The sequence below is a fragment of the Bufo gargarizans genome, chromosome 2, assembly GCF_014858855.1.
Source record: "Bufo gargarizans isolate SCDJY-AF-19 chromosome 2, ASM1485885v1, whole genome shotgun sequence".
NCBI classification, from domain to species: domain Eukaryota; kingdom Metazoa; phylum Chordata; class Amphibia; order Anura; family Bufonidae; genus Bufo; species Bufo gargarizans.
In genome coordinates, this window is record NC_058081.1 from 56,611,650 (window position 1) to 56,741,713 (window position 130,064).

Consider the following 130,064-nt stretch of genomic DNA (forward strand, 5'->3'; position numbering starts at 1 on the left):
AAGTTTTTTATATGAACACAGGCTGGTTGTGGTGCTGTACACTGAATATATGTATGTAGTGCAGTAAGTCTACTGTGTTATGTGCCACTTGTGCAGGGGTTGGGATTCACTTGTACCCCTGTGGGTCTGTCCGAGCATGTATATAGTTCTGTGCCAGCAGTACTATTCCTGATCCAGGGTTACAGCACATGGTCCAAAGAACTGCAGTACTCCCAAAGTGGATTTTCTTTCTTCACCCATACATGCAGTGAAGCAAAGTTTCAGCTTGTTCAGTAGAGCTGTGAGCAAGCTGAAACATCTCCTTATTGCATGTATGGGTGAATTTTGAGATTTACACTCAGTATACAGAACAAGAGTAGTGCCTCTGTGCAGCAGTATACAGGACATATGGAGATAAACAGGCACTGCCCAGCACCACGCCTCATGTCCTATATACCTGTACACTGGGTGCTAATACATAAATATTCACAGATGTTGGAAATTACACCCAGTATACGGGTACATAGTATATGAGGAGTAGTGCTGGGCAGTGCTCGTATACGCAGAATAAGAGCAGACACATACACAGGTGCATCTCAGTAATTTAGAATATCCTCAAAAAGTCCCCTCTCCTGACATGCCTGGTTTAGTAACTACTTACATCCCCCGTGTAATAACAATTCTGAAGCATCTATTCTTATGACTCTGTGATGTGCCAATCCTTTATTATTTCTGCTACTGTGTTTTCACGATCATAAGCTCTAGCGCTATTTTGCAGGGTTTTTGGAGTAGGCTTAAAATATAAGCCCTACTCCAAAAATAAGCCTTAGATACAGCCGTATTTTATTTTATTTAAATGGAAGGTGGGGGAAATGTGTGGGCTGCAGCAGTTCAGGAGCGCTCACTAATGGCTCCTGAGCTGCCATGAAACTGTGGGCGGGCTTCGGTGAATTAGCCGTCAGTGAAGCCGCCAGCCCGCGCATACATCGCGGCACTAAGCAGCACCTGACGGGTGGTCCAATGCTAAATTATGCCGGCAGCCCGAGCTTCCCTTCACTTTCACGTTGGGTGGGCTGGCGGCTTCTCTGTATGCCCTGTACTGACGCCAGCCCGTGTGTTCTTTCTTACATGAAGGAGGCAGCAGGAGGATCTCCTTCTCCTCTCTGCTGCCTGGAGGAGCTCCCTACATCTCTCCTGTGCCGTGTCTGATTTCCCTGGTACCGCAGACTGCTGCCTAGGTCACTTGGGTAAGGACAGCTCAGGGGCAATATATACGGTACCAGAATGAAAAATGTGTGGCAAATATAACTATAACCCCCCTCATCCATAGGAATGCACCCATGTACTGCAGTATATGGGTGCATTCCTATGGATGAGGGGGGTTTATAGTCATATTTAACATAAACACTGTCCAGGGACTGTTCTGTAATTGGCGTGTGTCTATATAAAATATGTTCATTGGGCCAAAATAAGCCCTACCCCAATAATAAGCCCTAACCCTTTTTCGGAGACAATAAATAAAAAAGACCCTCTCTTAATTTTGGAGAAACACGGTAGAAGTTATGAATGAATTGCTAGCAGTCTGCAGTAAGGGTACAGAGGGGTGCTAACAAGTTGGGGGGGTGTCCCTGTAGAATCTGACTCTATCCAATCAGTGCTGCCATTGTCAGACTGGGCAGGGACACCCTCACCACCACTGGTTAACACCCCTCTGAGTATAATGTAAAAAATGATTTTTAATACAGAAACGGTGGCCTACTGTAAAGTATGTACAGTATATTTCCTTAGTACTTGCTCGGGTCTCCTTTTACATGAATTACTGTATCAATGTGGAGTGTCATGGAGGCGATCAGTCTGTGGCACTGCGGAAGGGTTATGGAAGCCTAGGTTGCTTTTAAACTAGGCTTCAGCTCGTCTGCATTGTTGGGTCTGATGTCTATCATCTTCCTCCTGCTCTATAGATTCTCTATGGGGTTTAGGTCAGGCGAGTTATTAATCCCTTCCCGACCACTCCACGTAAATTCACGTCGGCGGTTGGGCATTTAAAAATGGAACGTCTCTGATGGAAGAACTTCGATTGCGTGGGAAAGCCTTTTTTCCTATCCGATGCTTTCTCTAATATATCATCGAGTGCCGTACCAAACACTCTATCCCCTTCGCAAGGTAGGGCACATAATTTATTCTTTGATGCCGTATCCCCCGACCAGGTTCTCAACCAAATGGCTCTACAGGAGGCATTGGACAAGGCTGCTGTTCTGGCTGACAGTTTTACCATGTCAGCAGAAGCATCCGCCATAAAGTTCGCGGCCTGTTTCAACACGGGGATAGAGGCTAGAATTTTTTTGGTCACTTCACCTCCCACATTAAATTGAATAAAAAGTGATCAAAAAGTACAGTACAAATCATCTCGCACAAAAATGAGCCCTCACACAGCTCCATGCACATAAAAAAAAAAAAGCTATGGACGTCAGAATATGGCAATGCAAGGGAAAAATTATTTTTTGCAAAGTTTTTAATTTCTTTTCAGTATTAAAATGCAAGAAGAGCTATACATATGTGGTATCGCTGTAATAGTACTGACCTAGAGAATAAAATTAACAGGTCAGTTTTACCGCATAGGAAACAAATAATGGAATGGTGTTTTGTTTTTTATAATTCCACCCCATTTGGAATTTTTTTCCCACTTCCCACATTATTGTATGCAATGGTAAATAATGCTATTAGAAACTGCATCTTGTCCCACAAAAAACAAGCTATGTATATGAATGAAAAAATAAAAAAGAGGGCTTTGAGAGGGCTGGGTGTAAAAAGCAGAAAATCACCCAGTCTTGAAAGGGTTAAATCAGGTATTGGTACTTTTGGCAGTGTGAGCAGGTGCCAAGTCCTGCTGGAAAATAAAATCAGCATCTCCATAAAGCTTGTCAGCAGAGCAGGAAGTGCCGTAAAATTTCCTGGTGAATGGCTGCACTGACTTTGGACTTGATGTACTGTAACACAGTGGACCCACACCAGCAGATGACATGGCTCCCAAACCATCACTGACTGTGGAAACTTCACGCTGGACCCCAAGCAGCTTGGATTGTGAGCATGCCCACTCTTCCTCCAGACTCTGGGACCTTAATTTCCAATTGAAATGCAAAATTTACTTTCATCTGAAAACAGGACTTTGGACCACTGAGCAACAGTCCAGTCCTTGTTCTCCTTAGTCCAGGTGACGCTACTTACGTTGTCTCTGGGTCATAAATGGCTTGACACAAGGAATGTGACATTTGTAGCCCATGTCCTGGATACGTCTGTGTATGATGGCTCTTGAAGCACTGACTCCAGCCACAGTCCACTCCTTGTGAATCTCTCCAAAATTCTTGAATGGCCTTTTCCTGACAATCCTTTCAACGCTTCAGTTATCCCTTTTGCTCGGGCACCTTTTTTACCACGCATTTTCCTTCCACTGAAATGTCCATTCATTTAAAGGGGTTATCCAATATCACAAACAGGCCCCCCCCCCCCATTTGGCGGGCCCCTCACAGGTAATATACTTTCCCTGCTCCCTGTGCCGCTTCTGGTCCCCGTACTGCTGCTTCTCCCTGTACACGGATAAAAACATCCTGTGTCAGGGGGAGCAGCCAATGGCAGGGACGGGGATGAGCCTTCCTAGCATCGCGGGTGATGCTAGGGAGGCTTCGCCCTCCCACCCCGGACACGGGATGTTTTTATCCGTGTACAGGGAGAAGCAGCAGCGGCGGTGCTGGGACCAGAAGCATGGGGGGCCTGTTTGTGAAATTGGATAACCCCTTTAATATGCCTGGTTACAGCCAGCTTCTTTAGCAATGACCTTTTGTGGCTCCCCCTCCTTGTGGAAGGTGTCAATGACTGTCTTCTGGACAACTGTCAAGTCAGCAGTCTTCCCCATGATTGTGTAGCCTACTGAACCAGACTGAGGGACCATTTAAAGGAAACCTTTGCAGGTGTTTTGTGTTCATTAGATGATTAGAGTGTGACACAATGAGTCTACAAGATTGAACTTTTTCACAATATTAAATAATTTTGAGACACTAACCTTTGGGTTTTCATTAGCTGTAAGCCAGAATCATCAACATTCAAATAATTAAAAGCTTGAAATAGATCCCTCTGTGTGTAATTAATCAATAGAATATGAGTTAAACTTTTTTCAATTTAATTACTGAAATAAATTAACTTTTCAATGATATTCTAATTTATGGAGATGCACCTGTATATACAACCCCAATAAAAAATTAATTTTAAATTTAAAAAATGTCCACTGTAGATCATAGAACACATATCAGATGTTGAAAGTAACACATTTTACCATTTCATGAAAAAAAATACCGTACTTCATTTAGAACTTGATGGCAGCAACTCAAACAAAAAGGCTGGAAACGTAGAAGGTACTAATAAAAAAAAACAACAACTGGAGAAGCAATTTTCAACCAAGTCACATGACTGGGTATAAAGAGAGCATGTTAGAAGGGCAGAGTCTCCCAGAAGCAAAGATAGGCAAAGGTTCAACAATCTGCAAAAAACTGCATCTGATAATTTTTGAGCCATTTCAGAAAAATGTTCCTCAACATAGAAACATAGAATGTGTCGGCAGATAAGAACCATTTGGCCCATCTAGTCTGCCCAATATATCTGAATCCTATGAATAGTCCCTGGCCCTATCTTATATGAAGGATAGCCTTATGCCTATCCCATGCATGCTTAAACTCCTTCACTGTATTTGCCGCTACCACTTCTGCAGGAAGGCTATTCCATGCATCCACTACTCTCTCAGTAAAGTAATACTTCCTTATATTACTTTTAAACCTTTGCCCCTCTAATTTAAAACTGTGTCCTCTTGTGGTAGTTTTTCTTCTTTTAAATATGCTCTCCTCCTTTACCGAGTTGATTCCCTTTATGTATTTAAAAGTTTCTATCATATCCCCTCGGTCTCTTCTTTCTTCCAAGCTATACATATTAAGGTCTTTTAACCTTTCCTGGTAAGTTTTATCCTGCAATCCATGGACCAGTTTAGTAGCTCTTCTCTGAACTCTCTCTAGAGTATCTATATCCTTCTGGAGATATGGCCTCCAGTACTGCGCACAATACTCCAAGTGAGGTCTCACCAGTGATCTGTACAGCGGCATAAGCACTTCACTCTTTCTACTGCTTATACCTCTCCCTATACATCCAAGCATTCTGCTGGCATTTCGTGCTGCTTTATTACATTGTCTTCCCACCTTTAAGTCTTCTGAAATAATTACTCCTAAATCCCTTTCCTCAGATACTGAGGTCAGGACTGTGTCAAATATTCTATATTCTGCCCTTGGGGTTTTATGCCCCAGGTGCATTATCTTGCACTTATCCACATTAAATTTCAGTTGCCAGAGTTCTGACCATTCTTCTAGTTTTCCTAAATCCTTTTCCATTTGGCGTTTCCCTCCAGGAACATCAACCCTGTTACATATCTTTGTGTCATCAGCAAAAAGACAAACCTTACCATCGAGGCCTTTTGCAATATCACTTATGAAGATATTAAACAAAATTGGTCCCAGTACAGATCCCTGTGGAATCCCACTGGTAACATGACCTTGTTTTGAATGTTCTCCATTGACTACAACCCTCTGTTGTCTGTCACTCAGCCACTGCCTAATCCACTCAACAATATGGGAGTCCATGCTCAAAGACTGCAGTTTATTGATAAGTCTTTTATGTGGGACAGTGTCAAAAGCCTTACTAAAATCTAGATATGCGATGTCTACTGCACCTCCACCGTCTATTATTTTAGTCACCCAGTCAAAAAAATCTATAAGATTTGTTTGACATGATCTCCCTGAAGTAAACCCATGCTGTTTTTTTTATCTTGCAATCCATGGGATTTTAGATGTTCCACAATCCTATCCTTTAATAGGGTTTCCATTAATTTGCCTACTATTGATGTCAGACTCACTGGTCTATAGTTGCTCGATTCCTCCTTACTACCTTTCTTGTGAATGGGCACGACATTTGCCAATTTCCAATCTTCCGGGACGACTCCTGTTACTAATGATTGGTTAAATAAATCTGTTAACGGTTTTGCCAGCTCACCACTAAGCTCTTTTAATAATTTTGGGTGTATCTCATCAGGCCCCTGTGACTTATTTGTCTTCACTTTAGACAGCAAACTTAGAACATCTTCCTCTGTAAAAACACATGCATCAAACGATTTAATAGTCATCCTTTCTAGTGGAGGTCCTTCTTCTTTTTCTTTTGTAAAAACTGAACAGAAGTATTCATTAAGGCAGTCGGCTAGCCCTTTATTCTCTTCTACATACCTTCCGTCCTTTATTTTTAATTTAGTTATTCCTTGTTTTAATTTCCTTTTTTCATTTATATATCTGAAGAATGTCTTATCCCCTTTTTTCATAGACTGAGCTAGTTTTTCTTCTGCCTGAGCTTTAGAAGTTCTTATAACTTGCTTGGCCTCTTTCTGCCTAATCTTGTAGATTTCCTTATCTTCATTGCTCTGGGTTTTTTTATAATTACAAAATGCTAGCTTTTTATTTTTAATGATTTGGGCCACTTCTGCTGAGTACCACAGTGGTCTCTTCCTTTTTTTGCTTTTACTGACAACATAAGATTATGAAGAATTAACCTGAATATCCACCTTCTGCAGTAAATAATATCATACAAAGATCCAGAGAATGTTGAGAAATCCATGTGTAACATCCCAGAGTTATGTTACGAAATGCTTCTACCCTGCTACATTGACATTGTCATCTTGTGTAATTTCACATTGTATTCTCATATACAGACGTGGACAAAATTGTTGGTACCCTTTGGTCAATGAAAGAAAAAGTCACAATGGTCACAGAAATAACTTTAATCTGACAAAAGTAATAATAAATTAAAATTCTATAAATGTTAACCAATGAAAGTCAGACATTGTTTTTCAACCATGCTTCAACAGAATTATGTAAAAAAATAAACTCATGAAACAGGCATGGACAAAAATGATGGTACCCCTAGAAAACACAGAACATAATGTTACCAAAGGGACATGTTAATTCAAGGTGTGTCCACTAATTAGCATCACAGGTGTCTACAACCTTGTAATCAGCCATTGGGCCTATATATATGGCTCCAGGTAATCACTGTGTTGTTTGGTGATATGGTGTGTACCACACTCGACATGGACCAGAGGAAGCAAAGGAAAGAGCTGTCTCAAGAGATCAGAAAGAAAATTATAGACAAGCATGTTAAAGGTAAAGGCTATAAGACCATCTCCAAGCAACTAGATGTTCCTGTGAGTACAGTTGCACATATTATTCATAAGTTTAAGATCCATGGGACTGTAGCCAACCTCCCTGGACGTGGCCGCAGGAGGAAAATTGATGACAAATCTAAGAGACGGATAATCCGAATGGTAACAAAAGAGCCTAGAAAGACTTCTAAAGAGATTCAAGGTGAACTTCATGCTCAAGGAACATCAGTGTCAGATCGCACCATCCGTCGTTGTTTGAGCCAAAGTGGACTACATGGGAGACGACCAAGGAGGACACCATTGTTGAAAACGAATCATAAAAAAGCAAGACTGGAATATGCCAAACTACATGTTGACAAGCCACAAAGCTTCTGGGAGAATGTCCTGTGGACAGATGAGACAAAAATCGAAGTTTTTGCCAAGGCACATCAGCTGTATGTTCACAGACGAAAAAATGAAGCATATCAAGAAAAGAACACTGTCCCTACTGTGAAACATGGAGGAGGCTCTGTTATGTTCTGGGGCTGCTTTGCTGCGTCTGGCACAGGGTGTCTTGAATCTGTGCAGGGTACAATGAAATCTCAAGACTATCAAGGAATTCTAGAGAGAAATGTACTAGCCAGTGTCAGAAAGCTTGGTCTCAGTCGCAGGTCATGGGTCTTGCAACAGGACAATGACCCAAAACACACCGCTAAAAACACCCAAGAATGGCTAAGAGGAAAAAATTGGACTATTCTAAAGTGGCCTTCTATGAGCCCTGACCTCAATCCTATTGAGCATCTTTGGAAGGAGCTGAAACATGCAGTCTGGAAAAGGCACCCTTCAAACCGGACACAACTGGAGCAGTTTGCTCATGAGGAGTGGGCCAAAATACCTGCTGAGAGGTGCAGATGTCTCATTGACAGTTACAGGAAGCGTTTGATTGCAGTGATTGCCTCAAAAGGTTGCGCAACAAAATATTAAGTTAGGGGTACCATCATTTTTGTCCATGCCTGTTTCATGAGTTTATTTTTTTACATAATTCTGTTGAAGCATGGTTGAAAAACAATGTCTGACTTTCATTGGTTAACATTTATAGAATTTTAATTTATTATTACTTTTGTCAGATTAAAGTTATTTCTGTGACCATTGTGACTTTTTCTTTCATTGACCAAAGGGTACCAACAATTTTGTCCACGTCTGTATGTGCATTGTCATTTTCCATGTTCACCAGCAGGTGGCAGCAATGTTAGCAGGGACTTAGCCAGTTTAGTGTTTCTGTGCTGGAATAGTACATTCCAGTTCAGCTCCCCTTTCTATGAGCAGAAGTGGGCTGGCCCATATACTGCCTCATGGGGAGGGAAGGAAGTTTGAGTTAGTGTGCCAGCCACCCCGGCTAGGGGAAGGCTGTGCGTGTAGGAGCTCCCAGATATAGGGATCCAAAGCCAGTATCTTGTCTCGGCTGAGACAATTGATACTCCCCAGCCTGAGCCTTGCAGCCTCAGCTGAGAAGAAAGCAAGCAGCCACCTCCAATTACAGGAAGAAGCATACCCTGAGACAATAACTGTGAGTAACGTCCAGAGTCCCCAGGAGAAGCCAAATTCCTCCTCAGCAAGTCAGTCCCCAAGACAGCAGAAGATAGTCAGTGCAGAAGATAAATTCCTGCCACATTACAGAGCTACTAAGCAGACGTCCTTTTCCTGCAAAAAGCTCCAGGCACATGATAGAGCAGAAGCCAGATTCCTGACACACATTGCCAATACCTGCTGGAACCAAAGACTAATGCTGCATCTAGTAAAGACAAGTTTGAACTTTATTCCAAGTCTGGATCTCAATTATTGCTGCAAACCCCTCAATTACTCCTACTAGCAACACACTCATTTTATTGCAAGTGAGCCAGGATCCAGGAGTCCAGCCGTACACAGGTAGGAGACACCGTTGACACCATTACTACTACCATACAGAGACATTACACCACTCTGGCATTCCTAACCTGGTGCGTGAGTTACAACATCTTAAAGGGCCCTGTAACTGTACCCTGCGCACGTTGCAATTGACGTCACAAACAAAACTATAAACTATCACCTACACCTGACCTAGCCATTGCATAATTGGGCGTCAGTGTGCATATCCCAATCCGGCTCTACTGCACATGTGTGAAAGGGACAAGACCGACGGTCAATATTGGATACTTGTGATCTATGGGCTCCAAGGCGACAGTGTTTTAAAAAACAGGCATGATTCTGTACTGGGAACGACTGCATGGTCATTGGGCCAGATTTATCATTAGCTCAGGTCAGAATAATGGAGTGGAAAAAGTCCCCAAAAAAGTCCCAAACGCTAAAACTGCGCACAAATTTGCGACTTTTTTCTGCTCTGCACTATGCTCGCCAGTTTTCTGAAAGTGGGCGTGTTTTCTTATGTAAATTAATCTCTAGACAGATTTACTATTGGGACTATTTAAAAAGTCGCAATTTCACTCCAGTGAGGACCATGCTTATCTTATGAGACTTTTTAATAGAACATGCGACTTTTTCATAAAAACGTGCGACTTTTTCTTAAAGATGTGCGACTTTTGTAAAGCTGCTTACTGATGGATAAACTGCTACCTTCAAACCACATTTATTACAGTCTTAAAGGGCCGATCATAAATCTGACTTGGCTAAAACTGACTTTAGCCATATGTGAAAGTGGAGCTGTCAGAGTCATGATAAATCTGGCCCATTGTCTGTGAACACAGTTTAGCATGCAAACCACAAATACAAGTTAAAGCTGTATCATGTAAAGAAGAAGACGTGTCAACACTTCTCTGGATCAAACATCATTTAAAAAAGACTCCTGTAAAATGAAAAACTGCTCAGATGAATCAAAATTTGAAATTCTTTTTGGAAACCATGGATGCTGTTGTCCTCCTGACTCAAGAGGAGAAGGACCATCCAGCTTGTTATCCGTGCACAGTTCAGAAGCCTGCATCTCTGATGGTATGGGGCTGCATTAGTACCTATGGAGTAGGCAGCTTACACATCCGGCACTATCTATGCTGAACAGTATATAGCGTTTTTAGAACCTATGTTCCCATCCAGAAAACAGTCCAGACCTTTCACCAGTAGAAAACATTTGGTGCATCATGAATCTAAAAATTCCAAAAAGAAGACCCAGGACTGTTGAGCAGCTAGAATCCTACATCGGACAACAATTGGACTGCATTCCTCTCTTGAGACTCCAGCAACTGGTCTCCTCATTTTCCAGAGGTTTACAGACTGTTGTTAATAATGCAAATGAGCAGTTAAGTATCCTGAGGGTGGGCTCAAACCACTCTGTGCACCCTTGTTCTTCCTGCTGGCCCCTCCATCTCCTTCTTGATTGACAGGACCGTTCGAGATGGCTATGCAGCAACCTGGCCCAAGAAAGGCTGGTAGGGAGAGCAAAAGTGCACAGAGTGGTTTAAGGGCCCTTTAGACGGGCCAAGAATTGAAAAGATCATTGTTATGAGTAGTGTTAAGCGAGCATCGCTATGCTCGGCACATGTCTGTACTCGGCCGAGTACCGCGTGTGCTCGAGCACAATACTCACGTCTCCTCCCAGCACATTTACAAAAACGTTTCAGAGACCCAAAAGTCCTTGTAAGGACTATTGTGTGTGACAGCAGCAATATATGTTTGTAGCGCAACTTGCGCTAAATTGCTCAGTGTTAGGGAGAGCTGTGGATAGGAAGGGACAGACAGTGTAGGGAGTGTAATAGGAAGATTTATATATAAAAACTTTTCAGAGACCCAAAAGTCCTTTTAAGTACTATTGTGTGTGACAGTAGCAATATATATTTTTAGCGCATCCTGCGGCTAAATGCCGCTGCGGACAGTTAAATTATCCGCGCCACATCTCCTGTTTAAAGTGTGCGCATTTCTAAAATATCAGTGACATCCAGTGCAGTTTTTCCGTAGACGGTGTCCGCTGCGGACAGTTAAATTATCCGCACCAGATCTCCTGTTTAAAGTGTTTAAATATACTAGTTTTCACTTATATTTTTTTTCTATATCTGGACCTGACACACACAAGGCACAGATGTCACAAGTCACTGCAGACACCCTCTATATAAAAAGTATGGAAAAAATAATAATTTGATGGCTTCATTACATTGCTGCCACCACACACAATAGTCCTTAAAAAGACTTTTGGGTCTTTGAAACGTTTTTCAACTAAATAGATTGCAATCGCACTCCCTACACTATCTGTCTCTTCCTAAGTGCAGCTCTCCCTGACTAATAATGGGCCGAACACTCGCCATCGGGTGCTATGTTCCGGCCAGCCAATCACTGTAATGCCGTAACCAACAAGGCTACGGAATTACAGTGATGGCAGTACTTACATGCACGTTTATTGGCTGCATAGAAGCCAAGAAACGTGCGAGGAGAAGACTCGAGCACATGCTGCACTCGGCCGAGTACCGCCATGTGCCGAGCATAGCGATGCTCGAACTGAACAGCAGTTCGGCCGAGCATGCTCACTCAACACTAGCAATAACGCTATTATCAGTGTAACCATCCCACTTCTGGGTCTACTCAAACGCTCGCTGCTCACAATTAAGGATGACGGTTTGCATGTGGAAATGGGGGAAGACATTACACTAGGTGATAGCCAGACCACCCTCAGTTCATCTTCTCAGCGCAAATTGGACGATGAAGAGGAGGAGCAGGAGACGGCTGCCTCCGCTACAGAGGGTAGTACCCATGGAAGTTTAATTCCATCTGTTCAGTGTGGGTGGGCAGAAGTGGAGGAAAAGAATGAGGAGATTGAGAGTCATCCTGCTGATTATGACAGTGAAGTCTTGCCTTGTTGGTACTCTGGCACACATGGCTGACTTCATGTTAGGCTGCCTTTCCCACGACCCGCGTGTTATATGCATTTTAGACAACATGGATTACTGGTTGTTCACCCTTCTCGACCCCCGCTACAAAGAAAACTTCTCATCTCTCATTCCTCTGGTGGAGAGGACGAGCAAAACAGTGCAATACCAGAAGATCCTTGTTGAAAAATTGCTCCAAAAATGTCCATCTGACAATGCTGGCTGCAGAGTCGGTAGTTCCTTGGCCAACCGATGAGGGGAGACAAGGGGAACACACAGCAGTTCCAGGGCAACACTCTCCAAAGCCTGGAACAACTTCATGACACCCCACCAGCATTCTCACGCTGATGCACGGCCTACTGTCACAAGGAGATAAACATTTTGGAAGATGGTGAAGGAGTACATAGCAGACTGTGTCAGTGTCCTCAAGGATCCCTCAGTGCCTTACAACTACTGTGTGTCCAAGCTGGACACGTGGCACAAACTGTCTCTCTACGCTTTGGAGGTGCTGGCCGGCCATGCCACCAGCGTTTTGTCTGAGTGGGTATTTAGTGCTGCTGGTGGCATTATAACAGATAAGCGTATGCGCCTGTCAACTGGAAATGCTGACAGGTTGACGCCAATAAAAATGAACCAGGCCTGGATTGACCATCGACTTCTCGACTCCACCAGAAGAGAAAAGCGGCTGAACATAAAGGCACTTTAAATGTGCGTTTTGTAATGTACTGAATACACTGTATTCCCATGCACCCCTTTCACCACAAACAAGGGTATATAGTTGAATCTTCCTTTTCTCCTCCTCTTCCATCATATCAACATGCTTATTCGTCACATATAATGCCCTTGCATATATATGCCCTTCAAATATAATGTTTTACAGGGTCAGCTCACCTGCTTGCACTCGCATATAATTTTTTAGAGGATCAGCTCACCAGCAGGCCTTCACCTACAATCTTTTACTGGGTCAGCTCACCAGCAGGCCCGCACTTAAATTCTTTTATTGGGGGGGGCAGCAGCCAAGATGGCCAGACGCATGTAGCGAGAGCTCCGCGGCTGGCAGCACAGACTATGATAAATACGGGCTAATCCGTAGCCATCTGTACCCAAACACCCTCCTGATTGTGCACTGCAGTGCACAGTCTCCGGTGTAGTGTGGACTGAACGGGTATCGCGTGGAGAGCTGCGCCGGGAGGCGATCCGAGGACCTGAACAGGAGCCACGTGCAAGGTCAGCACTAGACCCGGCGAGGCACACGGGGATAGGAGCGGGAGTCAGCAGGCAAGATACCTGGGAAGCAGGGAAGGGAGGCTATCCTCAGAGACTGCTCGTTGAAATTTCCCGCCAGGCAGCCATCTTGGCGACATCTCCGCCATGCTGGAGAGATAGAGCAGGAGCCTGCACACACTCAAACCCCATGCGGCAGTACACAAAGGACTCCTCCTGACTACCTCTCAGCCTAGATATAGCTCCCTGCATAGAAATCCAAGAGGGCAGGATCAGACTGCCTGATAATATACCCGGCTTATTAAGGCAAGTGCAAAAGTGTCAGACATCCTGGGACATTATAATCCTTAACTCTGCTATCAACCTTACTATAAATATATAGTACGCTACATCTTCAGTGCCTTAAAAGCTGCTCTGATTATTGCAGAACTGTTTACCTTTTTGATACAACAATGGGGCCACAAAAGGCTCAGAGCGCTGCTGATAAATTGCGTGAATTTGCTAGACAACCAGAAGATGGAGCGTGGTTGCCATTACCACAACGTAATATGCGCACTAGAGCAAGTACAGCGTTGGACGTACCGACTCAAGCAACTTCCCAGGAGGGTGATTATGAAAAACCCACACTTAAACAAGTAACTGCTCAGGTTCTGGAAGCCACAGCCGGTATAATGGAGTCACATCAATGCTTTATACAAACTTCCAACAAAGGATGAGGAATTCTACAGTAGTGCAGTGGATGACTAAAATTTATTCGCAATTTAAATTTGTTGTACCCGTGTGTATTCTGACATGCAATATGATTGTATGCTGTTGATGTTATTTCTCTTGTATCAATAAGAGAGTTTTAAAAAAAATCTTTTACGGGGTCAGCTCACCTGCAGGCCCACACCTAAAATCTTTTACAGACTCAGCTCACCTGCAGGCTCGCACCTAAAATCTTTTACTGGGTCAGCTCACCTGCAGGCCCGCACCTAAAATCTTTTACAGACTCAGCTCACCTGCAGGCTCGCACCTAAAATCTTTTACTGGGTCAGCTCACCTGCAGGCCCTCACTTAATTATACCTAATAGGTTATTTGCGTGCATGCTGCCTTGCTTGGATGTGATAGCCGTTTCTCAGGCTCCCTCTCTGAAATGAAACACTGATTCCCCCTTACCCATGGTCACCGTGGTTGGCGCTGACAATAACATAGTAAGTTGATAGGCCAGAGATCCGAATGGATCGTTGCTGTAACGGGGACGTGCGATCGGCCCCAGGTTAATTAGAGTCACTAAAGCAGCAGCAGGCCCTCACCTATAATGTTTTAGATGGTAAATCAGCAGGCCCTTGATCCAAATGTTTTTGAGGGTCACCAGCAGGCCATCAATCATAATTTTTAAAGGGTGTATGATGCCATCCTTTATGTGTAATAAAGGGTGTATTGGAGTACCGATTCCTTGTAATTTTTGGCAGCCCTTTCACTTAGTGCATAGGCTTTATGAGTGTAGGAGTCCCACTACCTGAACTATTGTACCACAATGTAAATGAGGCCCTCCTTTTTGTGATATACAGGTTGTATCGGAGTGCCTCTTCCTTGTAATTTTTGGCAGCACTTGCACTTTATATACAAGTAAATATACAGGAAAGAATGTTTTCTAACAATTTTTCCTCTAAAATCGATTTTTAATTCGGTTTAGTGCGTATTATTGTCAGTCTGTAAAAGTGGCGTACTACTCTAAAAATATCGTTCCCAGCAGCGACCTGGGAGTCCAAGATGCATCCAAACATCCTCCCCATGCTGTTCCAGAACCATTTCAGTGGTGTTTCCATAAATTTCTGACATTTTCCTATGAACCAGGTACCCTCCCCTTTCCGAGCAGGGGGTGCCTGGTTTAATGCTCGAATTCTCCCATTGACTTCCATTATACTCGGGTGCTCGGTTGACCACCCGAACATCCCGATGTGTTAGGCCCGAGCACTACAGTGCTCGATCAACACTACTAACGAGCGTTCATAGTAAGACTGGTTAGCAATGATGTAAATGTTTAGCTGATTACCCAATGAACAAACGAGATGGATCGTTGCAGATGGTGCTGTGTAAACACGTTCTACTGCCAGAACACAATGAGACAGTATGGGGAAGAGCGATGGCATTAGTGATCGCTCCTCCCCATACTCTGGAGGAGATCGTTGCATGTAAATGCACTGGTCTCCACCGCTAGCAATCAGCAGATTGTCAGGAAGGAGCGCTTCCTTCCTGACAATCTGCTTGTACATCGTCCCGTGTAAAGGGACCTTTAGTCCTCCCCCGGTGCACTTAATTGGTCATTTGCATATGGATTGAAAGTACTTTTTCTCCAGAATAAAGCAAAGGATCGCTACGTGAAAGGTATCATTGCATTCAGCTGAGCTAGCCCTACAAGGAAATATCTCATGGGCACCCCTTTTACTATTTGGGGTTTCAAACTGTAGACAACGGAATATAACTCCCAAGCGGGCCTCAAAAACAGCTGTACATGGAGCTGGCCCCTAGAGGCATCAGCGGGCCCCAGGAATTAATTTTGTGTGCTTTAGAGGAGAACAAAGGACTGGTAATCCATACAAAAAAAAAAAATAGCGCACTGCCCCCTAATGGTGCGAGCGGAGTACTTCATATAAGAAACAAAGGGAAACATCACGGCTCTACAATTACCACTACTAATAATGACATTGCGGCATATCTATCTAACCGCACACAGACAATTAAAAAAAGATATGTATTTTATTCTTTTTTTTTTTTTTTTTTACCATACTAACATTTTACAGATTCCTGGGATCTGGCAGCAATCTATAGATTGTTTAATAAATCACGTAATATGGATGGCGCACGTCCCCAGGCCAAACGCCCCCGGAGATGAAGCTGTGCTGTTATTAGGGATAAGAGAACACTGGTGCACGGTCAGAACATTTGGCAATGGATTCCAACAGGAACAGGAGGGAACTGCATAATTCCACCTCGGGCCTGTCTGCACATCATAATAAAAAGCCTTTGTGCAGAAAAAGAGGCTTTTTCTTGTGCTTTAACAATAGACACCTTTCAGCACCCAAACCCCCATCCCGCCCCAACATCCGGGACAGCGCGAGATTCCTATTTTATTTTCATAACTAAAATAATATTAGCAGGGGAGAGGTGAAGCTATTAGTCTACCTGCCAGGGGCGCGCTTTACTTTTCAAAGGCCTCACTGTTGCCTTTAATGAGTTTAATTAAAAAAAAATAATAAAAGGAAAATTAATGAACTTTTTCTGCATTAGTGGGCGGCTGAAAATGCCTGCATTGTCCATCGGAGTCCGACAGAGACGACACCGCAGGGCGTGCCGTGTACGCGGGAGAAATGGTCAAAGCCAAATCTAACATAAAAGTGGTATTCCGGGGACAACAAGTGGTTTCCCATCCACCCGCACCGTTAGATCGGTGGGAGTTCGACTGCCGGGATCTGTGTTTCCCAATGAATGAAGCAGCATTGAGCAGGCCAACTACATGGGCCTAGATAACTTGTCGTAATAGGAGTACCCCTTTAAGATTTATCTGTTTATAGGAAAGCTGAGTGACAGCCAATAGAAGTGCCATGAGAGTCCAGATCTGCTGCAGCAAAGACTGAACCAGTGACGGGTGAGTCTCTACTTGTATATATCCTCCTCTTCCATATGTCTTCAGAAATCGGCCTCGCGACCACACGACAGCCAGTACCGCAGTTTTAGCGGAGCCGTGCCATAAACCGAACTCCAGAAAGGGCAACGTTTATGCAAATATTCTGAAAAAGGAGTGCAATTTTGGAGATACTATTTTACACTCATGCATTCATTGCAGACTGCACAATCCAGGAGGGGGCATAATTCCTGTGCAGCAGGTGCCACTGGGCAGTTGTATGGCAGCTAGTATAGGGGAAGTCTACAAACCACAGATGTACTGATTTCAATAGGCCCATGTAGTGCTTGCTTCCAAATGGGATAAAAGGTGAATATAGGGTACAGAGGACCCTCCAGTGGAACCCCAAGTTAAATGTTAATGACCCCTCCAGTGGCATCCAGCATAACACATCTTTCAGTGAAAATTATAGGATTTAGCTCAATGGTAACCTGTGGTCCTCCAGTGCCTATTAATAACAAAACCTATGGATATGTAGGTACAGATGTAAAATTACTAAAAACCTACTTTAAAATTACTAAAAACAGAAAAAGTCACAAATATATATATAATAAAACAGGCTTGAAAATTCAATATGTAATGTGTATGTCTTTTAGAACAGGATAGCTGCCTACAGAATATACATCGCGGATGCAGATGAACAGTGGGAATAAAATCTGTAGTCACACGAGCCGTGTTGTAGCGCGCAGTGTGAAGGCGCCACAGTGAAGTACTACTATATGTGCATACAAGTCACAGTTTAATAGGGAGTCCCCATCCATAGTTTTAACACCTTCTCTTCCCGCCAGCTGTTTGAAGTCTCTAGCGCTGCACCCACATCTGTTCCTTCTGCAAATACAGTTGCTGGTCACCATCTGGACTGAGATTTTGGTTACCAGCTCCCGGGCTTTTCCCCTCCCCAAGAGGATGCCAGGCATATGGGCACCATTTAACACTCTGCATGCCAGAGAGAATTATCTTTTGCCTGCAGTATTCACAATATCGCTGCTGCATTTAGTCATGATATCCCGTAACATTTTATTACAACAGTATGCCTCTTATTATCCTGCATCACTATTACAGTAACCTGGCACCTGATCCTCTTATTACCCTGTAATATCTTATTACAGTAACCCGGCTCCTGATCCTCTTATTACCCTGTAACATCTTATTACAGTAACCCGGCTCCTGATCCTCTTATTACCCTGTAACATCTTATGACAGTAACCCGGCTCCTGATCCTCTTATTACCCTGTAACATCTTATTACAGTAACCCGGCTCCTGATCCTCTTATTACCCCTGTAATATCTTATTACAGTAACCCGGCACCTGATCCTCTTATTACCCTGTAATATCTTATTACACTAACCTGGCACATGATCCTCTTATTACCCTGTAACATCTTATTACAGTAACCCGCCTCCTGATCCTCTTATTACCCTGTAACATCTTATTACAGTAACCCGGCTCCTGATCCTCTTATTACCCTGTAACATCTTATTACAGTAACCTGGCTCCTGACCCTCTTATTACCCCTGTAACATCTTATTACAGTAACCCGGCTCCTGATCCTCTTATTACCCTGTAACATCTTATTACAGTAACCCGGCTCCTGATCCTCTTATTACCCTGTAACATCTTATTACAGTAACCCGACTCCTGATCCTCTTATTACCCTGTAACATCTTATTACAGTAACCCGGCTCCTGATCCTCTTATTACCCTGTAACATCTTATTACAGTAACCCGGCTCCTGATCCTCTTATTACCCTGTAACATCTTATTACAGTAACCCGGCTCCTGATCCTCTTATTACCCTGTAACATCTTATTACAGTAACCCGGCTCCTGACCCTCTTATTACCCCTGTAACATCTTATTACAGTAACCCGGCTCCTGATCCTCTTATTACCCTGTAACATCTTATTACAGTAACCCGGCTCCTGATCCTCTTATTACCCCTGTAACATCTTATTACAGTAACCTGGCTCCTGATCCTCTTATTACCCTGCAACATCTTATTACAGTAACCTGACTCCTGATCCTCTTATTACCCCTGTAACATCTTATTATAGTAACCCGGCTCCTGATCCTCTTATTACCCTGTAACATCTTATTACAGTAACCCGGCTCCTGATCCTCTTATTACCCCTGTAACATCTTATTACAGTAACCCGTCTCCTGATCCTCTTATTACCTCAGTAACATCTTATTACAGTAACCCGGCTCCTGACCCTCTTATTATCCTGCATCACTATTACAGTAACCTGGCACCTGATCCTCTTATTACCCTGTAATATCTTATTATAGTAACCCGGCTCCTGAGCCTCTTATTACCCCTGTAATATCTTATTATAGTAACCCGGCTCCTGATCCTCTTATTACCCTGTAACATCTTATTACAGTAACCCGGCTCCTGATCCTCTTATTACCCTGTAACATCTTATTACAGTAACCCATCTCCTGATCCTCTTATTACCCCTGTAACATCTTATTATAGTAACCCGGCTCCTGACCCTCTTATTACCCTGTAACATCTTATTACAGTAACCCGGCTCCTGAGCCTCTTATTACCCCTGTAATATCTTATTACAGTAACCTGGCTCCTGATCCTATTACCCTGTAATATCTTATTACAGTAACCCGGCTCCTGATCCTCTTATTACCTTGTAACATCTTATGACAGTAACCCGGATCCTGATCCTCTTATTACCCTGTATCATCTTATTACAGTAACCCGGCTCCTGATCCTCTTATTACCCCTGTAACATCTTATTACAGTAACCCGGCTCCTGATCCTCTTATTACCCCTGTAACATCTTATTACAGTAACCCGTCTCCTGATCCTATTACCTCAGTAACATCTTATTACAGTAACCGGTTCCTGATCCTCTTATTACCCCTGTAACATCTTATTACAGTAACCCGGCTCCTGAGCCTCTTATTACCCCTGTAATATCTTATTACAGTAACCCGGCTCCTGATCCTCTTATTACCCTGTAACATCTTATTACAGTAACCTGGCTCCTGATCCTCTTATTACCCTGTAACATCTTATTACAGTAACCCGGCTCCTGACCCTCTTATTATCCTGCATCACTATTACAGTAACCTGGCACCTGATCCTCTTATTACCCTGTAATATCTTATTACACTAACCTGGCACATGACCCTTTTATTACCCTGTAACATCTTATTACAGTAACCTGGCTCCTGATCGTCTTATTACCCTGTAACATCTTATTACAGTAACCTGGCTCCTGATCCTCTTATTACCCTGTAACATCTTATTACAGTAACCCGGCTCCTGATCCTCTTATTACCCTGTAATTTCTTATTACAGTAACCCGGCTCCTGATCCTCTTATTGCCCTGTAACATCTTATGACCGTAACCCGGCTCCTGATCCTCTTATTACCCTGTAACATCTTATTACAGTAACCCGGCTCCTGATCCTCTTATTACAGTAACCCGGCTCCTGAGCCTCTTATTACCCCTGTAATATCTTATTACAGTAACCCGGCTCCTGAGCCTCTTATTACCCTGTAATATCTTATTACAGTAACCCGGCTCCTGATCCTCTTATTACCCTGTAACATCTTATGACAGTAACCCGGATCCTGATCCTCTTATTATCCTGCATCACTATAACAGTAACTTGGCACCTGATCCTCTTATTACCCTGTAATATCTTATTACAGTAACCCGGCTCCTGATCCTCTTATTACCCTGTAACATCTTATTACAGTAACCCGGATCCTGATCCTCTTATTACCCTGTAACATCTTATTACAGTAACCCGGCTCCTGATCCTCTTATTACCCTGTAATATCTTATTACAGTAACCCGGCTCCTGATCCTATTACCCCTTTAACATCTTATTACAGTAACCCGGCTCCTGATCCTCTTATTACCCTGTAACATCTTATTACAGTAACCCGGCTCCTGATCCTCTTATTACCCTGTAACATCTTATTACAGTAACCCGGCTCCTGATCCTCTTATTACTCCTGTAACATCTTATTACAGTAACCCGGCTCCTGATCCTCTTATTACCCTGTAACATCTTATTACAGTAACCCGGATCCTGATCCTCTTATTACCCTGTAACATCTTATTACAGTAACCCGGCTCCTGATCCTCTTATTACCCTGTAACATCTTATTACAGTAACCCGGCTCCTGATCCTCTTATTACCCTGTAATATCTTATTACAGTAACCCGGCTCCTGATCCTATTACCCCTTTAACATCTTATTACAGTAACCCGGCTCCTGATCCTCTTATTACCCTGTAACATCTTATTACAGTAACCCGGCTCCTGATCCTCTTATTACCCTGTAACATCTTATGACAGTAACCCGGATCCTGATCCTCTTATTACCCTGTAACATCTTATTACAGTAACCCGGCTCCTGATCCTCTTATTACCCTGTAACATCTTATTACAGTAACCCGGCTCCTGATCCTCTTATTACCCTGTAACATCTTATTACAGTAACCCGGCTCCTGATCCTCTTATTACTCCTGTAACATCTTATTACAGTAACCCGGCTCCTGATCCTCTTATTACTCCTGCAACATCTTATTACAGTAACCCGGCTCCTGATCCTCTTATTACCCTATAACATCTTATTACAGGTACCCTGCTCCTGATCCTCTTATTACCCTGTAACATCTAATTACAGTAACCCGGCTCCTGATCCTCTTATTACAGTAACCCGGCTCCTGAGCCTCTTATTACCCCTGTAATATCTTATTACAGTAACCCGGCTCCTGAGCCTCTTATTACCCTGTAATATCTTATTACAGTAACCCGGCTCCTGATCCTCTTATTACCCTGTAACATCTTATGACAGTAACCCGGATCCTGATCCTCTTATTATCCTGCATCACTATAACAGTAACTTGGCACCTGATCCTCTTATTACCCTGTAATATCTTATTACAGTAACCCGGCTCCTGATCCTCTTATTACCCTGTAACATCTTATTACAGTAACCCGGATCCTGATCCTCTTATTACCCTGTAACATCTTATTACAGTAACCCGGCTCCTGATCCTCTTATTACCCTGTAATATCTTATTACAGTAACCCGGCTCCTGATCCTATTACCCCTTTAACATCTTATTACAGTAACACGGCTCCTGATCCTCTTATTACCCTGTAACATCTTATTACAGTAACCCGGCTCCTGATCCTCTTATTACCCTGTAACATCTTATGACAGTAACCCGGATCCTGATCCTCTTATTACCCTGTAACATCTTATTACAGTAACCCGGCTCCTGATCCTCTTATTACTCCTGTAACATCTTATTACAGTAACCCGGCTCCTGATCCTATTACCCTGTAACATCTTATTACAGTAACCCGGATCCTGATCCTCTTATTACCCTGTAACATCTTATTACAGTAACCCGGCTCCTGATCCTCTTATTACCCTGTAACATCTTATTACAGTAACCCGGCTCCTGATCCTCTTATTACCCTGTAATATCTTATTACAGTAACCCGGCTCCTGATCCTATTACCCCTTTAACATCTTATTACAGTAACCCGGCTCCTGATCCTCTTATTACCCTGTAACATCTTATTACAGTAACCCGGCTCCTGATCCTCTTATTACCCTGTAACATCTTATGACAGTAACCCGGATCCTGATCCTCTTATTACCCTGTAACATCTTATTACAGTAACCCGGCTCCTGATCCTCTTATTACCCTGTAACATCTTATTACAGTAACCCGGCTCCTGATCCTCTTATTACTCCTGTAACATCTTATTACAGTAACCCGGCTCCTGATCCTCTTATTACTCCTGCAACATCTTATTACAGTAACCCGGCTCCTGATCCTCTTATTACCCTATAACATCTTATTACAGGTACCCTGCTCCTGATCCTCTTATTACCCTGTAACATCTTATTACAGTAACCCAGCTACTGATCCATTTATTTCTGTGACATAAATGGATAGATAGATAGATTGATATGAGATAGATAGATACTGACACACTGTGGTCAGCTATACGAAGTGCAGAGACATTAGTAAGTGATGCGATTGGTCTGATTAAGTGTCTGCTGAAATGGCACATTGTGCACACATTTCAGACAGGCCTGGCTTACTTTGCACAAAGCTGGCACGCTGCAAGCACACAAGGCCCTGCATAAAGTAATATGGTTTGCAAATGATGTGCAGGTAACTTTCTGCCAAACGCATTACCTTGTGCAGTGCTCGCTGCCCATCCTGCCAATCTCATTAACTTCCACAAAGTGAATGTGTTCCTGGTAAAGGTGACACACCAGTCAGCCAGTTCCCCAGCAGCTGCTGCCCCATGTTATATTTTGGAGATAGTAGGAGCCTAATGTGCTGAGAACTGTGCACTGCGTAAGACCCCTCCGTGGCCTGCGCTCCGCTCTGCGCACAAAGCCTGGCACTCCGTTACACAACCATCTTCACAAAGTGATAACATTAGCGGGCAGAGCATCTTGCTCTGCACAAGGTGATATGTTTGGCATTGATCGCACACTGCTCTGCGCACAGTAATAAGTTTGGCACATGCTCTATGCTTTCCTCCTCCGAGTCTGCGCCAGTGCCTGCGTCAGGGTTCCCCTCTCGCCACCATAATAGAGATGCCAGGCTCCTAATTGTAAGGCAGGGTGACGGGGGCACAGCAAGACCCAGATGCGCTATTTCTAACAGATGGTGTTGGCATTCCCTATTCACTGCCTTCATGCCAGCCTTCATGCCACCTGCACCCACCCTCCCTTCCCCCATCTCCTTTCTCCTTCCCTATTTCCACAAAGTGGTTATTACGGAGCCAGCACTTAACCCTCTCACCCCCAAACAGACCTGGCACCTGTATTGTACCAGCTGCAAATGTCAAGCCACCAGTCATCCTCTCGGGAGGGTATTCACAAGAAGGCAGGTGGCACGTCGCAGATTACTTCCTACAAGCAGAACAACACCAATTTCATTCCATCCTCGCTGACTAAATGTATCGCACTGGAAAGCCATTTCCCGCACCTGCCTTCATCCTGTCCTCATCCCCAGGTCCATCATTTCTCCTGGCGTTCTCAACGCCCGTCCTTCCCGTACCCACACGTCTCAGTATCTCAGCTATCTATCATACGTGATACAATAACAGACGTCTGGGATTATGTGCAGAGCGCAGAACAATTACATACAGAGAGGAGACAATTTATGCAAACGCTCTGCACCCAATGGGAAAGATTAATTACTCCGGATATGCCAGAAAAAAAATGTAAAAGTCAGGTTTCAGGGGAAAATTTTAAAATTTCGGTGGATTTCAGCAAATTTTTCAAATTCACAAATTTCCTTGTACAATCTCGGACTTTTCTTGTGGCGTCTTAACCATCATTACACTTTTTTTATTTCTTACGTTAGAAATTTGAAGAAAGGGGGTTGGTTTCTCCTTTCCTTTACCTGGAGAAGGTCATGAAACCACGTAAGCAGTGTCCGCTATTGAGAAGCCAACAAGGGGTTTTAGCACATACCGCACATGAAAGGGTTAATCTTCTCTGGCTCACTAAGTCCCTGCTTAGCGACGCTCTGCGGGCTCTCCGCCTCAATGGAGTTAGAGGAAAGAGTGCTCTGTGTGATCCTGCCAAAACTTCCATTTGGTTCGGTAAATATTTAATGGCTGTCAGGACTCCCCGAAGCATCTTCAGAAATGAAAACAGGGGGAGCCTGGCAGTGGCATTGCCCACAGTGTACCTGCGCTGGGTACATGGGTCAGGGTGTAGTAGGACTTTGTATGAGTATGTCCGGTAGACTGGCATGGGTTCTTATTCATTGAGGTTGGCACTGTCGTTCTGAGGCATCAGGGACTTCTCTCTCACAGTGAAGCTCCGCACTTTCCTCAGTGTTGGTATATTTGAAAACATATTATGTTATACAGTATATATCAGCGTTCCTCAACTCCAGTCCTCAGGGCCCACCTGGCGGCCATGATTTGAGAATATCCCACAGAATGAATACCTGTGTAAGTTCTGATGTGTGGACACTAATTACATCACCTGCTCAATACTAAGGAAATCCTGAAAACATGACCGGTAGGTAGGGTGGCCAGATGTCCAGTTATAGGCCGGACAGTCCGGTTTTTAGACTCCTGGTCCTCCGTCCGTCACAAGGCAAGGACAGACAGCCAGAAGTCCTCCTTTTTTGTGGTTATCGGTGAGTCCAGCGACTACTAGTACGGGGCACTTTAGGTATAACTCACATGCCACATCTGGATCAGTATAAGCGCAGACCGCTCAGCGCACTGACGTCACACATGATGTCCGGCAGCGCTGCCTGCAGATTTGCGCCAGTCAGTAGCGTACCGCCAATATAGACAGGGTACGCCACTGCTATGGGCCCCCCCCCCCGGAGAACACAGAAGGCCCCGCCCCCTGCAACTACGCTTACTGCAGGCTCAGCTTGGGGCAGAGGCGGTCCAGCTCCCAGCGCCGCCGATAACACCCGGCCCCCGCCCCATCCAGAGTTCTCACTGGCTCTGCGCGCTTCCTAGTACCCAGCCTGGCTGCGCGCTCCCTCGGCTCATGCGCCTGCACAGCTTCACACAATGGGCCAATCAGCATTAGAATTGTGCAAAGATCCTGCAGGCAGCAGGCACGCATCCAGCGTGAAAGAAGTTGAGAGTGACTTGTGCTGCCCGCCTCGCCAGTGTCGCCAGCCAAACAGTCATCCCGTAGCCAGTCCGGACCTGTGCCACTGCCAGCCCGCCCCACACAGTAAGACTGCCCCAGTCCCCAGTCACTATCTTCCCAACCCCAACCCGGATCATTAAATTTCACTGGCATAATTAGAAATGACTAGGCCCCACAGGAAATTTTTGAATGGGCCCCCCAGTTGTCTGGCACCTCTGACCGGCAGAGACCCTTGACTTATCGTCCAATAGACAGTGTTAAAATATCATATTACAGTATACATATATTTCCATGACTTGTCTATTGGACAATAATTGGACTGTATTAGGGAAGAAATCAAGGGTCTCTGCCGGTAAGAGGTGCCGGACAACTGGGGGGGGGACCATTCAAAAATTTGCTGCCGGGCCCAGTCATTTCTAATTACGCCAGTGTCCCTAACATTTTCAGTAAGTCATGTACAGTACAGACCAAAAGTTTGGACACACCTTCTCATTCAAAGAGTTTTCTTTATTTTCATGACTGAAAATTGTAGATTCACACTGAAGGCATCAAAACTATGAATTAACACATGTGGAATTATATACATAACAAAAAAGTGTGAAACAACTGAAAATATGTCATATTCTAGGTTCTTCAAAGTAGCCATCTTTTGCTTTGATTACTGCTTTGCACACTCTTGGCATTCTCTTGATGAGCTTCAAGAGGTAGTCACCTGAAATGGTCTTCCAACAGTCTTGAAGGAGTTCCCAGAGATGTTTAGCACTTGTTGGCCCTTTTGCCTTCACTCTGCTGTCCAGCTCACCCCAAACCATCTCGATTGGGTTCAGGTCCGGTGACTGTGGAGGCCAGGTCATCTGGTGCAGCACCCCATCACTCTCCTTCATGGTCAAATAACCCTTACACAGCCTGGAGGTGTGTTTGGGGTCATTGTCCTGTTAAAAAATAAATGATGGTCCAACTAAACGCAAACCAGATGGAATAGCATGCCGCTGCAAGATGCTGTGGTATCCATGCTGGTTCAGTATGCCTTAAATTTTGAATAAATCCCCAACAGTGTCACCAGCAAAGCACCCCCACACCATCACACCTCTTCCTCTGTGCTCCACGGTGGGAACCAGGCATGTAGAGTCCATCCGTTCACCTTTTCTGCATCGCACAAAGACACGGTGGTTGGAACCAAAGATCTCAAATTTGGACTCATCAGACCAAAGCACAGATTTCCACTGGTCTAATGTCCATTCCTTGTGTTCTTTAGCCCAAACAAGTCTCTTCTGCTTGTTGCCTGTCCTTAGCAGTGGTTTCCTAGCAGATATTCTACCATGAAGGCCTGATTCACACAGTCTCCTCTTAACAGTTGTTCTAGAGATGTGTCTGCTGCTAGAACTCTGTGTGGCATTGACCTGGTCTCTAATCTGAGCTGCTGTTAACCTGCGATTTCTGAGGCTAGTGACTCGGATGAACTTATCCTCCGCAGCAGAGGTGACTCTTGGTCTTCGTTTCCTGGGGCGGTCCGCATGTGAGCCAGTTTCTTTGTAGCGCTTGATGGTTTTTGTGACTGCACTTGGGGACACTTTCAAAGTTTTCCCAATTTTTCGGACTCACTGACCTTCATTTCTTAAAGTAATCATGGCCACTCGTTTTTCTTTACTTAGCTGCTTTTTTCTTGCCATAATACAAATTCAGTAGGACTATCAGCTGTGTATCCACCTGACTTCTCCACAACGCAACTGATGGTCCCAACTCCATTTATAAGGCAAGAAATCCCACTTATTAAACCTGACAGGGCACACCTGTGAAGTGAAAACCATTTCAGATGACTCCCTCTTGAAGCTCATCAAGAGAATGCCAAGAGTGTGCAAAGCAGTAATCAAAGCAAGAGGTGGCTACTATGAAGAACCTAGAATATGACATATTTTCAGTTGTTTCACACTTTTTTGTTATGTATATAATTCCTGCACAAGCTATCACTCCCCTCATATTTGTTTTCCCATATATGTAGTGGGGTCCTCCACCTTTAGATTGTACCGGCATTTAAGAGTAATTGCCAACTCTCCCAAAATGTTTAAGAAGTTCCTGGAAAAAAGGAGTCTTCCCGGACTACCGGAAAAGATAGGAAATCTCCCAGTGCTGGCCGCTGCTTTTGTGCACTGCACTCTCCTACCTTCTGGATCCCCTGGCTCACATATGGATTAATATTCTGTGGCACCGAGGTTCTCCTGGTTGCCCTTTGTGACGGACTGAACAGTCACTGGGGCTGCTGGAGAAGCCTGAGGGACAGCCTACTTCCTACAGACTATGGACTCAGAACTATGGAGACCCCCTCAGACCTTTTGGGGTTACAAGGAACTATAAACCCTGATTTATGTGTGGAATTTATATGCCACATATTTCCTATTGCCCATTAAAAAGGCATGGTGTGGATTCGGCAACACAAAAAGGGTTAACTCTGCACTGAGACTCCCACTGATTGTGTTAGTGATGGGATTAAGTAGCTGATTATAGGAGCAGCCGGCTCCTAGATGAGTAGATCACCATATGATACACTCAGGAGATAATCCCATCACATGTGTCTCCTCCCTCCCTATTCATTATGGAGGGGGTGAAGATGTCTGTTTGCATGTTGTTCATGGTTGATTGCATTATGTTGTTAGACTTCTTGAACTGTATATATACCGAGTTGATCTTCAATAAAGGGAGTTCCTGTTTTACCCTTCATCATGTTGAGGCTGGTGTTTGGGTAACTGATAGACACTGGAGATTGCTATACGCTGAAGATTTGCTACACTCCCCTGGCTATAACTACTAGACTACTAGTTCTTTTAAGAGCTGTTCCTGCCCTCTGGATTTAGGAGAGGTTCACCCACTGGAAGCAGAAGCCAGGTCTTGGGTCCAGCGTGGGTGGAGAACGGCAAGACCCCAACCAAGCGGTTCCTGTTGTGGGTACGGTGTCAAGTGGAGTACTTTGAGTCCTCGGGAAGCGCTAGGAGTATCCATCAATGGAGGTACCCGGTCGGGGTTCCAGGAGATCCATTAACCCCCCCCCCCCCTCCCCTTCTTACCCTGCCTCCTCTGAAGCTTCCCCTTTATTTCAATTATCATCTTATCTTGTTGTTTCACGTTTGTGTTAAGAATTTCAATTCACAGCTGGAGGCCAGAAAGATGGAGAAGACATGAAGGTGGACCTGACCATTGAGAGCATACCGCTATACAATCTAATAATAGTTGCAATTAAAGAGGTGGCAAACCATTACTGACAAAAATAATAATCTCTGTTATCTGAAGTGGGGGGGGGGGGAGGAAGCTGAAATGCAAGTTGATTTAATTAAGGGGAGTATGGAGTTGCCACCTTCCAAAACTTGACAGGATTGTCCTGAATTTACAGAGATAATCCTTACAAATTATTTTTCTTAAAGGGGTTGGCCACTCCCTGGTTATTGTTGACCAATGTGTTTGGGAGACGATTATATGGCACTACTAATGTAGACTTTCTTGAAATTCTGCACCATTTTCTATATTTTATAAGGTTTGCCTCTTGGGCTGTCCACACAGAAGTCCGGTCCATAAGATGGCCGCTGAAGGAGGGTTATGTGACCAGACAAATCACTGTCTTTTCTGTTCAAACACACTGCACTAAATTCCTAACAGAACAAGTGCAGATGGCAGGGGGCAGTGTATGTACAATGAGAAGACATCACATGGAGAAGATTTGCCTGGTCACATGATCCTCCATCAGCGGCCATCTTATGGACAAGGCCTTTGTGTGGACAGCACAATAAAACTTTGTAATCAAGGGGCATATCTTATGAAATACAGAAAATGGTGCAGAACTTCAACAAGGATTATATTAGGAGGTGCCATATAATCATCTCAACCACATTGATCAACAGTAACTAGAAAGTGGCCAACCCCTTTAAGTTTTTAAAATAGGTGAGGTTTATGTAAACCACACCCAGAAATAGATGTTTCCAGGTAGATGTGGGTCAGGGCTAAAATTCCTCACTTCGCTGGGCAGCGGCTACAACTCTCCCCAGTCAAGATCCTGCGCATGGGCAATTGAATCCTCTTGGCATCGTCCTAGTCTAATCGTCTGCGCTTGCGCCCGGCCGTGTTTACATCGTGCCTGCGCAGGATCTTGACTGGGGAGAGTTGTAGCCGCCGCCCAGCGAAGTGAATATTGATGAGCTGGGCGGGGCTTCAGAACGGCAGTTGGGAGCGGCTTGCTGGGCGCATTTTGAGATGAAACGCCGCCCCTTGTGCAGATTGTTGACGAGACAGGCAGGTTATAAAAATTTATTTTTCGGTATTTATAAGGTGGACAGGGGGATACTTAGATGCTTTTAATAGACTGTATAAGACCTGTAATGTCATATATATATATAACTAAATATGCTGATTTGGCCTGTCAGTGTCCCTTTAAGTTTTTTTGCGAACCCATTGAAGTAAGTTGGTAATGAAAAAAAACATTACCTACCGGTAATTTCCTTTTCATGAATCCTCCATGATGGCATACCATGAGAGATGACCCGCCTCCAACCAGGTAGGAACAAGAAGAATAAATTAGACCCTCCTCCGGCTCCTCATCAGTGTCTTTCTGAACCGACAGCCTAGAGAGTCTTTTTTCCCCATTCACACCAACATTTTCCTACTCATATATACATATCAAAAGACCTTTTTTTTTTTAAACGGTAAGTAATATGGTTTTTACCTTTCATCCTCCATGATGGCATACCATGAGATATCAGATAAATTCTTTTAGGGAGGGACTATGGCCTGAAAGACCTTTCTACCAAAGGAAAGATCCTGATTTGCCCTAGTATCCACCCTGAAATGTTTGGTAAACATATGAGGGCTTGAACATGTTGCTGCCCTACAGTTTTGTTCTATGGATGTATTTGCTCTCTCAGTCCAGGATGTTTAGACAGATCTCGTAGAGTGGGCAGACAGTCTTTCGTGGAGGTACACCCAATGATTCATAGGTCTCAGATATAGCCATTTTTAACCATCTAGACATGGAATTCTTTGTGGCTTTATGACCTTTATACTCCCCTAGAAATTGCACACACAAGTAATTTGACTTCCTGAAAGATTTAGTGGCCTCTAGATAGAACAAGATGGCCCTACGCACGTCTAACTTGTGAAACCTTTCTCCCTCCGATTTTGGATCTGAACAGGATGAGGGTACTATAATTTCCTCTTGCCTGTGGAAATTGGATACGACTTTTGGAAGATATCATCCAATCTGAAAACGATTCAGTCAGGAAACACCGTAAAAAATGGTTCAATCATTTTTAGAGCCTGAATCTTGCCTACGCTGCAAGCCGAGGTAATGGCCACTAAAAATAGGGTTTTTAACTAAATATTTTAGAGAGGCTTCCGACAGAGGCTCAAAAAGGGCTACAGTCAAACCAGATAGGACTAAGTTAAGATCCCAGGGAGGAACCCTAGGTCTTAGGAAAGGACTTTATCTGCCTCTTTCAAAATCCGGATGACCCACATTTTTTTAATTTTTTTTTTTTATCAAATACTGAATTTAATAGCGAGATATGGACTCTTAAGGTATTTGGAAGCAACCCTTTTTCAAATCCTGATTGCAAAGCCTCTAAAATAGCTTGAATGGAAAACTTCTGTGAGGAATTTTTTGATTGAGTACACCAGCCACTGAACCTTTTCGAGAATTTAGAATAAATTCTTGAGGTAACCTCTTTCCTGCTGGCCGCCATGGTATTAATTATGTCGCCCGATAAGCCCTCGGATCTCAAGGTCACCCTCTCAAGTTCCAAGCAGCCAGATGTAATTTTTCCACTTTAGGATGGTAAACCGGTCCCTGGGACAACAGATCTTGCCTCCAGGGAAGAATACATGGGCTCTGAACTGAAAGGAGCTTTAGAAGAGGGAACAACGACTTTTTCGGCCATAACAGCGCTATTAAGATAACATGGGCTCTGTCCTGACTGATCTTTTTTTTTTTTAGCACCCTGGGAATCAGCGGAAGGGGAGTAAAAACATATGCCAGATGAAAGTCCCATTTTTGGGATAGCGCCTCTACCCCTATGTTCCTGTCGAAGGGGTTTTGGGAAAAGTACTTCTTGCTCTTCATGTTTTTTTGCAGAAGCGAACAGATCCACCTGGGGAGTACCCATAAGTGTGTTATCTGGAGAAAAACAGGCTAGGCTCCATTCTGTTGACCTTAGAGATACCCTGCTTAAGAAATCCACCTTTGTATTTAGGGACCCTTTTAGGTGTACTGCAGACTTAAGCTTACACTTCTTGTTTCCCCTTGACTACTGTTGTGTTGTCCGATTTTACTTGAATGTCTTTCCCCTCTATATTTTGAGATCGCGCTTTTAAAGCTTCCCAAAACACAGATAATTCGCTCAGGTTTGAAGATAGAGTCATCAGATCCTCAGACCATTGCCCTTGGAAAGAGAGCAACAAGCTCCCCATCCCCAAAGGCTTGCATCTGTTGTGACAATCCGCAGGTGCCTGGGACTTTATAAGACCCCTCTCCTCAGATGATCTGGATTTAGCCACCACTGCAGAAACTGATTTACCAATAAGGGAATTTGAATTGTTTGAGTCCTGACTCTTGTTCCAACTCCTTAGTAACCACTGCTGAAGCACCAGAGTATGGAACTGGGCCCATTTTACCGCCGGGATGCATGATGTTAGCATGCCCAGCAGTTTCATAGCTTCCCTGATCGTACAAGCTAAATGCCCCTGGAAGCTTACAGTTTCTCCATTACCCCTGCCACTTTTTGAGCGGGAAAAACGTTTTTTTGAAGAGTGGAATCTAAGCGAACCCCTAAAAAGATTAAACTTTGGGATGGACAGGGGTTTGACTTTTTCCAATTTATCACCCAGCCTGTCTGATAAAGCGTCTGACAGGTTTGGAACAATTTGCTTTCTAGACCTTCTTTTGAGTTTCCTACAATTAGGAGATCGTCTAGGTTGGGGATTATTATGATATTCCGTCTTCTCAGGTGAGCCACCACCTCTATCATTACTTTTGTAAAAGCCCTCATAGCAGCGGTGATCCCAAAAGGGGAAGACTTGGAATTGAAAATGATGTAGCTCTTTCCCCAGAAAAACTGTCATGCAAAGGAATTTGTGAGCTCTCACATACTGGAATATGCCAAAAAAGTCTCCTTCTCTTAACAGGCTTATGGTGGATCTTATAGATTCCATCTTTAATTTCTCGTATTTTATGAATCTGTTCAGGCTCTTCAAGTTTATTATCAGACTGAATCCTGTTTGTTTGTTTTTACCAAAAGAAAATGGTGAATAATAACCTCTTTGTTGAAGGGTTGGAACTGGGATAATAGCCTTTTGAGCCAACAGATTTAAGATACCTTCCTCTAGATTTTCTTGTAGAAGAACAGATTTCTGAATTGGGGTTACTTTGAAGACATTTATGGGTGGAGGAAGACTGAAAGAAATATGGTAACCCTTTGATATAATATTAAGAACCCAAGGGTTCATGGAAATTTCTTCCCATTCTTTTGTAAAGAGTTTTAGTCTTCCACCTGAAGCCTGGCGTCATTGCTTGGAAGATTCAGACTCTTTGGGGTTAACAAGAACCCTCTGCCTCTACCAATCTTCTGACAGAGAGGGACAGTGGTCCAAAATGTCAGATCTTTTAGACTGGAAGGAACCTCCTTTTTCAAACTTTCCAAAGGGAAACTGCTTTTTATTTGCTTCACGGGGAAAAGTTTTTTTTATTAGCCGACGCTTTCTCTAAAATACTCTCCAAATCCTGACAAAAAATTAGGTTACTTTGAAAAAGAAGACTACATAGTTTCATCTTTGAACTGATGTCACCTGTCCAAGATTTTAACCATAGAGCCCTTCTGGCCACAACCGATAACCCAGTGGTTCTTGCCACCATCCTTACAGACTGCAGTGGAATCGGACAAGAAATACACTGCCTTCAGTATAAGAGGTAAGAGTCATAAAAGGAACCTTCTTTCATAAGGGATTCCAACTGTTGTAAGCATCTTTTAAAGAGATCTGGCGACCGATGTAGCAGCCAGATTTGGTTTGAAAAGGGCAGCAGCAGACTCCCAAGTTTTTTTCAGACCTAAATCTACTTTATCCACGGGGTCTTTTAGGGACCCCATGTCCTCAACAAGAGCATTAGACCCTTTAACCAATTTTGAAAGGGACACATCTACTTTTGGACAGGAGGTTAACAATACTTAGTCTTCTTCACTAAAGGGACGTCAGATTGTTTTTCAAATAAATAGCTTCTGGAGCCTTCTATTCCCTTTTTATCATTTCATGCATGTTTTTATGGACTGGAAAAACGCTAAACCACTAAACATCTCTTGGACTGACCTATGGACTCTTATCGGAGTGGTCGATGGTTGCCCTGACTGCTTTTATCAATTCTTTTCTATCTTCCGAGGAAAAAAGAAAGCTTTTAAATTCTGTACCAGAGGAATTGATAGAGCAAGACTCGGAGTTAGAGAGTCTCGATTCTGAGTCTGAGAACGAGGAATTTCAGTAGACCATTTTTGGTTCCCTATGCTTTGATGTAGTGGGACCAAGAACGGCTATAGGATTTTCAGATAAGGCCAAACGCATATCCAGATAAGGCCAGAGGTCTCCATCTGGCTTGTACCCAGTTCAGACATACTGTCCAGCCTCTGTAACCTCAGTCCCCTTTAAATACCTCTTACCTGCAGACCTCAGATCAGAGGGCAATTTCAGCCTTGATCTGCATGCCAAATTAAGCTCCGCCCCATCATGCATGCCTGAAGTTCTTGCTGGAACGCATCTAATTTACTGTGACGTTATCACAGGCACCGAAAGTATCGGGTTGCGATGGGGAGCGCTCACAAGACCAGAGGAACTCACTGAGTGTCCGGTCGCCACATGGACCTCCTCTTCCGACGCACAGAGCAGGAGGCAAGGAGCAGGGTCGCCTACGTACAGACTCCCCATCGCCTCAGAAACCCAAATAGGGAACGGGTGCTGCCCGCTTCCCTCATGTGGTTAAGGCATAAGTAAAATAAAAAACAGCAGCCTCTGTCTGCCTTCACAGACGCAGACCCATATCAACTGCCATGAGGAATAACCCGTCTCCCACCTGGAGGGACAGGAAGACACTGAGGAGGAGAGTCCCTACCTGGATGGAGGCGGGTCATCTCATTGTATGCCGTCATGGAGGATGAAAGGGAAAAAAATAAAATTTGAATGGACACTGAAAGAAAATACGTTTGTGTGCCAACCACAGTGCCCCCTAATGGGCAAGTCACCAGACCCCCCCCCCCCCCCCCATAAATGTGCTAACAAGCAAGGGTGTACATACTAGAGACAGACCATGGCAATGTTCCGACAGCTCTGGTAGCAAAAAGGTGAGGGGAAAATAGCCAGAGGAAGATGCAGCCATTCTGTACTACAAGGAATGAGAAGGGCACTAATTGAACGCCTGTGCCCATCACTGCTGGTAACTGTGCAATGCCACAGTGCCCCCATAATACCCTGCACTCACATCACTTTCTTTTCCTGCACTGATCAGAGAAGACTAATCTGAAGGAGTGAAGTTGGGGCATCATGGGAGGTGGTTGTGCCATAGGCACCTGCCTCTCCTGCCTAACCCATTGCTGAAAAGATAACAAAAAATTCCAATATACATATTAGACTGTCTGTATATCAAGAGGTGGCAGTGGTAGACTTTACCATCACGCAAACCAATCAAATACAGTGGTCCCTCAAGACCACTGTCAAGCTGAGAGTGGGGCTTAGCAGGCCGATTGTGCGGAGCCTACCAAGCTGACAGGAGAGCTTAGCGGTGTGATGGGGCAGAGCTTAGTTATGCAACCGGGACCCCCGCCGATCAGCTTTTTGAGAAGGCACCAGGGCTCACTCGCAACTCTGCCTAGGCCAGTAACATCACATTCATAGAATATATGGCTGGGCTCTGGTACCAAGCACAGACGCTATACAATGTACAGGACTGTGCTTGGTAAGCTGAGAGAAGAAGGCCACGGCGCTACTGCGAGCACCGGTGGTTTCTTAAACAGCTGATCGGCGTAGGTCCTGGGTGTCAGACCCCCACCAATCAAATACTGAGGACCTCTGTATTTGCTTCTGTTTAAGGCCCATTGCACACGACCGTATGGCTTATACAGTGTTTTGCGGTCCGTTTTTCATTTATCCGTTGTTCCGTATGGCATATACAGTAATGACAAAAAAAAATGGGGCTGGGCATAAAATTTTTAATAGATGGTTCCGCAAAAACTAAATAAATACGGAAGACATACGGATGCATTTCCGTATGTATTCAGTTTTTTTGCTGAGCCATAGAACGTGATTTGCGGGCAATAGGACATGTTCTATCTCTCAATGGAACGGAAAAACGGAAACAGAATGCATACGGAGTAAATTTGTTTTTTTGTGGCCCCATTGAAATTAACGGTTCCGTATACGGACCGCAAAAATAAAATAAAAAAATAAATAAAATAAAAATATGAATGTAGTGTGCATGATGCCTAACACTAACACCTAAGGGGCTCACACACGGCCGACCTGGAAGCCTTTGTTAGGCCCCAATGCCATGGCAACCCCATGACCATGCTGCACAGGCACTGACAGGATTACAGAGGCTGCCCCCTCCTCCTAGAATATAATAAAGTGATAGTAGAAAAACAGTGGCTCAACCAACCTGAGAAATAATGGTTCGGTGCAAAAAAAATAAATGCTATATAGCTCCGTTGCAGTGTCCCGATGTATCGGCCTGCTGGCATATAAGATCGTATTATATAAGTGGCAGATACAGCGTCTATTTAAAGCTCCAAATGATGCAATTGTTGTATTGGTCTATGGTAGTATTGTGCAGAGTTGCCTAGATACTGGTGACCATTTAGAGTTGTATTCGAGAGGGGCAGCGGTATCCTTTTGAATGGTAAAGAGTTGTAGAAAATCCTCTTTGTAACTATGGCAATGTCTAATAATTCACAAATTGATATACCGCAGTGATAGATACCATTATTAATAATGGCTGTGTAGACAACTGACAGTACATTGCCAGTCCCGTGGATGATCGCTGGTGTCTCCAAACAGCAACTTTTTTGTTGCCCTGTGTGTTTGCAGGTCCGGACGCCGGCGTCCCACGTGCCGGGAGTTGTAGCGTTGTTCAACCGCAGGAGGCTAGTTCACAGATGATAGGTAGTGAAATGTAGATTGATGGGACACTGCAACGGAGCTATATAGCATTTTTCTTATTCCATTTTTATATTATTAATTTATTTTTCTAGTTGATCAACTATAGATGTCTATTCTATCTAGATTGAGGTTTATGTACAGTATGCATTTCTGATGAAGTCCTAAATGCATGTGGTGGTTGTCCGCTAGGGTGACCAACTGGGCATCCACATATTACACTTTATATATTGTTACACTGCAGTTTATGAATGAATTATATTATTTTCTATTTTGGCTGATCCATTAGCAATCCATACATCACTAGATAGTAGAGTTACCCACATGCAGTATATTCAAGCATATAGTGACAGCCGGGTAGATATACATCAAGATCAGCAGAATTATGGATTCAGCTCTGGGTGTGACTGGAGAAATAGCTGGCTCACTAATCTTGCCTTAAAGTAAAAAAAAAAAAAAAAAAAATTATAATTAATATATATATATATATATATATATATATATATATATATATATATATATATATATATATATATATATATATATATATATATACACACACACACATATATACATACACACATATACACACACACACTATTACACATATGCGAGCAGTGACACTATGCAGGGGGTGTAAATGAACAAGCAGGGGCCATCTAAGAAAGATAATGCAGTAAGGGCTGGGTTAGATCATGGGCAGCAGGCATAAGTGCCCCACAGTCCAGCCATTTTCAGAGTCAGGCCTCACATTTATGGATCTACTTACTAATCATATTAGGTCATTCAACTATACACAGGCAGCAGTCTACATGTGTAGTAACTATGCCTAGACTTCAGACCCGGACATGATAACTGGAGTCCATCAGGCTGGGAAAACCTGCATTACTGCACATAGATCTGGAAGTGTGCGCAGAGCTGCAGCACCACCATGTGGACAATGGCAGCTCTGCAATTGAAGAAAAAAAAAAAATACTGATTGGAAAAAAAAATTTTTTTTATCACATTCACAAGGCTTGTCCCAAATGGCCAACATATGAGCACAAGACCCGCACTCCACCTCTCTCCAATGGTTCCACATAATGTACGTTCTAAAACTCCGATCAAGCTGGGGGGAGGGGTGTTCTGGCAGCCATAATACACACATTGCATATCGCCACCATTCAATACCGCCTTCTGATTAGTCATTGCACCTCGTGGCCCCCCATTTCTGTTGGTTCCCATTATGTCAGAGCATGATCCAGCTGGAGGATCCTTTGGGATCCATTAGGATGTGATCCGGACACTGGGGGTCATTTATCAAAATCTGATTCCACCTTTCATGTTTGACAGCTCCTTTGGAAAATGAAAAGGTGGAATCTGATTGGTTGCTATGGGTAACTAAGCCAGTTCTAATTTACACCAGTTTGATAAATGACCCCCATTTTTATTTTTTTTAAATCCTAAATGGGGCATTTGTGGCTGTGATCGGAATACCTGTCCGATGGGGTGGCCAGGGTTATGGAATCGGTCTGGTGGGCTGCGCTGCTCGGTTTTTGTAGCTTCTATGCATGGCACAGCGCCGGGCACTCCTGGCCACTGGTATTCAGATCTCAGCCATGAATGGCTAAAAACGGGAAGCTCCTTTGGGGATGAAAACCAGGTCATCATCATTCACTAACAGCAAGCAGAGATCTTAGACCTGAAGCATTGCAACAGTCTATTTAAAAGTTGTACCAACTGCAATTCCATTTTAAATCTTTTATGCATGAAATTCTGTTACAGGCCGAAAGCAGAGGCTGCACTACTGAGAGATTTTGCGCCAATATGCCCCTTCTGCGGGCTGCAGTACTGCCATACCTGGGTTTACACATTAATAAAACTACTTTCACTCTACATCTCAGCTGGTTTTGAATGATACTTTATGTGTTTGTTGATGTACACAGGGCATCCCTCAGTAGTGCAGCCTCAGGCTTCTAGCTGTCATGTCTTCCATATGTGCACTAGACGTTTTATCTCCGAAAGGTCTTCTATACGGTGGGACTACACAGCAATGTTGCTCACAACGGAGAGCTGCCTGAATGGCAACTAATGAAAGGGAACAACCTCTCGTTGCGACCTGCAAGTTGCCGTGACCAGCCTGTCGCAAGAAATCCAAACCCGATAGATTTCTTACGACTGTGGCGTCGTGGTAACTAGTGGCTCACAATGCGACCCCTTTACTGTCACTAGTTGCAATGCAGTCACTTTATCCATATAAAACTGGAGAACCACTGTCATCTGGTGGTCAGTAGTGGAACTGCAGCCACATCTGTACATTCTGGATAGATGCTAGATTATCAGTTATGCTGGACAAAACTTTTACGAGCAGACAAAAAAAAAAAAAAAAAAAAAAAAATGTTTAAATGACTGGTCATGTGAGATTTTAGGATCTGTAGCGGATTATAAGGATTAAAGGAAAGCCTGAAATATTAATAAAAATCCGTTTATTCCTTCGGGTGGTAGCACCCACATTTGGTCATTCAGTTACAGATTACAAAATGACAGGGAAGACGATAGCACCCTTCCTCTGCTCATAGTCAAATACACAAGACACACATTCAGGGCAATGAAAGGTGCAGCATTTCCTGTACAACAGGCTGTCCAGGTGACGTACAGGAAGTGGGGTGTGCGAAGGAAAACCCCTCCTCCCTAAGAACGCTACAGACAGGCGTTTACCACCGTGTACACGGCAAACAAGACTGAAGCTATTACAGCTAGAAAAAGGGGCTGTGAACGGGCACCATGGCACAGGGTATAACCCTGCCCATACCTGTGAAAATCAGAATCGGGCATTGGGAGAGAAGGGCTGGCACATGAAATACCAGTCCTATGGCATAGCCGCAGATGGCAGTCAGGGGCTATGCTGGCGCTGTGCCCGCTTCCTCTACTAGCAGACTAGATATAACCATTTTAATGACCGACTGTCCACCAGGGGGTGCTCCATCAGGGAGTTTACAGAATACCTCTAGAACAGGGATCAGCAACCTTCAGCGCTCCAGCTGCTGTGAAACTACAACTCCCAGCTGTTATTGTAACGCCCATAGACGTGAAAGGAGGACTCCGGGAGTTGTAGTCTCAGAACAGTTGGAGTGTCGGAGGTTGCTGATCCCTTGTCTAGAAATAAACCCAACATGTGGGCACCACCCCTACCAAATTCTGTGCCAACATATGGTTACAATAGGCCCTATTTAAGGAGTAGTGCAGAGCTCAATGCTATGGGCAAAACTTCTGCTGCTGGTCTGCACTACTGATTCCTAATGGGCAAACAGTGACTCATTCCAAAGACTGCACAGAAGGGGGAGGGGGTGAATTTTCAAACTTTGAACCAGCCAAAAATGGAATACGACCCGTCTGTAGATAAATTAAACATAGTCATCCTAAATAATCTTCATACACGTCCCAGCGCCCTGCGCAAAGTGCAATACCCGTTCATGGCACAAGGGGGCTGGGGGCCAGTTTTGTAAAGCGGGTTTTCTAGTCTTAAGTAATAAAAATAAAAACATTCTGCAACTTTTAAAAAACAAACAAATATACTATACAGTTCAATTCCAAGATCTGCTTGTTGTCAGTGAATGTTTACATTCCGGTCCTGATGATCTACTGCTGAGGCTTTATGGCACTGCGTGATGACAGCGCTTCCCTACACTGATCCATTGCAACAAGCCTGCCAGCTGTGCTAGGTCAGGACAGACTTAAACATGCTGTTATTCACTGACAGCAAACAGATGTAAAAAACTAAGGAGCTGAAACTAAACAGAAAATTTGCTGAATTATTCAGCATACAAAAATTAAAAGGGGTATTCATATTTTTTTTATCCAACGGTACCTGTAGAGAAATCCCTACTCGCCTGCGCCCCACTGCTCCGTTTCAGCTTCCTTCACCGATCTTCCAGCCTGAAAAGCTTCTGGATTGACAGTCCTCTGCACCACCGCAGCCGGCAACATGTCCCCAATTGGCATCCCACTGTTAGGTCAAGTGTCACTGCTGAGGCCAGTTATTGGCTGCAGTGGAACACATGACCATGTCTATCCAGAGGTTAAGAGACTGGGACCGGAAGTGAGGTGAGCAGAACGGAACGGCAGGGTGTGGGTGTGGGGATTTCTCCACAGGCAATAAAATAAAAAATATATGGACATCCCCTTTAAGTACAACACTGAGAAACGCTTTTAAGCATAGAAGAAGTCCAAGTAACGGGAAAAATATTCAAGGAATGTACAAAAGTAAAAAAAACAATATATATATATATATATATAAAAAATAATAGATTAAAACTCAGATACAGAATGTAAGACATCCCATCGTTAGTTTTGCATTCCCCTCCATAAGGAGTGGCGTCAAAAAAATAAAAAAAATCTATAAAAAACAAAAAAAAACATAAGTTAAAAACAATCATCTGACTGTCATACACATGGTTCAGGGGTCATCAAGGGGGTCCCACTTTTCCTGTGGAAAAAGGACTATAGAAGGTCAGAGGCCATTCTAGAGGCCCTGTGTCGGACAGTCTTTCAGTCTGTGGCTTTTAGGACACTGGCAGAAATCCCTCGCCGCTGCCAACCCGACTCAACTGCTGATCATAGCGGGTCTCACAGTCACATTCTTCTACGAGAACCACCTCTTCCCACCACACCTGTCCTCCGCGACAGCGCAGGGGGACAGACACCCGACGGGAACGGATCGGGGCGCACGACAGACAAGGCTGAGATAATCCGGAAGGCCAACCGGGAACGTAAAAGGAATGGCACTGACCAAAGCAAAATTTATTGTGAATCCGCAGTGGAACGCAGTTCTTCCTGAAGACGTTCTGGAGAACAAAGAGGTACAAAATATTAAAGGGGCGGCTTGCATGTGAAACTTTTTACAATAAAAGGAGGAAAATGTGCTTGTCTTCTGAAACTCCAAGTCAGACCTGCACAAGACGAGCAGACTTTCCTCCTATATCGGTGTTGTAATTTGATCTCTAGCATCAGCTGGGTCGAGCTGGTCAGCGCTCACGTTTCACCTCATTCATAGGCTCCGATTTATCATACCTTCACTCAAGAATTCCGGTATCAAAAAGTTGCAAAATAGGGCTTTTGCGACTTTTTTTCCACTCGCGCAAAATTTATGCGATTGCACAAAAATTTGCGACTTTTTTGACTTCTCATGTGTACTCCACTCACTCCAGTTTTGTAATGTGGGTATGGTTAGCTATGTTAATTAGTTTCACTCCAGATTTATCATTGAGACTTTTTTAAAGTCGCAATCTCACTCCAGGAGGAGGGTGAGGTAGGAAAACTGGAGGAGCTTCTCTAGACAGAAGTGTTAGGTTTTAGGCAAAATTATCAAACATGCACCATTTGATAAATGTGGCATAAAGTACTGCAACAGACTCAAGCAAAACGGACTTCAAATATTTTCCTAATAATAAATCCCCCCCATAGTGTATTTGCTGCCCACTATTCAGGACTATATTAAGTCATGCGCCCCCCAACCTCCTACCCTAAAGGCTTTCTTGCTTCTTATTTAAAAACCCTGACTTTTCTCCATGACTGCCAGCAGGTTCCATGGTGGCGACCGATCCATGCACCTTCCTAGAGCCATATTACAACTTTTTATGATGGTGGCAGTTGCATTGGCAGAGGGTTAATGTTGAGAAATACTCAACACAAAGCTTGCAGGGTGACATTACCACCTAGGGTTGGGTGTAGCATAGAATACAAAAACAGACACATTTGTAGTAGGGGTCTGTCATCATGGGGGATCGACTCAGTCCTTGAAGCAGCTTGCTTACCTGTATAAATGGCAGAGCGTTGCATCTTGATCTTTTTAAGGCATCTTGTCCAAGCGGTAGCACCTGGTCTGGGCGAGATTTTGTTGTCTCCTTCCGGATGGCATTCTCCCAAATCATTTTCCTTTGGGCAGCTCCTTGTTCCATGTGGTGAACTCTGGGCATTCCTTGGAAGACAGGCTTGAGGGAATCCGTTTTGCCTCTTCCGCTAAAAGGGTTGTTGAGGAAGGACAAATGTGGAACCCTTTGAACTTCGAATACAGAAGTCACCTGTGGTCTTCTATGGTTTGTGCCCAGATATCCGAAGGCAGAACCTTCTACTTCCTCAAGGAAAGGAGCAGAGCTCACTGAGGAGGCAGCCAGAATAATTAAGAGCAGTAGCATTTTCTTCAGTAGTAAGGAAGGTCTAAGGCTGTATAGTCTGGGGATCTGTCCCCCTTTCGTCAATCTTGAAGGGCCTTCAAGAGACCCCAGAGTCATAGGATTTACTTTTTCAAACACCGTAGGGACTGTAGTGCCTTATATACCCGAAGAGAGAAATCCTCCACACTCAACACACCTGTCGTAACAAAAAGAAAACAAAATAATTGAATTTTGTCTTGCCAAGAACTGGGATCTGCTGTCTAGTTTCGGCCATTCAGACCTGTTTGAGTTTCATAGAAGACAGGTGATGGGGCGTCTGTACACAAGACATTGCCACCAGACAGCTCAACTCTATGTGCAGGAGATGTCGACACCACAGGTGTCAACCATTCACCATGGTCAGGGGTCCACAATTACAATGTAAAAGACAGACTGGATTATCTATAACATGACTGCCCCAAAATTAATGAGAAAGAGGACATCGGGGAGATTTTTGAAAAATTACAAAGTGTTCAGTTTCCCTGCAGGTATACTTGATTACACAGTGCCCAATGAAATCAACTGTCCATGTAATACATAAATTTGCAGGTCCTCCAGAGCCTCTTTGTAGCTGCTCCCAGCTCTGGATCGGGGTGCTAAATTCCCTTTAAATGGGCTTCCTAAACCTGACCTGCGGATGTACCAACGGATACCTTTATCATTCTACAGCAGAAACGGACGGCAGAAAACTCTCAGGCAATACTGCGAGTCCTCCAGCAGAGGGAGACAACTCTGAGACCAATGCCTTGTCCCAAATGCACAGGCAGTAGAAATACAGATCAGAGTTAGGCCTCATGCACACGGCCATACAGTGTTTTGCGGTCTGAAAACCACGGATGGTGGCCGTAAGCATTGAAGTGAAAGGGTCTGTATCAGAGCCGCAAAAATGCATCGCAGATGTATACCCAAATAACGTGCATTCACACTTAAAAAAAAAAAAATGCTGATTATTTTTTTTTCTTCTTAAGCAAAGACACTGCCAGATGCCATATGTTAACCAATAGGAAATCATAAAACACCCTACAAAAAAATGTTAAGGTTCTTTTTCCTCCCTTGCCGTGACTGAATGGGAGGATCCTGGTGTTCGGACCACCACTGATCAGTAGGTCGGCGGTCCTGAAGCTGGAAAGCGTGTACTGACCCAGCGCCACTCACATACACAGTCTCGTTACATGGCATCGTTATAGTTAAGAGTTCATAACTGGAGAGAGATTGTAATATTCCATAGACTTAGTGCTCATGCACACGAACTTCTTTTCGTGTCGTTCTGGTTTGTTTGCGGACCGTATACAGAACCATTCATTTCAATGGGTCCGCAAAAAAAAAAAAAAAAAAGGGAAGGTACTCTGTGTGCATTTCGTTTCCGTATGTCCACATTTCTGTTCCGCAAAAAAATTAAAAATGGAACATGTCCTATTTTTGTCTGCATTACGGACAAGGATAGTTTTATTCTATTAAGGGCCAGCTGTTCCATTCCACAAAACACTGAATGCACACAGGCGTAATCCGTGTTTTTTGCAGACTGCAAAATACATACGGTCATGTGAACAAGCCCTTATTGTAACAAATCTTCAGCTGTGAGGGCAGGATATCAGAGGATTTTTCAGTCTCTGAAGGCAAAACTTTACTTTTTAGAGCAGGCACCGTCAAACTGCGGCCCTCCAGCTGTTTTAAAACTACAACTCCTACAATGCCCTGCTGTAGGCAGATACTTGTAGGCTGTTCGGGCATGCTGGGAGTTGTAGTTTTGCAACAGCTGGAGGGCCGCAGTTTGAGCATGCCCGTTCTAGAGGCTTAGAAGGGTTTGTCCCATTAACTTGTTAGTGACCGCCAATATTCCTTTTTATAGCAGACACCAACTAGGCTGCCTCCTTTTTACAGTGCACGTCTCCCCTGCAGGTCGCTCACGACAGCTGGGCTCCTGCTCCAACAGTCTGGATCAGCAGGCGTGCTGTTTAACCCCTTAGTTTAGAAGGAGGGGGCTCCCTCTCTCAGGCATCGGCACCCCATGAATGAGATCCCAGGGAGCAGATGACTTCACATACTTCCTGCAGTGTATGCCCATCAGGTTGCACCTGTCGGACGCAGCCTGACAGTATAGTACTGGCGGTATAATACATTGTACAACATAAGCAGTACGGTGCATTACAGAGGCGATCAGAAGATAGTTTGTTTAAGTCCCCATGTGGTACTAATAAATGGTAATTTTTATTAAACAAAAATATTTCAAAAGCTGAAGAAAAAAAAAGCTGAAATATAAAAAAAAAAGTGTCCACATACTTTGTATTGCCACATCTGTAACGACCCGCACTACACAATTTATTAATTTAGTTTTGTCGCTTATTTGCCACCAAAACAACTGACTGAAAGCAATCAAAAAGTGTTATGGACCCCCCCCCCCCCCCAAAAAAAAAAATCTGACCCACAGAATAAAGTAATAAAGTTATGTTATTTCCACCGAAAAATGAATACCGCAAAAAATTTTACCTAAACATTCTTTAGCACTTAAGTATCCAGAGGATAGGGTATAAGTGTCTGATCTACAATGATCTGACCTCTGGGGCGCTTTCCGATCACAAGGATGGGGGCCTGGGCTGCCCCTGTTTAAATGGAGTGGCGGCCGATCTATTCAGATCTCTGGGGCTGCCTGACACAGCTGAGCGCTTGTACTGCATTATCTCCAGCAGTCCTATAGAGTTGAGTGGAGCTGAGGGGACCCCAGCCCCCCATTCTCATATTTGATGAGTGCCTCAGTGGTCGGACCCCCACCGATCAGGTACTTATCCCCTTGTGAACAAGGGACAAGTTGTCTTAATGGGGACAACCCTTTTAAATTTGTTGTGGAATAGCTTTTCTCACAGCTGAGGGTTTGTTTCAATTGTATCCAGTCTAGAAAATTCCCCAAGTTAGGGCTCGTTCACACAAAATACATGGGCACTGTTCCGTGTGCATTCAGCATCAAGGATGCAGACCCATTCACTTCAATGGGTCCGCAAATCCGGAGACGCGGAACGGAACACTACGGCATGCTTCCTGGAGTTCCGTTCTGTACCTCCGCACCGCAAAAAGATAGAACATGCTCTCTGTTTGCGGAACGGAGAGATCGTGGACCCATTCAAGTGAATGGGTCCACGATCCCCATGCGGCTGCCCCACGGACTGTGCAATTTGCAGTCCACACGTTCGTGTGAACGAGCCCTTAATAGTTTTTCACAGACCCACAGCAAACCTCTCCTTGTTTCCCCGATGTTGCTACCCTTTTCAGGGCCACATTTAGGTGAATGGAGGGCTTCCTACGCTAGGTCCACATGTGCGTTCAGTAGTCAGCTCTTATACCGGATTTACTGGAGTTACCATATCAGGCATAGGTGGCGTTCACTAGTCTGGCATAACTGCTGGTCGTCAGCCAGACAAAAACAGGTGCATGTCGCGGTGTTTGTCCGGCCGAAAGCCAGAATTTTTGGCGGAAATAGGGATCCAGCAGTACACGGTCGTGTCCGGCAATGCCAGAAAGTGTGAGCTCGGCAACCTGATCACTGCAACTGTGAACATAGCCATAGGGCTTATGCACATGGCCTGCAAAAAATACGGATGATTTCCGTGCATTCTGTATTTTGGCGACCGGAACAGCTGGCCCCTAATAGAACAGTCCTATCCTTGTCCGTGATGAAGACAATAATAGGACATCTTCTATTTTGTTGCGGAACGGACACCGCCAGATCTCCATACAGTATAATGGGATCAGACATAAAAGTGAGCTTTCTGCAGACATTTGTCGTATTCGCTAGCTCCCATTACAGTGAATGGGGATCTGGCGGTACCCTGTGGTGTCCGGATACAGTAACTCCAGTAGTCTGCTCCTCTGCCGAAACAAAGTAGCGGATTTACAAAACACAGATGTGGGCAAAACCTTAGAGCACAGAACTCCCTCTCCCTTATTTCTGTCTGCAGCCACCACTAGGGGGAGCCCCACTGACAGATATAGTAGGGAGTTGGAGGTATGCAGCTAGACGGCCCCATCAGAAGAACAGAGCCCCAACTTCTATAGAGAAATTATGAAATCCAAGGATTTGTACATTTGAAAGGGTTTGTCCATGATAAAAATCTGTTCTATAAATCGGCAGAATGGTGTTTGGAAGGGGGGGCCCAATGGAGATCCAGCGCTTACCAGGTGTCCGCTTCCTGATGTTGGTTGGACACAGTGCATCGAACGGGGACCTGGTGAGCGTTGGATCGGCAGGGGATTGGTGAGGTAATACTTTTTCTTGTTACACCTTCCTGTCCATTATCCCCAAAAATATTATCCCACGGGACAACCCATTTAAGTGACCATCAATGGAAAAAAATCCAAGCATCTGTGTGCTATAAGGGGATACGACATGTTGTGTCTAAGGTAGGACCTAGAGACTGGAAGAACATAAAACACACACATTCCCAAGAGAAATTCCTTTAATCTGGCATCTGATAATCCAACACTTGTCAGGTCCCTTTTATATGGGATTAAAGAAGTATAATTTTAGGCTACTTTCACACTGGCGTTTCTGGGTCCGCTTGCGAGATCCGTTCAGGGCTCTCACGAGCGGTCCAAAACGGATCAGTTTTGCCCTAATGCATTCTGAATGGAAAAGGATCCGCTCAGAACGCGTCAGTTTGGCTCCGTTTCACTCTGGAGGCAGAAACCAAAGTGCTGCTTGTAGCGTTTGTGTCCGCCTGATGATGCAGAGGCAAACGGATCCGTCCCCCATTGACTTTCAATGGAGTTCATGACTAATGCGTTTTGGCTAGGTTACAGATAATACAAACGGATCCGTTCTGAATGGATGCAGACTGTTGTATTATCTGAACGGAAGCGTTTGTGCAGATCCATGACGGATCCCCACCAAACGAGAGCGTGAAAGTAGCCTAAGAAAATAGGCTCAGCGAAATAGTCTCCTGCTTGATATGAAATGAGAGCGCGGCTTCTTCTGCCCTTGAATAGAGCGCAGCCTCCTGTCACTACCAGGCGAGGACAATAGAGTTCTCCAGAGCAGCGCTCACGCTAATCTCATAAACTGGTTACAATGTTCAGCGGCTCATTATGTGGAGCTAATGATCGGCCCTCATTACAAATTAGCCACTTCCATTACTACCCAGTGTCCCCCGTTACTGCAGCGATGACAGCGCTCTCGCTCCACATTACAATATCAATGAGACAGACGAGCGAGTCGCTTAATTCTGCAATAATTTATGCTGATTAATTCACCCCGCCATTTACTGCACACAGTGTCCTCAGTTATTCACATTGGAGCTAGCACATTGTCACGCAGTGCCCACCGACACATGGCACCTAGAGAGAGGGCAGAGCTAGTACAGAGGCAGTGTCGTTACAGTGTGCACATGAGCAGAGGTAGGACCGCCACAATGAGAGCTTTCTGTTACTGGAATTTTGCTTAGAAGGTGGTCAGATTTACAGTAGGAAATCTAAGTGATGCCAAAAGGGGTTTATTTCAGCTTTTTAGGGGGCATTTAGACTAAATCGGGGGTGGTCTCAATGTCAACCTGAAAAATTCATAGAGTATCTGCCCCATGCAGGTATACCCTTAAAGGGGTATTCTCATCATAGGATATGCCATCAATGTTAGGGCTCATGCACACGGCCGTTTGCTGGCCTGGCCCATGCTGCGGGACGCAAATTGCAGTCCACAATGCACGGGCACTGACAGTGGGGCCGCCGCATGCGGATCTATTCACTCATGCGGACCTGGACAACGACCGTGTGCATGAGCCCTTAGATGGGTGCAGGACACCCAAAGTGAACAGAGCAACTGCACATGCGCGTCCACTCTTCATTCACCACTATGGAAGTTCCAAACATAGGCCTCTTGTACACAAACGTGTGCCCCCCGCACTGCGAACACCCACCGTAGGGCATGTTCTATCTTTTTGCGGAGCGGAAGTATGGGACGAAACCCCACGAAAGCACTCCGTAGTGCTTCCGTAGGGTTCCGGATTTGTGGACCTATTCAAGTGAATGGGTCCGCATCCGTAATGCCCACGGAACTGCGCCCGTGTATTGCGGAATCTGGGAATCTGCCCCACACTATCCAGAAATACCCGCTCAGAATACAAGCAGATATTGAGCGGGTGCTGCGGACTGTAAATCTGTGGGTTTCCTCCATGGATCTGACACCTGCAGATCTTGTGGGGGATTTAGCCACAAATGCCACTGTGAATCTGCAATCGACACCCTGCGTGGACGTTCCCTTCTACTGACCGCTCATGCAGGCCGAAGCCATCAGGCCCCATTGTGGGGTACAGCTGCCAATCAGCTGAGCGAAAAGCACAGCGCCATATGTACACTGGTGGCTGTGTCTGGTACTGCAAATTAAAGGGGTATTCCGATTACATAAAGTTATCCCCTATCCACAGGATATAGCCGAGTACAGCGCCCGGGGATTCCCATAGACATGAATGGAGCGGCAGTGGGTACAGAACCTCCGTACTTGTGATCGGTGGGGGTCCCAGCAGTAGGACCCGCACCAATCTAATACTTAATCTAACCGTAATACCCCTTTAAGGTTTCCCATGAGCAAAGTTCATAGCTCCCAAGTTTGAAAAAAATTGCAAGGAGAAACTCCAGCGGCAATTTTGTTTTCACAATGTAAGCCACGCCTCTAGCTCCGCCCAATCCCTACAAACCCACCCACCATATGAAAGACGTCTTATTGCCCCCTTGCAGTATAATACCCCTTTAGTGCCTGTGACGTACTATGTGCCCCTTTAGTAGAATACCATCAATGCCCCCCCCCCCACGCAGCAGAATGATCACTTAGTTCTCCCCAAAACAGTGTTATCTCCCCTTAAGTGCCCCCCACCACAGTTTGCTGTTCCTGAAAGTGCCCTCCCACAAAGCCATTCCCCCCTTAGTCCCTCCAAATTGAACTATGATGTCAACTTAAAGGGTTTGCATGATCTCAGACAATAGGGGCATATTGCTAGGATATACCACCATTGTCTGAGAGGTGGGACCTCGCACCTATATCGTAAAGGGAGCTTTGAAAGACATGAGGGTGCACCGCGCATGCGCGGCCAAAGCTCCCATTGATTTCTATGGGCCAACAGAAATAGCTGAGACAGTTTCAGCGGCCCCATAGAAATTAATGGAGGGCGGCCACGCATGCCCGGAATGCCCTCGGTGACTTTCAAGGCTCCCTTCACGAGATTATTGGGGGGGGGGGGGGGATATCCTAGCAATATGTCCCTATTGTCTGAGATGATACAACCCCTTTAGTGCCCCCTAAGAAAAAGTGTAGGACCCCTGTAAATGCTCCCCAACACAGTATGATGGCCCCGCAAGTATCCTCACAAAAAGTGATGCCCCCTTAGTGCCTCCAAACTGAATACTTACCTACCCCACATTCCCAGGATGAGCAGAGCATAGCAGGTCCGGATCAGCAGGCGCCATGATGTCACTGCATCGTTCCTGCCTGCGACAAACCACCAAGGATGCAGATACCGCTGAAGTCAGGACAGGGGCCAAAATTTGGAACACAGGATAGTCGAACATTGACACTGATGCACTTTCCCTGTCATGTCCCTCAGTAATCACATTCAGTAACCTATGGACCACCGGGTTGGGGTTCACCCTCACTGCATTATCTGCCCCCCCCCCATTTTGAATGTCAGTCATATACATTGGACTACTATACCAAAAAAAAAAAAAAAAAAAAAATATGGCTGGAAGAGTCAGATGATGTGGGCGATACCCCATTACAGTGCACGGTGTGACCCGATACTGGGATACAGGATGAAACCGTCACCTACTTGTGCGGGGCTGTGCACACAGGGACAGGTGGAACGAGGGCGTCTCGTCCCTGCTGTCACCTACACAGGAGCTCGCCCTACCACACTCCACCTGCTGGTTTGGAAATCCTGATCCCCCAGAGTTCAGAGGCACTGGAAACGACTAACCCTTTCACTTCCAGGACTATTTTACACTATCGGCAAACAAGTAATTTTTACCTAAACCTATATACTTTCTGAAAGTAGACCGCATATTGCTAAAGCGCCACCCTGCACTTTACACCCATGGGCACCTTCATGCGGTTTTGTGTGACGCCCCCTAGAGATACAAGTCCAAGCTCTGCAGAGTTCATACCCTGCGCTTATGTCCTTCTCTATATGTCCAAATCAGGGGTGCACCAGGAAGGGGCAAAGTGGGGGTGGGGGCAGCCGAAGAGCCATGGGCTGAAGAAAAAGGGTTAGGTAAAAAAAATTGAAATTGGGAGAGGGGCGCCGTTTCAGTTTTCACCTCAGGTAGCAGAAAGGCTAGGTGCACACCCCTGGTCCAAATCTTTATATAATCACCAGCACCAAAAAATCCCAAACATTCGAGGCGACAAACGTTCCGATTGGTCTCTGGGCTTTCATACGTTTTTGGCTCTGGCGATTATATTCTAGTCTCTGCAAGGTGTTAAGTCATGACGGATTACAGAATTAAAAGGAAACTCCGCTTTCTAACAATACTGTTGTCATGGCCTTGGGCAGAGAGTAACCACCTGCTTGCTGTGACACCATCATAGTGGTTAGCCGCAGCGGCCACTAGGGGGAGCTCATGACAAACAGCTACCGTTATGCAGTTAGCCCCCTCTAGTGGTGGCTGCAGGAAACCAGGACTTGACAAAGTGTTGGGCACCAACATGAATACAGGCATCATGTCAGAGCCCACTGATCTCCGTGAACCCCCTGCTGCTATATATTTATAGTATGTTTTCATCTCCAAATTCACAATTCTGTTTGCATCCTGTTGAGCAGTGCATTTTGGGAGATCAGGTGACAGTCAGGTCACATGACTGACAGCACAGTGAAACCAAACTGCTGTCTGTTACCAAGGGCAACTGACAAAATGTCAAAAGGAGAAATGTAGGTTCAATAGAGAAAGCATAAAGTGACTCAGTCTACAGGCGGAAAATCCACAGCGTTTTATAACAGCGGCCAGGTGGATGAGAGGTTAAAATCTCACTATGAGTGGACCTACCCTTAAAGGGGTGTTTCGGTTAGATTAAAGTTATCTTCTATTCACAAGATACGGAATAGCTATTAGATTGGTGGGGGTACTACCGCTGAGACCCCCACCAATCATGTGATTGGGGGCCTGTACCCCCCTCCCCTGTTCATTTCACTGAGACAGCAGGGGGTTCGGTGCAGCTGTACTCGCGATTGGTGGGATGTCTCAGCAGTAGGACCCCCACTGATCTGTTATAGGGGATAACCAGAATACCACTTTCAAGACAACTTACCCCTTATCTACAGGACAGCAGATAAGTGTCTGACCGCTGGGGCCCCCAACAAGCAGGAGAATGGGGGCCGAGCAGCGGGCACACATATGCACTCTCTCGGCCATCTCTGGCTAAATGAAGCGGCAGGGAACATGTGTGACCGCTGCTCTGTGCAAACAGGGGACAATGGGTCCCCGTTCTTGTGATCACGGGGACCCTGCGGTAAGACCCCCATCGATGAGTCACTTATCCCCTACACCAGTGACGGTGAACCTTTAAGAGACTGAGTACACAAACTGCAACCCAAAACCCACATATTTATGGCAAAGTGCCAACATGGCAAATTAACCTGAATACTACAGTCCAATATATCTTCCATGTACTTTGTCACTTAGCTATAACAGGCTACATTAAATGCGCTGCCTGCGCGGTTTGCGCCCTGCGCTGATGAACAGTAGGAAAAGTCTGAGGCATATTGGTACACCATAGACTTCTACCAGGGTGCGGGTGCCCACAGAGAGGGTTCTGAGTGCCGCCTCTGGCACCCGTGCCATAGGTTCGCCACCACTGTTTTACAGAGCCAAACCTTTAGAAGTGAATCGGTCATGGGAAAGGAATGTATATGTGACCGAAACGCTCGCCCAATCAGAATAACCTCAAAACACACCACATACCAACAAACAGCAACTCATATCTCAGCTTCCAGGACCAGACACTGGAGTTAAACAGGATGTCCAGGACTAGAAAAAGAGTCTGTCTCCAGAAACAGCGCCACATCTGTCTAAGGGCTGCGTCTGGTATTGCAGCTCATCCCCCTTCATTTCAATATCAGACGCAGCCCATGGGCATACACAGCGGCAGCGTTTCTGGAAAAAGACAGAGGGGGTCATTTACAAAGACCTGCGTTACGCCAGTCTTTATTCCCCTCCCCCCCCCCCCCTTCACTGCCAGAATATTCTGCTAATTTATGATGTGCACCTTGTTATAAACCTAAAACAGAGTAGCACACAACCTAAATGACCCCCCCCCCCAGAGCGTTTGTCAGTCCTGGACATTCCCTTTAACCGCCCCTTAATTTTTTCAGCTTTCATTTGAAACTCTCGTACACTTCCATATTATATTCGGCGTGGCACGACACACGTGGTATCACATCTCCTCCTATTTAACAGAACAAAAAAGTGGCGCAGAGTTGTCCGACCATACACCTCCATGTCAAAAGCAAAATTTGGCAACATCGTGTACTCTGCTTTTTTTTTGAGTAAATCACCCCACTTCTATAAAAGGATAATAATGGAACAGTCCCATAAAAACACCCGAAAAAGTAGCAAAACTGATTATTATAACAATAATAAAATAAAAAAAAACTATATTATTTTAATTCACCTCCTTGGACGCTTCCATTACAGCTGGGACTGTGGGATGCAGACTGACCATACCTGAAGCATGGCCTCCTTATCACACCTGTGCTCTGCTCCCCTCCCCCTCCATGTCTGCTTTATTAGCGATAATTAGGCTCCAATTAGACAGAATAATTCAGGCAGCGCAGCGAGCGCCCCCTGGCTGCCATTACATTCCTCCACAGGCAAAGCAGCGGGCAGCTATGGAAGGACCCTGCAGTGACGCAGCGCTCTGACTGTGCGTCCTGACAAGAAGAAGGGTGTACAAAGATGGCGCTGCCCATGCTGAGAGGCTGGGCAAGGCTGCGGGCGCTGACCTTACCCTGGCCAGCGGCGGGTTACCATGCCAGGCCGAGGACCAGGGGCATGGACGTCATCTATAAACCTGATCCTAACGACCCAGAGACCAAGGCCTGGCATAAAGGGCCGGCCTATGAGGCCTAAGCTGTATGGCTGCTATGGTAGCGCCTCTGGTGTCAACCCTGGGAAGCTGTGGCCGAGCCCCGAGCAGCTCCGGGCGATAGTGAAGGAGGAGGAGGAGTGGTACCCGAGCCTAAGGGAGATGCAGGAGCGGCTGGAGGCCAAGGACAGGGAGCTAGAGAAGAAGCAGAAGGAAAGGTCAGTTACTATAGCAACCACTAGAACTACAAGTCCCAGCATGCCCTGTCTGGGTTCGGTGAGAAATCTGACAGCCTTTTATGCCCAGGAGAGGGCGGTAGAGCGCAACCTTTAGGGGCAGCTTGTCCGCTATTGTAGCACGCGGAGGCCAACACCAGGTGGCGCTAATATGGTGACAACCACAGGTGAATCCATTGGTCCCGTCCTATGGCGCCACCTGGTGTTCACCTCTGTGTATTACATGATTGTCACCGCGTCCATCAATTCCTCCTATCTGCACCAGGGATGCCCAACCTGCGGCCCTCCAACTGTTACAAACCTACAACCCCCAGCATGCCCAGACAGCCTACAGATATGAGCATTTTGGGAGTTGTAGTTTTGTAACAGCTGGAGGGCCGCAGGTTGGGCGTCCCTGATCTGCACCATGTTGGGAGGCTACAGCTTATTTACTTCAGTAACTGGGGGCAGCAATTTCTGGGGTGTGTCACATGAAGGGCGTAACAATGCACGTGGCTGTACTGCGGCCAGCAAACAGCCATGTGCTCCCCGCAATCCGGAGCTGCGGTGCGGAACAGAGGCACGGAAGCACTACAGAGCGTTTCTGTCCGTGCCTCCGCACCGCAAAAGAAATGGAACATGTTATCTTTTTTTTTTTTTGCGGTGCAGATGGATCACGGACCCATTCAAGTTGAATGGGTCTCGATCCGTCCCGGACGCTGCACGGATGTTGCCTGTGCATTGGGGACAGCAAATTGCGGTCCCCAATGCACGGAACGGCCGCATGCGTGAGGTCTTATAGAGGAGGGCTCTGTTCTTGGCGATTTTTCTACAGACCTCCCATAATCTGGCACGTGCCAGGTCCCATCGATGCCACGTTAACGAGGGGGTCCTGTTGTCTCCTGGCAGGTCACTCTCTACTCGCCTTTATTTAACATGTTGCTGTTTCTTTAAGGGAGCGGCTGATAGCGGCCAACATGGCGAAAATGCCGAAGATGGTGGAGGAGTGGCGCCGGGCAAAGAAGGAGACAAAACAGAAAGAACGAGAAGACAAAGCCCGTAAGGAGCGGCTCTTGGCTCTCGCCCGCGAGAGGTTTGGCGTCCATGTAGATTCCCGTAGTGCCAAGTTCCAGGAGATGGTGAAGGAGTTGGAGAAGGAGGAGAAGAAGAAAATGAAGGCCGTGAAGAAGAAGCAGATGGAGGAAGAGCGGGCATCAATGGCGGCGGTTTTAAATGCCATCCCTACGGCGGCACAGCCATCACCACCAGCCCCCGATAACGCCGTGTGATGCCGGATTACTGGAACACTTGACTGGCACCTTCACAAAACTTTTACTGTAGGGCGGTTTCTGCTTCTTCAAGTGATGTCAGTGCATGGCAGGGATCAGCAACCTTCGGCACTCCATCTGCTGTGAAACTACAACTCCCAGCAAGCGCACTTGCCTGGCTGTTCTTGTAACTCCCATAGCAGTGAAAGGAGGATTCTGGGAGTTGTAGTTTCAGAACTGCTGATCTGTGTTCTATGGTCACATGACTGATAAGTGCGGGTGTATATATGGATATATGTGAACTTGATCTGATTTCTAGTAAATTAGGCTTGAGATTATCTTCCACGTCACTTTCTGTGGGGGAGGGGATTGGTGGCTGAAAAACAGGTTTTGGACGTAGTTCACACGTCCGTGATTGTGAGCCAAGAGCTGGTCCTTCCAGTTTTGGCTCATAATGCCGACTGTGTGAACTAAGCCTTAGGCTACATGCACACAGCCGTGCCGTCTTTTGCGGTCTGCAAGCTGTCCGCATCTTTGGTGGGCCCCATTGAAGTGAATGGGTCCGCATCCAAGCCGCCGTTGAGGCCTTACATGATGGGGTATGTTTAAAAGAAAAAACATTTGCGCCTTAAAGGGGGTTGTCTCATCTGGTTTCAGTGGCCTATTGCTAGGATACGTCACCAATATCAGATAGGTGTGGGTCCCGCTGTCATCGCTAGAACGGGTCTCCTAAAGTAAATGAGAGCGCACGCGCAGTGTGCACCCCATTCCCTGCTATTTTTGAAACTCCCATAGAAATGAATGAATGGAGGGCGGTTGTGCACACACACACACCTGTTCTCCATTCATGTGGGGGCCCTTGCTGGACATATGTGCAGGTTCCCGTTGTGGGCTTTAAAGGGGTTGTCTAGGTTATAGATCATCTACCCTCACTCACTGGAGGCTGAACTCCTGTAACCTGGCACCCACCCAGAACAGCTGATCGGTTGGGGTGTGGGGGTGTAGCCTTACATTACCCTACTTCGTGAGATTTCCCTACCTCCTGACTTCCTGTCGCACTGCTAATGACGTGAGGAGGCGTTCCTGAGTTTTGCCGATCTGCGCATCCGCAAACCGACAGTTTATGGGAAATCTCAGCAGAGTTCAGCTTCACACCGGGACACTGCGCATGCGCCGGCCGTAGTTAGCCGTGCTTGCGCACTGGGCTGAAATTTTTCCCTACTGAGGCTCTTCTGCGCAGTGTCCCGGTGTAAAGCTGAACTCCGCTGAGATTTTCCATAAACTGTCGGTTTGCGCATGCGCAGATCGGCAAAACTCAGGAACGCCTCCTCACGTCATTAGCAGTGCGACACGAGGTAGGGTAGTATAACACTACAGGGGCAGCGGAGCCCCCACAATCTGATATTGATGACTTACACTAAGGACAGGTCGTTAATACCTAAAGATCAGAAAACTCATTTAGGTTCCATTCACACTGTGGATTTTGCAAAGGAAGCTCCTGTACTTCTTGGGGCGTAGGGCGTTTTACAGCGCGTTCGTACGCGCTGTAAAACGCTCAGGTAAGAACCATGCCCATAGGGAAACATTGTTTTTTGCCTGTTGAGCGTAGGAACGCGCTGGAGCCGGGAGAGTGCAGGAGCTGTGAGGTCTTTCAGAGACCTCGATCAGCCCTGCACTGAGGCTGTACAGCCTCTCTGGGGGGTGTATTTCTCCTGTAACTGGGGCTACTATGTCAGCCCTAGTTACAGGAGAAATCCACAGTGGGAAAAAAAAAGTGAAGTTAAATGTCCCCCAGAGGTCTTGTATGACCTTAAGGAGGACAAAAAGTGTAAAATAAAAAAAAGGGAATTTTTTGGGGTTACATGTAAAACCTAAGTAAGGAATGAAAAAAAAAAAAAAAGACATATTTGGTATTGCCGCATCCGTGACGGCCGGCTCTATAAATATATCACATGATCGACCCAGTGCGATAAGGCATTTTTGTCACCTTACATCACAAAAAGTGCAACATCAAGTGATCAAAAAGGCGTATGTCCCACAAAAAATGGTTTAAAAAATGCTATTATTGTGTTAAAATGAAATTAAAAAAAGTATACATATTAGGTATCGTCACGTCCGTAACAACTAGCTCTATAAAAATATCACATGAACTAACCTCTCAGGTGAACACCGTAAAAAAATAAAAAAAAAGCTGTCAAGAAAAGCCATTTTGTCACCTTACATCACGAAAAGTGCAAAACCAACTGATCAAAAAGGCGTATGTCCCACAAAATGGTACCAATAAAACAGTCACCTCATCCTGCAAAAAATGCGCCCCTACATAAGAAAATCTCTCTCAAAAAAAAAAAAAAAAAACTATAGCTCTCAGAACATGGACACATTAAAACATAATTTTTGGTTTCAAAAATGCTATTATTGTGTAAAAAATAAATAAGTATACATATTAGGTATCGCCACTAATTTTGGGTACGATCTGCTCTATAAAAAATGTCACTTGACTAGGGCTGAAACGATTATTCGAATAACTCGATTAAATCGAGTAAAAAAATTCATCGATGCAGTTTCCCTGCATCGAGGAATCGTTTAGCTCACGTGATCACGGAGCGGGAGTGAAATTAAGCGTCTCACTCACCGCTTCCGTGTCCTCCGGAGGCCAGAGAGGCAGGACTGAGCGGCCGGCACAGCTGAGGGAGGAGGAGGGAGTAGGAGGGAGTCTCTCCCCACTGTGCGCGGCTGCCGCTGAAGACCAATGAGGACAGAGTAGGAGGAGGGGAGGGACTGTGGCCACTGCGCTACCAATGACTGTGCCGGCCATATCCCCAGGGCCCCCCTCCCCCTCCTTGGTGGCAGCTACTGAAGTCCTGGCTGCCATGGTATGTTAGTGAGCAGAGAGCAGCGCATTATACTCACGTGCGCTGTGGCCGGCGGTCGCTCCTTCTCATAGGTCTGTGCGGCCCATTGCTAATGCTATAAGCATTAGCTATCCGCCGCACAGACAGAAGAAGGAGCGACCGCCGGCCACAGCGCACGTGAGTATAATGCGCTGCTCTCTGCTCACTAACATACCATGGCAGCCAGGGCTTCAGTAGCGTGACTCCTGGCTGCCATGGTAACCGATCGGAGCCCCAGCATTACACTGCTGGGGCTCCGATCGGAACTGACACTGCCACCAATGATTAATACTGGGGAGGGGGGGTTGCGTTACCAGAGGGGGCAGGCAGATCAGAGGCTAGGGGGAGGGGGGCAGGCAGATCAGAGGCTGGGGGGAGGCAGATGGAGAGAGAGTGGTTAATGGAGGCTGCAAGCACCACCTTGGCATGTATAAAGTTATTGGTTTAGAGAGGGGTTAATGAAGGCACCTCCAAGGTGCTTTCATTAACCTCTTCAAACCAATAACTTTATACATGCCTAATGCCAAGGTGCTTCCATTAACCCCTCCAAACCCAATGGGCATGTATAAAGTTATTGGTTTGGAGGGGTTAATGGAAGCACCTTGGCATTAGGCATGTATAAAGTTATTAACCCCTTCAAACCAATAACTTTATACATACCTAATTACGTACGTTATTTTAAGTAGCTTTTTCTTATTAGATTACTCGATGAATCGAGAAATATAATCGATAGAATACTCGATTACAAAAATATTCGTTTACTGCAGCCCTACACTTGACCGAACCCCTCATGTGAACGCTGTAAAAATAAATAAAAACTGTGCTAAAACAACCAATTTTTTTAGTCACCTTGCCCCATAAAGTGTTCTAATGAATGATCAAAAAATCATATGTACCCAAAAATAGTACCAATAAAATTGGCACCTTATCCCCTAGTTTCCAAAATGGGGTCACTTCTTGGGAATTTCTACTACAAGGGTACATCAGGGGGGCTTCAAATGGGACATGGCATCTAAAAACCATGTGGCGCTTCTTTTCTTCTGCGCCCTGCCGTGTGCCCATACAGCAGTTTATGACCACATTTCCGCAGAATCTGGGTAATAAATAGAGTTTTGTTTGGCTGTTAACCATCGATGTGTTAAAGAAAAAAATTGGATTAAAATGGAAAATCTGCGCAAAAAGTTAAATTTAAAAATCTGATCTCCATTTTCCTTTAATTCTTGTGGACCGCCTAAAGGGTTAACAAAGTTTGTAAAATCGGTTTTAAGTAACTTGAGGGGTGTAGTTTCTACAATGGGGTCATTTATGGGGGTTTCGACTATGTAAGCCCCACAAAGTGACTTCAGACCTGAACTGGTCCTTTAAAAAGTGGGTTTTGGCAATTTATTTAAAAACTTTAGGAATTGCTTCTAAACTTCTAAGGTCCTAAAAAAATAAAATGACATTTCCAAAATGATGCCAAACATAAAGTAGACATATGGGGGATGTTAAGTAATTAATATTTTATGAGGTATCACTTTCTGTTTTAAAAACAGAGAAATTGAAATGTAGAAAATTGCGATTTTTCTACAGTTTTGGGTAAATTTAGGATTTTTTCATAAATAAAGGTGAACTATATTGACTCAAATTTTTGACTAGCATGAAGTACAATGTGTCACGAGAAAACGATCTCTGAATGACTTGGATAAATAGAAGCGTTCCAAAGTTATTACCACATAAAGTGAGATATGTCTGATTTGCAAAATTAGGCTTGGTCAGGAAGGGGGCAAATGGCCCGGATGTGAAGTGGTTAAAAAAAACTCTTACTTGAGCTCAATAAGCAGACTCCATGTCACATAGCTCCTCCCTCCTGTATCACCCTGTGGTGGGAGGAGCAGACTCCATGTCACATAGCTCCTCCCTCCTGTATCACCCTGTGGTGGGAGGGGCAGACTCCATGTCTCATAGCTCCTCCCTCCTATGTCATGCTGTGGTGGGAGAAGTAGACTCCATGTGACATAGCTCCTGTCACCCTGTGGTGGGAGGGGCATACCATGTCACATAGCTCCTCCCTCCTGTATCACCCTTCGGTGGGAGGGGCAGACTCCATGTCTCATAGCTCCTCCCTCCTATGTCACGCTGTGGTGGGAGAAGTAGACTCCATGTGACATAGCTCCTGTCACCCTGTGGTGGGAGGGGCATACCATGTCACATAGCGCCTCCCTCCTGTCTGTGCCACCCTGTGGTGGGAGAAGTAGACTCCATGTGACATAGCTCCTCCCTCCTGTCTGTCACCCTGTTTTAGGAGGGGCAGACTGCCACATAGCTCCTCCCCTCCACAGTCATAAAATAAACAGTATAAAACATTACAACAACTATACAATTTAATACATTTACAGCCAGTAATCTGGTTCTAATGCTGCACAGGGCTATAAAATAGAACAGCCTTACAGAACATGTGACCTTCTCATCACAACCAATCATTTTTCTAGAAAATGAAAACCGAACTTCGGCGGCGGTATAGGAGACCGTTTTCTGTTGAGACTAGTGTAACACATTAATTATAACTGGTCATTATTAGCGTCTCCTCTCCAGTTAATATAAAACCTATCACAGACCAAACTGTAAACTGCACTGGAGTAGGATGGCGGTTAGAGATGAGTGAATTTCATATTTTGAAATTCGTTTACGCTTCGTTTGGTGGTAAAAGCAGAATTGCGTTATGGATTCTGTTACCACGGACCATAACGCAAATCTATGACAGAATGCCTTTAGAGCAGTGTTTCCCAACCAGTGTGCCTCCAGCTGTTGCAAAACTACAACTCCCAGCATGCCCGGACAGTCTTTGGCTGTGCGGGCATGCTGGGAGTTGTAGTTTTGCAACAGCTGGAGGCACACTGGTTGGGCAACACTGCTTTAGAGGCATTCCGTTATTCATTCCGTCATAATAGAAGTCTATGGGCTGCAAAACGGATCAGTCCCGTTTCCGTTATTCATTAGAGGACTCCCCTGCATAAAGGAAACGGGACGGATCCGTTATGCAGCCCATAGACTTCTATTATGACGGAATGAATAACAGAATGCCTCTAAAGTCATTCCGTTATGGAATTGCGTTATGGTCCGTGGAAACGGAATCTATAACTCAATTCTGCTTTTACCACCAAACGAAGCGTGAACCAATTTCATAACATGAAATTCGCTCAACTCTAATGGCGGTATTATGAAGATCAACCTTTAGGAGGCTGGCTTTGATTTTGCAGTTGTATCCGTGGTATCTATGAAAGCTGGTACAATGGCGGTCATAACGGGCTGGCGCCATCTGTGCTGTTCTCCTCCGATTCTGCGGCTTTAAGCTTTGAGAGCGCAGCGTGAATCCTGAAGAGGGTCCGTGATTCCATGGAGTAACTCTTGTAATTGTTTCTGTAGGAAAGACAGGAATTAGAGACATGCCCAGTATATATAGTTTCTGACACACAGCTCCAAATCCCCTGCATAGGCAGATTAGATCACAATGCTTGCTCCCTGCATTCACCACTAGGGGGAGCCAGCTGTATACAGATTACACACTGAATTCAGTGGGATCCCCCTAGTGGCAGCAGCAGGTATCACAGATATGCAGTTACGTACTTGGCACGTCGTAGGAGTGGGATGGCATCTTCTCCTCTGCGTTGCTGCATATAAAGGAGGCTCAGCTCCAGCAAGGAGTTGGGAACTAAATGGTGATCGTACTTTATCTTCTTCTCACTGCGGAGAAAGAAAGATGATCAGTCCACGGGGTAAACGTTAACCCCTTCACACCTGCCCCATACTATTATGCTACATAAATTAATGTAAAGTGACGTAATAGTACTGCATTGGGGCTCGCTGGGTTCAGGAGCTGTGCCCGCATCATCACATGCTGGTGCCAGCTGGGTACTGCTTGTGCAATGCTCTCCCTGGCAGTCCCATAGGTTTCAATGTGCATGCATGTAGGGTTGCACCGGGTATAAATCAAAGTATCAATACTTTTAGACCCGGATCGATTCGATACCGGGATTTGCCATTTTCCGATAGAGAACATGGCACGAGCTGCTATCAGCGCGCGCCATGTTCTCCTAAGCAGCATAGTGACGCGGCTGCCAACAGTGAGGAGAAGGGGAGGGGCTGTGGCCACTGCACCACCAAGGAATATAATTAACCCATTAATTCAAATGTAGGTTGCAGGTGCCGGCGGTATTACATACCCGGCCTCTATGACGGCATGTGATCCCGCGAACTGCGGCAATTAACTCCTCAGGTGCAGCACCTAAGGGGTTAATTGACGGGGATCGCAGCACCCTGTCCTAGTGGCTGGGTGCCCAGTATGTGCTACCGCCTGCACCCGCAACCTACATTTTAATTAATGGTTTAATTATATCCATCGGTGGCACAGTGCCATCGGAGAAAACAAAAAAAACTCAGATACGGAACAACTGATCCATGAATAACGGACCGCAAAACAACAACTGTCGTGTGCATGAGCCCTTAGGGTGAATAGGACAAGGGATGAAAAGATCCCAGGTTCTAGCCCCTAAGGGGGCTAATAGTTAGTAAGTAAAAAAAAAACTCCAAAATATTAAAAGTTTAAATCGCCCCCTGTCCCAATTTTACATATAAAATATATAAAACAATAAAAAAATAAACCTATTATCGCCACACCAGAAAAGTCCAAAATATAAAAAAATATCTCCTATGCGGTAAACGCTGTAACAGAAAAAAAAAAAAAAGAAAAAAGTGTGATTCGCCATTCTTTAGTCTCCTTGTCCACCCCAAAAATAGGATAGGACTGTTCTATTATGAGCCAGACGTTCCATAAAAGGCAGAATGTACGCAACTTTTTGGGGGTTTTATTTTTTTCAGTTTTATACTTTTTCATGGTATCGAAATCGTATAAAAATGTTGGTATTGTGACAACCCTACATGTATGACCATCACACCATTCAAACAGTGGAACACAGGGCCCCGTTCTCATGATCAGTGGACTGGGCCCCCGATGATCGGACCAGGATAGGGCATAAGTCTTTGTAATGGGACAACCTCTTTAAAGGGCATCTGTCAGCACTGGCTGACCTGTTACATGTGCACTTGGCAGCTGAAGGCATCTGTGTTGGTCCCATGTCCATATGTGCCCACATTGCTGAGAATAATGAGGTCTTAATATATGCAAATGAGCCTCTAGGAGCAATGGGGGTGTTGCCATTACACCTAAAGGCTCAGCTCTCTGTGCAACTGCCGCTCACTCTGCACTTTGATTGACAGGCCAGGTGTGATGACGTTTACACTGTCTGGCCCTGTGAATTGAAGTGCAGAGGACGCGGCAGTTACAGAGAGAGCAGAGCCTCTAGGAGTAATGGCAACGCCCCCGATGCTCCTAGAAGCTCATTTGCATATAATAAAACATCATTTTTCTCAGTAATGCAGGACACATATGGACATGGGACCAACACAGATGCCTTCAGCTGCCAAGTGCACATGTAACAGGTCAGCTGGGTACAAATCCTGCTGACAGATGCCCTTTAAAAATGATGGCATATCATTGTCTGACCTCTGGTAGATGTGGGTGAAGCATTGTTCAGCCTGTGCCAGCCTCCCCTGATGCTTCAGGCACAGACCTTTTAGGAGTAATATGGAGCAGTGGTCGTCGTCCAGGTACTCGTTGGCTGTAGAGGAAAGCACAGAGTAATGTGTATGTAGATGGCACCATACAGTTCACCAGTGTGCCCCCACTGCCAGCACGGGCACACTGTTTACCTGGCGCTTGCAGCAGGCGGTTCTCAGCCTCACAAAGCGTATTCAAGGTGTCTTCTGTCAACCGGACGTCCTTCCCAAGCACAGAAAATCCATTCCACAAGTACATTATGTCCTGCATGAAAGAAGCAAATGTCCAGATCTATGGCTTATAGGGCTTTTCTGATTTTTTTTTAATACTGATGAGCTATGCTCAGGATAGCTCATCAGTATCTGATCGTTGGGGGGGGGGGGGGGGGTCCAACAACAGGGTCCTCTGCCAATCAGCTGTTTGAGAGGGCACAGCGCCAAACATTGTACAGCGGGGTAAAATAAAAAAGGAGATTCTAGAACACTCCTAAGGTTGACTGGGTTCAGAACTGAACCCGGACATATCCCCATTTTCACCCCGGCAGCCCACTGTTATGAGCATCGGGGCATTTCATGCTCCAATGCTCTCCTTTGACTTGCATTGAATTACGCAGGGCAAAGGCATTTTATGGAGTTCCAGTGACGCACTGGTCTCTCCATAGGGACTGCAAGGCAGAGGCTTCCGCCCATCAGTGAGCTCGGTGACATCACCTGTACTGATGGGCAGGCTTATGCACTGCCCTAGCCTATAAAACAGCTAGGGCAGCGCTAAAGCCGGCCCATCAGAGCTGGTGACGTCGCCGAACACACTGCTGGGCGGGAGCCTCTGCCTAGCAGTGTACCACTGTAAACAAACGCAATCAAGTGTAGGGTAAGGGAGAGCATCAGAGCATGAAATGCCCCGATGCTCATATCACAGGGGCCGGAGGGGTGAAAATGTGGGTATGTCCGGGTTCAGAGCTGACCTTTAAAACACATAAAAAAAATTGCAGGCAGTGCTACGCGTTACGAGAGTGGGCCACCATCTTCCTCAGATACTTTATTATTCTTTGTGTTTTAATAAATCAGTAAACCTTAGGAGCGCTCTGGAATACCTACCCTGATTGCACCTGGTTGGCGTCCAGACTCTGGACCCATTCAGACCTGCACGCGCTCAGCCGTGTTCTGCCGGCTTATGCACAACCTTATCTGGTAAGCCTCACTCTCTTCTGAGGGCTTGTTTTGCTGCTGGTCCTCAAACTATGTAGCGCCCTGCTACATCTTCATACATTGTAAAGCGGCTGTGCTTGGTATTGCAACTCAGCCCGATTCACTTGAATGGGACGGAGCTGCGCCTAAGCCACGTGACCAATGGACGTGACATCACGGACCTAGGAAAAGCTGCTAGAAGGTTCCAATGAGTGGCTGCAGGCCTCATCGATCTGCTGATTGGCAGCAGTCCTGGGTGACGGGACTCTCCCTTAATCAGATACTGATGACCTACCCAGAGGATGGATCATCAGTATAAAGAAAAGTTGGAAACGCCCTTTAAAGGGGCACATACACATAAATCCCATCTTATCAACCCCTATATTTCCCCCTTTCTACTTCATAGACAGGTCACATTAATCATGCACCCACCAGTGCTGGGACGGGTAAGCTGACAGGATCCTTGGCCTGGTATCTCCTCGCCTTCCGGACAGGCATACTTTTCAGTGGGTTGAGATTTTCCAGCTATTTTTTGTTTTAAGGAGGGCATAAGCCTGTGGGCAACAGGGCGAGACGTTAATGGTTCCTCGCATGTCCGTATCTGCAGTATAAGCCCAGCACTGTGGAGTCCGTACCTGAACAGCTCCACCTCACTCTCTCCGAAAGGCCGGGGCTCGTCAGCAGGTAGCATGCTGAGAAAGGCCGCCTTCATGAACACGTACGTGGCCTGGGGGGGAGAGAGGAGAAATGTGACAGAGAAGGAAACGGGGGCATGGTCAGACACGGGGGGGTTGTTCTTTGCTAAATCTTTGAGAATTATCAAGCAGGAAATGTTGGGAGATTTCAGCTGTGAATCCTGCAGAATTATGAATGCAGCTCTGGACTATACTAGAGCCTGTAACTCAGGATCTAGATAAGCTCTCTTTGTCTACAACACATGACCATCAAGGTGTATTTGTAAATTAGCAGGTAAGTGACCAACAATGAAACAGAGGGATGAGAGGAGGGGGTAGGTAGCACACCTTTGACCAGCGGCTTTCTTTGCTCAGGAGATCCGCATAGAAGTATGCCACCTTCCACATCCCCTTGTAGGCAAAGCACCACATCAGCTCCCAGTAACACACGTGGTGGAACTGCTTCCAGGACTGCTGGGCTGAACAACCAGACTCAAACCAGTGGATGGCCTGGGAGGGGGCGAGAAGAAGACACGCAAAGTCAGAGACTGATAGGTCGGATTAGTGAATAGGATTGCAACCATCAATCAACTTTATGCATATTTTAAATACAATATTCCTGATGTCTTAACTAGTTTAGGGGTTAATATCTAATATCTATAGTGATTTGAGGAGGGTAAAATGAAATATACATGATATTGGAGGTACAGTGCGAGTCAACACAATATCCCGGTGGTTAAGGCTACTTTCACGCTCTCGTTTGGTGCGGATCCGTCAGGGATCTGCACAGACTGATCCGCACCGATAATACAACCGCATGCATCCGTTCAGAACGGATCCGTTTGTATTATCTTAAACATTTCCAAAACGTATTGTACCATATTGTGTCAGTGAAAAAGGGATCCGTCCCCATTTGCCTCTGCATCGTCAGGCAGACACCAAAACGCTGCAAAAAGCGTTTTGGTGTCCGCCTCCAGAGCGGAATGGAGGTGGAACGGAGGCAAACTGATGCATTCTGAGCGGATCCTTATCTAATCAGAATGCATTGGGGCTGAACTGATCCATTTTGGACCGCTTGTGAGAGCGCTGAACGGATCTCACAAACGGAAACCAAAACGCCAGTGTGAAAGTAGCCTTAGAAAGTGCTGTACTGTGACATCACTGTTTATTATCCCTGTACTGTGACATCACTGTTTATTATCCCTGTACTGTGACATCACTGTGTTTATTATCCCTGTACTGTGACATCACTGTGTTTATTATCCCTGTACTGTGACATCGCTGTGTTTATTATCCCTGTACAGTGACATCACTGTGTTTATTATCCCTGTACTGTGACATCACTGTTTATTATCCCTGTACTGTGACATCACTGTGTTTATTATCCCTGTACTGTGACATCACTGTGTTTATTATCCCTGTACTGTGACATCGCTGTGTTTATTATCTCTGCACTGTGACATCACTGTGTTTATTATCCCTGTACTGTGACATCACAGTGTTTATTATCCCTGTACTGTGACATCACTATTATCCCTGCACTGTGACATCACTGTGTTTATTATCCCTGTACTGTGACATCACTGTGTTTATTATCTCTGTACTGTGACATCGCTGTGTTTATTATCCCTGTACTGTGACATCGCTGTGTTTATTATCCCTGTACTGTGACATCGCTGTGTTTATTATCCTGTACTGTGACATCGCTGTGTTTATTATCCCTGTACTGTGACATCACTGTGTTTATTATCTCTGCACTGTGACATCGCTGTGTTTATTATCCCTGTACTGTGACATCGCTGTGTTTATTATCCCTGTACAGTGACATTACTGTGTTTATTATCCCTGTACTGTGACATTACTGTGTTTATTATCCCTGTACTGTGACATCGCTGTGTTTATTATCTCTGCACTGTGACATCGCTGTGTTTATTATCTCTGTACTGTGACATCACTGTGTTTATTATCTCTGTACTGTGACATCACTGTGTTTATTATCCCTGTACTGTGACATTACTGTGTTTATTATCCTGTACTGTGACATCGCTGTGTTTATTATCCCTGTACTGTGACATCACTGTGTTTATTATCCCTGTACTGTGACATCACTGTGTTTATTATCTCTGTACTGTGACATCGCTGTGTTTATTATCCTGTACTGTGACATCACTGTGTTTATTATCCCTGTACTGTGACATCGCTGTGTTTATTATCCCTGTACTGTGACATCGCTGTGTTTATTATCCCTGTACTGTGACATCACTGTGTTTATTATCCCTGTACTGTGACATCACTGTGTTTATTATCCCTGTACTGTGACATCACTGTGTTTATTATCCTGTACTGTGACATCACTGTGTTTATTATCCCTGTACTGTGACATCACTGTGTTTATTATCCTGTACTGTGACATCACTGTGTTTATTATCCCTGTACTGTGACATCACTGTGTTTATTATCTCTGTACTGTGACATCACTGTGTTTATTATCCCTGTACTGTGACATCACTGTGTTTATTATCCCTGTACTGTGACATCACTGTGTTCTGTATTATATACACTACTCACAAAAAGTTAGAGATATTTGGCTTTCAGGTGAAATTTATGGAAAACGTTCCCACTCCAGTAATATTACATCATGAAAGTCGGGTATTTAAGTAGAAGCAGTAATGGTGATTTCCTTAAATCAAACTATTAATTGACACAAAAGCCGCCTACCAATGGTAGGTATACCGCCACAAAAATGTCAGTGTCTCAATAACTTGTCACGTGGACTTGAGCATAAATTACAGCTTGACAACGACGTCTCCTGCTGTTCAAAAGTCGCCTTATTGTCCGCTGAGGCATGGCAACCCACTCTTTTTGAAGGGCGGCCGTCAGGTCTTCGAGGTTCTGGGGTACAGAGTTATGAGCCTCTACACGGCGACTCAGCTGATCCCAAAGGTTTTCAATGGGATTCAGGTCTGGAGAAAGTGCAGGCCACTCCATTAGAGGCCCCCCAGTCTCCAGCAGCCGTTCCCTAATGATGCGACCTCGATGAGCTGACGCATTGTCCTCCAATGAAGATAAAATTAGGCCTGTGTTGTTCATGCAGAGGAACAATGACTGGATTAATGGCGTTCTTCAAGTACTATGGGCTTGTCACTGTACCATTCACACAGTGTAGTGTATTGACTAGACACACCTGCCCACACTGACACCACTACTATCAAAGGCTCGTCTGGTGACAACAGTGGCTGATGCATAGCGCTGTCCTTGACGTTTCCAACATCATCGGCGGCCATCATTTCTGCTCAGTGTGAATCGACTTTATTCAGTGAACAGCACTGAGGCCCACAGGTCCCTCGTCCAGCGTAGATCCTCCCTGACCTATGTAAGACTATGACGCCTGTGCCTGGTCGTGTGTTCAGGTACCCTTGCAGGTCGTCTAGCGCGCAGACCATGCTGATGTACATTGTTTCAAATGGTCTGACGTGACACTTGGGTTCCTCTCACCTCCCTTAAATGTGTGTGGAGTTGTGTGGGCATTCATCATCTGGTTCTGCAGGGCATTGTTCACAATGAAGCGGTCATCAGGATGACCATTTCTATGTCTTTCTGCGACTCTTCCAGTCTCTCTGATACAACCTGCTGATGACACTCTGTGACACTTTAAGCTCAGTGGCCACTTCCATCTGAGAACACCCTGCTTGAAGCCTCGCAATGGCGAGGTACTGTTGATCAATTGTTAGCTGTCGTCTTAGTCTCATGATTTCAAAATGTGAGCAGCATGATGAGGGGGACTGTTTAAATACTAATTCTAATTGAGCCAGGAAATTTATTGGATGATTCAGAGCATTTTAGGTTCATCCTGAAATTTCACCCACAAGCCAAATATCCCTAACTTTTTGTGAGCAGTGTACATTGTATTGTGTATTATCACAATCTGCTTTCCATGATATCTTGTTACGTGACCTGTTCAGTGTCTACATTATGTACTTTGCTGGGGTTTCCCATCCAAGCTCTTACTTGATCAATGTTGCCTTTAATTTCCTCGATCCTTCCGGCAAAAAACAGGAAGATGACGCTCTGTGTTGAATAAAACATCATTTGATTAAAAATGTGGCACTGCAGTCTAATAACAGTGGCACTGTACGGGAAAACAAATTATATAAAAGTGGCCCCATGTTGTAGACGGGTCCGGAATGACTGAACACGGGCCAACACAAGTAGGCTGGGTCTGCAACACCACAGTGCAGCACAAAATACTGCTTCAGCAGAACCAAATAACACAATGCAGCATAAAATACTGCCCTAAGAACATACTGAGGACGGTGATAAAGTTGAGTTCAGGGGGGCACCTGCGGCCGTTGGTGGATAAGTTACCTGATGCTCCTGCATTAATAAATACTGAGAGCATCAGATGATGGCTGTGAGCAGGCTTAGGCGGCCCTATGGGCATTGGCCCACCAGGATATTTCCCTGTAGGGTCTATGGCCAGTCCACCCCGGCATGAGAATAGGAACATTGGAAAGTAACTTTGGTAACTACCTTTTTTTTATGTTTCTTTTGGTAGATGGCAGTGTGTAAAGAATGTAATTGTAAAATACTGCAGTTTTGATACTGACCACTAGATGTCAGTGGAGGGGATAGCACTTTTCATTTGCTGTGCTCCAAAAATATTTGCTCATTTAATCAATTTGTTATGACCATTACTGGGTGTAAAGACTGCAGGGATATATGGGAAAATAATGTAGTATATTAGAGCCCAACTTCATGAGGTCTGCTTATATGGCCACCAGAATTCAGGCTCATCGTGGCTCTTTCAAGTTTAGAAAAATTCTCACCGCTCAGAGACAACAATGGAGTAGCTATAAGAGGTACAGAGGTTGTGTATGCACAAAGCCCTTCTGCCAGGGCTCAGCATGCATAATAACACTGGGGTACTGTCAATGGGGGCAGAACATTCAGTTGATATAGGGCTGGGGGGCCAGACAGGACAATATAAAGAGTCCCTGTACTTCTCTAAAGAGTCATGGTTTGGCCATTCCCCTTGCAGAGATTGTGTTCTTAGGAGTACCTGCTCTATAAAAGGGGTTTTCCGATGACACATAAAAAAAGATAGAACACCAGCATTCAACCTTACTGCATGATATAAATCAGATGATGACGTTCTGAGTGCATTTTGGCCCCTCCACCATAATTGTGATCGGTGTCCCTTGCTTACACGGCTCAAGACTCACAGAGAGTGTCTGTAGCATCAGGTCTCTGCCTCTCCTCCCTGCTGGAACATGAGAGATCCAAGCCTGCTCGAATCCTTGCTGGAAAAACCCTCCCTAAGACATGGTATCACTGCTGACATCACGTCTACAGGGTCCAGGAGAATGAGCAGAACATCACCCAGATCACTGATGATGTGTCACAAGGGCACAGCCTTACAAGTCTTGCCGCACCTCAGATGTAGACGTGATGGGGAACCAAATGCCATGAGACCGCGGTGGAGGGCAGGAAAACGGGGCATTACAGATAAACACTATTAGTAAGTGATACCGTGTTGTTTCCTGTCAACGGGTTCTGAAAATGGCAAAACTGTAATACCCCTTTAAAGAATCAGGCATTCTAATAGTGCTGGAGGATACCTTCTTCTGTTTCTTGCAGTTTGTCTGCTGCAGGGTCTTGAACCCAGGACCTTCTGTATGAGAGACAGAAACCTTAGCAATGGCAGGAGGTTCTCCGACTCAATAGTATTCTTCCCTATTATAATCTGCTGATATGTATAAATAATCTCTATAGATCAGCACATTATATAGGATAACTGTATATTATATATACATACATACCCATACAAAATGTATTTATTGTCATTTATTTTGCTCCTTTACATTTTTGGTAATAGCTGTTACCCCATACAGTGTAGTGATATATAGAGATCAGTACATTAGACAGGGGAAGAATACTATGGAGGCTTTTAGTCAGAGAACATCCTGGCATTTACCACAGTTAAGCCTGTGGCTCAACTGCGAAGGTTTCTGTCCCTCATACAGAAGGTCCTTGGTTCAGAACCCAGCAGGAGAAGTGTCTTCAAGCACTAGAAGGTCACATTCACATCAGCGCTAGTTATTTTTGTGATTCTGTTAGAGGAGCAGAACAACAAAAATAATGAAAGTGCTGCATCCAGGACATAACTGACCTGAACAGAGCCAAACAGATCCCATAGACTATAATGGGGTCTGTTTGGGTGCCAGCTTTTTAGCAGGACTTATTGTCTGCTCTTTTTTGGTGGAATCTGCGACAAAGGCCACGAACAGGTCCTCCAATGCAGATGGGAACATGCCGATAGAAAGCTGAAGGCCTATCCCTGGCGACAGATGCGGTGCCATAGACCTTACAGGGGAATTTTCCGGTGGGCCGATGCCCAGGGGGCCACCTGAGCCCTCCTCACAGCCGGCCAGTGGAAGTTTTTAAAGATGTACTTTGTACTGCTGGCGGCAGTATTTTGTACTGTTGGGGAGGTATAATGTGCCACATAATGGTATTGCTGGCCCTGACTTCCATCAATTTGAACCAGACTACAAAACGTGGCCACTTTTAGTATTTTTTCCAGGGCCAGTTTTTCCACTTTTCCAGTCTGCCCCTGCATAGCAATATGTAGAGAAGGTGGGCCAAATTCTGTATTCTTTGCTATGGGGCCCCATAATTTCTGTGTATGCCCCTGCATAGTAAGTGAAGGTTGGGGGGCCTGGCAGAGGTCCTGCATCAAGTCCCCATTACCTTCATGCTGATGGACATTGTGGATTAGAAAAATGTCATAAGGCTTTTATAGAATGGTCAAGGTTTACTAATACTGAAAAGTCCATCTTTGTAGACCTGTTCTCACCTTAGGATATTGGCTGAGGTAGGGCTGAAGAAGGGAATCTGCTTCTGTAAGATCTTCATCACCGATTCCTGTAAAACATGAGGAAGACTCCCAGGACTATGCTCCACCACATTCTACAGAAGAAGATCTCCTGAACTGTCGGGTTAAGTTTTTCTAGACATTTCTCTCCATTTACTGGGGACTATGGCTGTTCTTGCACAGAAATAAACAGGCTTGATGATCGCAGTTGTTTTTGCTACCACCAAGTTTTAGGGGGACACAGAAGACTTTAGCAAAAAAGAGACGCTCTCCTAGACTCTTGTCTTCACACTTTAGAAACATAGAAGATTGATGTCAGAAAAAGACCCCCTATTCCATCTAGACTGCCTTTACATTACACTCCTCAACACTGTAACTGCAGCTCCAAGAAGGACAAGCAATAAAGGTTACGCAAATCGACATAGCAGTAGGTGTCACTAAGATCTGCAGTTGATCAAATTTTCAAACACCTAGCCCCAATCTGTGGTGGTGGGCATAATTAAAAGCAATGTTTTTTGGCCACATGAAACCTCATTATCTGGATTAAGCCATATGGGATGATTGTGTGATGCCTCCTGTCCATCGATGTGCCACTTATCACTAACTGACAGACTTGGTTTATCACTCAGGCATTTCGCGATGTGCTTAGGCCGAGAGTTCAGCACAGTTCAACCTTGAGTGTCCCGGTGGTTGGGAGAACTACAACAAACCAGAAAGTCAGCAAGAAGTGCACTGAGGAGAACCTCTGCACAGAAGAATGGATCATCCGATTAGAAGAATTTCCCGTGCTACTGTGAGCAGCCTATGTGGCCTAAACATGCAACAACGGCCTGTAGCATCTCCAAACTTGAATCCCATCAACCAAATCTGGGATGTCATTGGTCGGCAATTGCAAAGGGAGCTGAAAGTAGATCTTGGTGATTTGCGTGCCCAAGAGCATTCAGTGTGACAGAGCATTCCTAAGACAACCATTAATAGCCTCCATACTGAAAGGGCTGAGATGTTTTGAATATTGTGTTTTTTCCATGTTGTTCTCATTTGCATATCATTAACATGTCTATCGACCTTTCCTTCTGACTGTTGTCATTTTAACGTTAAGGGGTGTCTTTCTTCTCTTAGGATAGACATGATTATCCCAGGTAGGATTAGCTTCACTTACTGTAGATTTCCCAACCACAGGTGATGGAAGATTGTTCTAATCCTCCCCTACTCTTTCGGCTGATATTGGTTCTGATCTTCCTCCCATAGGTGTATGTAGTCCTTGGAGTGTTCTCTGATGGGGTCAATCCAATTTTTTTTTCAGCCATAGATTTTGATGATTTGCTTCATATACAGCACCTTACGTTCATGGCAGTAATGTCTTTGTAGTACACACTTTACAGTGTGTGATGAAGTCACCATGATGTCGATGCAGGTGAGAGGGTGGACTTATTGTGGTTGCATGAGCATAATGGTAGCGCTCGGCCACGTCCACCCTCATTACATCTGACCAGGGGCGTAGCTAAAGGCTCAGGGGCCCTGGTGCAAGAGTTAGGCTTGGGCCCCCCTTCCCTCAGTGCTTTGTGTGTCTTCTTATGCAGCACAAGGGTCTTTGTACCCCCTCAGGCTCCTGGGCCCGGTAGCGACTGCTACCTCTGCACCCCCTATAGCTACGCCCCTGCATCTGACTACACCCATGACTTATTCACCAAGAAGGATCCACTAGGCAATGTGACTGGTGGCCTGTATGAAATTAAATTTGAGGTCTGGGGTCTGAAATTAATTTGGGGGTTGAATCTGGAATTTGTATTCATTGAAACAGTTGTCCAAGATTAGAAAAAAATTGTCTGCTCTCTTCCAAAAGCAGCTCCACACCAGTCCTCAGCTTGTGTGTGGTACTGCAGCTCAGCCCCATTCACTTCAGTGAAGTCCAGTGACGGGCACTGTTTTTGGAATACAGCAGCCATGTTTTTCAAATACTGGACAACCCCTTTAAGTAGTGTCAAGCCCAAGTTAGTTTAACTGTTATAGTCTTAGGTCTGAGGTAGTTGGGGTTTTGTGTCTGTGATGGAATTAATTTGGGGATGGTGTCCTGGTTTGGTATCATTTTGGAGGTTTGAATACAGAGTCTGTATTAACTCCTAGTGACCAACAATACACCTTTTAATGGCGGTCACTAAGGAGCTTTAGGCTGGAAAGCCACCTTTTTATGGTGGCCCAGCCTAAGAGCTGTACAGGTCTCCCATGCAGAAGAGAGCAGGGGCTCAGCTCTAACATTAGAGCCTTGCTCTTGCTCTACATCCCAGATAAGCAGTGGCGACGATCCTGGCCCTACGTGCTGTGGGCAATAGCACCCGTGGCATGTAATCAGTTACAAAGGGAACAAACAAAATAGATTCAGGGGTGCTGACATCAGTGCAGGCAGGCTGTGGCCTAGTGAAGGCTACAGGCCTACCTCTAGAGTGTCACAGCAGGCTATCAGTACAGCAATGACATTGACTGCAATGTATTTTAGAAGCGCCTATTATAGCCCCCTTCTGGGACTATTAAATGGTTAAAATTTAATAGGACTCTGTGTAGGGACAAACTTGAACAGACTATATAGACCATTAAGTTCTTGTGAGTGCTCCGGGTGATCTGTGACCAGCAAACGCTCCTCTCATGTCTACAGCTTAACTCTACAATTCTGCAACAGAAGACATGAAACAGGGCCACAAGGAGGATGCTCACCCAGGACGAAGCTCAGGAGGGTGTAGTAACATAGCAGAACCATGGTGCACAGCAAGGAGCGCAGGTTATACGATGAGGCACCTTCACGGAGCTGACTAAGACCATAATCCTGAGGAGGAAAGGGACAAGTTAAAAACACCAGATACATCCTAGCCCTTACATGAGACCTCACTGGTGGCTTCAGGAGGGCACAATGGCTTCATGTATGTTGGTGTGCCATCTGACCAACCACAGCCAGGTATAACTTTATAGATTACAGGAAACAGATATAATATACCAAGACACTGGAAGAAAACGTGAAGAGACCTTATCTCCAGAGAAGCCGGCAAATTCCAGAATCTTCAAAATCCGTGGAGGGAAGAGAGACAACGTCTAAGAGGAACACAGAGAAGTCAGTAAGCAGGACCGAGGCATGACTGCTTCCCTACAGAGAATGGTTACCACAGGTACACGCATAGTACTCTAGATAAAAAGTGCTGTCACTGTGCAAATATACTACATCTCATCTACTGGGCTGCAGTCACAATTCCCACAATAGGGGTGTATGTGACACAAGCTTGCCGACTGTGTAACTGAGGAGGAGCCGAGGAGGAGCCAAGGAGGAAACGCAAATTAAGATGTTAATGTTCTGACCTGAGACCACCAACCCAAAGCTACTCAAAAAGGCGGGTCATAACAGGCATTAGGGCATACCATGGAGACAGGCCCTTGCCTTGGGTTTCAAGAACTAATGGAAGAAGATCTGACCCAAGGGTTACAAAAATGGAGGTAACAAGGATAAGAAAAACAAAGCCCTTCTTTTCTAGGTGGTAAAACTTTGGGAGTGTCAGGAAATTTACTGTTCTGTTTTAGTAACCACGACTGATGAAGACTACAGTTGGTCTATCCATAACCTGGAATGGCTGATAACCGTGAGCGATAGAGGACATTAACCTGCAAAGCAACTTGAAGAAACATAAATTGCAGGATTTGGTGCCCGTTTAAATCTGTCCATCTATCAAGAACTCAAGAGATACTGGCGATGAGTGCACTTTCCACCCCCCTCCTCCCCCCAAATGTCCATTGTAATGTAATCATATACATTTACCTCCGGGCCGAAATCCACTGGCAGCAAGAAAAGACAGAAAAGTGTCATGAAGAATAACAGCACAAAACAGGAGGACACAGTCCAAACCTCACAATCCGCAGCACAAGCTACACACAGACAATACTCACCAAATTGAATGCTCCAATACCCAGCGAGACGCCGCCCTGGAGGTGAACGTGTGACTCGCCCTTCTTGAAGCCATTAGACTGCACAAAGTTATTCAGATCTCTGGAAAGAGAGAAACCTCCATTCATATCGTAATTACTTAGAGGCACAGACATAATCTCACCTCCATAGGTTGTCAGAGCATGCCGAGAGTTATAGTACTGCAACAGCTGGAGACTGCTAATCTACCAAATAATATATCTGGACTTGTTTCCATATGTCACATACTGGTCTCACCTGTAGATGAGGTAACTACTCCGAACCTTCATCCCACCCTTTATGAAATGTATCATATTCTCATCCTGCAAAAGAAGATTTATAGGATTACACTTACAGTAGTTATATTCTTATACATAGGAGCAGTATTATAGTAGTTATATTCTTGTACATAGGAGGCAGTATTATAGTAGTTATATTCTTGTACATAGGAGCAGTATTATAGTAGTTATATTCTGGTACATAGGAGCAGTATTATAGTAGTTATATTCTTGCACATAGGAGCAGTATTATAGTAGTTATATTCTTGCACATAGGAGGCAGTATTATAGTAGTTATATTCTTGTACATAGGAGCAGTATTATAGTAGTTATATTCTTGTACATAGGAGCAGTATTATAGTAGTTATATTCTTGTATATAGGAGTAGCATGTTAAGAATTCATATTTACAGAAACTTCTCATGATATAAATTAGGGCTGTTTGACACGAGTGCCGAAATCACACTCTGTGTGTGAGCGTGATTCTCCATTCTGGACACTGCTTTTTTCTATGTAGCACATTTATAATGTTGTGTGACACAGGTCATGCAGAGACACACAACATTATAAATCAGTATAATGCTGTGCACTCCAGAAGAAAAGAGCTGCGTCCAGAACCAAGAATCACGCTCACACGGAGTGTGATTTCCACACTGAACAAGTCCATCTGAAACAGCTTTAGGCTAGGTCTACACGACGACATTTGTCGCGCGACATTTTGTTGCACCAATGTCGCGCGACAATTTTTATAATGGCAGTCTATGGTGTCGCACTGCAACATGCGACATGCTGCGACTGCGACAGTCGCAAAAAATCCATTCAAGATGGATTTTTCTGCGACTGTCGCGTCGCAGTCGCAACATGTCGCATGTTGCAGTGCGACACCATAGACTGCCATTATAAAAATTGTCGCGCGACATTGATGCAACAAAATGTCGCGCGACAACTGTTGCGCCCTATCTGTCGCGCGACTTTTTGTAGCGCGACAAATGTCGTCGTGTAGACCTAGCCTTATACTGATTCATTTTCTAGAGTAGCTCTGGGTCCGTCCCTTCTAGATGACTTCCAGAGTTAAAGTTTTGCGATTTATTTGTAGATCAAAATGACAGACGTTGTTGTGCATTTTCATACGTATACAATATTATCTAATGATATTATAGCCAAAATGAATGCTCATTGCCTTTATAAAAATAAAATCAGCTTGAACCAAAGTTCTGTTATGTGGCTGGAGAGGCCAAGATGAGTTCATGGCAAGTTCAGTTTATAAAAAAATATAATTGTGAATATGAACGGACATTATATTTTTAAAAGTTATTGCTAAAGATATGGGTTTATCTATGGGGAGTACACTAGCTTCCTCAGACATGTCTGTCTGAAGGGAACAAGGTTGCTTTATGGATAAGTCATGATGAGATAAGAATTCATATCCTTGAGGCATACCTGCTGTATGAGGTTTAATTCATATATTTATAAATATATATAAATATATATTTCTGTATGGTATATTTAGTTTACAACATATTTCAACCAATAATTCATAAAATGGGTTGTCTATGTGTAACAATATATCGAGATTATATATATATATATCTTATACCATGTATGTATAATTTAGAATGTATCCTGTAGAAGATACAGAGACATTGAAGTAAGTTTCTGTTAATTGGATTTCTGAGAAGAGTTAAAAGTTATTTCAAAATGATAGTTATTCATGGTAGGGCTGCAGCTAACGATTATTTGAATAATCGATTAGTTGCCGATTAATTTCTACGATTAATCGATTAATCGGCAAAAACGACAAAATTACAAAACAGAGAGGTTTATATGATCTTACTTGAAAAAATATGTTCAAAGGCCATATTAAAACAAATTGTGGACGACACTATTATGGGGGATCTGTGGACGACACTAATGGGGGATCTGTGGACGACACTATTATGGGGGATCTGTGGACGACACTATTATGGGGGATCTGTGGACGACACTATTATGGGGGATCTGTGGACGGCGTAGTTATGGAGAGGGGGATCTGTGGGCGGCGTAGTTATGGAGAGGGGGATCTGTGGGCGGCGCAGTTATGGAGAGGGGGATCTGTGGGCGGCGCAGTTATGGAGAGGGGGATCTGTGGGCGGCGCAGTTATGGAGAGGGGGATCTGTGGGCGGCGCAGTTATGGAGAGGGGGATCTGTGGGCGGCGCAGTTATGGAGAGGGGGATCTGTGGGCGGCGCAGTTATGGAGAGGGGGATCTGTGGGCGGCGCAGTTATGGAGAGGGGGATCTGTGGGCGGCGCAGTTATGGAGAGGGGGATCTGTGGGCGGCGCAGTTATGGAGAGGGGGATCTGTGGATGGCGCTGTTATGGAGAGGGATCTGTGGGTGGCGCAGTTATGGAGAGGGGGATCTGTGGGTGGCGCTGTTATGGAGAGGGGGATATGTGCACTGTTATGGGCATAACAGTGCACAGATCCCTTTCCTCATAACAGTGCACAGATCCCCCTCCCCATAGCAATGCCATAGACAGATCCTCCCCCCTCCCCATAGAAGTGCTATACACAGACCCCCCTCCCCATAGCAGTGCCATAGACAGATCCTCCCCCCTCCCCATAACAGCCCCGGCCCCAATGCTTATAAGTCGGACTAATCACGTCTGCATCTTTATTTTACCTTTTTACAATGACGCTCCTGTAACAGCCAGGCAGAGCGGACGGCGGCGTAACGTCACTCACTCACGTGACGCACCTGCTCCGCCCACCTCATGAATGAAGGAGGCGGAGCAGGCGTGTCACGTGAGTGAGTGACGTTACGCCGCCGTCCGCTCTGCCTGGCTGTTACAGGAGCGTCATTGTAAAAAGGTAAAATAAAGATGCAGCGACCGCCCGCCTGCATAGCAACGAATCGGCGATTATTCGATAACTGGATTCGTCGACAACGAATCCAGTTATCGAATATAATCGATTACATCGATTAATCGTTGCAGCCCTAATTCATGGATGTAGATAAGTAAGATATACAAGTTCCGATGCAGAGTATCAAGGCCGTTATATACATTTTTATCAAGTTAACAGATTCAAAAAGATAGGAGAAGACAGTGAGTCCAACAAGTCTAGTTTATAGGTAATTAAAAGTGTCAGGAAAAGACCTTCCTCAATGATGTATATTAAAAAGGTTAAGAAGGTCATGTGAATGTATTATTAGGTATTTATAATTAATGTTTAAGGTTGTGATATTGATCTGCAATACCACAGTGCCATCTGGAGGCAGGTGGACAATATTATATTACTTTATCATTTGTTTTATAACATGTCAAGGGTTAATATAACATCATTGTGTTATTAGCATGCAAATACACCCACCTTACCTGATTGGAAATACCTAACCTAGAAGGGGATGATTCTTAGATAAGGTGGGGAATAATTACTCGTGTGCAGAGCATCAAGGGATCTATTGATCCATCCATCCAATCAAGACCAAAATAAAAACGCAAAAAGAATACTATACAAGAAGAAACTTGGATTATTTTGTTTTGGACTACTAGGAAAGTTCTTGAGAACTGGTCCCATCTGAACTCTGTCTACCTTTGACCCGGTAACGTATATTGTGTTTACTGCTCGTGATATTAATAAGATATTTCTCTCGGTATATAGCCAAGAGTCCCCATACTGTGGGAATATATAGTGTTAGGCGCCTCCATAATGCTGATTATGCATCTTTGCTAAGAAAATATTGTTAATGGAAGATCTGACATTATTTGAAAAAGAGGACTAAACCCTTGAAAAGTTATTTTTCCATAGTCTGATTGCCGAGCTGAATATTTTATCATATTAATATCATATATTTTTGATTGGTCATAGGAAAACAGAGTCAAGGGATAACATTTATTTTCCAGTATAATCCGTGTTTTATTGTTATAGCCTGTTTTATAAACAGAAGATCTTAAGTTTCTCTTGGTATATGAGTCTGTTTGTTAAAGTTATGACACTGGTTGTCATAAATCACTTAGGGCTCTTTCACACCTGCGTAATGGTCTTCCGGCATAGAGTTCCGTCGTCGGGGCTCTATGCCGGAAGAATCCTGATCAGGATTATCCTAATGCATTTTGAATGGAGTGAAATCTGTTCAGGATGTCTTCAGTTCCAGAACGGAACGTTTTTTGGCCGGAGAAAATACCGCAGCATGCTGCGCTTTTTGCTCCGGCCAAAAAAACTGAAGACTTGCCGCAAGGCCGGATCCGGAATGAATGCCCATTGAAAGGCATTGATCCGGATCCGGCCTTAAGCTAAACGTCGTTTCGGCGCATTGCCGGATACGACGTTTAGCTTTTTTTAGAGTGGTTACCATGGCTGCAGGGATGCTAAAGTCCCGGCAGACATGGTAAAGTGTAGTGGGGAGCGGGGGAGCAGCATACTTACCGTCCGTGCGGCTCCCGGGGCGCTCGAGAGTGACGTCAGGGCGCCCCGGGAGCCGCATGGATGGTAAGTATACCGCTCCCCCGCTCCCCGCTCCTACTATGGCAACCAGGACTTTAATAGCGTCCTGGCTGCCATAGTAACACTGAACGCATTTTGAAGACGGATCCGTCTTCAAATGCTTTCAATACACTTGCGTTTTTTCTGGATCCGGCGTGTAATTCCGGCAAGTGGAGTACACGCCGGATCCGGACAACGCAAGTGTGAAAGAGGCCTTAGTTATACTGTGCTGGTGAGATAGGGCTGTGTTACCACCACCGTGTGGCGTGTTCGGGTATTATTTCGTCATTTGTTTTGCAATTGTATTGATTTTATATTCTTTGTTTTATAATAAACGACATATATACACACACACACACACACAATTGTCCCTTTGTTTCACTGCTTGCACAGATCAAATTAAGATACTCGATAAAAAGAACTTAGAGGCGTTTATGTCCGCCCGAAGGATCATAGAATTTTTTTTTTTTTATACATACATATTTTTTTTGATCCTCTCTTTTATATGAAGATTTTTTTTATATAGAAGATATATGACAACGTACCTGGAGGAAGATCAAAGCCGCCCTTTGTAGCAGACATTCAGCGAAGCAAACTTCTGCATGTGCCTCAACTGCAACATGAAATAAACCAGTGTGACCATTGCGTCAGCGCCCAACCGCAGTGTTCACCATCAGGGGGAAGCTTCGTAGAGATCTCCATACACTATGCAACTACAGAGCATGGGGCAATACAGCCAGGACTGGACTACATGAGGCGAGTGATCCCAGCCAGAGGAAAGGTCTCAGGTTACGTGTTCACAATTCAAGGTGCGCAGGTTTTTCTTGCTGGAGTTACTACTCTCCTACAATATACACTGCAGCTACCGCAGAACCTCTTTGTAAGAGACAGATGGCAACAGCTCTGTGGGTTTACCTTCCTCTTGAACAAGAAACACTGCAGCAATTTTTCCTGATTCTATATAAGTGTGAACACTGTGACAATGCAGGATCAGGATCAGTGGCAAACTGCCCAGGGTACCCATTTACCAGGGGGCACAGGAGGAAACTAAAACCATCCAGTGTGATTTATTTGTTATTATTTGGATACTGAAAATTATTTTGGCACTATATGGCAGTATTATTTTGCAATTATATGGCGGTATTTTCAGGGCTGAAATTAAAACTGATGACATCAGCAAGCTGAAGGGTAGACCAATATTGCCACAACAACATCCGCCATCCGTAGTAACACCCCCCCACCCCTTTTCTTCCCCCATAATTGTGTCATTCAAAAGTTTTCCAGTTTTATGTTAAAAAGTATAATAAATCATTATTGGGAAAAATCAGTAATTTTCTAATTTATTTTATGCTTTAATCTCGTGGAATTTAAATCATTTTTGCTTGCCATCAGTGAACGGAAACCTGTAGAGTCCTTGTACTTCTCACATCTGAGGGTTTGTTACAAATAAGAATCTCACCTTCTGTAAAGGTTTCTGCTCCGGATTTATAAATGAGGGAAGTTTTCTTCCTGAACCTGAAAAAATAAAATAAAAATATTTACTGTATATCACGTCTCTATAATATTAACCGGATGTCGACTACACCTGGACGTCACAACAAAATGTGGTGCAGTCTGCACAGAGCAGGAGGAGCTGAGCCGATTGATATATAGTTTTGCGTGAAAAAAATTCTGTAAATATATAAATAATGTATTCACCTAAACCAGGGATGCTCAACTTCCTCCAGCTGTTGCAAAACTACAACTCCCAGCAAGTCTGGACAGCCCTACAGCTATTAGGGTATGCTGGGAGTTGAAGCTTTGCAACAGCTGGAGGGCCACAGGTTGAGCATCCCTGATCTAAACCTCTGCTCGTTCTGGACTTAAGGACCGCCCACATGACTCCTATCAGTTACTCACAGCAATCTCTGTATACACAGTCAGACACTAAGACCACCCACATGACTCCTAAGCCCAGAATGAGCAGAGATTTGGATGACTAGATTACAAATTATCCTGAGTCTTTTCCCATACAACTATATATCAGTCTGCTCAGCTCCTCTTGGAAGGTGGGGCTGTCCTATAAATCATCTTATCTTTGTTAAGAATGTTACCTTTGGCATAGCTCTTGTGCCTGCTTCATCACCTGCCCGGCATTGCTGATGTCATCGTGTTCGAATGTCATCATAGCCTGCATCTCCAGGATAGTGCCATATACGAGACTGTGGTACATGCTGTCTTTAGCCCTATGAAAGGAAGATATTTAAAGGCTATGGGCACCTTCGAGGCAACATTTTACTCATCTTGGGCTTTCAATAGGTGTTTATTGAAAATTTTCAGCAGTTTTTGGGATACATGGGGTTAAACAAAAAGCTGTCTATTTGCAGATTCTTGCTCCTGAGTTCCATCAGCTGACGGCTCATAAACACTCATTTGAGCTAAAAGCTTATCAAACAGATTAGAATATATCAGTTAAACGGTAAAATAGATTCCGCAGGCTGTTCTCAGCCTGACGGGTCCGTCCTTGCCGGGCACAGCCGTGCACTGCCGGCAATCCGTCCGGCCCCACTGGGGTCCGGCAGAGAATCAGCCGCAACCCGGCAAATATGCCGAGGAGCGGCCGGACGAAAACTGCTTCGTTCCTGCAGGATATGCTTTAGCATTAGTGTGAAAAGGCCCCTAAATGAGTGTTTATGAGGTCAGGGGGCAGCACATGAGCCGCCAGCTGACTGATTTTTAAACCCATGTATCACTAAAACTGCTTAATTTTTTTTTTTTTTTTTTTTTTTGAAACCAATAGAAAAAATAATAATATATAGTAAAATAGAATCATAAAAAAATTGCCCTAAAGGTGTCCGACTCCATAGCTTTTTATAATGGTTTTGAAAATGTTAATAAGGGTCAATATTTACGCTTCCAGCCTCATCTATAAGGCATTAGGCAAATGTGTCCAGCACCCCCAGAAACAATCAAAAAAAGACTAGGAAATTTTCTGTCTTACCCAAGTGACGTTAAAGTCAATGTATCGCCTAAGATATTTTAATCTATATTTACTGTTCAATAGATTTTTTAAAATTTTGGTACGTGATTATGGGGGCGGCCACCTTGCTTAAGCCGCTGCTCTGCTTACAGAAGTTCAGAGATTTGCTCTACAGCAGGAATGCTCAACCTGTAGCCCTCCAGCTGTTGCAAAACTACAACTCCCAGCATGCTTGGACAGGCTACAGCTATTAGGGCATGCTGGGAGTTGTAGTTTTGCAACAGCAGGAGGGCCGCAGCTCCACAGCATACGGGGAGGTCGGTCACCTTGGTTGTAGAAGTTCCAGGCTTTCATCGAAGCGGTTGTTCAGGAAAAGATTGAGAGCGTCCATACAATCACTGAGATCCCGGTACAGGTCCATGTTAGACCTGCAAACACAAATCACATGTCTAAGTCTTTCCTTAAAAGGAGAAATCTACTGACATGTAAATTTCAATTTTATAGAGAAATATCAGACAATTTTTTACTCCATAGAAATAATACTTCGATAAGTTATGCACAACAAAAGAGCAAAATCCTGTTACTGAAGCCTGAAGGAAACTAAATCAGTACCAGGGAGTGGGGCTTAGAATGCCAGTGTCATTGCTGTCACTTCCTGACCACCGATGGAAACACCCTGAGAAACTTCACCTACAGCTGATAAATTAAAGGTTTAGCAAATAAAGGTAATCTATTCTCAGTACATAAGCTTCAGATATAAAACCACCCGCAACATCCCTGCGCTTCAGAAATAGGGTGTCACTCTGCTGTATATTTACTTTGGTGGAGTATAAGCAGTGCTCACACGTATAATCATTAATGAAAAGTTATTAAATCTCCAAGAGAATATAGACTACAACCTGAACAAAACAACATATCACTGTGAGTATAGTAAGATGTTACAGGGTAATAAGAGGATCAGGAGCCGGGTTACTGTAATAAGATGTTACAGGGTAATAAGAGGATCAGGAGCCGGGTTACTGTAATAAGATGTTACAGGGTAATAAGAGGATCAGGAGCCGGGTTACTGTAATAAGATGTTACAGGGTAATAAGAGGATCAGGAGCCGGGTTACTGTAATAAGATGTTACAGGCTAATAAGAGGATCAGGAGTCGGGTTACTGTAATAAGATGTTACAGGGTAATAAGAGGATCAGGAGCCGGGTTACTGTAATAAGATGTTACAGGGTAAAAAGAGTATCAGGAGCCGGGTTACTGTAATAAGATGTTACAGGGTAAAAAGAGTATCAGGAGCCAGGTTACTGTAATAAGAGGTTACAGGGGTAATAAGAGGATCAGGAGCCGGGTTACTGTAATAAGATGTTACAGGGTAATAAGAGGATCAGGAGCCGGGTTACTGGAATAAGATGTTACAGGGTAATAAGAGGATCAGGAGCCGGGTTACTGTAATAAGATGTTACAGGGGTAATAAGAGGCTCAGGAGCCGGGTTACTGTAATAAGATGTTACAGGGTAATAAGAGGATCAGGAGCCGGGTTACTGTAATAAGATGTTACAGGGTAATAAGAGGATCAGGAGCCGGGTTACTGGAATAAGATGTTACAGGGTAATAAGAGGATCAGGAGCCGGGTTACTGGAATAAGATGTTACAGGGTAATAAGAGGATCAGGAGCCGGTTACTGTAATAAGATGTTACAGGGTAATAAGAGGGTCAGGAGCCGGGTTACTGTAATAAGATGTTACAGGGTAATAAGAGGATCAGGGGCCGGGTTACTGTAATAAGATGTTACAGGGTAATAAGAGGATCAGGAGCCGGTTACTGTAATAAGATGTTACAGGGTAATAAGAGGCTCAGGAGCCGGGTTACTGTAATAAGATGTTACAGGGTAATAAGAGGATCAGGAGCCGGGTTACTGGAATAAGATGTTACAGGGTAATAAGAGGATCAGGAGCCGGGTTACTGTAATAAGATATTACAGGGTAATAAGAGGGTCAGGAGCCAGGTTACTGTAATAAGAGGATCAGGAGCCGGGTTACTGTAATAAGATGTTACAGGGGTAATAAGAGGATCAGGAGCCGGGTTACTGTAATAAGATGTTACAGGGTAATAAGAGGATCAGGAGACGGTGTCTGTAATAAGATGTTACAGGGTAATAAGAGGATCAGGAGCCGGGTTACTGTAATAAGATGTTACAGGGGTAATAAGAGGATCAGGAGCCGGGTTACTGTAATAAGATGTTACAGGGTAATAAGAGGATCAGGAGACGGTGTCTGTAATAAGATGTTACAGGGGTAATAAGAGGATCAGGAGCCGGGTTACAGTAATAAGATGTTACAGGGTAATAAGAGGATCAGGAGACGGGTTACTGGAATAAGATGTTACAGGGTAATAAGAGGATCAGGAGCCGGTTACTGTAATGAGATGTTACAGGGTAATAAGAGGATCAGGAGCCAGGTTACTGGAATAAGATGTTACAGGGTAATAAGAGGATCAGGAGCCGGTTACTGCAATAAGATGTTACAGGGTAATAAGAGGATCAGGAGACGGTGTCTGTAATAAGATGTTACAGGGTAATAAGAGGATCAGGAGCCGGGTTACTGTAATAAGATGTTACAGGGTAATAAGAGGATCAGGAGCCGGGTTACTGTAATAAGATGTTACAGGGTAATAAGAGGATCAGGCGCCGGGTTACTATAATAAGATGTTACAGGGTAATAAGAGGATCAGGAGACGGGTTACTGGAATAAGATGTTACAGGGTAATAAGAGGATCAGGAGCCGGTTACTGTAATGAGATGTTACAGGGTAATAAGAGGATCAGGAGCCAGGTTACTGGAATAAGATGTTACAGGGTAATAAGAGGATCAGGAGCCGGTTACTGTAATAAGATGTTACAGGGTAATAAGAGGATCAGGAGACGGTGTACTGTAATAAGATGTTACAGGGTAATAAGAGGATCAGGAGCCGGGTTACTGGAATAAGATGTTACAGGGGTAATAAGCGGATCAGGAGCCGGTTACTGTAATAAGATGTTACAGGGTAATAAGAGGATCAGGAGCCGGGTTACTGTAATAAGATGTTACAGGGTAATAAGAGGATCAGGAGCCGGGTTACTGTAATAAGATGTTACAGGGTAATAAGAGGATCAGGAGCCGGGTTACTGTAATAAGATGTTACAGGGTAATAAGAGGATCAGGAGCCGGGTTACTGTAATAAGATGTTACAGGGTAATAAGAGGATCAGGAGCCGGGTTACTGTAATAAGATGTTACAGGGTAATAAGAGGATCAGGAGCCGGGTTACTGTAATAAGATGTTACAGGGTAATAAGAGGATCAGGAGCCGGGTTACTGTAATAAGATGTTACAGGGTAATAAGAGGATCAGGAGCCGGGTTACTGTAATAAGATGTTACAGGGTAATAAGAGGATCAGGAGCCGGGTTACTGTAATAAGATGTTACAGGGTAATAAGAGGATCAGGAGCCGGGTTACTGTAATAAGATGTTACAGGGTAATAAGAGGATCAGGAGCCGGGTTACTGTAATAAGATGTTACAGGGTAATAAGAGGATCAGGAGCCGGGTACTGTAATAAGATGTTACAGGGTAATAAGAGGATCAGGAGCCGGGTTACTGTAATAAGATGTTACAGGGGTAATAAGAGGATCAGGAGCCGGGTTACTGTAATAAGATGTTACAGGGTAATAAGAGGATCAGGAGCCGGTTACTGTAATAAGATGTTACAGGGGTAATAAGAGGATCAGGAGCCGGGTTACTGTAATAAGATGTTACAGGGTAATAAGAGGATCAGGAGCCGGGTTACTGTAATAAGATGTTACAGGGGTAAAAAGAGAATCGGGAGCCGGTTACTGTAATAAGATGTTACAGGGTAATAAGAGGATCAGGAGCCGGTTACTGTAATAAGATGTTACAGGGTAATAAGAGGATCAGGAGCCGGGATACTGGAATAAGATGTTACTGGGGTAATAAGAGGATCAGGAGCCGGGTTACTGTAATAAGATGTTACAGGGTAATAAGAGGATCAGGAGCCGGTTACTGCAATAAGATGTTACAGGGTAATAAGAGGATCAGGAGACGGTGTCTGTAATAAGACTTGTGGGGTAATTTCTCACATGATGAAGTGCAGGCTTATCGTGTGACCCTTGTGTAAATAACAGTGCAGGGCGTGGACACTTGTGCAGGGACAGGCTGTGTAGCAGAAGATAAACAATGAGGGAGATGAGATCCCTGAGAAGTAACAGGATGTATCGGTGAAGCAGCTGCTGGAGATCTCCTCTATACCTGCAGGTCTATCTCTGGAGGTCTCCTCTATACCTGCAGGTCTATCTCTGGAGGTCCTGGCCACCACTTCTGGCTCCTCAGAGATGAGGACTCTAATTACTATCTCCCGGTGTAACCTACTTTAAGAACAATCTTTGCACAATAACAGAGAAGTCATAGAAAGCAGAATAAGAAAGCAGGACTGACCTGAGGACTAAGAGTTCCCATTATTACCCACTAATCTCTGGGCCCACAGATGCCTCTGGAGAGAGCGACTACCCGCTGTCACAGCTGAATGCCAGGCTGCTGCCGCCCAGCATCAGTGATGCCGCACACTCCATACATTATACGCTACCTGACCGGAGGATCCTGCTCCCTGCTCATGCTGCGGCACCTGTACTGACTACAAGGCCCCGCCCACCGACACCTGTCCAGGAGGAGGGGCTATTACAGGCCACGCCCGCTCTACGGGAAGCGTCTGGAAAAACACGCCCATTGACACGTGGAGCGCGCAGGTAACGTCTAGCCACGCCCACCAGAGCTGTGCAAAGATTCCTTTTTTTTTTTTTTTTTTTTTGCTTTGCGTTGCTTGGAAACAGGAATGTGTGTTCTGTACATGCAGTTACCATGAACACCGGAATCTCTTTTTCTATGTGTATTACGTATTGTGAGGGGAGGATACAAGGGAGGGCGTGTTATTGCACAGTCTTTATTGATTTATCAATGCTTTTGATCGGGGCGGGTAGGGGGCTTCAGCAAATTGGCCGCCCTCTCCCAGCGCCCACTCCGCCATCCCGGTGCAGCGCAGCCTCAGGAGCTCCCTGTCTCACAGCGTGACGTGAGGACGTCACCACAAACAAAGCTGAATCTGCTACAAAGGGAAACTGGTTTGGTTGCCCCGTAGCAATCAATCAGATGGCAGCTTTCATTTTACAAAGTAGCTCTGAAAAATAAAAGCTGGAATCTGATTGGTTGCTATGGGCAACTAAGCCAGTTTTCCTTTGCACAACTTTGGATAAATGTCCGCCATTACAATAAGTATTTTTCATGTTTCGTTAATGAATTATGAGAACTCTTCTCAATAATAAAATAAATTGCGCTGATGGCTCATGTAATGGGACCATGGGATGTGATGTCACCACAGGTCCTTTAGCCTGCAGCTCATCATTAAAGAAGTAAGAAGAGACCGGCAGCTATGCGATCAAGAGGAGAAGGTGAGTTAATTTTTATTTTATTATTTTTAACCCTCAATTGACCACCTACTAAGCATTCTGTATTCAGAATGCTATTATTTTCCCTTATAACCATGTTTTAAGGGAAAATAATACAGTCAATAGACTGTCACCTAGCAACCATGCGTGAAAATCGCACCGCATCCGCGGTGCGATTTTTCACGCAGCCCCATTCACTTCTATGGGGCCTGCGTTGCGTGATAAACGCACAATATAGAGCATACTGCGATTTTCACGCAACGCATAAGTAATGTCATGTACACAGCCCCATAGAAGTGAATGGGTCCGGATTCAGTGCGGGTGCAATGCGTTCACCTCCCGCATTGCACCTGCGTGGAAATTTCGACCGTGTGAACCCAGCCTAAGATTGGTACTATTTTGTGGGGTATACGCCTTTTTGATTGCTTGGTGTTGCACTTTTAGTGATGTAAGGTGACCAAAAAAATAGTTTATTTAGCACAGTTTTTATTTTATTTTTTGGACAATGTTCACCTGAGGGGTTAGGTCATGTGATCATTTTATAGAGCCGGTCAATACGGACGCGGCAATACCTAATATGGCTTCTTTTTTTCCCTTTATTTTGGCAAAAGGATATCTATATTTATTTATTTTTTTTACTTGAAACTTAAAAAAAAAAATTGTAAAACTTTATTTTTTTAACCTTTTTTTTTCACTTTATTTTCTGTCCCACTCTGGGACTTCAACTTTTGGGAGTCTGATCCCCTTTACAATGCATGACAATACTTCTGTATTGTAATGCATTGGCTGTAAGTGTTACACACTAAGGCTGGGTTCAGACCTGAGCGTTTTACAGCATGTTCCTACGCGCTGCAAAACACTCAACAGGCAAGAACCAATGATTCCCTATAGGAATGGTTCTTACCTGAGCGTTTTACAGCGCGTACGATCACGCTGTAAAAAGCCTGACGCCCCAAGAAATACAGGAGCTTCTTTGGGGCGTCTTGTCGCGCGTTCCCGTACATAGACTTCAGCGGGAACGCGCGACAATGGGCGTTCACTTGTCTCTGTATGCGCGATTGCAAACGCCCATACGTTCAGTACGCTCAGGTCTGAACACAGCGTAATACACTTCCAGCTTCCTGCCTGTGAGATACAGGGGGCTGGATCTCACAGGCTCTCCCAGGAGGCAGCCATGATGCCTAAGGAAGGCATCGGGCTGCCTTCCCTGCCATCGGGTCCCCGTCACAGCAGCACGGGGACCCGATAGCAGCTCTGATACCCGCAAGGACATCGCATGTGCCACAGTCAGCGCTGACTGCGGCACATCAAGGGTTAATGCGCCGGCATCAGTGAACTCACCGATGCCGTCGCATGCAGCAGGGGTCCAGCTATCAGTGACTGCCAGACCCCTGCCGCGGATCGGGCGAGCGCATCTCCTGCACCTGCCCGATCACAGCGTCGTACATGTATGGCGCTGGTCCTTAAGTCACGGACATCTGCACCGTACATGTACGGCGCGGGTCCTCTACGGGTTAATGGACCCTGCTCATAAAAAGGGATTGTCTAAAATGGACAACACCTTTAGAGCATCTGTCAGCAGATTTGTACCTATGACACTGGCTGACCTGTTGCCTTCAGCTGCCAAGTGCACATGTATCTGTGTTGGTCCCATGTTCCCATGTGCCCTCATTGCTGAGAAAAAATATGTTTTAATATATGCAAATGCGCTTCTAGGTGCAACAGGGGCGTTACCATTACACCTAGTGGCTCTGCTCTCTCTTTCACGTTTTTCACTGCCTGGTCCTTTCAATCAAAATGCAGAGGGAGCAGCAGTTGTAGAGAGAGCAGAGCCACTAGGTGTAACAGCAACGCCCCCGTTGCACCTAGAAGCTAATTTGCATATATTAAAACATCATTTTTCTCAGTAATCGGGCACATGGGAACATGGGACCAACACAGATGCCTTCAGCTGCCAAGCGCTCATGTAACGGATCAGCCGGGTTCATAGGTACAAATCTGCTGACAGATGCCCTTTAATATGCATTAGGCTGGGTTCAGACCTGAGCGTTCGGGATGGAGCGCGTGATTGTATGCACGTTTACAATCGCGGCTCCGGAACAAGCGAACGCCCATAGTCGCGCATTCCCGGAAGTCTATGTACTTCTCATGTACTTCTTGGGGCGTCGGGCGTTTTACAGCGCAATCGTACGCGCTGTAAAACGCTCAGGTGAGAACCATTTCCCATAGGGAATCATTGGTTCTTGCCTGTTGAGCGTTTTACAGCGCGTAGGAACGCGCTGTAAAACGCTCAGGTCTGAACCCAGCCTTAGGGCCACTGATCTCACACTGCCAGCTTACAGAGGGTGATGCCCCGCATCATATTCAGATGAAGTCAGGTTCTTGGCACATTGCTATATTTAGCATTAAATGACTTTGGGCCACTGACCTCACACTGCCAACATACAGAGGATGCCCGGCATGGAATTCACTATAGTGCAGCCAGATGGACACTCTACTGATGTGAATAAGTAACAGAGGTTAAATGACGCTGGGCCACTGATCTTGGGCTGTGTTCACATCAGGTAGTTGTCCAACATGTAACATATACACACAACCTATATGATCAAATGGTGCCTTATACTGATGATGAATGGGCCGCAAAAAATGCAGATCAGATGCAGACCAAAAATACGTTTGTGTTCATAAGGCCTCACACACGGTATATATACGCGCTTTCTGCTGGACTCTGCAGGGTGTATAACGGCAGTATTCTACACTTTTGCACCCCCCTCCCCTCCAATTTATAGTTTAAAGGGTTTCTGTCACCAGATTTAACCCTATTAAGCTAGCTGACATTAGCGATGTGCTAATGTCAGCTAAACCTAACTAGCCTATTCCTACTTCTATCTATTCCCCTGTTAAGCCAGAAATCTAACTTTTATAATATGCTAATTAGCCTCTAGGAGCGGGGGGGGGGGGGGGGGGGAGGTTGCTGTTCCTGCTCCTAGAGGCTCCGTTCTCCCACCTTTGTCGTCTCCCTCCAAGTCCTGATTGACAGGACCAGGCAGCGCTCGCATCCGTCTGCCAGCCCTGTGCTCTGGTGAAATCTTGCGCCGTTTAGCATTTGGCGCAGGCACGGTGAGGGAAAGATGCTCGCAGGCTGCCAGCTTCCTCACCGGCGGGTGGTGATCGGAACTGGGTGCCTGCTCAAATCATTGAGCAGGCACCTTGGCTCAATGCCCAGGGGGGTCCCGTGACCCTCCCGTGTCGACAATCGCTGAAACCACAGGTCAATTCAGACCTGCAGTTTGCGGCTTTTACCTTCTGCAGCGGCGGCGCCATCGGGTCCCCGTGCGGCTGTAGGGGGGACCCTATGGCATGGAAGGCATTACGCTGCCTTCCGGTGACGATCCTGTGAGATTCAGCCCCCTGGATCTCACAGGCAGGAAGCTGTATGAGTAATACACACAGTATTACTCATACAGCCAATGCATTCCAATACAGAAGTATTGGAATGCATTGTAAAGGGGATTAGCCCCCCAAAAGTTGAAATCCCAAAGTGGGACAAAAAATAAAGTTGAAAAAATAGTTTTCCCCCAAAAAAAATTAAAAGTTTCAAGTAAAAATAAACAAATACGTCATTTTCCCCCAAAAAAGTAAAAAAAAAATTGGTAAAGATTAGGAAAAAAAAAATGTTGACATATTAGGTATCGTTGCACCCGTATAGACCTAAACCCTCAGATGAACACCGTAAAAAATAAAAACTGTGCTAAATAAACAATTTCTTTGTCACCTTATATCACAAAAAGTACAACAGCAAGCGATCAAAAAGGCATATATCCCCCAAATTAGTACCAATCTAACCGACATCCCGCAAAGACAATTGCCCAAAAATTAAAAAAACTATGGCTCAGAATATGGAGACACAGAAACATAATTTTTTGGCTTTAAAAAAGCTGTTATTGTGTAAAACTTACCGTAAGTAAATTAAAAAAAGTATACATATTATATATATCGCCGCGTCCGTAATAACCTGCTCTATAAAAATATCACATGATCTAACCCGTCAGGTGAACACCGTAATTAAAAAAAAAAAAAAACGGTGTAAAAAAAAAGCCATTTTTTGTCACCTTACATCACAAAAAGTATAATAGCAAGCGATCAAAAAGTCATACGCACCCCAAAACAGTGCATCTCATCCCGTAAAAATCATACCCTACCCAAGATAATCGCCCAAAAACTGAAAAAACTATGGCTCTCAGACTATGGAAACATTAATGACTTTTTTTGTTTCAAACTTTTTTTTGTAAAACTTACGTATATAAAAAAAAAGTATACATATTAGGTATCGCCGCGTCCGTGACAACCTGCTCTAAAAAATACCACATGATCTAATCCAGTGGTCGGCAAAGTGTGGCTCTTTGGTGCAGGCTCACACGGCGACCCATCCTGCACTACAGAGGAATCGAATCTTGCCTGTGGGATGCATTTGCGTTCCACAAAGCAAGAGAGGGCATGTATGCTAACTAGTATTAGCGCACGCGCATCACAGTAGGGCCTACTGTGATGCGCGTGCGCTAATACTAGTTAGCGAACACGCCCTCTCTTGCTTTGTGGAACGCAAATGTGTCCCACAGGCAAGATAACTAGTATTAGCGCACGCGCATCACAGTAGGGCCGGCAGTACGCACCTTCTTCCAGAGTAGACGTCGGAAGGAGGAGGAAGTGACGAGGGGTATTGAAAACTTCCCGGGCAGTGAAATCTGCCAGAGACAGAACACCGCTGCAGGCCACAAGTCAGAGTCAGTGTACCCCCTTCTACCTCCTTTCAGAGTCACTGTACCTTCTTCTGCAGGTGACTTAAATTTTTTGGCATCAGCATTTACTTGGTATGTGTTTAAACAGCAAAAGTAATGTCTGCAGACAAGTTTAATAAAAGTAAAAAATGATAAAGATAAAATGAAATAATAATCAAGATCCGAATAAAAGAAAGTACATATAAAAGTATGTAAAAACACACTCTGGGCTCATGCCCACGAATGTAAGGGTGCCGTGCCTGTGCTGTGGACCGCAATGCAAGGACACAGACTATGGGGCAGCTACATGAGGATCGTGGACCCATTCACTTGAATGGGGTTCGCGATCCGCATCCGACTGCCCGCACCGCAAAAAAGTAGCGCATGCTAAAGTGAATGGGTCCCATGATGCGGGCTACACACGGCTGTGTGTAGCCCGCATCATGGATCTATTCACTTCAATGGGTCCAGGATCTGGGATATGAGTGCTACAGAGTGCTTCCGTGGTGCTTCTGGCTGTGCCTCCGCACCACAAAAAAGTAGTGCATGCACCACGCAAGCACTCTGTAACACTCATATCCCGGATCCCTTGAAGTGAATGGGTCCATGATGCGGGCTGCACGCGGCCAGTGCCCGTGTATTGCGGATTCGCCGTATGCGGCCTGCAATATGGCAACGGCGGGCACACAGTCGTGTGCATGAGCCCTAATAGTCCTCACTAGTACTGATGACGCAATATTTTAGGTTTTAAAAATGTCCGTGCAGAAAAAATAACTGAACCTTTTAGATGTCAGCAGGGATCGGATAACAGGTAGGTATTGGTAAATTAATGCTTTTTATTTTCAGTCTACCCGTTTCAGGGGCGGAGAGCCCCCTTCATCAGGACAATATACAGCATTTTATTGTATATTGCTGTATTTTGTCCTGATGAAGGGGGCTCTCCGCCCCGGAAACGCGTAGACTGAAAATAAAAAGCATTAATTCACCAATACCTACCTGTTATCCGATCCCTGCTGACAGCGCCATCTAAAAGGTTCAGTTATTTTTTCCTTCTGCACGGATACTTCTACCCGACGAACGCTTTCACAAGCACGGGCTGGAACCTAGGCAGCAGCGCAGGCACCCCATATGCCGATAGGGCAAATCGGCACAAGCTTCTAATGGTGTTGTGACTTCTCACAACACAATCCGGTAAGAGTTTTTATATATATCTCCTATCAATCCACTGTACAACACCACACATGAGGCGCTGCCTCCTGTCTCTCTTTTATCTTCAGGTTTTAAAAATGTGGCTCTCAAAAGAAATTTCAATTTTGGCGATATTTGGCTCAGTTGACAAAAAAGTTTGCCCACCACATGATCTAACCTGTCAGATGAATGTTGTAAAACGGTGCCAAAACAGCTATTTCTTGTTACCTTGCCTCACAAAAAGTGTAATACAGAGCAACCAAACATCATATGTACCCTAAACTAGTACCAACAATACTGCCACCCTATCCCGTAGTTTCTAAAATGGGGTCACTTTTTTGGAGTTTCTACTCTAGGGGTGCATCAGAGGGGCTTCAAATGGGACATGGTGTCAAAAGACCAGTCCAGCAAAACCTGCCTTCCAAAAACCGTATGGCATTCCTTTCCTTTACGACCACATATGGGGTGTTTCTGTAAACTACAGAATCAGGGCCATAAATATTGAGTTTGGTTTGGCTGTTAATTAGTCTAAAATAAATACTCTACCAAAGGGATACATAGTAGTGCAAAAGACAACACACAAAACCGACTACATAAAACAGAGAAATCCCTGTAAAGTCCCTAGTCAAGTCCTCAGCCCGAAGATGTGCCTCGATGGTAGGCACACTCCGTCCACGTGCCTATACTGTCTATCCTTATGATGCCCTTGGTATACTAGCCCATATGGATGTCTGGGTACTAGTATGTATTAGATACTGGTTGTTAAACCACGTGTCCCGACGCGTTTCCCCCCCTCCTTCTCATTCAAAAGGGGGTTCATCAGGGGACATAACTGTACATCAGTGTCAGACGGACACAAGAAGTGCTCAACAGGTATCAAAAAAGATGAATCAAGCATAAATAATAAACTGGAGGCCAAACCAAACCATAAACCACCGGATACAAAAAAAGACCACCCAAACGGTCGAGTAAACGATAAAGCAACCAAGAAGTAGTCAACAGTATACTTAGCTGATGGTCATGATGAGGGTCAAACTGAGAGGTCCAATGATGGTGGTCTCAGGAAGGGCCTCCAGGGGGCAGAAAATGATGTGGCTCCAAATTTGTTTGAGGTATCCCACCTTATTATATAGCAAAATGGGGCCGTCCCAGCTAAACTTGACCAATCAACGGTACTCAGGCATATCATGTGATCACCATGTGCCTGCTTACTTTACTTATCTTAATCATAATGGTGATAGAGGGTCATACTTGGATTGTGCAGACATCCTATATATTCGTTTATTGACGATAATGATGGAAGCGAAAAAACGAAAAAAATTGCGAATAAATTAGCGCCTTTATGCATATTCGCCAGTGGAACGCACGCCGATAGTTAAAATGGCTGTGCATTCCACCTACCTCCAATGGCAGTGCGCCTATTGCGTCATCAGCTGTGCGCCGCCGAATCTCCGCCGGTGGAACGCACGCCGCCCATGAGGCTGGCCGTGCGCTCCATCAGCATCCAATAAGGATGCGCACATATGTCATTGAGAGGTGACAATGAGTGGTACCGTTATGTCACCCTAGAATGAAGCTCCACCCTCGAAATACGTCGGTACTGATGCTCTGGCAACCATTATAGGCAATATAACAGTGGCACCAAATAATTGTTAAAATATATGTATTAACCCACGTAGTATAGATGGTGGGAGGAGTTATGGCTGATGAAGAGCATAAACGCCATTAAAGGAGGGATTCCACTTGCCCAATACGCAATAAGATAAGAAAATAGGCTGGCCTAGAATAGGACGGATGAAAAGTTGAAAAAACTAGGAATTATGTATATGTTTGCATTCCTAATATAACCCAAGGGATAATAAACGCTGATTGATGTTGGTCATAAATTAAGCTGCTGTTCATAAATAACTCTATATACAGGACATATTTGATGGTGGAAAAATATAGACACCTGTTCGGATACATGCCATGTTGTATGTGCAGCATAGATACTTGATCATATACAGTAGAGGTGACCTAATGAATGTCATCCTTTAAAGTTACAGGTTCCGACACTTTGTGTCGATATTAACTTCTATCAAACAGAGGATCTGACTTGAGATAGGACTGTTCAGTTCCGCAAAATCCGGAATGCACACAGACGTCATCTGTATTTATTGCTCATCTGTTTTTTGCTGACCGCAAAATACATATGGTTGTGAGCATGAGGCCTTAGATTGTGCACTGACCGGCAGAAGCGTTTACATTAGACTGCGGACTGACCGGCGGCAGTAGCGTTTACACCAGACTGCGGACGGACCGGCGGCAGTAGCATTTACACCAGACTATGGACTGACCGGCGACAGTAGCATTTACACCAGACTATGGACTGACCGGCGGCAGTAGCATTTACACCAGACTGCGGACTGACCGGCGGCAGTAGCTTTTACACCAGACTATGGACTGACCGGCGGCAGTAGCGTTTACACCAGACTGCGGACTGACCGGCGGCAGTAGCGTTTACACCAGACTGCGGACTGACCGGCGGCAGTAGCATTTACACCAGACTATGGACTGACCGGCGGCAGTAGCATTTACACCAGACTATGGACTGACCGGCGGCAGTAACATTTACACCAGACTGCGGACTGACCGGCGGCAGTAGCATTTACACCAGACTGCGGACTGACCGGCGGCAGCAGCATTTACACCAGACTGCGGACTGACCGGTGGCAGCAGCATTTACACCAGACTGCGGACTGACCGGCGGCAGCAGCATTTACACCAGACTGCGGACTGACCGGCGGCAGCAGCATTTACACCAGACTGCGGACTGACCGGCAGCAGTAGCATTTACACCAGACTATGGACTGACCGGCGGCAGTAACATTTACACCAGACTGCGGACTGACCGGCGGCAGTAGCATTTACACCAGACTGCGGACTGACCGGCGGCAGTAGCATTTACACCAGACTGACCGGCGGCAGCAGCATTTACACCAGACTGCGGACTGACCGGCGGCAGCAGCATTTACACCAGACTGCGGACTGACCGGCGGCAGCAGCATTTACACCAGACTGCGGACTGACCGGCGGCAGTAGCGATTACACTGTGGGGCACATGCACTCTGTAGCCTATGACTGGCAGCAGCAGGGACTTTTCATGTGCCACATGAGATGTCACCATTGTGGCCACGTGACCTGCCTCAAGATGTTGAGATGGGAAGACCTGTGGTGCCCAAGGGGAAGCGATGGAGCTGGAATACAGCGGCAGGGATCAGGTAGGATTACCACTGCAGGCAAGGTCCCCAGGGGTGAACCTTTCATCCAAAAGCTGTTATGTCCCTAATGGTGTAAGTGACACTGGAGGCGTGGGTGACAGGTACTGCAGTATTACACAGCACACATGGACACTAAAGGACTAGTACCTAAACAACCCAAAGGTTTCTCTGCCATATAAGATACCACCAGTATTCTAAATAGATGGGGGTCCTGTATGGATTTCACTTTGGAGGCCCAAAGCTTCACATCATGTCTCAGTCTAGCTGATAGAGGGCGCTCTTGCACTGGCACCCCCTCTGTTGCTCGCACTCTTCCTACCTTGTCTACCCCCACGTGAGCTGTAATTCGGGTAGCAGGCAGGACGCTGCATCTCATTGCCATCTATCCAGCAGTATAGAGCGTCCGGTCACATGGCACAGAAAACCTCCCAAACCGGATTCTCCAGGATGCTTGGGACAGACCTTTCACTGCAGTAACCCTTTCTGGGTTACAAGCTGCGTTTGGGGGAGGGGGGGGGGGGGGGGACTGTATTGGGGCAAGTTGATAGAACAGTGCAACCCAAGGGATAATAAAGCTTATATGCATGCCAATGCAAATTCTACTGGAGGCTCCCCACTGACAGGCCATTGGGTCCCTTACACCAGGCCCTGATCGGCAGCTACCTCTAAACCAATACCCTAGCTATGCTCCTGGGCCAAGCCAGAACAACATGTAATGTGCCTAGCCCTAGAAGATGGCTAGTGTAGTACTGAATGTAGCCACCAGGTGGCAGTATACTACACCATGTTCCTAGAACACTGCTCTATATTGCTAGAGCTTAGTCTCATGCCAAACACATGGCACAACTGTCACGCCACAGGAGCTTACCATGGTATGGGCACAGGCCATGGCCTGAAACATGGAGCATATGGCACTGGTATGCCTGGTTCCAGAGGAAAGGTAGGAAGTGGCAGGACCAGCAACGTGGTTTGCAAGGCCCTATTGTGCCAATCATGTACCAGTACAGATACTGAGGGCACAGGGTGGCAGAGTAGGCCCATCACATAACAGCAGTGTAGTCACTGGCTCAGGCTGTATTTAGTATCTTTATGGCCCATGTTATACATCTAGTGGAAGCACAGGGACATGAAGACCCAGGAGGACAATCCACACGGCAGCCGGAGGGCACCGGCAAGCATCCTGCTTTTAAGGTTTATTCACACAGCGCAGTTTTTGACACCATTCCTCCTAAGCTTTGGCAATTATTTTTTTGTCATTACTGTGCAAAATACAAACTCCCTTCAGCCACCAGAGGGCACAGTAGCTACTGCCCTTGTGCCATCACTAGGCCGAGTTCTGTTTGAATTCACAAAACTTTATTACAAAATAAATTAGAAACAATGAACACAAGGACACTAGTTTGGACACAACGTATTTAATTAGAAATTTTAACCGACATCTGTACATTTCCAAAACATAACCCATTCATACATTCTGGCGAAGAGCCCTGCGTCACTATAAATTAATAGCATACAGCCTGAAGCAGGGTGGGTTCTCAGAGGGGCCCAGGGCCCCGTTTCACCACGTCACAGGACACTGAGGGGCATATGTTGGCAAGTCAGTTGAAACACTTGTGGTCAGATGTCAAGTCCAGATGGAAACAGCAGTTGACATGGCTTACTAGAGTGCAAGCTCTTCTACAGCCAGACTGGCAGTCACATGGCAAGCCCTGCTGACAAAGGGTAGGCGAGACATTTACCTAAACAGTCAGCTGTCACTTAGCGGGGGGGCTATTCTGCTCCCCATAACTAGTAACCAATGTAGTAGTGCATCACGGTGGTGCAGATCAGCAGACCGGTACCATGATGGCACTGCAGGGTCAGTCTGATGCTATAAAGCCCTAAGAAGCTGAAGAACACTGAATCTTGATACTGCAATGAATGACTCTGGTCAGGGTGGGGAGGGTTCAAGGAATGATTGTGAATATGGCAGGGCACAATGGGTGCCATGACGGGTCTACGCACCCCACAAGCCCCTCAGATGGATAAAAAGGAAAGGGGGAGGACGGTTCCTGTGAACCACAAGTTAGCAGAACCGCCAAGTACTGCAGTGAGGGTGCGCTTACTGCAATGGACACTTGCACTGGAGATGGACACAGAACTGAAGTCAGGAGAGAGGAGATGGGGAGGGGAGGATTGACAGACCGTCTTCCAAATAAAGGGTTAAAACAAAAACTGTAAAAAATATATATAAATTTAGAGTCTCATAGAGACAGAACGATCCCATTTCCCCTCTCCTATCTAAGACATGACGCCCAGGGAAGGGGAGCGCTGGTAGGGAGGACAAACAAGCCTTCAGCTTTAAAGCTCATCTTTCTGGAGCGTTTCTTCCTCTTCCTCGTCTTCCTTCTCTTCCTCCTTCTCTTCTTCATCTTCGTCATCTTCATCGTCCTCCTCTGCTTCCGCTTCCTCTTCCTGAGGCTCTTCCTCTTTCCTCTTCTTTTCATCTTCCTCCTGCTTCTTGCGTTCTTCCTCGTCTTGCTGTTCCTTCATCTTTTTCTCTGCATCCTGAGGATTGAGAGGGGAGAAGATCAGAAAAAGAATCCCAAGTCTATGGGGGCACTGCAGTAGGACAGTAAAGGGGTACTGTCACCTCATACATACATGTTGTAAGTGACAGATCGGTGCATTGACCCCACTGGTCACTGCATCAGGCTGGAAAGGGGGCCATGCTAATAGACAGAGGCATTCTGCACTACTACCCCATTTCCATCACTATGCAAGATGCAGTAAAGCCACCTTCTCCTGCCACGAGCAAGGCAGAGGGATGGCTGTTCCAAAGAGGTGCAGGTCCCAAAGACAAGCCCACAAGCAAGAGGAGAAAAGCCCAATTACTGGCCATCTACACGACTAGCAGGTCCAAGTGGATTAGTGACAACCATGCGTTATATGGCAGATCCCCTCTAAGCAGCTGATACCATGAAGTCTTGCTGCTGGCAGGAATGGCTCTTTAGACTATGGAGCAACATTTAGCTCCCGTCAAAATACTGCCATACACATACCACAATGCCCAACTAGTCAGTTGCCCAGTGTGCCACACCAAGCAATAGAAGCCCTGAAGTGCACCCCTTTATAGGGGTTGTGTTATATGAGACTTAAGAACCACACCCGGTCTCAGATGTGGGACCTGCACCCTGTAGAACAGGGCATGGTGCATGCTCTCCGTTCACTTCTGTGTAGTGCCAGGAATAGCCAAGTGAGCACACTTAGCTATTTTCTGAAGTCCCATGGAAGTGAATGGAGAAAGTGCTGAGCATGCACAACCACCTCTCCGTTCACCACTATGGGACTGCTGAAAATGGCCAAGCCAGTGCTCAGCCATTTATTTTTTTTCCAACACCCATAGACGTGAAAGGAGGGCTGATGCACTTGTGGTGTGCTCTCCTTCAATTTGGGGGCCCTATTCTAGAGATTGGCGAGGATCCCAAAGGTGGGACCTGCGCCAATCTGACATAGTGGCATCTCTCTAGGCCCACAAATGTTTCAGGTGTTTAACCTCTTGGGGACACAGGGCGTACCTGTACATCCTGTGTATTTCCGATCACCGCAGCATGGTGGGCGGTGATCGGAACAGAGCGCCTGTTGAAATAATTCAGCAGGCACTCTGACAATGCTGAGGTGGGTCCTGTCGAGGGGGGGGGGGGGGGGGGGGGGGGTGTGGTGTTCCGGAAACTGCTGCCGAGGTGGGCAATTCATTTTTTTGACTCAATTTTGCCACTGTCATGAAGTACAATATGTGACGAGAAAACAATCTCAGAATGGCCTGGATAAGTAAAAGCGTTTTAAAAAAGTTACCACATAAAGTGACACTAGTCAGATTTACAAAAAATGGCCTGGTCCTTAAAGGGAGTCTGTCACCTCCATATGGCCATATACAGTGCTTACATGGCTCTGTAGCACACCTATACAGGATTGTAACGGTACCTTTGTTATTTTCTTTAGACTTGCACCAGCAGGAAAAATGGTGTTTGATTCATATGCAAATGAGCACTCGCAAGTGCCCAGGGGTGGCGTAGATGCCCAGGGCCGGCATTCAGTGTGTAGGTGCCCAGGCTGCTCTGCCTTTTCACTTTACTCCTCCCCAGCCTCTGCCCTATCGATGAGGCAAGAGACTTGGAGGGCGGGCAAAGACAGACTGGGGAGGAGTAAAGTGAAAAGGCAGGGCAGCCTGGGCACCTACACACTGAACGCCGCCCCTGGGCACTTGCGAGTGCTCATTTGCATATGAATTCAACACCGTTTTTCCTGCTTATGCAAGTTTAAAGAAAAGAACAAAGGTACTGTTACAATCCTGTATAGGTGTGCTACAGAGCCATGTAAGCACTGTCTATGGCCATATGGAGGTGAAATATGGCAGGGTCCTTAAGGGGTTAATGGATCAGGATCTTATCTGGTGTGAACCCCATTGGTTTTCTTCCTATAATACCCCATAAAATGTCTCAAAGGGTCACCAATGTCTACTAACGAGCACCTCAGTATGCGGAGGAGGGTGTGCGAGGTCTACTTGTGCTATGACAGACCCATTACTGCTGGAGGGCGTTACCTTTCTGACACCCCATGTCTTGGAGGCATGCTCCTCTGCATGTTTCTCATCATCTGTAATCAAGATGTCGTCAAAGATGGTTCCAGATTTCACCTGCAAGAACGGACATTCATCACTATGAGAAGAGCGATACATTGCCAGGCAAGTATGGCGGCATCTATCATTCATATCCTTACCTGCCACAGATCAAAGCCGATCACACCAAAGTCAGCAAAGGCGTACAGGTCAGAATCTGGGGTGTACTCTGGGTTATCGATCTCCGGGTGGACCCACTTTCCTTTGTAGTCAGGGTTGTCGATCTGACGGGGTTTCCACTCTCCCTGTTGGGACACCATATGTTAGAACATGTGCAAAGTACCGGCTGCCAGGTCAGAAATTTCTATGGTGGTAAATATGGCAGATAGCTAGCACCAACACTAGAATTCATATGTGTTATTCCCATCTCAGACAATGGGGGCATATTGCTAAGTTATGCCCCCATTGTCTGATAGGCACTACGAGAACGAAGCGCTGTGGCTGGAGGACCCAGGATTTCCCGGGGTCCGTCCACCACCAAGCGCTGCTCCCATAGAAGTGAATGGGAGCACACCGCGCACACGCAGCCCATGCTCACATACATTTCCGAGGCGGCTGCCGGCAATGCTGAGCCAGCGCTCTACTATTTTCGGCATCCCCATAGAAATGAATAGAGGGCGGCTGCGCATGCACAGTGCACTCTCCGTTCCTTTCCTGGCTCAGTTCTCAGACAATGGGGGCATAACCTAACGATATGCCCCCATTGTCCGAGATGGGAAGCCAAAACCCCTTCCCGATTTCCAGAGCCACAACTCATTTTTCCGTTCAGCCATGTCAGGACAAGGTGTACTTTTTAAAGACTCCATGATTTAGATGGAAGTGGAAATGAGCCCCTGGTGCAACAAAGGCAGTGCAGTTGCACCCAGAGGCTCCGTTCCCCATCTCCAATACCATCAAAGACTGACAGGCCAGGCAGTGAAAACATTCACACCTCGCCCTCAAGTCTACTGAGAGCATGTTTGGCGTACATGCTGTACAGGGATGGAGCGCACCGCGGTCTGCATCCCTAAGACATGGGTCCAGCAGCATTACATTCAGTAAATACGCGCACATCTCACATCCTGTGGGTCTGAAACTCATGTCCTTTAACACTTAAAAAAAAAATATAACTAACATGTCTATGGAGCTGTGAGGGCTTTTTTGCAGGGCGATTTGTAATTTTAACAGATTCAATTTTTGGGAGGTGAAACAAGAGCAAATCAGCCATTTTGTTTTTCCATTCTGCCATTCACAGTACACCATAAAATATTTCTGTACATGTTAATAGTTTGGGTGTTTTGAGACATGGTGATGACCATGATTTTTTTTTTATAAAATTGGGAAAGGGTGCAATTTGAATTAATGCTGTGGGGTTATGTTTGTTCATTTTGTCACATCTTTAGTCCCTCCCTGGGGGACTTTAGTATCTGACTGTCTGATCATTTATACCATAGACTACAATTTACCATTGCAACCTGTGGGAAGATGCCTTCCATCTAAAGCACTTCCACCAGCCGGGCTCGACAGGAACTTCGCTATGGCAAACCTCCGTCTCCGAAGGCTCATCGTGGGGGGAGCCATCCAGTCACTGGGAGTAACTGACTTCTCATATGCGGTGCTCACAATGGACCACAACATCTGAGAAGTCAGATCAACGTTACAGCTGATCAGACAGGCACCAAATGCCTGTAAGACACCAGGCACTCGGCAGCTGAGTGCTCAGATTCCGTGCAGGCATCATCTTTAAATACCAAACATCTGCTGTGCTTATTGGAGAGGGGTTAAACTCAATTATCCTGTAGAAAGGCAGGTGGCACACCATTTAAACTGGTTACTGTCTACAGGTGCCCTTAAAAGGTGATGCCCCAACTGATCTGTGGGGGCCAGACCTGGGAATTCAACCAACCAGTCTTGAGAACATGGACCTGGAGTCCCAGAGTGAAGGCAGCAACACTCATGCCCTTTACTACTCCATTGATAGATTCACTATGGGACTGTCAGAGTGCTGTACACCGCTTCAGCTGTCCCACAGAAGGTATGGACTCCTTTCACTCCAGGACTCTGTTCTAATGAATGATGGGGAATCCAGCTGTCAGACCCTCACGAGGCACTTATTTTATGGATAGGAGGCACATTTTTATTGTAGACAAGCCTTTGTGGCTGAGCGGGTGCAGAGGACACATCTGCTACACATTCTGCAGTAGTTTGAGTGAAGGACACAGAAGCCTACTAAGGTTCCCTCTAAATCCATATCAAAAGATTACTTTGGGCACAGTAACCTAAACTCCAACTCTGCAGCATTCAGTAATGTAGATGCCAAGAGCTCCAGTTCATGTCAGTCCCTTACCAGGAAAGACTACAGATTCCCAATCAACAAATGACTGAATAGTTCTGAGCTCACCTTGTACTCTGGGTTCTGGATAACAGGGGGCTCCCACTCTCCATCCATCTCCTCATCCCAGTCTTCTGGTTTCACTGCATCTGGGTCAGGGATGTGCTCTGGCTTGTCCCAGTCCTACAAGGGTTGGATGAAGAGAACATCAATCACCAGCCCAGCGTGAGGAGAACATACCACAACAGGCAGAGGCCGACACTCACTTCTGGTCTCTTGTCCTCTGGGTCATCGATTTTGGGGCGCTCATCCCAGTCATCAGGCTTCTTGGCCTCAGGGTCTTTGATCTTCTTGGGGGGAAGGAAGTCCCAGTCGTCCTCCAAGTTGCCAGATTCCACCTTGCTGTTATCAATCTTCACCTCGTAGGTGTTGTCAGGACGCACAATCAGTGTGTACAAATGAGTGTAAACATCATCCTGAGGAGAGAACCAGAGGATGAGGGCATGTCTAGTCCATCATGACCCATATAGCATGCCGGGCCAGACTCCTTTATACACCACCCCATAGGGCTACCTTACAGTTAGGTGTCCTCACCTTACAACGGATGTCCTTGTTGATCTGCAGGTTCTTTCCTTTGTAGTTGAAGATGACGTGCACCTTCTTTGTAGGAGGACCACAAATATCAGGGCCTGAAAGATGCACAATTATGGGATTATTACAAACTGCTCAGAAGAGGGTGATGGAATTTAAGCAACTCCCGAGAACAGCTTCCCCTAGCCTATGACTGAGGCACAGCATGCCAAAGGAGTTCAGAGATTAGTCATACTCCACCCTATCGGGCCCTGAACAAGTGTGGTTGTGTAGCAGAACATGTAGCAAGGTATCATCTAATCTTGTAACCAATTACAAGTAACCAGGTATGTTCTTGAAGAGGGTGGCAATGCAGCTGTAGAACCAGGCTCCTGATGACACTGGAGGATTCAGAAATGGCTAAAGAAACCAGTGACTTTACCACTGCCCCACTCAGGCATTAGCAGGAACAGGTAATCAACGCTCAAGTTCAAAGATTTAAACTTCTGCCTCCGTTCCTGTGTATAAAGTAGGTGTTTTCTGGGAGTCTGACCACTGGGACACCCACCAATCATGAAGATGTGGGTTCTGTGTCACCTCATGACTAGAGCAGTGGTTGAGCATGTGCACTCACGTTATTCACCATGTCTGAGAATTCATTTGAGGGATGGGGGCTTAAGAAAATCTCCATAAAAGGTACATGGCCCATGTTCTCGTGATCATTGGGAGTCCCAGTGGTAGGACCACAACCTATATAAACCTGTGGATAGGGGATAACTAACTGGAATCCCCCTAGGAATCTAGGTCAGGAGGCACGGAGCTAGGACACGAGCCATATTACACTGGTATTAGCACCCCTCCTGGCATGGCCCGTAAACTCCACCTGTACATTACCTACCGAACATAATGTTGTACTCGGACTCTCCGTGCATGTCAGACTGGTCCAAAGTGCCAGGGAAGACCTTCACGTATCCTCCCCCACAGTCAATGTTCTGCTCGTGCTTGACGGTGAACTGGATGACCAGTGTTTTACCCTTATTGGAGAAAGAGTTGAACCGGGCAGACTGGGCATAGAAGCGGGCATCCTGGGTGGTCTGCAGACCTGAAAACAGAATAGTTACAAGATTAGACATATGCAGTTTCACCCTTTAACAGGTCTGCAGCCTCAAGCTCCCCAACTGTTGGGAAACAACTCCCAGCATGTCTCAGCCACAAGAGTTGTAGTTCCACAAGAGCTGGCGCCACAGGCTGCAGAGCTCTTATAATCCATACACATTCTATAGCATCACTCACCTTTGTCTTTCTCGGGATCTCCGTAGAACTTGCCGGCACTAAGCTTGAACTCGCCGTAGTCTGACTTGTGCTTCGACTCCACCCAGCGTTGTTTCCACCCGTCTGAAAGAAGATGTGAAGCATTAGACGACCTTGTAATCACCGACAACAGGTTTATAGGTGACAATGCAGACAATGACTATCAGAGCGGTGCTGCTACCCAAGTATCACAGAAAGCAGTAACTGCACAGTAGTGCCATGCTGGCGGGTAGATTCAGATGGAGGATTTCATCTGCAATAGATTCCACCATGGTGCGGGTTATCATATGGCCCTCCTTCATTGAATGAAGCTAAACCACAACCAGGTTCCTACTGCAGCTTTGTGGGGGGTCCGTATGGTAACCAGTAACCACAAAGGTCCATTCTTGGCGCCGTCTCGAAAACGGCCGCGTGAACTGTGGAGTGGACTCCCACTGAAAACTGGATGCAGTTTCAATGCAGATTTTGTCCAGTTTTCCTAAAATCCTTCATCTGAACATACCATTAAGCTGCGTGAGCATGATGGGAGTTATGCTTCCATTAACAGGGCCAGACCTAACATGTAAGCATATCATGGACAGCTCCCACAGGAAGTGCCTAAACCCTTCAGCCCTGAGGTTCACACATCTCCCATATGACTAAAGCCCGTCCACGTCTCCACGTTACGCACCACGTCGGCCGGCAATGCTTTCTCTTTCTCTATGAGAGAAGGAAGGAGGGGGGGGGGGGGAGAGCAGAGATCCCCCACCCACCCCCTCCTGCTTCCAGAAGATTCAATACTACTCCACATATCTGCATGACAGGAGGAAGAGGAGGAGGACACAGGACAATGCATGCCAGGCCACTGCACCCAGAAGCACTGACAGAGGCTATAGATCGGAGCCCATCTGGATTCAATGCCAGCCTATAGAGTAAGGCAGACAGCGGACACACTACAGGACAGGTATAGGCACCTGCCCTGCAGAGAGCTGGATCCCAGTGGAAGCTTCCAGAAGGAGACCATGCATCATTACCTGCACATCGCTTTTTGCAGATCTGAGGGTGAATAGAGTACAGACGCCCCCCCCATACGCTTAAGAATAAGCAGTGTAAATATTCAATTACAGCAATCAGAGGTTTCCCATAGAAAGGAAAGCTTCTAGGGCAGGGTGCAGGGCTATGACAGGGAGGCATCTATGGAGCTGGATAAACCCCACAAGAGCAGACAGGATGCATACACCCCCAGTAATAACACCATACAAGTGACACTGCTAATTACCCGCTGCCCTCCTGGGGCCCCACCAGGCTACCCCAGCGACAGCCTGTCATTAGCAGGAAAACAATATAATCGCAAAGGGACTACAAATCCCAGAATCCCCTGCCATGTAAACCCATGACAAGGCATGCTGGGAGCTGTAGTCCAATATTAAAACCACCACAGCGTTTTTTCTTACCTCCGTCGGCGAACTCTTCCTGAAAATGAATGGTGGGGTCAGCCAAGCACATAGCCGCCAGCAGCGGGAGAACGAAGAGGGCGACGCGGGCCATGGTGTTGCCCTTTCAGACCTGTCACCAGCAGCGCCTGAGAATCACTGACACTGAGCACGGAGAAGTCGCCGACCGCTGCTCTTATATGCCCTCAGCGCTCCCTCCCTGCAGGCGCGTTCCTATTGGCTGCTCCAGTACCGGTGTCCGCTTTTCATTGGACAACGCCTTCTGCCAATCAAGGCACCCAGATGGCCAGTTTTGATTGGAGAAGAGGTTGGCTAATCAGAAATCACCACGCAGGGGCCTCCTACTAGTCGTCTGATGGTTGGCTGAGGGTGTGTAAAGGAGGAAGGCTGCGGGGAGAGGTCACATGGTGCAGGGCAAGGGAGAAGCGTACCACGTGATCTCTTCCGGCAGTGGGCGTGGCCTGATAGCCATGCAATAGCCTGAGCTTTAGGAGGCTTGTAATTAGGAATGGGGTCATTGTGGAAAAGGAATGAGGGGAGTTCCTACACCAGCCATGGCCGATAGACAGCTCATGGCCTCTGCAGCCTGTGTGTTGTCATGGTTACATGCAGGAGTGCGGCGTCTTGTTTTTTCCTCAGCTCTGCTACATCTCCAGCGCACAGTGTCTCCAGTTTTCCTTCCTGGTTTCCTCTAATAAAAGGTTTCATGTAAATAAAGTGAAATCATTGTTTCCTGAAAAGTTCTGCAACTTTCTAATCGATTTTGAGTAGCCATTCTCCATCATTAAGATCTCTGCTTGCTGTCAGTGAAAGGGATTATTCTGATTTCCATCCAGAGACTGAAAAGCCGCAGGTATTGAATGCGGGGTCCTGTAATAAGGCGGCATGCACATGGCGGACCCTCGTACACCTCGGTATATACGTTCTGCGGGCCCAAGGAGAGATGGAGCCGCTCTCCAGCCTGCACTTCATCGGACATGGCCATGCAATGTTTTATTTCACCTCTAGAGGGCGTATGGAGCTGATGGGTTAGAGAATCCATTACAAGCAGCTCAGATGGACAACCCCTTTAGGCTAGGTCTACACAACGACATTTGTCGCGAGACAATAAGTCGCGCCACAGATTTTCTGCGACTATCGCGTGGCAGTATGTTGCAGTGTGACACCAAAGACTGCCATTATAAAAATTGTTGCGCGACATTGGTGCAACAAAATGACACGCGACAAATGTCGTCGTGTAGACCTAGCCTTAAACGAGGTCTCCTGCGCATGTGCTGTGTACACTTACATGGTGCTTATAGCCCATAAGTACAAAAATCATTCCTATACATCAGTACTAAAAAATGTACCGGGTTTACCTGCCGGCCTCTGCTAAACCAAAGATGTCCACATGAGTTGTGGCTAATGACAAACTGACCTCGGCTAAAAGTTTTAAACTCGACCCTGCTTCATTCAATAAGCAAAAACTCTGCCAGGCTTGATAAACACAGCTCTGCTACATCTGATAAACACAGCCCTAATGCATCTGATAAACATAACTCTGCTACATCTGATCAGCAGTAGCCACTGCAATGGATGAACATAGCTCTGCTACATCTGATAAACATGGCTCTGCTACACATTTGATAAACACAGCTCTGCTACATCTGTTAAACACAGCACTGCTACATTTCATACACAAAGCTCTACTGCATTTGTTAAAGGGCATCTGTCAGCAGTTTAGTAGGTTGTCATTACTCCTAGAGCAGGGATCAGCAACCTCCGTCACTCCAGCTGTTCTGAAACTACAACTCCCAGAATCCTCCTTTCACTGCTATGGGAGTTACAAGACCATCCAAGAAAGTGTGCATGCTGGGAGTTGTAGTTTCACAGCAGCTGGAGTGCAGAAGGTTGCTGATCCCTGCCCTAGAGGCTCTGCTCTCTCTGCAACTGGTGCTTCCTCTGCACTTTGATTGACAGGGATCACATTTACACAGCCTGGTTCTGTCAAAGTGAAGAGGACGTGGCAGTTGCAGAGAGAGCAAGGCCTCTAGGTGTAACGGTAACGCCCCCGTTGCTCCTAGAGGCTCATTTGCATATGTTAAAACATAGTTTTTCTCAGCAATGCGGCACATATGGACATGGGACCAACACAGACGCCTTCAGCTGCCGAGCGCACATGTAACAGGTCAGCCAGTGTCATAGGGACAAAACTGCTGACAGATGCTATTTAAACACAGCACTGCTACATTTCATAATGCATCTCTGACAAACACAGCACTGCTGGATCTGATAAACACGATACTCCTACATTGGATAAACACAGCTCTGCTACATCTGATCAACAGTAACTACAACATCTGATAAACACAGCTCTGCTATTTCTATAAACTGTAATGCAGATGTTGGCAGGCTCAGATGATTTGCCTGTACATGTATACTGGTGGTCGTCATCCTGTGGTTCTCTGCTACTGTGAAACTACAACTCTCAACATGGACGTACCACCTGGCGCTATTCGATCTTCAGGATAATACAAGCCTAGAAGAATTCCCAGCATCCTCTGTAAAACACAGGAAACCTTAACATTCCTGAGTCTGATGGCTGACATTGTTTTCCCCATTATGAAATCTGTGCCAACTGACCAAGTAGCCACGACCGCTACATGGTATAGACTAGGGTAAGACAGAAGTGTGCACATAGAGGGGGCACATACTAATCTCAATGCAGATACAGAGCAGGAAGTCAGCACCGGAACCTGGACCAATACAGTCATGCATGACTGACTTCATGTGTGATCTGAGAGCACATGACCAGCCATGCTGAACGTCTATCCTGACACATCTACATACGATAGGGTTCACTAAGTAGTCATTTTCCCATAGGAGCAGTATTATAGTAGTTATGTTCTTGTACATAGGGGGCAGTATTATAGTAGTTATATTCTTGTACATAGGAGCAGTATTATAGTAGTTATATTCTTGTACATATGAGGCAGTATTATAGTAGATATATTCTTGTACATAGGAGGCAGTATTATAGTAGTTATATTCTTGTACATAGGGGGCAGTATTATAGTAGTTATATTATTGTACATAGGAGCAGTATTATAGTAGTTATATTCCAGTACATAGGAGGCAGTATTATAGTAGTTATATTCTTGTACATAGGAGGCAGTATTATAGTAGTTATATTCTTGTACATAGGAGCAGTATTATAGTAGTTATATTCTTGTACATAGGAGGCAGTATTATAGTAGTTATATTCTTGTACATAGGGGGCAGTATTATAGTAGTTATATTATTGTACATAGGAGCAGTATTATAGTAGTTATAGTCTTGTACATAGGAGGCAGTATTATAGTAGTTATAGTCTTGTACATAGGAGCAGTATTATAGTAGTTATATTCTTGTACATAGGAGGCAGTATTATAGTAGTTATATTCTTGTACATAGGGGGCAGTATTATAGTAGTTATATTATTGTACATAGGGGGCAGTATTATAGTAGTTATATTCTAGTACACAGGAGCAGTATTATAGTAGTTATATTCTTGTACATAGGGGGCAGTATTATAGTAGTTATATTATTGTACATAGGAGCAGTATTATAGTAGTTATAGTCTTGTACATAGGAGGCAGTATTATAGTAGTTATAGTCTTGTACATAGGAGCAGTATTATAGTAGTTATATTCTTGTACATAGGAGGCAGTATTATAGTAGTTATATTCTTGTACATAGGGGGCAGTATTATAGTAGTTATATTATTGTACATAGGGGGCAGTATTATAGTAGTTATATTCTAGTACACAGGAGCAGTATTATAGTAGTTATATTCTTGTACATAGGAGCAGTATTATAGTAGCTATATTCTTGTACATAGGAGCAGTATTATAGCAGTTATATTATTGTACATAGGAGGCAGTATTATAGTAGTTATATTCTTGTACATAGGAGGCAGTATTATAGTAGTTATATTCTTGTACATAGGAGGCAGTATTATAGTAGTTATATTCTTGTACATAGGAGCAGTATTATAGTAGTTATATTCTTGTACATAGGAGGCAGTATTATAGTAGTTATATTCTTGTACATAGGAGGCAGTATTATAGTAGTTATATTCCTGTATATAGGAGCAGTATTATAGTAGTTATGTTCTTGTACACGGGAGGCAGTATTATAGTAGTAGTTAAAGTGCCTTGTGGTAGAGATGGCGACATCTTCTTCCATCCTCTTCCCACAGTGTTTTCTCTCCGGTGACAGCAGGGTGTAATTACAGCAGGTAATAAGCCGTCACTATGTCACTGTTAACAATACATAAAGCCCTTGGTGTTCGGTGTTTACCTCAGTGGATCCCCCGGTAATCCTCCTGAGAGTCTGTGATTGTCATTTTCTCATCAGCCTCTGTAAGAATGAAATCAGTGATTACTGGATTCTCTCTGCTTTATGCACTGAGTTCTGCTCTGAGTCTCTGGTCCTCATACACATTATGTGGCGACACAAACGGCCGACGACAGATCCTTTATCAGGTATGCGTCTTCAGGTCAATGCTGACACGTGGGGGGCGGGGGGGGGGGGTTATTAATTGAGCAAAAACAAAAACATCTATCTCATGTACGTATTTTGCAGCCGTGTTTGATCCGCACCTTTTGCAGATTGCACACTGACCCGTTTATTTCTAAGGGTCCGCACATGGAGGTCTTCTGTGTGCTGCTCACATCCATATGTCTATTCCGCAAACTATAGAACATGTCCTGTTCTTTTTCTACTTTGCGGACAAGAATAGTAATTTCTAGTGATCGCAGTGAGAAAAATGCTGTTTGCACACGGAAGCTTTCCATAGTTTCTGGATCCATGGTTTGCGCACTGAAATACGGATATGGTCGTGTGCATGAGGCCTTCGTCTATTGAGGTTAGGGAAAATGTGGCAGCGGTACCTGGCTCAATCTCAGTCCAGGTACAGTACATGATGTCACGTGCCTCTTGTATTCCCACGTGAAACACAAAGTTCCCTGACATGTCTGTTTTAGTAACTCCTTGCATTCCCCATGTAATAACAATTCTGGGGCATCTATTCTTATACCTCAGTGTTAGGCTGTGTCCTCTATTATTCCCATTTATAAACTTCTAGTAGGAATAGTAGAGGAATGGCGCAACACAGAGTCGTACTAATAGATGCTTTAGAATTATTACATGGGGGGGGGGGGGAGGTCAGGAGAGAGGAGGTCTTCCCTGCATTAGGGTGCTACAGGGTCATTTCAGACACTGTTTGGGGCATAGGCACTGTTGGGGCAACTTAGATAGTATATGGGGTATTTTTTGGCACTGTATGGATCATCTTAGGCACTGTGTGGGGTATCATTGGCACTGTATGAGGCATCTTGGGTACTGTACGGGGTATTTGAGACAGTGTATCTGGCATCTTGGCACTGTATGGAACATCATAAGCACTGTATGGCGCATCTTAGGCACTGTATGCATCATCGTAAGTACAGTATGAGGCATCTTGGGTACTGTATGGCGCATCTTAGACACTGTATGGGGCATTGTGGGTACTGTATGGATTATTTTAGGCACTATATGGATCATCTTAGACACTGAAAGAGGCATTTTAGGAACTGTATGGCGCTTCCTAGGCACTGTATGGATTATTGTAGGCACTGTATAGGGCACTTTTTCATGGACAGACCATTTAGAGGATGATATTGCACCCCCTAGGTTAGTGTTCCGATAATTTATTTCTTGTATGTGAGATAGATCTACTGCTGCTGTTCCTTCCAGGGGAGTAGCTATAGGGGGTGCAGAGGGAGCAGTCGCTACCGGGCCCAGGAGCCTGAGGGGCCCAAAGACCCTTGTGCTGCATAAGAAGACACCGGTATTATAGAAGGTGCATGCTGGTCAAGTTACACCTCTGGCTGGAGGGAAGGGGTTAGGTCAAGAATTTGACATGGAGGAGTGCTGTTTCAATTTTTGCCTCAGGCACCAGGAAGGCTATGTGCTCCCCCGCTCCTGGCCACAAAGCACTGAGGGAAGGGGGACCCAAGCTGGACTCTCGCACCAGGGCTCATGGGCCTTCCCCTGGTACCTTCGGTCAACTTCCCGGCACTTTTTGAAGGCTTTAAAAGAACAGTCCAGGCAACACTTATCCACTGTGTTATACCTAGTGCAAGGCCTCAGGGGGGCGGAGCATGACACAGGGGGTTCAAAAACGGAGTGAAAACCCTCTAGGCATAATGTATACCATTCCCCTCATTCAGAACAGAGATGTCCTAGACCAGAAGATCCTACCATCACCCCTAAGACGTTCATATCCCTGACAGCAGGATTTCAGACCAACTTAAGAAAAGTCAACAAATTCAGTCCAGGAGTATGCGGATTTGGCCTTAAAATGAGATAATCATTTCAAAGTCCGACTCCATGCTACTCCCACTTTACAGCCTCACCTGCATTACCCTGATGTCTTCAGGACAAAGTCTGAAAAGGTGTCCATTGAGGATTTTTTTATTTTATTATATTTTACATACGTATGCCATGAGTCGAGCACGGGTCACCTCAGATCCTCTATCTAAATGGATGGTGTTTACCTGCATAGTGTTACCATCTGTGGATGATTCTGTCTTTCCCTTGGAGGTGGTTTATGGGAAGTGTGGTGACCTGGGTTGTGCATTCTCTCAGGGGACGTGTCCTTTCAGCTGTGCTTCTTAATCTTAGGTCTTCTGAGAGCTCTTTTGTGCGAGGCATCATTCACATCAGGCAATGCTTCTTGTGAAATGCAAACCCAGAACTGGTGTGTAGATGACGTCACATCTACACCCGGCGCAGCCGCACTGAGGAAGCAGCAGTAGACTGCCCTTACCCTGCATCGACCAGCCCATTCCAAGGTCACATAAGTCTGACATCACAACCATTTGGGTGGGGGTTATGACAGAGGGATCATGGGAGGCCTGGTCATGATGTCAGAGGAAATACAGCCTCCACAGAGGGTGCAGTTACGTGACCACTCTCCCGATCTCCGGAGGGAGGCAGAATAGAGGGCAACGTCATGTGACCACTCTACCGATCTCTGGAAGGAGGCAGAATAGAGGGCGACGTCATGTGACCACTCTCCCGATCTCTGGAGGGAGGCAGAATAGAGGGTGCAGTCATGTGACCACTCTCCTGATCTCTGGAGGGAGGCAGAAAAGAGGGTGCAGTCATGTGACCACTCTCCTGATCTCCGGAGGGAGGCAGAATAGAGGGCGACGTCATGTGACCATTCTCCCGATTTCCGGAGGGAGGCAGAATAGAGGGTGCAGTCATGTGACCACTCTCCCGATCTCCGGAGGGAGGCAGAATAGAGGGCGACGCCAGGGACCACTCTCCCGATCTCTGGAGGAGGCAGAATAGAGGGCGACGTCATGTGACCACTCTCCCGATCTCCAGAGGGAGGCAGAATAGAGGGCAGGGGTGTATCTATCACAAGGCAAACAAGGCATTTGCCTAGGGCGGCACTTGCCAATGGGGCGGCAAAATGCCTTGTTTGCTTAGTGATAGTTACACAATATGCTAAATATTTTCATTGCTCCTTGTCCGATCCAATCCTTCACTATGCAAACGGTATCGCCGGTGCCGCATAGTGAAGGAGTTGAAAGAGTTACTTCCTCCTCCAGACCTCCCCTGCCTTTTGTGTCCGCGCGTTGCCGTCCAAGTGCAGAACGGATCCTACACATGGTCACCCTGAACACTGAGGCCAGGCCCCGGCCACCAATGCACCGATCCCTGAGCCTGCTGTCTTCAAAAACTGTAAGTACTTAAATTACAGTAATTCACAAAAAATCTATTACTTAGTTGTTTTATGGGGTAAGGGGGTTGGGACCCGTTGGGTGGTTAGAGGGGGAGAAGGGGTGGGTCAAATTTATATTAGGGGGGTGCCCGAGTTTAGTCTCGCCTAGGGCAGCACAAAACCAGTATACACCACTGATAGAGGGTGCAGTCATGTGACCACTTTCCTCAGAGGGTGCAGTCATGTGACCATTCTCCCGATCTCTGGAGGGAGGCAGAATAGATGGCAATGTCATGTGACCACTTTCCTTAGAGGGTGCAGTCATGTAACCACTTTCCTTAGAGGGTGCAGTCATGTGACCACTCTCCCGTTCTCCGGAGGGAGGCAAAATAAAGGACGCAGTCATGTGACCACTCTCCCGATCTCTGGAGGGAGGCAGAATAGAGGGCGTAGTCATGTGATCACTCTCCTGATCTCCGGAGGGAGGCAGAATAGAGGGCATAGTCATGTGACCACTCTCCTGCTCTCTGGAGGTAGGTAGAAGAGGGTGCAGTCATGTGACCACTCTACCAATCTCTCCAGAGGGTGCAGTCATGTGACCACTCTCCCAATCTCCAAAGGGAGGCAGAAAAAGTATTGCAAGTACATTAGTACATTGCAGGGCCTGGTAGGGAAAGCACAGGGAAAGGGAAAAATGTATACCCGGATGACCCCTTTAACGCTGCCGAGCAGGTTTTACCTGTCATGTTGTTTGGAGTAACACTGGGGCAATGCCAGATTATCTCTGACTTCCTGAAGGTGGCTCATGCGGTAGTGTCAGACATTTACATTTCCTGTTGCTGTCCTCTTTTTGTGTACTCATCTGGATAGGTCCCTTGTATAATGTCAGGGTGACGATCGGCTGGAGTTCCTTGTTCCGCACTAATGACACACATGACGCTGTGTACACAGGGCGAGCCCCTGCAGCTCCTGCTTCCTCACACTGAGGATGTAAGTTAGAAGGAAATGGCTATAGGAGGAGCGGGATCTGGTGCTCGAGGGGGAGACGCCAGTATTATACATGGCCCCTGTTATCATTGAGGCTCAAGACCATCAGGTTACACCCCCAACCCATACAAGAAGGGAAGATGCAGTTCTCGATATTCCCATATAGGACATATACTCATACAGGATTTGTTCCTAAATACCATTTTCATTGTCCTGTTATGATGGACCAGGATGCTTTGCAGCAGACCCTGCTTTAAAGGGGTTGTCCAAAACCCAAAAACCTTTGCAGGGTGACTGGGAAGGTGTGATACCCTAGAAGAAAAAAAAAAAAAAAAAAAACTTTTTTGATAGGTCCCTGTTCCAGTGCGGTGGCTCCTGTCTCCGCTGCTTCCTGTTTCTGCTGGACTGGAAGTATGATGTGCGGTCTACATGCATATCACCACCGCCAACCAGTCAATGACAGCACATGACGCCTGAGCCTGAGCCCCAGTGGTCATGTGCCATTGAGACCACGTCACTGCTGAGACCAGTGATCAGGTGGCAGTGGTGATGTGCATGTAGACAACTCATTGTACATCCAGTCCAGCAGGGACTAGAAGCAAAGGAGTTGGGAGCCATGGTGCTGGTACCAGAATCTATTGAAGAAATGTTAGTTTTTTTGTTTAGTTTTAGTCATCGCTCCCTCCTCAGCAGCCCTGTAAAAGTTTTTGGGTTTCAGACAACCCCTTTAAGAGTTCACCCTAGCCTGGATGGGTCTTCAGCTAATGGAGTTCCCCCTTTCACATTTTACCTTCAGAGTAATAGTCGTTATTTCTAGCTCCATCCCAGCCCCATTGGACCACACTGGCCTCTGAGAATACTCCCACCCCTTCCCTGCCATGAAGCCTAAGGCCTCTTTCACACGAGCGTGTCCGGATGCGTTGCGGAAAACCCGCGCGAGTAGGTATGCAATTTCAGTCAGTTTTGACTGCGATTGCGTTCCGTTGTTCAGTTTTTATCGCGCGGGTGCAATGAGTTTTGCACGCGCGTGATCAAAAACTGAATGTGGCACCCAGACCCGAACTTCTTCACAGAAGTTCAGGTTTGGGTTCAAGGTTGTGTAGATGTTATTATTTTCCCTTAGAACATGGTTCTAAGGGAAAATGAATACAGAATGCATAGTACAATAGGGCTGGAGGGGTTAAAAAAAATATAAATAATTTAACTCACCTTAATCCACTTGTTCGCGCAGCCGGCTTCTCTTCTGTCTTCATCTGTGAGCAATAGGACCTTTGATGACGTCACTGCGCTCATCACATGGTCCGTAACATGATCTTTTACCATGGTGATGGATCATGTGACGGACCATGTGATGAGCATAGAGACGTCATCAAAGGTCCTATTCCTCACAGATGAAGACAGAAGAGATGCGGGCTGCACGAACATGTGGATTAAGGTGAGTTAAAAAAAATTTTTAACCCCTCCAGCCCTATTTTACTATGCATTCTGTATTCAGAATGCTATTATTTTCCCTTATAGCCATGTTATAAGGAAAAATAATAAAGATCGGGTCTCCATCTCGATCATCACCTAGCAACCATGCGTGAAAATCGCACCGCATCCACACTTGCTTTCGGACGCTTGCGATTTTCACGCAGCCCCATACACTTCTATGGGGCCTGCGTTGCGTGAAAAACGCACAAAATAGAGCTTGCTGCAATTTTCACCCAACGCACAAGTGATGCGTGAAAATCACCGCTTATGTGCACAGACCCATAGAAATGAATGGGTCCGGATTCAGTGCAGGTGCAATACGTTCACCTCACGCATTGCACCCGCGCGGAAAACTCGTCCATGTGAAAGGGGCCTAAGAGGAGTGGTTGTCACTTGTACGCCCCCAACCCCATCATGTCATTGGCTTTTGTATGGACCCAATTAGCAGAATTCTCAGGGTCACTGTATTTTCAGTAAGGAACAGTTAAAGTGGCCCTGGGTCCAGACTAACAGAAAGTGGCCAACCGAAGTAGACGAGGCCAGCAATACTGTAGTGCAGGACAAAATAATACCCCAGCAGAACTAAATACTACAGTGCAGCACAAATACTGCCACCTGCACCACAGTATGAAACTGTATCAGCATCCTGAGGATGACAATACAGTTGGCCTGATGCTCCTACAGTAATTAATGCTGAGAGCATCAGATCGTTATGTACCCGGCTGGCGGCCATGAGAATAGCTTGGGTAGCCCCCTGGGCATCAGCCCCCTGCAGGGTCTATGGCCAGTCTGCTTCTGTTGGCAGGGTCCAGCTCTTCTCCACAGATCTCCTTCTACTCCTATACTACCTTTGGCCTTATTGCTTTGGATAATATATTTATTATACTATGATAATATGTTTTATAGTAGTTATGCAGGTCCTCAAGTCAAAGGGAGAACAGGTGCCTGGGAGATGAAAAATATCAGTGCTCTGCAGACCTCGTGTCAGTAGTTCTTATGCAGTGAGCTGGAGAGAAGCTGCTGCTGGGGACAGATCCAGCCATACTTCAGCATTTTAGTCAGCTAGCAAGTAGAGGTGGGAGATACTAGTCATAAAGTTACATCATCTCAGGGCATAGATAGGGCCACAGAGAAGCTGAGCATTGCGGTGAAGAAGCATAGCCTGGAGCAGGGGGGTCGCTGAATTACACTTCTTAGGCCTGTTTCACACTTGCGTTGTTGTTTTCCGGTATTGAGATCCGGCAGAGTATCTCAAAACCGGAAAAAAACGGTTTCGTTTAGTCCTAATGCATTCTGAAAGAAAATAAATCTGTTCAGGATGCATCAGGATTTCTTCCGTTCCGCCAGCATTCCGTTTTGTGACGGACACCAAACTGCTGCAAGCTGTGGTTTTGTATCTGGTCATGAAAACAGAACAAACCGGATCCGTCACTAAAAAACAATATAAGTCAATGGTTACAGATGTCGTTTTTAGGATCCTAAAAAACAGATCCGTCACCCATTGACGGATCCTTTTGAATTTCACACAAATACTTCCTAACGGAACGGATGCATTCTGATCGTCAAAATCAAAACGGATCAGTTAAATTCCAGTTTTGAGATTCTCTGCCGGATCACAAAACCAGAATTAACAACACAAGTGTGAAACAGGCCTTAGCTCCTGCACCCTGATGAGACCTGTGAAGAAGCCAGGCATGGACCACAAAGACCAGCCAGCCTGACACAGTGTAATCCACAAAGTGTGTGCAGGAGGAGATAACACAGTCTGGAAGTGCCTGTTTAGGGTGAGGGTAAGTGTGTCACAAGGAGAGAGACACCATGGTCTGAAGAAATGCGGAATGTGCCATGAGGAAAGCCATCTTTATTGCTGCTAGAGGTGCCACCTTTCTCAACAAAAAATACCGGCCAATTTTACACAGGTTAAAAATGGGGTGTTATTGATTGATCATATTTTACGTTTTGCATCATTTTTTATTTTTTATTTAAAAGGACATTTTCCACTGTTGGGGGGACACACTGCAAGTTAAAGTTTTGTTTAGGGCGTATTCACATGACCGTAGAGTTTTGCAGATCCGCAAAATACGGATAACGGCCTGCATGCATTCCGCAATTGGCTATTTTTGTTGTTCAATTTCTTTTATTAAAAAGGCACAATATAGTACAACATCGTGTCTCGAGTATCAAATCAAAACATCACACGACAAATCGACAGCAGAATAGCACAATATTAGAATGGGCAATACGTTCCAATAGGACATCAAAAGTGGCGACAGCGAAAGCCGCCAACATTGAGAAGAATTCCCAAACGAAGAGTATGCTGAGACACGTATATGACATCAAACATATAGACAAGGGGAAGGGGTGGAAAGGAGGAGTCTTGCTAAAAAATGCCTATTTTTGTGATTCAAACTAATCACCATCTACATTAAATCAAGAACCTTAACCGCCTCCGGACCGCCTAATGCAGGATCGCGGTCCGGAGGCAGCTGTCTCAGGCAGAGTCACGCATCGGTGCGTCATCTCGCGAGACGCGAGACTTCCTGTGAACGCGCGCACACAGGCACGCGCGTTCACAGGAACTGCAGGTAAGCGAGTAGATCTACACTACAGCCTGCCAGCGGCGATCGTTCGCTGGCAGGCTGTAGATGCGATTTTTTTTAACCCCTAACAGGTATATTAGACGCTGTTTTGATAACAGCGTCTAATATACCTGCTACCTGGTCCTCTGGTGGTCCCTTTTGCTTGGATCGACCACCAGAGGACACAGGCAGCTCAGTAAGTAGCAGCAAGCACCACACTACACTACACCCCCCCCCCCCGTCACTTATTAACCCCTTATTAACCCCTGATCACCCCATATAGACTCCCTGATCACCCCCCTGTCATTGATCACCCCCCTGTAAGGCTCCATTCAGACATCCGTATGTGTTTTACGGATCCACGGATCGGATCCGCAAAACACATACAGACGTCTGAATGGAGCCTTACAGGGGGGTGATCAGGGAGTCTATATAGGATGATCACCCCCCTGTAAGGCTCCATTCAGACGTCCGTATGTGTTTTACGGATCCACGGATCGGATCCGCAAAACACATACAGACGTCTGAATGGAGCCTTACAGGGGGGTGATCAATGACAGGGGGGTGATCACCCCATATGGACTCCCTGATCACCCCCCTGTAAGGCTCCATTCAGACATCCGTATGTGTTTTACGGATCCACGGATCGGATCCGCAAAACACATACGGACGTCTGAATGGAGCCTTACAGGGGGGTGATCAATGACAGGGGGGTGATCACCCCATATAGACTCCCTGATCACCCCCTGTCATTGATCACCCCCCTGTCATTGAACACTCCCTGTAAGGTTCCATTCAGATGTCCGTATGTGTTTTGCGGATCCGCAAAACACATACGGACGTCTGAATGGAGCCTTACAGGGGGGTGATCAGGGAGTCTATATAGGATGATCACCCCCCTGTAAGGCTCCATTCAGACGTCCGTATGTGTTTTACGGATCACGGATCGGATCCGCAAAACACATACGGACGTCTGAATGGAGCCTTACAGGGGGGTGATCATCCTATATAGACTCCCTGATCACCCCCCTGTAAGGCTCCATTCAGACAGTGAGGTTTAATAAGGCCAGCTTAGGATTCTTCTTATTAGTCTGGACATGAGCATATGTTTAGGTTATAGGGGTAAAATCTGATGACAGAATCCCTTTAACCACCTCAGCCCCCCTAGCTTAAACACCCTTAATGACCAGACCACTTTTTACAATTCTGCACTACACTCCTTTCACCGTTTATTGCTCGGTCATGCAACTTACCACCCAAATGAATTTTACCTCCTTTTCTTCTTCAGAATACCTTTAACCACTGAGCTAGACAACACAATGTTAAACTGCAGCAGATAAACCTCAATAGTAGTTTCCCATGTATTATGTTTTCATATATAGCAGAAGTATAATTTTAGATTTTTTTTTAGTAATTGCATATTTTTTTTAGTAATTCTAAATTTATTTTGTGCCATAATAAATATAATTGTAAATGTAATATATGAATACATAATACATGGGAAACTACTGCTTAGGATTTTACCATTGAGCTCTAAAGCTCAGTGGTTAAGGTTCTTGCCTTTAATGTAGAGGATAATGAGTTTGAATACTGGCAGAAACACTTCAGAAATAGAGGCTAAATAAAATGTAAATACACAGGGTGTCCCCAAGCACACTGAATGCTTGAGGATACCCCCTTCATCTTCATAGTACTAACTTTATATATAGACAAAACTATGTTCTGGTTCTGACAAAGCTGCCAGTTCAGTTGATGTACTGCTCCAAATTAATTAATTAAGATACGTGCACGGAGAGATCAGACAGACAACTCACTACATGGAGTTAATCAGTATCTCTGGTTTATTTCTGAAAACAACATGGGTTTCATGAGAGGAGGGAGTGGGAGGGGGGTGAAAGATAAAGTATATATTTTCTATTGGCTATGAACTCTCTACTTTTCTGTAACCTTGACGGCCAGAGGAAATTCCTTCTCCCTCCCCCCTGGGTGAAACCGTTACTTCTTTCTTTGTAGCTGCTTGCTTGAGCTGAACAGAAACCACAAAGAAACACATGATAAAAACACAAAGTAAGATTCTAGTTTATAGGTGTTGGCTGAATGCCTGGCCACCATCTTAGCTCAACAAGCAAGTATCCATTTTGTATCAATAGTCCATAACAGTCCCCCCTTGGAGACTTGATTGTAGACTTTCCCTTCGCCTAGCGAATCCCCTGGGCATACCATTCGTATCCTCTTCACCCGCAGTGGCGACAACCTACCCCTTATAGGTAGGCTCCCGGTTGCTCGGACTTGTGGTAATACCCTGGGATTCATCTCACCCTATCTCAGCCAGGCATCATTGTGAGGAGGGGGAGCTGTGTTGAACGATGTTTCCTTCTGTCCTTCTTCATCATAGAGGAGCATAATAGGTCGTTCATCAGTTTTCTTCATTCTTTTTGAAAAGCGGGTCACACAAATAAGAACGAGCTTAATCACTACATATATCACCAATATTATTAGGGCTACCTGCAATATTACCTGGACAATTCCCATGAGCCAACCCCCAATACCTTTGAACCAGTTATTGGGGTTAAGGGAAGAGAAGGTATCAGACCACCATGTATCTTTACCAGCTTTATGTGCGTCCAGCCATTTATCTCTTAAATCCGCCATTTCCTCTATACCCACCTTAACTTGCAAATTACCCTGCGGGTCTATGTAATGGCAACAAGAGGGTCCCACAACCTGGCACATACCTCCATCTTTAGCTGTAACATAATCTAGAACTAATGTGTGTTGGTTGGTGACAATGATTAACTGGTTTTGCACAATGTTTGAGGTATTCATAAGTCTCATCACTTCCCATATTTGGTCATCCAGGTAGTCTGTTGCTACTACCAGATGATCCCACATCTGCGCTATCATGGGATATATGAAGATGGAACTAACAATTTTGTTGGTAATGCTCATCTCTACTACATGTGGCTTGCCATTTGGTCTGGGTGTGTTATCTTTGGCCCTATGATACAAGGTGTGTTTAGGTACTGCATTTATGCCAATTTCAGAGTGTGGTACTATAAAGGTGGCAGGAGTAAGCCTGGCGATGGTGCACAGTCCTGTGACATTCTCGGATAACCATTTGTACACTTTGTGTCCACAAACTAAGTATATGTCGTCTGGAACTGCTACTGCTGTGCCATTGAATAATCGGGTAATTAGTTTGGCTAATTGTGTCCCTTTCGCCAACTCATATCCTTTTGACTGACTTTCGGTGTCGTTAGCTAATATACCTGTCAGGAGATCCTGTACAGTACGGTTGTTACAGGGCAGATCCTTTCCGTTCTCAGCATCTACACCAATACACTGCACGTGGCTGTCTGTTTTTGAATCATTGCAACCTGAGTGTATGTGTGGACTAAATGTCATACCTTTGGTTTGTACTTGGAGGCAATAACAGTGTGTCCAGCTAGGAAAACATGTGACATTAGCCCAGTGTCCCATTCATTACCCAGTGGCGTGAACACTGCAGATATGCCCACTGTCAAAGTCATGATCAGTATGTGAATCCTCATGGCTTATTGTTCCAGGGTCGTCGGGACAACCTTTACTCTTTTACAATGTGAGGCGTGGATCCAGGTAAGCCTCCATCGAGTTTCACAGAGGTCGGGGTAGTCAGCAACACCTGGTAAGGCCCCTTGTATCGTGGTTCGAGGGCGTTTCTGACGTGTTTCTTGACCACCACCCACTCTCCAGGTTTGAGAGTGTGTATTCCCTCTAGGGAGTCAGGATCTGGAATGGAAGAGAAAACTTGTGCACATATATTAGACAATTGTTTACTCAGGGCAATCACATATTTAGCAACAGATTCATAATGCATTTGCAATTACTGTGGGAAGTACTGTCCCATCCTAGGCCGTGTCCTAAACAAAATTTGGTGTGGAGGCCTAGGGGTGTGTCTAACTGAAAATAGTGCTATTGGCAGGCATTGTACCCAACTGAGCCCTGTCTCCCCAGTCATTTTCAGCATCTTGGACTTCAGTACCCCGTTCAGTCGTTTGACTTTGTCGCCGCTTTGGGGTCTGTAGGGTGTGTGATAGGCTAAGTGTGACCCTACCATCTTCCAGACTTCTTGGGTTAATCTAGCAGTGAATGCTGGGCCCTGATCACTCTCAATGACCTCAGGTACTCCGAACCTACAGACAAGCTCCTGCATCAGTTTTTTTGCAGTAGTGGTTGCTGTCTGGTTTCGGACGGGGTAGGCTTCTGGCCACCCAGAGAACAAGTCTATCACTACTAGCACATATTGAAACCCTTGGCACATTGGCATCTGGATGTGGTCAATTTGAATCCGTTGGAACGGGTACTGGGCTTTGGGGAGACATTTGGTTGGTGTAGGCTCAGGTCTTCCCGGGTTGCACTGCGCACAGATGAGGCAAGACTGAGTATGCCTCACCAGGACAGGGGTTATACCTGGGGCCATTGTCTATTAGTTCTTTCATGATGGTCTTAGATTGATGGGTGGGCCCATGAGCTATTGAAGCTATCAGAGGATAGAGAGCTTTGGGCAGAGATGCTCTCCTTCCTTGGGTCCACAGTCCAGATTCTTTCTCTTCTTGGGCTGACTCTTTTAGCCAATCCAATTTTTCTTGTGGCGTGTACCTGTTTCTGTATTTGTTTCAGGAGGTCCCATGTGATTTCTTCTTGTTCCCAGGTCTTCCTGTGTTATCATAATCTGGTCTGACTGGACTCTTTCCTCTTTCACTGCTGCTTCCTTCGCAGCTTGGTCAGCTAGGGCGTTTCCTCTGGCTTCAGAGGTGTCAGCTCGAGTGTGCCTGTAGATCAATAAAATCTTCAGATTCTCCAGTATACTCCCCCCTTGGAAGAGGAAGGAGTGCAGCAGGATTGAGGATGCGGCACCTCTGAATGGTGACATTATCTGGCAGAAGCAAACTACACGGAAGCCGGAGGTGGCGCTGTGCAGTGAGGTGTTTAGGTTGAGTCTGCTGGAGGATGGCAGAAACGTCATGGAGAGCCAGAATAGTGAGGGGATGACCTAGCACAACGTCAGATGTGACGTTTAGAAGAGAGCTGGCAGCATGGATAGCTCTGACACAGGAAGGGGCTTCTCTGGCTACTGGGTCCAGTCTCTTTGTATGGTAGGACTTTGGGGTCCTTCAGGGTCACAGTGACTGGTGGGACACTGAGGTATCCAATATCCTGGGGTCCTCTGGCCCAGAGAGTATTGGGGATGAGGTGCAAAATGGTTTGCAGCGAATCCCCTCGCTCATATAAATCAGTGCAGAATTTTATTGTCAGACATCCGGCAGCCGTGGGTGTCACATAATTTGAGTGAAAACCACAAAGACCAAGAAGCGAGACAGTTTCTTATCAGAAAGAGGAGCTTAAACTAACACAGCAGAAACTAACATTTCTGTGAAAAGAAAAAAGGTGGGGGTCAACTGATCCCCCGCAGCTGTCCTGCAATGTGGTGGAATGATCTGCATGGAATGATCTGCAAATTTAGCTTTTGTCCATTTCTGTAGTTGTTCTATAAAGAATTCTCCAGACTCATGATCTTGGGGGTCAAAGTTAGCACCTTTTAAGTTCAGGGATGTGGATTTGATCCATTATCAGTGAGGAGTATTCACCTGTCTTGTTTTCCACTATACTTTGCAGGTCCGACCATGTGCACCCATAGGTTTGATGCACTTGGGACAGCTTCCTGAAAAAGGGCATGGGATGGGTCTCAGGGTCAGGCAGTAAATTCACTATGGTGAATAACTGTTGTGGGGTGAAAGACACATATTTTGGTGGTCCCTGTGGCCGGTTAAGTGCTAGGGCTTCTTTCAGTGTCTCAAGGTTTCCCTGCTCAATTTTCTGTAAGTTCTTTTGTAACTCTGTAATCCGACCCTGCAGTATTTGATCTTGTGAACGTCGTGATGGGCGCACGGTCATGGGTACAGTCCACTGTGGTGCCAGGGGTAAAGTTGGCGGATCCCCGTAGTCTGTCGGGGTACCCCGCGAAGGAGTCTGCATATTACCCGGTGCATTTTGTATGCCCATTGTGGATTCTGCAGCACCGTCTGCATCCCCCTGTTCTGCTTCATCAGGTTGCCCCCCTACCATTATAGGAGTAAGGGTGGCAGGTGAGTGGGGTAGCATGAATGTACCGTCCGGGTTTATCATCGGGTACAAGGTAGTAGGAAGGGGCAAGGGTGACATAGGAGTGACGGGGGGGGTCCGGACCGAATGATATTAAAGGTCCGTTCATGGGCGTTGCCTGGGGACAAGATGGCGCTGTAGCTAACACGGGAAGTGATGGGACGTGCCGGGGAGTAGTTACCAAGGTGTGGTTTTGTGGGTGGGGAACCCCACAGGGAAGGCACGTATCACGGGAGGAGGGATTCTGTTGACCACATGTTTTGCAGGTCCACCCACCTGCTTCTCTTCCCGGCGCCATTATAGGGTGGTGGCTAGTCATGTATCAATGCAACACCAGGCTTACAGAAATATCTCTGTCTTTTCTCATCAAAATTTAGTTCCCCCCGGTCTGTTCAAATTCTTTACTACAGTCCAACCACACACGGACCATGTCTGTCAATTATCATCTTCTAACTTCCCTCTCTTCTCGTTTAACAGCACTTGCCAGGTAGCACTACATAGGATGCCTCCTTTACAGACACCTTTAACTCTTCTCCAACTTACTTAATCCTTTTATGAGGATGCCTCCTTTACAGACACCTTTAACTCTTCTCCAACTTACTTAATCCTTTTATGAAACGTTTGCCTCTCCTGTCCGCCACGTACTGTTCAGGTGAACAGTAACCCTTCGGGACACTTTCCTCATTTCCCATTATCTCTCGTACCTACTGAAGCCGCCTAAAGACCTCTGCATAGAGTAATCACTGGACGTGAAGACCTTTGAGTCCCGGTCAGCACACTCTGGGCTACCGCGAACCGCTCTCCACCCATCTGTGATCGTCCCCTTTATGGAGATTCGAGTCAGACACCGGGCTGAACTCCGATACAGGAACACAGGAGAACTCCGTGTCTCAGTCAATGATACTTGTCAACAGGGTCTTCACAACTTATAGGCACAACACAGTACATCAAGACTTTAAGAAAACATATGGGGTTCTTACTTTCATGCCCTCGAGGACGTCCCAGACTGCTTCCGCACCCCTCCCTCAGACGAACACCAAGAGGCTACACCAGGGGACACTTTATAGGCAAGATGACTCAATTTTCCTACCTCATATCACGGGTTGCGATCCCGGTGTCCGTTAGTGCGCCTCTCCTCGTCTGGTCTCTGGGGGTACGGGAACAGAGGGTCCAATCCTCGAGCCCCACGTTGGGTGCCAAAATTGTTCTGGTTCTGACAAAGCTGCCAGTTCAGTTGATGTACTGCTCCAAATTAATTAATTAAGATACGTGCACGGAGAGATCAGACAGACAACTCACTACATGGAGTTAATCAGTATCTCTGGTTTATTTCTGAAAACAACATGGGTTTCATGAGAGGAGGGAGTGGGAGGGGGGTGAAAGATAAAGTATATATTTTCTATTGGCTATGAACTCTCTACTTTTCTGTAACCTTGACGGCCAGAGGAAATTCCTTCTCCCTCCCCCCTGGGTGAAACCGTTACTTCTTTCTTTGTAGCTGCTTGCTTGAGCTGAACAGAAACCACAAAGAAACACATGATAAAAACACAAAGTAAGATTCTAGTTTATAGGTGTTGGCTGAATGCCTGGCCACCATCTTAGCTCAACAAGCAAGTATCCATTTTGTATCAATAGTCCATAACAACTATATACAGTGCCTTGAAAGGTATTCACCCCCCTTGACTTTTTTCGTATTTTGGTGCCTCACAACCTGTAATTAACATCAATTGTTTGAGGATTTGCATCATGTAATTTACAGAACATCCCTACAACTTTGAAGATCTTTTTTTTATTGTGAAGCAAACAACAAATA

At 45.5% G+C, this 130,064-nt stretch overlaps 4 protein-coding genes across 4 annotated transcripts; 1 reads left to right on the forward strand and 3 right to left on the reverse strand.

Annotated features, from left to right (window-relative positions):
- Window positions 1-41,182: 41,182 nt before the first annotated feature.
- Window positions 41,183-42,685, reverse strand: DAND5 (DAN domain BMP antagonist family member 5). Its single transcript, XM_044283394.1, has 2 exons — window positions 42,542-42,685; window positions 41,183-41,572 (listed from the first exon to the last, which is right to left on the reverse strand). The coding sequence occupies exons 1-2, from the start codon at window positions 42,683-42,685 to the stop codon at window positions 41,291-41,293; spliced, it is 426 nt and encodes a 141-aa protein (XP_044139329.1). The 3' UTR covers window positions 41,183-41,290.
- An 11,138-nt stretch (window positions 42,686-53,823) lies between these two features.
- GADD45GIP1 (GADD45G interacting protein 1) lies at window positions 53,824-55,815 on the forward strand. Its single transcript, XM_044282934.1, is given in 3 exon segments — window positions 53,824-54,034; window positions 54,036-54,211; window positions 55,164-55,815. Coding segments are annotated over 3 exon segments (681 nt in total). The 5' UTR covers window positions 53,824-53,863; the 3' UTR covers window positions 55,498-55,815.
- A 5,685-nt stretch (window positions 55,816-61,500) lies between these two features.
- LOC122929384 (tetratricopeptide repeat protein 39A-like) lies at window positions 61,501-89,035 on the reverse strand. Its single transcript, XM_044282936.1, is given in 19 exon segments — window positions 61,501-61,766; window positions 61,974-62,090; window positions 63,910-64,024; window positions 64,116-64,227; window positions 65,583-65,642; window positions 65,644-65,704; window positions 65,786-65,877; window positions 66,173-66,334; window positions 69,833-69,892; window positions 72,681-72,748; window positions 75,408-75,516; window positions 75,714-75,779; window positions 76,623-76,722; window positions 76,897-76,961; window positions 81,925-81,992; window positions 82,839-82,894; window positions 83,473-83,604; window positions 84,665-84,766; window positions 88,970-89,035. Coding segments are annotated over 19 exon segments (1,695 nt in total). The 5' UTR covers window positions 88,999-89,035; the 3' UTR covers window positions 61,501-61,645.
- Window positions 89,036-100,450: 11,415 nt separating this feature from the next.
- On the reverse strand, window positions 100,451-109,491 carry CALR (calreticulin). Its single transcript, XM_044278978.1, has 9 exons — window positions 109,334-109,491; window positions 107,883-107,984; window positions 107,488-107,691; window positions 106,614-106,708; window positions 106,286-106,495; window positions 106,089-106,202; window positions 103,810-103,953; window positions 103,634-103,726; window positions 100,451-101,598 (listed from the first exon to the last, which is right to left on the reverse strand). The coding sequence occupies exons 1-9, from the start codon at window positions 109,425-109,427 to the stop codon at window positions 101,392-101,394; spliced, it is 1,263 nt and encodes a 420-aa protein (XP_044134913.1). The 5' UTR covers window positions 109,428-109,491; the 3' UTR covers window positions 100,451-101,391.
- Window positions 109,492-130,064: the final 20,573 nt, after the last annotated feature.

What these genes read in the sequence shown, in the direction of transcription:
- CALR (XM_044278978.1), bottom strand. Translation starts at nt 109,427, where the DNA reads ATGGCCCGCGTCGCCCTCTTCGTTCTCCCGCTGCTGGCGGCTATGTGC. An exon ending in ACAAGGACATCCGTTGTAAG is followed by an intron (nt 106,496 to 106,613) that starts GTGAGGACACCT and finishes TTCTCTCCTCAG; the next exon opens with GATGATGTTTACACTCATTT. An exon ending in CAGAGGACAAGAGACCAGAA is followed by an intron (nt 106,203 to 106,285) that starts GTGAGTGTCGGC and finishes CAACCCTTGTAG; the next exon opens with GACTGGGACAAGCCAGAGCA.
- DAND5 (XM_044283394.1), bottom strand. Translation starts at nt 42,685, where the DNA reads ATGGAACAAGGAGCTGCCCAAAGGAAAATGATTTGGGAGAATGCCATC. An exon ending in ACGCTCTGCCATTTATACAG is followed by an intron (nt 41,573 to 42,541) that starts GTAAGCAAGCTG and finishes TTTGTTCTCCAG; the next exon opens with AACGTCTTCAGGAAGAACTG.